The sequence below is a fragment of the Ochlerotatus camptorhynchus genome, unplaced genomic scaffold (genome assembly GCF_037179485.1).
Source record: "Ochlerotatus camptorhynchus isolate MF236.1 unplaced genomic scaffold, CSIRO-AGI_Acam_v1.1 ptg000670l, whole genome shotgun sequence".
Lineage (NCBI taxonomy): Eukaryota > Metazoa > Arthropoda > Insecta > Diptera > Culicidae > Ochlerotatus > Ochlerotatus camptorhynchus.
Genome location: NW_027041148.1, coordinates 121,106 through 243,001, shown reverse-complemented (window position 1 = coordinate 243,001; position 121,896 = coordinate 121,106). Strand labels below are relative to the sequence as shown.

At 40.3% G+C, this 121,896-nt stretch overlaps 1 protein-coding gene across 6 annotated transcripts; it reads right to left on the bottom strand.

Annotated features, from left to right (window-relative positions):
- Positions 1–415: 415 nt before the first annotated feature.
- On the bottom strand, positions 416–65,093 carry tai (taiman). 6 transcript variants are annotated; one of them, XM_065237981.1, is made up of 13 exons: positions 64,928–65,093; positions 64,704–64,862; positions 26,623–27,033; positions 26,268–26,565; positions 25,039–26,207; positions 18,882–18,965; positions 17,619–18,810; positions 17,328–17,516; positions 17,008–17,261; positions 16,690–16,936; positions 16,182–16,319; positions 14,886–15,416; positions 416–1,117 (listed from the first exon to the last, which is right to left on the bottom strand). In XM_065237981.1, exons 1-13 carry the CDS (start codon positions 64,997–64,999, stop codon positions 1,089–1,091), a joined length of 4,773 nt encoding a protein of 1,590 aa, XP_065094053.1. In that variant the 5' UTR covers positions 65,000–65,093; the 3' UTR covers positions 416–1,088. The 6 variants fall into 6 exon arrangements, with proteins under 6 accessions (XP_065094053.1, XP_065094052.1, XP_065094054.1 ...); XM_065237980.1 differs by having other exon boundaries at positions 17,008–17,516; XM_065237982.1 differs by having other exon boundaries at positions 14,961–15,416; positions 17,008–17,516.
- Between the last annotated feature and the right edge of the window lie 56,803 nt (positions 65,094–121,896).

Genomic DNA, 121,896 nt, shown 5'->3' with positions numbered 1-121,896 from the left:
GTATGTCGCAATTTTTCTGTGTTGTTTCTGAATGTTTTTCTACAAACATCATCTCGTCTACTGAATTTTTGTGTGTTTTTTTTTGTTTTGTTTTACAACATTTATTCGTTTTGTTTTTTTTCTCATTTTAACTTTACTTCTCAAATAAATGCGAAACCGTTGGTTTGTGGGAGAGTTTCATACTTTTTTTTTCCTAACATTCTCTGCAAATCGCACGTCTTTGGGTTGGAGACTAAAAGCCTCACTTCTTCTTTTATTTTTCCGCTACTACGTAACACAGCTCTTCGCTTCTTCCCCATTCTAGTTGCTCCCATTCGCACAAACTCCCCTTTTCTTTCGTATATGTTTGATTCGTCACTTGTGTGTAGGTGTTTACCTTGTTCTTGATGTTTTCTTTTGTTTTTTGTTGTTGTTGTTGTTTTTGGTTAATTTAGATACATTTTAAGGTTTAACACTTTTGTTGTTTTCATGTTATTAGTTTGAACTAATGTTAGAGGTATTTCTATTTGCCTTACTTTGTTTTCTTTAATTTACTTTTTCCTTAGCTTATATCAACTTTCTTACTCTGTTTTTTTTTTATTTATACTTTAAATTATATACTTGGTTTTACACTTTACAGTAACTCAATATGTACAGCACAATAAACACTTTTTTAAAGCTGTTCCCACAGCTTCCTTGTATTTTTTTCCTCATCCTAAACATCACATCACATCTCGGTTTTGTTTTATATTTTTTTCTTCTAGTGTTTTTTTTTTTAGTTCGGGGGTCAACTTAAGTGATTTAATTATTTTTTTTTCGATTTTTCTACTTTTTTTTAATAATGCCAAACGTTTCCCATCGAATTGTTCCACTTTACAAACAAAGATTTTTTTTTGTAGGTGTAACATTTCACTTTTTATTTATTTTTGTCATAAATTTAAAACTAAGGTCAGCGCAAAAATAAACAAAACAACATCTCTTTACTCATTTGGACGAGAAAGAAAAGAAAAAAAAAAACTATAAACGAAGCCTAAACACGAACGAACAACTGTTGTTTATCACTTTAATCCGACAGAAGTTTTTGCAGAAGGAGGGATGAATTTTTCGGGTCACCGACTCGTATTGCCTCCGAAGAATTCTGAAAATAAGAAGAAGGGAAAATTGGCTGCCGATTAGATGGGGGATAATTTATTTTTTATTTCAGATCAATCTTGAACGTCGAATCGGACATGGAAAGCAATTAGATAAAGAAAAAGCTAACAGATACGAACGGGTAATGGTTATGATCGGATGTGATTGAGCTAATGGGATGATGGCCAAATTTGTTTCACCCAAGGAATTAAAATTACACTCTGAAACATTTAAAAGGCAGTTCAATGCATCAATCTGGCATCACTGTAAACGCATGTAGGGGAAGTGTGGCTAAGCCCGTCACCCCATCACTTTTACTAGAAAACAGTTTTAGTGCAAGTAAGGCTCTGAACCATTTGGTGATTTTTTTTTAATTTGACAGATGGAAAGTTATCGATTAACCCTGCTATCCGCGCGTGGTTATTTCTGACCGACAAGAAGTTAAATTTCGACAAAAGTGGCTGAGTTCTTCTCGAAAACTGGTCGATCAACAGAACAAGGATTTTCGAATATAGAGAATAACTTTCGAAATGTCACTTTCAATCACGACTTTAATTTTACTCAGCAATTGGTTCACAGCCTAAACAAACACAGGTCATTTTTCCATTTATTATTTTGAACAATTTCTAGACACCTTGGACCCACAATGAACGCTCAAATGCTAAGAAAATAAACAAAACGTTCCCAAGCATCTACCTTGTGCTGCTGGATGTTATTTGTTGCCAGCCGATTTTAAGGTTTTGACAACACTAAAAGATTGGAATCCTGTTGTTTTGCACACATATTGTCATCTTAATCATGTTTCGTCATCTTTGTCCGATTATAGATAATTTTGATCAATAATAAAGGTTGAACACGAAAAAATCCGGACACATTAAAAACGCTTCCAGTAAAGCATTTTTTGAGCTTACTTAATCAAGCTAAGAGTGTATTTAATCACATTAGGCATTGATTGTCAGGATAAGTTCATTTGTTTACATCATAGCTTCACCGAAGCAAGCACGTCGCGATCGACACGAAAATCCCGCTCTATCTGCTCCTGGCAGTTTTCAATCAAATGGACCACTTTGTCAAGCAGTTTTGGCGTAACTTTCTACCAGCGATTTCTCAAAACTGGACCAACAAATTACTATTTTTTAATGAAACGCACAAATGTTGGCTACTTTTCTCGTGGTTCTAGAAGAAAAAATCTCAAAATAATGTTTTATTTCAAAGTTCGAGTGGTAGTAAATGTCATTTTAACTGCTCGAATGAAGTGGTTAATTGTCGGCGAAAAAGTGAGGTAATTTGACACTGGGCGGATGAGCAACTGATCGTTTTTATATAGCAACTAGCTGAGTGTGCCCGGTCTTGCTCGGGATTCAATATTAGCTTGAGTTTATGCGCCGATTTAAAAAAACATGCTATATTGTACGTAGCCCCCCCTATTATCTAAGGGGCTACCCCCTATGATTATCTCCTTATACCCCCACACTCGCCCCCACATGCCTAATTTGGTTCCATTTGCTTGATTAGTTCTCGAGTTATGCAGAAATTTCTGTATCATTTGTATGGGAGCCCCCCCTTACAGAAAGGGGAGGGGTCTCGAACCATCATAAGAACCTTCCACAGCCCCAAAAACCCTTTTTTACAAATTTTCACGCCAATCGGTTCAGTAGTTTCCGAGTCTATAAGGGTCAGACAGACAGACAGACAGACAGAAATTCATTTTTATATATATAGAAGATAGATAGATAGATAGATAGATTTTGAAGTGTGTTTTTTTTTTGCGGTGGGCTCAGCCATCTTTTTTGATGGTAAGCTTCAACCAGTATTATCCTCGACTTAAATCCCGACCATGAATGTCTGGCTGCTTTGATGTCGATATCAGAGTTAATTACACAACTCTAAGCAAACACTTTGCAGATCATTCAAACATGAAGGCGATGGTCAGTCCGCATCGTGCTCTCTTTCCGTGCGGATAGATTTGCTTTTTGCTGAAGAAAGTGTTACTACTACCTAAAGCTACAACAAATTTAAACAGCACTTTTCAGTGCTCAATATACCTGTAAATTTTCTACCTTGTTTGACTCTTATTCCTCTTCGATCCTTGTTTGGACCCTACTCGAGGTAATCCTTCTAGGATATCGATTTGGAAAATTCCTCTTTGATCCTTCAGATTCTTATGGTAATCTGCTTGAAAGTCGATTTGGATAAAAAAAAAATTACTGCCGCAATGGCGCCTAACCTCAAAAGAAAAGGGCAACCTCTTGATCCCCCTTCTGATGAAATTAATTTGAGCAATAAATTTGATTTGCTCACGGATGATGAGAATGATCCATCATCCAGGAAAGATTCTAGTAAACTATCCCGGCTTAATGCCAAGAAGGAAAAGATTCCCCCTATTGTGATAACCACTTCCCATTTCCATCCTCTTCGCATGGAACTATTGAACTTCGTGAAAGTTACGTTTTCATTACAAATTGGACGTCGGGGTGAATGCCGTGTATTGGCTGAAACCTTGAGCGGATTTAAATGTCTTCTCAAGTATCTAACTGAGAAGCAGCACAAATTTTTACTTACGACACCAAAACTGAGCGTGTGTTCAAGGTTGTCATGAAAGGACTGCCCAGTGGTGAATCCCTGGATCAGATCAAAGATGAACTGGCAAAATTACTTGGAGTTGTGCCACTCTAAGTAATCAAAATGAAAATGAAATCCCGTCCTGGCGATTCGCGCAACGGGATTTCTAATGATTTTTATTCAGTTCACTTCAAGTCTAGTGAACTAAACAACCTTAAGGCCTTGGAAAAAGCTAGCCTTATGCTCCATGTCCGAGTGAAGTGGGAACACTTCAGGAAGACTGGAGGAAATTTCCAAAACCTCACCCAGTGCCAGGGATGGGGTCACGGAACTAAAAATTGCTACATGCCAGCTAAATGCATGAATTGTGGTGATTCCTCTCACGCAAAGGACGACTGTCCTGTGAAGGAAGATCCTAAGAAATTTAAATGTTCAAATTGTGGTGAAAACCACAAATCCAATTTTCGGGAATGTAAGACTCGCAAAGCGATCCTACAATCTCGTTCTAAGCGACAGGTAGGAAACGCTTAGAACGAAATTGTAGGTACAAAATCCTCTGCTGTTAACAACGGTCAGCGAGGAACAAATTCTACATTCCTACCTGTAGGTACAAATAACACCCCTGCTTCAAATCCAACAATTGTTCCCCTGAAGAAGGCCCTAATCAGAGCCGAAACGTAGGGACAAATTACAAAATTAATTTGTTCTGATTGAGTGATTGCCAGACTGCCACGCCGAAACTGTTTATTGCAAAATACTAACCAACGTTCTAACGGAAATTTTGGCAATTTTGACAAAGGAAGCATTACTGCCCCTAAACTGGAATTTTTACAGAAATCATTGATTGATATGATTTCTGATATGCTTAAATCTAATTCCATGTTTGATGCTATTCAAACTGGAGTAAAATTTGCAAACAATATTGTCATGACTTTAAAATTCAGTAATGGATTTTAAAGCATTAAATATTTTAAATTGGAATGCTCGATCTCTTAAAGATAATGAGGACGAGCTTTTTGAGAGTTCATAACGTGCATATTGCCGTTATAACTGAAACGTTCCTTAAACCTGACCATAAGGTTAAGAAGGACGCAAATTATTTCATTTATAGAAATGATCGTCTTGATGGACCCTGTGGTGGCGTTGCCATCATTGTTCATAGACGAATCAAACATAAAATTCTTTCTTCATTTGAAACCAAAATTTTCGAAACTTTGGGAATTTCTGCTGAAACAAAATTTGGACAACTTACGTTTATAGCTGCCTATTTGCGGTGATTACATTCCATTATTCCAAATGTTTCTTCGAGAGCGTTGTTCAAAGGTCTGTTGTAAGTCGGGGATTCATTCGAATGATGTCAAGACTTATGTCCAACCACTACTCGCTAGACGCACATCTCTATAGAATAAACCTCGTTGACAGCAATATATGTAGGTGCAGAACCGGTTATGATGACATCGATCACGCAGTTTGGTATTGCCCGGGTAATGACGCCTCCAGAGCACGACTATTGGATACCCTAGTGGCCCGAGGTAGACAAACCTTCCGTGAAGTAAGAGATGTATTGGGAACACGTGATCTTCCCTACATGCAAGCGATCTACGAATTCCTTCGTTTGTCTGATGTTAGAGTTTAATGTGACCATCCCCTCCTTTCCAAACAATTTCCAGCCATTGTGTCCCAGTCTTATTATCCTCCTGTTCCTGTGCTACTTGCCCCTGCCCAGCCAGGATTTGGTCAACCGTCCGAGAGTAGTATCAGAAGGAGGCTTCAGAAACCAGTTTCCTACTTAGCTCCTTCCAATCGAAATTGTTACCCATTAACCTCGAGCCCGCCACGAGTAATTGGTACCCAATACTTACCTAGAACTACTGCTATTTAAAATGTAAATTCAAACATTACTGATTTTGGCTCCGCAAAACTTACGACATAGCTACCTATTTGCCATTCCAATGCGTAGGCCAGCAAAAGAACTTTCTCAAGGGTGACCTTCAGAAACTTACCCGTCATAGGTCTAAATTCTTCAAGGGGTAAGTCACTCAGCACATTGTGCCGAAATTAGATTTGGCACAGCTTGGGAATATCCATCGGCACACGTTTGGCACACCTTCGTACTCATTGGATTGTTGTAAATAAAATTGGAGCACTGCTGAACAACTGTCATTGATGTTATTCACATTTCATGCTGTTTGACTGTATATTAAGGAACATCCTTCAATTTAATATACCATAAGAACTCAGACCAGCAGTTCAAATATAGATCTAAATACGAAATGTAGGTTCTAGAGTAAGCTCAAGAGGAAGAGGCAGTTAATCAGACCCCATTAGTACCTTTAATTCAAATAATGCTGCAACTCACACAAAACAAACTACAAAAGTCTATTAATCATCCTCTATATAAAGAGAGAATGAAAGATTATCCGACTCGGAGTCGAGTATTAGTACAAGACACTGAAGAAGTCTGCACATTGTAGACGAAATACGCGTATCTGTCGAGGATAAGCAAATCAGGTAGTGGAATTAAATGGAGATTACTAATAATTCTCTCTCTTTTTATACAAGTATTCCACTAAGACGCCCACATTCATCATGATTCATCCTCTATAGTCGGTCTCCAATAATGTTCCCCACCGGTTCCAACTCTTTCCAGCCGTTGCTTTTGCATCACGAAAGGCTAGGTTTCTGGTCTGCCATTATAAAACCCTAAAACACAGGGCTTTTGTTATTTTGAGAACACAAAATACCATAATTTCGCACACCCGCCTCTTCCCACGTCATCCTCAATCCGATTTCAAACCAAAACATTCAAGGTGTCAGAAATACCGGGTTGCCGGGATGGTTATTTTACAAACAATCGCAGCTTGCTCTATGACCGGCACAATCGGTATACCTGCGGCACACTGATAAAAACGATGACCCAAGATTGGTGTGCGGAGTGACCTACCCCTTGAAATTCATCATTATTGGTGATTTTAATGCAAAACACCGCTCATGGAACAGCCGATTTTCAGGAGGAAGATTTTTGGAAAGGAATGAAGCAGATATCATATGGTTTGCCTGTGGTCAATAAGGTCACATGTCAAAGACTCTATACTGCCCGGCGAGAGGCAAAACTTGCCGAAGATGCCAGAAATCAGGACACTTCGAGAAAGTCTGTCGGAAAAGGCCATCTGATGCTGTATACGAGAAAAGTGCATTCGGTCGAAGATAACGATGCTACACCGGAACTTCCGGTTTCGTCCTGCAATACGGAAAAGAAAGTGTATTACACCTTCTATACAGGAAATGATACAAGTTCCTTCGAATGTAAGATAGGAGGAATTTCGACAGAAGTGTTTATTGATTCTGGCTCTGAAGTAAATCTTATCACAGTGAACACATGGGAGATGCTTAAAACACAGCAAGTAATCTTGTCAAATTGCACAAAAAGCAGCAACAAAGTTCTCACAGCGTATGGATGTAATGAGCCTTTGCGTATCGTGGGGACATTCGAAGCTTCAGTGGAAATCGTTAATCGTTCGACAGAGGCAGAATTTATTGTGACCGAAGAAGGACAGAGAAACCTGCTGGGGGATTCCACCTCCAAGCACCTTGGAATTCTCAAAATAGGCTTGGAGATTAATCAAGTTAACAAGGATTGGAAGCTGGTACCGTTTTCCAAGATAGCTGGTATTCAAGTTCGCATTCCGATCGACCCAACTGTGACTCCTGCTTACCAGCCGTTACGATGGGTACCGATTCCTCTCGAGAGTGCTGTAAACGAAAAGTTAGATGAGCTGTTGGCAATGGATATAATCGAAGTAAAACGTGGACCGGTATCATGGGTTTCTCCGCTTGTAGTAGCAAACAAAGCCAACAGTCAAATTCGATTGTGTGTGGATCTCAGACGAGTTAATCAAGCGGTAATCCGTGATCGTCACCCGATGCCTGTGATTGACGATGTGCTCACTAAGATTGGGAAAGGAAACGTGTGGAGGATTCTCGATGTGAAGAACGCCTTCTTCCAGCTGGAACTGGAGGAAGAATCTCGAGATGACACAGTCTTTATCACTCATCGTGGCCTTCATCGGTTCAAACGCCTCCCGTTCGGTCTGGTATCTGCGCCAGAAATTTTTCAGCGTACCATGGACGAGATTCTGGTGGATTTCGAGGGTGCATACTGGTACATTGACGATGTAGGAGTTGAAGGCAAGACATTGGATGAACACGATAAATGATTTAATGAGGTATTGAGACAAATTAAAGACCGATGAGTAGTCCTTAATTGGGATAAATACAAGACACGCGTCACGGAATTTGATTTTCTTGGATATAAAATTAATTCTGATGGCATAAGGCCATCTGATGAAAAACGAAATGCTGTGCCTTCCGTCAACCGGCTAACAAAAGCGACGTTCGTAGTTTCCTGAGACTCGCTTATTACATGGGAAAGTTCACTCCTAACTTAGCGACGGTGGACGAGGTGGATGAACCGGAGGAGTCAGCATTTCGTGTAGTCAAAGCCAGCATAGCGAATGCTGGAAGCCTCGGGTTTTACAAACTGGAAGATGAAACGTCGGTTTTGGCAGATGCGAGTCCGTTTGCTTTGGGAGCAGTACTAATTCACGGATACCAAAAGAAGATATTGCCAAACTGAAAAGGTCTGATCGGTCGTGAATTCAACCTTCTGACGGACTGTAAAGCATTGACTTTCTTATTTGCACCAACATCTCGACCGTGTGTTCGTATCAAACGATGGGTACTGAGGCTTCAATGTTTCCAGTACAAGATTGTACACATTTCAGGACAATCTAACATAGCTGATGTTCTGTCTCGTCTTTCCACACTGATTCCTCAACCATTTGAGGAAGCGGAAGAGTTGACTGTGAAAGAAATCGTATCCTCTTCAGCAACAACAATGGCTTTGAAGTGGGAAGAAATTCGGCGCGCTAGTAGAGAAGACGCAGAAATACAACAGATAATTGAAGCTCTAGACTTCGGGACAGAAGAAGACATGCCGCTGCCATTCAAAACGATTTTAACTGAGCTTTGCCGTCTAGATGACGTGTTACTAAGAGTAGACCGAATTGTAATTCCTGAGAGTCTTCGGCAACAAGTGTTGCAGATAGCACACGAGGTGCATCCGGGTATTCGGATTATGAAGAGCCATTTGCGTACAAATGTGTGGTGGCCAAAATGGACCAGTACGACGAAAAGTATGTAAAAGAATGCCGTGGCTGTATGTTAGTTGCTGCTCCCAGCCAACCAGAGCCAATGATCAGAAAAGGATTCCCATCACGGCCTTGGGAACAAATCGTGGTAGACTTTCTAGGTCCACTTCCGGATGGCGAAAATTTGCTAGTGTGTATTGATTACTATAGCAGATTTATGGAAGTCGTAGAAATGGATGAAATAACAACAGCATCAACTATTAAAGAAATTTTAATCATTTGGAGTCATTACCAAGGAAATCGATGCAGGAGAGTCAGTCGAATGAGAATACGAGTGGTTCTTGTCATCGACAAGTATCGTCAGTCGTCAGATACATTGGACCGTCAGGAAGAATCAGTGGGTCTACCGACAACACTACACCATGAGGACAGCACAACCGTAGTGTCTAAGAGAGCTAGAGTTGAATCCAGTCGACTGAAAGATTATGTAACTTATTAAGAACATAATATTGTTTGTTTCAATTTAAGGAAAAGTAGGGATGTAGGGTTTTCTGTTCTATCAGAGAAGGAAAAAGGGAAAAAGGACAGAGGACACGAGGAACGGAGTGTTGGATGTTCGTGCCTTGAAGAGAATAAAGTATTGTTGAATGTACAGGAAACCACCTGTTGTAGATCGGAGTATTACAAGTTACTCATCCGCCCAATGTCAAATGACGTCACTTTTTCGCCGGCAATTCATGTGGGTGCTGTTGTTTGCAATGACATCTATCTGAGACTACGCATCATCTGTTTTACGTTAATTGTTCACAGAAGACAGTACAGTGCAAAACATGGCTGGTACCTCCATATCTAGATAGAGCTAGAATTAGGGCGTAAAGCTTTTGTAATCAATGACTTCTCTCGATGATTCCTCGAAAGTCATGGCTCTCCCTGGAAAAACGACATCACCATCGAGTAGAGGAAGACTTCTCCTACACGATGGATATGTTGGTTTGTGTTGGCGTGCCGTGAATTCCTAGAAATCAACGAGAGAATTCATTGTTTACAAAGGCTGTTGCGCCCTAATTCTAGCTCTATCTAGATATAAAATAGCTCACCCCTTACAGAATTTCCAGCCGATTTTTATGAATGGGGCGGGGCTTAAAGTATCTTTTGTTCAGAATATGTAAAAAGGAGGGACTTCGAATGTTAATATAAATGCATACATATATAGAGGTACTAGACATGTTTTGTAGTATTAGGTACTCTATTTTGTAATCTGTGAAAGGGAAATCACAAATCGAGTGTCATCAAAATACATGGCATGTTGAGAGATTGAGGTTTTTCTCTCTAAAATTTGAATTTTTTGAGTCTCTGAGGACTGGTAGTAAAGCAAGTAAAACTGTATGGGGAAAAATTATTTTGATTTAATTGTAGATTGATTAATTTTAATTTCCTGGAAAAACTAAACGAAAAAGTCCCTAGTTTAGTTTGCCGTTCCCTTTTTTTTACCTGAATATGCACCGAAGGCGAATTATTCCCACTTTTTTTTTCAATTTCTATACAGGGATTTCTATCAACTTCTACCAGCGGAACAGCGCCATCTCTGTGGCTGGATGATATGATTAATTCATTCAAGTGTGACAGATACTTAGATAAATTGAACTATTTTAAAAATTCGAAATATTTTTAAAGATAATTAGATCAATTGAACTATAGCTTCAACTATTTTAGAAATCATCCACATTTACACATGGTAAATAAAATATTTTTTAAACCAAATTGATCCTTAACAAGTTGTTTCGCAAGTACACTGGAGTCGCTTTTTACGCGGGTAAAAAAAACGCGTGAATTCCGGAATCCGCGTATAAAAACCGCGTAAATTCCGAGATCCGCGTAAAAAAACCGTGTAAAAAACCGCGTGAAATCCAGATAATTAGATAAATTGATATAATGAGAGAGAGAAGGATTAGTATTTTCCATTTAATTCCACTACTTAATTTGCTTATCCTTGACAGATACGCGTATTTCGTCTACAATGTGCAGACTTCTTCAGTGTCTTGTACTAATACTCGATTTAGATAAATTGAACCATTTTAGAAATCTCCCAGAAATAACCTTTAGAAATCTAAAGGTTCCACAATTTTCAAAAGTCGTTTCAAGTATTTGAAGATATTTTGTGAAAATTTCAGGCTTTTTTATGGAGGTATTCGTAGATATCTGGATATTTTTAAAGATAATTAGATGAATTGAACTAAACTCGAAAAAAATGCAACACTTGCTTTTGTGTATAACTTGCATGTTATGTTTGCAAGGGTAAAAATTGATGAAATTTTGAGTAAATCTAGTTTAGAGTGTAATGTTTACATGTGGAAATTCTCGTCACAATCTGTCAAGTGGTTATCGAGATGGCCTTCAAGCTAGAAGTGCCTCGGCAAAACATTATGGGAGCGGTCGTGGAAAATTCAGGCCATTCCCACGGGTGGATCGCGAAACAGTTTGGAATCGACAATTCAACCGTGTCCCGTGTGGCACAATCGTTCAAGGAGATCCAGACGACCCAGCGGCGTGAACGCAAGGAAGGTGAGGGATTACTTCAAGCGCAATCCGAACCTTTCGATTCGGGACGTGGCCAAGAAGGTCAATTCTTCCGTCTGGTTCGTCCACAGAATACGGTGGCCAAATTCCGCACCACGAGTGATTGGTTCAACCGAAATGCATCGTAATTGACGACGAGACGCACATTAAACCGGACGCCAAGCAGATCCCCGGCCATGAGTTATTCGTCGGCAAGTCCCGCCTGGATGTTCTGGAGAAGTTCCGGAAGAAGAACGTCGACACATTTGCCAAGAAGTATTTAGTGAGGCAGGCGATCTGTCTTCTTCTTCTTCTTCTTCTTCGCATTTCAAGCTTATTGCATATCGCATATTAGCTTATTGCGTGCTCTCAACTTAATGATCTAGATGCACTTCCACAGTTATTAATTGAAAGCTTTCGATGCCTGTACCATTTTTGCATTGGTATAATTGTGTGGCAAGTCCAATCATACTTCTATGCCCAGGGAAGTCGAGAAATTTTCCAACCCGAAAAATTCCTAGACCGGACCGGGAATTGAACCCAGCCACCTCCAGCATGGTCTTGCTTTGTAGCTGTAGCTGTAGCTGTATTAGTGAGGTAAATTAGTTATGCCGAAAAAATAGGAAACAGATTGCCGACTGGGTTCGAACCACGAACGTTGCGATTATCAGACCTGTGCTTTCTCCACTGCTCTCTCCATGTTTCTAAATATGGATTGCCTAAAAGCAAACATGAAGCGCTCATTTTCTCGCATACTCGACTTCGTATGCTTCGAGGCAAGTGTGTGTGTCGTTTCGAGGCAAGTGTGTGTGTCGTTTTACAATGTTCTACAATGTACGTCGTTCTACAAGCTTACTGGTATAGTCCAAAGCGTAGATAGAACACGAAATAATAAAGACAAAAAACCATTACATCGCCTGCATGGTCAATTGCTAACATTCGTTGCGATGTTCATGAACAGAGGATGATAGGAAACGGAACTAACATTCATTGTAATAGATTTTTGGTTTGCGTGTATACGTTATTGGTGGAGCAGAGAAGGAGGAGCCAAGAGTTCATTTGACAGCATGTATATACGATTTCGTGAGCTGTTTCAGCAAAACAATTTGAAGCTTCGAAAGATTTTCAAGATGTTTTCTTGCTAACTTGAAAAATTAAATAGACAGCATTCGCAATACCCAGGTGGATAAGTGTGTAAGATACAAGGGGTAAGTCACTCAGCACATTGTGCCGAAATGAGATTCGCTACAGCTTGAGTACATCCACAGGCACACCTTCGGCACAATCTCGTAGGATTGTTGTAAATAAAATAGGAGCACTGCTGGACAACTGTCATTGAAGTTGTTCACAACATTAAGTGCAGTTTGACTGTATATTCGGGAACATCCTCTTATTGAATATACCAGAGGAACTCAGACTAGCAGTTCACTTTTAGATCTAAATACGAAATATAGGTTCTAGAGTGGGCTCAAGAGAAAGAGGCAGTTAATCAGACCCCATTAGTACCCTTAATTCAAATAATGCTCACACAAAACAAACTAAAGAAGTCTATTCATCGTCCTCTATAGTCGGTCTCCAACAATGCTCCCCACCGGTTCCAACTCTTTTCGGCCGCTGATAGACCGATGCATTCCGATGGTCTGCCTTTGAGGGCATTATAAAACACAAAAACACAGTACTTTTATGAAATACAAAACACCAAAATTTAGCATACCCGCCACTCCCCACGTCATCCTTAATCCGATTTATCCTTGCGATTTCAAACCAAAACATTCAAGGTGTCAGAAATATCGGGTTACCGGGATAGGAATTTTACAAACAATCGCAACTTGCTCTATGACCGGCGCAATCAGCACACCTGGTGCACACTTGTGGCACACTGACAAAAAAGATGACCCAAGATTGGTGTGCGGAGTGACCTACCCCTTGGTAAGATAGATGCCGCAAATGTTGCACAGGATTTGATGGGTAGCGTTAAGTCGAAGACAACAAATCAAGAAGACTGGCAACTTTTCCAGAATCCAAGCGACAGATACAATGGCGCTGCGCTTGAGTGAAGGTGGAAGCAACGCATAGAAAAATGAGCAAATACACAAACCCTTCTTCTCAGGATGTAATCTTTGCTATCAAATTCGTTCGAAGCATTTACCTGTCTCATAGCGTTCGTATGAGAAAATGGAAGAGTTGCCAGTCTTCTTGATTTGTTGTCTTTGGTTAAGTCCAAGGTGGTGAAGGTCAAGGTGAATTTTTGTTGTTAATTTTTTCGAGTACAGTTTTTAGAAGAATTGCTATTTAGAGCCTTATTTTCGGCGAAGTCTCTGAAACTTCATGAACATTCCATTTCTTGGAAGTTTGAAATCTCAGGTCAAGTTTCAGGATATTGTGCAAGAACGATATCGAAATATTAAGATTATTAATAGATTATAACCAAATCCGTTCAAATTTTGCACAGTTGTTGAAGACCATAATACGCATTGATAGAGCAAAGGGGAACAGAGGGTTGTAAATTCGCCCCACCCTAAAATTAATACAAACAAATCTTCTAAAGACACTTTATGGCTAAAATGAAAAAGCTCAGGCTCTAGGAAATAAGTCCACAGTTACAGAACTTAAAACTTGAACGTATTTCATCCACGAAAGTGGTACGTAAATGATCGTCGTTAATTTTTTTTTAATAATTCAGGCTAGGCTTGAAGATCCTGTGACATGATGTTTATGACGATTTGGACAACCTAGAACAACGTCGAATATGTATCGGATTTAGTTAAATACTACTTGGCCGAAAAGTGATCAATCACATTTAAAAAAAATCTAGGCCAACTCGAAAGATCTGCATCAATTTGAGACAAAAATATAGCCAATGACAAGTGAAGGTCAATGATAATGGGTCGAAATTAAAAAACAATGAAAACCAAATGATGACAAATCCATGAAATTTACGACAAATACATCATCAGCGGAAACTAGTTAACCATTTTTTTTTTCGTTTTATTTTCTCGTGTCCAACAGGGTATGAATATTTTCAACTTCTAACCACCAATCGTCCAATCTCTTACCCTTTTGACAGGGTTGACATTTTCGTCGGTTCCCGATGGCCATTCGCTAGCGGTTAGCAATTTACTATCTAAAATCGATGCACCGATTTCTGGCGAGTATTTTCGATTTGATTCGCGAATAAGTTTGTTTACGGGACATCGGGAGTTCGCAGTGAAAGGAAGCACAATAGAGAAGATACAGAAAGAGAGAGATATTAAATAGAGAGAGAGAGAAAGAGAACACCAGATTAGGGATGAATTAGGTTAGTGGGTGTAGTTTTTGTGGGGCTGTGGGTGGGTGCAGTGCCGAATTTTCGGCTTAGTTTGCTCTTTCGTTAGAGAGTTAGAGATTCATTTGTTATAGCAGTTGGGCGCGGTGCTTGACATAGAAGGGTGGGTGTAAATATTTATTTTTTCAGTGTATGACGGGAAGATTCTTGGTCTTGATCGGAGACTAAACGAACACACTAACCTTTCGGCGCGAGGTGAAAGTTGAATAGCATTGACGGATCCATGTCGCCTGGTGTGTTGAGTAACGATGACGTACCTGGTAACTGTGATGTCTGCATACCGTCCCCGTTGCCAGAACCATTTCCTCCTACTCCTGTTCCTGATCCCGTTCCACTTCCACCACCACCACCACCACTACTAACTAGATTCCCTGTGATACCGCCCATGCCGGGACTGAGTACGGAACCGTTACTACTCGGTCCCATTCCGCCATGACTCGGACTGCCAACGACGCCTCCGGCATTTCCACTGTTGGACCCTCCCATTCCTGCCATAACACCACCTCCGCCGCCAGCGTTGGTACCGCCTGCTCCTCCTCCTACTCCTCCTCCACCGGCTCCCATGGGCGACATTCCAATCGGACTTTGCGGTGTTCGTAGGCCGCCCGCTCCACCAACACCGCCACTTGCTGCATTCTGTGCCCTAACCGAGACTACTGCCCTCAACTCTTGTCGGACGTGTTCGGATGTGACCAGCCCACCGTTGTTGGCACCTGCAAGAAGAGTAAACGACCGGGTTTTGCTTCTGATTCTCTCTATCTCTCACAGGCATCTCTTTCTCGCAGCAGATCCATGATCGAAGGAGCACGAGCGTCGCCCGACAGAGAGAAAGAGAGCGTTTGTTTACAGCGGAGTTTATTTACAGCGGATGGTGGGTTGGGTTAGATTACACGCTTACTTAGATGTAAAGACGGATGAGGGTTGGATCAGACATGAGAAAGGTGCTCAATTTTAAGGTGACCAAACCAGTGCCGAATCGGGTGACGTTAGTATGTATGTACACAGGAATGGTATGGTGGATGACAATGCACAGTTGTTAGTTCTTTGTTTTCCGGCATGTATTTATTTTTGATTTTCCCCAGCAGAATGAACAGAACAGGATAGAAGGTATAGTGTTGGTAGTTGAAACGGCCAAATTGATCGAATTGCTCCAAAGGTTTCTGAAATTTCGAAACACGAAAAATCACGACAACACACAACGACAACAAGACAGAAAGTACAGCACATGTATAAAACGGATGAGTAGCAATAAGACGATTGCATTTGATTTTTATAAATGGAATTTGCATATTGATGAGAGTGGGTGCGGCGGCGAAACGGAAGAGACGAAAATGAACTGAGGTACACTGAGGGCGCTCGGTATGTATGTTTATGTGTATATGTTCAACATTGAAATGTGTGCGTGCGGGGGGCGGGTTGATATGTGTATGTGTGTGTGTGGGTGTTTTTAGAGATTTGGTTGGGTGGGTGCTGCTTACCAGCTTGACTGCGATTGAAGTAATCGCCTGGTGAGCCCGCCGTGTGCTGCTGCATTGCGGCATTGTTGAACATCATCCCATAGCCACTAGTATCCGGACCACCGGGTCCATGTCCTCCGTACGAGGGACGTGGCGATCCTGCGGGAAACAGCTCGGTTTAGACCTGTTGTTTGTCTTGACTAATGTTTCCCCCGCGTGTCTTTCTGAATGGTAATGTTTTTGCAATGTTGCTAAACGCGCACCCAGTTCGTTCTTTTACACAGTTATGATTGAAGAAATTTGCTGATCTTGAAATGCAAGTGCAAGGAGCTTGAGGTGTGTAGGAAATTTGGAAATTTTGGCCAATTTTTGATCGTTCAAGGAACCCTCCCGCTCATTCGCTTACGCTAGATTACAGCTCAGATTTTACATCATTCCCGTGAAGCGTGATCGGAAGCATTCGTATTAAATAGCTGTTCGAAGGAAGATAGCGCGCTTTTGGTCGTATTAGAGGAGAAGAGAAACTTACCCGGTAGATGCTGGGTAGCCTGAGGAGGAACGCTGCCCTGTCTTTGGAGCCTCATTTGCTGACTGGCAAAGACAGGATTACCGTAGTTGGGTACGGGGCCGGTATTGGACTGCGAGGGACTTGGTGGTCCGGGGAAACCACTGACATCCACCGTTCCGGCGAACGAACCCTGCCTTGGAGTTCCGGGCGAGTTGAGCGATCGTTGTCGCTGCGGTGCTACGAATTGTCGATTGGGTACAGGTACCGTCTGAAATAGAAGGAACAGTGTTAAACTCCCCTGCTGAAGATTGTGATTGAAAAAACCGCAAAGAGACCTACCGATAGTTGAGCATTGAGCATCGGGTTCTGCTGTTGTATGGATAGGCGGGCATTGGCACTTTGCTGCCACTGCTGTTGCTGTTGTTGCTGCTGTTGTTGTGGAACTTGTTGTGCACTACTGAACGGAGGTTGGCGAGGGGAAAGCTGTTGGCTGCCAGGAATACCTTGCTGGAACCCGGCAGCGACCAGCTGCTGCTGCTGTTGAGGTGACATCCGATGACCCGGATTATTGTTGAAGGGATTGCCTTGGAATCCTGCTTGGTTGAATGTGGTTTGATGGAGTTTACGGTTATTCGAGCGGGTGGTGGAGGGGAACGTACCTGTCTGCTGGGGACTAAGTTGCGTTCGCTGACTGGGACTCAGCTGTTGTTGCATCAGTTGGCTAGGTGAGAAACCGGGACTAAGTTGCGAGTCGGGCACAACGCTGTTGGCTCGCGTTAACGATACGTTCGGAGCGACGGTGTTGTTTAGCAGCGATTCGATGTTCTGCATACCTGGAGTTAATCCCACTGGAAATTAGTAACGAGGGGTTTGTTCAAACATGGGGATTTGCTACGGGGCCTAACATTCTACGACAATAGAAAATACGGAACTCTGCGGGGGTTACTTACGGTTCAGATCGGCATTAGCTGTGGCATTCACCGGTACGACCATCTGCTGCTGCTTCTGCTGTTGGAGCAATCGTTGTCGGTGTTGTTCCTGAAGTATCCGTTCGCGCTGTTGCAGTTTTTGCAAAGTTAAGGCGGCCGGACTCGGAGCACCATTTCCAAGCTGACCAACGCCCGGTCCACCAGGGCCGGACATCCGCATTCGTGGTGACTGGTAGACTGGAGGTGGCGTGAAGTTGGGATTTGGCGTAGTGGGAGTGCCCGGGGTTTGTTGCGACATTTGACCTGGTGAACCAACCGAACCCATCCCGTGTATCGGATATGCCGGAGGACTTCCACTGTACTGCATGGGTGAGGTGACGTTTTCAATCTGCATCAGAGACTTCTGAATTGCATTGATGGCCAGCTTTTCCTGCATATCTTGCTGGCTGGATTGGGCTGGAGTGTTCGATGCCGATGACTCGATCGAACCTAAGAAACTATTGAGTTCGCTATCGGTAAAGTTACCGTCGGGTGCAATATCGATAACGTGGTTAAGTATTTCGTTCAGTTCCGGGTCCCACTCGGGCGTGGCATGGCTGGTGGTCGAAGTGGCCGACGATGGCGTTGCGAACGGACCGCTACCGACCGAGCCGATGCCCGAGTCCTGGATAGCCGGAGAGAAGTTCTGCTGTCGCTGCTGGGCGGCAATCAGCTGTTGTTGGAGCAGGGCCTGTTGCTGCTGCTGCAGGTGCTGGTGGTTGAGGTAGATATCGGATGAAGTAGGTGGCTGTTGCGATTGTGAAGGCATTGCGGATTTGCGCATCTGCTGCATCCGCAGATGGTTCATCTGTTGTATATGCTTCAGATTATTGTTGCTGGTTGTAAGGTTGTTATTGTTGATGGTCTGATTCGGAGCGGTCGAGCTGGATACGTTAACCAACTGGCGTGTCACATTGGAGGTGGGTATGTCGGGTATGATGCGCAGTGGCATATGACTGGGCAGCATCTGGGTCGGTGCTTTGGCCGGATTGGCCAACAACGAGGCCAACATTTTGTTCTTCTCGCGTAGCTTGGACGGTTTGTCATCGGGACGTTTCGCCGGGGCTCCTTCGTCCGGCTCGTTAGAAGGTCGCTTGCGGTCATTACCCTGGAATCGGAGCATCTGCATTAGTTCCTCGTTGCTAGGCTGGACCGGGTGCTCCTTGGGTTCATCCTGCAATGGGGGACAGATTGGTTAGTAATGTGTACAAAAATCATCAAATATCAGAGATCGGCGAGTCGTACTTTGACCTTCTGCAGCTGCCTCAGCAGTTCACTCGACCGGTTCCGCGTCTCCGCATCATCGTCATCGCTTTTCTCGTTGAGCAGCTACGGAGAAGAAAATGAGGGTTTTCAGTTAGAGACCGATTGGAATTGAACATCTCCTTTTCCGTCACTCAGTCAGTTACAAGAAGCATGGTTGGTAATTATAATGCAGGTAACAAATGTTCTATCAAAAGATATATGTGCTAAATCAGAAACAATTCAAGCAAACTTTCAAAGTGGGAGCTCACAGAGAGTCAAAATCTGCGTGGAATAAAATAAAATATTCAAAATAGTTGTGAGGAAGGAATCGGTTCTATGTGCAAACATGGATAGAAATAGACCGTTTAGACATGTCAAAGCACCGCACGGCACTGCTAGGTTCTGGTTCTTAAGTGATTCGTTAGGCAGCGGCTTTTTCTTTGCGTTGACATGCCTGGCAGTCAGAGGAGGAGAAGGAGAAGAAAGGAGAGCTAGAGAGACAGCCTACCTGCAATAGCATATTATTGCTACCAGACTTGATTTCATTGCCTGGCGGACGGATGCCCCCCAAGCCACCACCCTGCGACTGACTCTGGGCTCTAACTGACTGAGGTAAACGTTGCGAAAGAGTTGCGGTACTTAATTTATTTCCATTACTATCCTTATCTTCTTCGGAATTTAGCAAGCCCTACAAGTATACAGAAGTTGTTTTTTTGGGAATGGAGTGCGGTACAGGTAATCGAACGGTGCACGATTTTTTTTGGGTTTGAAGTCGCGCATAGGAAGGACAGACTGTGATTTGTGCGGATGATGGAAGGATAATTATGCTACGGGAGTCGGCAGTGATTGAATTTTGATGGAAATATCGGCTGAAGAAGAGTAGGGATAGAACTAGAGCTTAGATTCCATAAGATGATGGCCTGGGTCGGTCGGGATCGCATTTGAGCGTGGCGTTTTCAAGGTTCGAGAGGTTTTTCCCCTCACGAAATCAGTGCAAATTAATAACAAGAGAGGGGGCTCTCTAAACTGTCGACGTGGTATGTAGACATCCAAAAAAATCGGTTCTTCAGAAGAACAAAACGAGTTGAATTTTAAAGTATCTTAAGGTAAACAGTGTTACCAAACACGGCTTCAGATGCTAAAAAATCCATCCAAATTCAAAGAAAAAAGATTAAGCTATTGACCTTTTTCCGTTTCCGCCGCAGATTATCCAGACCTCTTTGAAAACCAGAAATCCATGAACATCAAGAATTCTCGGGATTCAAGAAATCTCCATGAACTTCAGAAATTTCCAGGACTTCCAAAACTTTCGAAACCACACGAAACGTTTTCAATTTCAGCAGTATAATTTCTCCGGAAAAAGCTTCGATTTCTCGGAATCTCATGAACTCCCAGAGTTCGTGGTACTCTGAGGATTCCATATTAATTTAGACGCTTCCAGAATTCCGGGAACTTCCCACATTTTAAAAACATCGGGAACTCCAGGAAATGGCGAAATCCTTTGAACACACTAATTCTTAAAGTCCGGCAGTCCGCTAGCGAAATTTCGTAAACTGCGTATTTTTTTGGAGTTTGCAATAATCCGGAATACTGCAATATCTGAAGAATTATGTTAGGAGTTTCGTTAGCTCCGAAAAATTTAAATTTCAAATATTATAAAAAAAACCCGGAAAAAATGTTCTTTATATTGCTATAGTTCTAAAATTACAGGAAGTTTATGGAACTCCTCTCAAACATTTTGGGAAAATTTTGTTAAATTTCAGACTTGCTTAAACGTCCGACAGCTTCTTGCGTCGGGAACTCTAAAAACAGATTGAGAATTCAGAGGCTCCTAAGACAAAAGTTACGAAAGTTCTGGAAATTTCGATCATACAGTTCCTAGGGTTTAGCAGTAAAAAATGCATTAGTTCCTGGGCGTTCCACGGGCTGCAAGAATTACGAAAATTATAGGAGCTCAGGGAATTTCGGGAATTTCCTGAGCTACGAGAGCTCGTTAAGTTTGATAAACTCTAAAATTTTCATGTCTTGAAGAATTTTATGAGCTGCTGCAGTTTCGGCAGCATTGGGAATTGCTTGTATTCCTTCAGTTCTAGGAGTTCAAATAGTACTGGGAGTGTTTGGAGAGTTACTAGAGCTCCTGGAACAGTTCAGGAGTTATTCATTTTTAGAATAATCATGAAGTATTTGGAAAGATCAAGACATTTTTTAGAGTTTCGAATGATCCGGAAGTTTCAGACATTCTGAGAGCTAATGTAGTTGTGGGAGTTTTCGGAGTTCTTTGTACATGGCGGAGATTCAGTAGATCTAGGACTCTTGGGTGTATCGACATTCCTAAATTTTCAGGAGTTCCAGCGAATGTTGAAAACCTTTGAAAAGCACTAGAAATTCATAGAATTTGAAGAGTTGAGATAGATGCTTAGGATCCATCCAAGCTCGTGAAATTCTTGAAGACTTCTAAATGCTGCTATAGTCCCGGAAGTGTTGCGAACTTCTTGGATTCTAGCAGCTCTAGGAGTTCAAAATATGCCGGAAGTTTTTGGAGCGTAACTTGAGTTCCTAAAGCTCTCAGAGATCTTACAATTCAGCGATTCATAATTCACAAATGTTCCAAAAAGTTGTTGGGAATTTCTGTGAGTTTGTGTAGTTCCCATAGCTCATGCAGTTCGTAGGATTTCACGGAGTTCAGTTGGTCTTGGATTTTTGCTTCTAGCAGAGCTTTATGAGTTACAGCAGGTACAAAGCAGTTGGGAATGTCTTGCCTTACTCTAGCTCTAGGAGTTTTTGGAGAGCTACTAAAGTTCCTGGAGTTCCGACAGCTTCAGGATGTGTTGAGTTATAAAAGTTTAGAAAAGTCATTGGAAAGATCCAGCAATTACCGAATTTAAGAAAGTTTTATAAGTTTACAGATCTGAGAGTTTTAGGAGCTCCGATGGTTTACGCAGATCTTGATACATCCTAGAGTGCCAGTTGATCTTGGATCCTGGATATTTCTAAATTGTAGGAGTTTTACAGAAAATCCTAGCGATCCTTGAGCTACATGGAATTTTTAAGGTTTTAGGAGCACTAGCAATAATCGGTAGAATTTATAGAGTTAGAAGAGATGCTTAAGTACTACAAACTCTCGGGAATTTCTTGAATGCCTCTATAAGCTGATACAGTTCTGGCAGAACTGCGAGCTTCAAGGATGCCTACAGCTCAAGGACTTTAAAAGGTGCCAGAAGTTTTCAGAGTGTAACTGAAGTTCCCAAGCTTTCAGAGGTTTTACAATTCAGAGAGTATCATAATTTCTGGAGTTCACAAAGTTTATACAGCTCGTACCATTTCCCAGGCCTGGAGTATCAGTAGGTCTTAGATCATCGGAAGTACCAACATTCCTAAATTCCAGGAGTTCCGAGAATTTAGGCAGTTCCTAGTTCCTAGCTCGTGGAACAGCTGCAAGGACTTTTGAAGGTTTCGTTAGCACTAGGAGTTTATAGAATTTCAATATTTGGGAGAGGCGCTTGAGTTCAGAAAGCTCTGACCTTTTCGGAAATTTTATGAGCTGCTGTAGTTCCAGAAGAATTGCAAGTTTCTTGGATTCCTGCAGTACTAAGAGTTCAAATGCTAGCGGAAGTTTTTGGAGGGAAACTAGAGCTCCTAAAGCTTCCAGAGTTCTTTCATCTCAGAGAGTTTCATGATTTCCAGAAGTTTCACAATGTTGCATGAATTTTCAGAGAGTTACTATTGAAGCAGTATGACCTTGCGGATCTTAAGAATAATATACATTTGGCGGCTACCGTAGAGTTCTACCGCTGCTGACAAAGTTCTACCACCGTCCATCAGTACGAAGTGCCCTTATTTCGTGGAGTTTCGAATGTGTGGGCAGTTCATAGTATCTAAGAGCAAAACTTGCTGAAGTTTTTGGAGGTTTCAAGTTGCAAAGAATTAAGAAAAAAAAATAGGAGTTCTGTAAGATTCTGCAATTTTACGAGTTACGAGGTTCTCTCAAGCTCCCAAATTGTCGGGCAATTTTCGAAAAGTTCTGTCAGCTGATGCAATTCTGGGAATACTAGAACTTTACGGATTCACTGCAGTTTCATGATTTCTTAATGCACCGATAGTTTTTGAACAGTTAATTGAGCTTCTGGAGCTCTCAGAGTTCCGACAATTGAAGGAGTTTCATGAGATTTTGAAGTTTCCAAGAAATTTTATGAATTTCGGAAGCTCCTGAAATTCCATCAACTTAGTTTCGAGAAGTTTCGGTAGTTCTGAGAGATTGTAGTTTTGGAATGTGTACGGACTTCACAGAGTTTTAGGAGATCCGAAAGTTTATGCAGTTCTTAGTACATTCAGTAGTTTCAGCTGGTCGTGGATTTCCGGGAAATTTGAGAGCACCGGCAAAGCCATAGTTTTGAATTTATCGAAATTCTGGATGTTTCAGGAATTTTGAGAGATTTAGGAGTTCCGATTGCTTAGACAGTTTTTCGTACCAGTGATGAACCAGCCCACGACTGAAAATTACTTAAATAAAGTTGGAAAATAAAGTTACTCGTACCCTGTATTAAAAATCCTTGAGGTTAAAGGAGCTGCATAAATTGCGAATGATATTCATGTTCCATAAGCACTCACATTTTTGGGAAGTTCTTCCAGAGTTCTGTGAGCTTTTTCTGTTTCAGTAGTACCGGTAGTTTCCAGATTTCTTGCAGCTCCAAGAGCTTCAATAGTATCGGATTGTGATTGTTTATTGTGTTCCATTGGCACTCCGAGTTTTGGCAGTTTATGGACTATCTTGAGTATCATAAGTACTGAAAATAAGTTGGGAAATACTGAGACAGCTACAGTTCCATTTAATATCGTAGTTGAGAATCATTTCTGAGTATCAAGAGATTCTGAAGTTTCGGGAAATCATTGAGACCAGGCAGTTCTTAGTACCTGTCGGAATTTCGGAAGATCTGAGTATTTTGTGGATTTATTGTACTCTCGATGTTGGTAGTACCGAAGCTTTGAGTGTTTCAGGAGATACGAAAGTGGTTTGTACTTTGTTCCAGTATTCAGGATTTCCGGGAAATTCTTTGTGATCGATTTTGAGAGTACTGACATAACCAAAATTTCAAATTTCCCAAGATTTCGAAAGTTTCAAGAATTGCATGAGTTTCTGGAGATTCAAAAGTTGGACAGCTCTTACTCAACAAACAATTTGAGCTGACTTAATGCTGAATAAGCTATTGTTGAAGAAGCATTGTTTAGCTGAATACAATCTTATTAAACTTTCAATGTCCGTTGGGTCGCATCCAGTAGTAAAAGTTAAAGAAATTCCTGGGGTTATAGGATTTGCAAATGATTGACAAAGGATTAGAAGTTATGGGAATTTATGAAACTACAAAACTTGCGGGAATTTTGAGGCAACCTGACGTAGTTCAAAAGTTCCGTGATTTCCGGCACAGGTCGGGAGTTCTCGTTATTTGGGATCTCTTTGAGTTCTGAGAATACGATCTTGAAAAACAATTACATATATTTCAAATTCGTTGAGCTGCCCCCTTTGGAGTATGGAATTCCTGGAGCTCCCGCTGTTCTGGGGACTCGTGAAACACTTAGAAGTCAAGGAATTTCTGGAATTCCCAGTTCTACCAGAAATGCTGTCTTCATGTCTGTTCTGATATCTTACAATTTCAAGAACTGCAGGAGCATCAGGAGATCCCGTTTCTCATGTAAATATTGGAACTCTCGGTATTCTCTGACTTCCTCGAATCCCATTTTACAATGCGCTCGAACATCCAGGATCTCCAAGGTCAGTGGAATGATAAAAAAATATGCAGATCTACGAAATTTTCGTAAGTTATTAGAGTCTCGAGAGTATCAGGAGCTCTTCACGAATTTTTTCAGAATTCCCGAACTTTCATGCGTTCCGACAGTTCCCAGTGTTTGAGAATTCTTGGACCGAGAGTTTGTGCTATTCACGTTAGCTCGATCAGAATCCTTTCGGAGTACACCTTCAGAAAGCGAAGTGCAATCTCTCATTCCTCTAACGCAAAGTTCAGAGTCACGATCTGGATGCCAACCGACCCATTTCCCATACACACCTATAACCTAATACTTTAGTTACAAGCACTGGCGTTATTAGAGCACACAGAGCCACCCTTCACCTTGGGACCACACGAAAAAGAGGGTAGACACCTACCTTCAGGATCCGATTCGGATTCCGGTGGTCATGGTCCATATCCATACCAGACGAGGACGAGGCATTTGAGTGAGGTCGTTTGGTTGTCAGTAGATTACGCAATCGCTCTGAGTCGTGTGAGGCCTGCTGCTGCTGTTGTTGTTGCTGCTGCTGCTGTTGCTGCTGTGCCTGTTGCTGTTGCAGTTGCTGTTGCTGCTGCTGCTGTTGAAGAATTTGCTCTTGGATTTTCTCCTTGTCATCGAACGGAAACTGGAAGCTGTTGCCACCGAATGGACCAGCATTGTTGTTGGTCATACTGTTGTTGTTATTGTTGTTGTTAACCTGTTGGTTGGTGTTGTTGTTCGAGGGAGAAGGTTGCCCTCCGGCACTGCTGGCATGGTATGGAGTCAGCGGCGAGGGGCACATCGGAGCCGCGGCCGGACTGTACGCCGTCACCGATGGAGGCCGTGGAGTGCTGACCGGTGTTACGCTGGTTCGTGAATCTGGCCTCGAGTCCCAGGAGACGCCGACTGACTCCATTTCGTATGTGGAATGTGGAAATTCGAAATCAAACTCCGATGGGTAGAAGCCTGAACCATCCAAGGAGTTTATATTACTTCTAGGTGAAACTACTGATCCTAGTGCTCCTGGGAGGCCACTGGATCCACCTGGTCCCCCGGATCCTGCACCGTTCCCACCACCTCCGTTTAATATACTGGACATTAGCGGTCCGCCCATGTTGCTAACTCCTTGGGTGATCTGCTGAAGTTGACGGGCCGTACTACTGCTGCCACTACCACTAGTCGCACTGCCACCGCTTCCTCCACTACTAGTACTAGGCATCGCTAGACCGGACGACGAAGACGACGACGGGTTGTTCAAGCCACTCTCCACCATGGCGATCTCGTTGTCGTTGAGGATCGTGTGAATGGCCATGACAAAGTCCGGTTCGCTCGGTTTGTTGCTACGGAATAATCTCGTCTGGGCTTTGACGTGAACGTATACGTCCGGTCCGCCCAGACGCAACCGGTACGACGAAACCTGTGCGGCTCCGTTTGCATTCATCACATTCTGGAGGTGTTCGCTCAGCCGGGGCCGATCCTGGAAGTGGCAGAGATCGTGGATTGACCGTACAGTCTCTTTGGTTAGATATCCCATGAATTGTTTCCTCAGCGTCGCTGCATCAAAGTCTGCGGAAAGAGAGCACATGGTTACCGAGCAATGATCTATGATGGTTCAGGAGTACTTACCGATGACGGCGCCAGTCATGTCCAGCTTGAGCGTCAGCTGCTCGTCCAGCGTCTGTGGCATAGTGTGGCTCTCGATGGCAGGGCCCTGATGGTGTTCGTCCTCTGGTAGTGTGATTAGGCAAAGCACCGACGACGACTCGGTGTCGGTATCATCCTTTACGGGAGCGGAAATGATAAGCAGGTCCTTGTACTTTTCCTGGCGTTGCTGCTTCTGCTCGATTGTATCGTTGGCACTCTCCGGTGCCTTCAGTAGCCAGCGAATCTTCGTCCGGATCGTTCGCTTTGGTGGCTGTAGAAACTGCAAGAAGTGGAAATTATGATCTTGGAAATGCAATTAAACTGTCAAGTTACGTACCTCATTTTGATCCCAGTTTAGCTCAAACGAATTCTTATTTAATATAGGACTCAACTTTGAATGATCACCAGTATGCAGGTACGAATAGATAGACTGTCCGTGCAGCTCGGTACGGGTGTAGTGCAGCACGTCCAGCACGTTGTCGGTGGCACATTCGATGACGCCCTCCGAGTTGATCTCGAGAAGGACCCAGCCGACGTTGGAGATGTAGTACTTGACCGCCTCGAAATAGGCCGACTTTTCCGGTGAGTGTCCGTTGACGGACGGTTCCGGTAGTGGGGGTTCGGTCGACGATACCTCACCCTGCTGGACCGGATGCAGCTTGCAGGAGTCGCTGCAATCGGGCGAACACTTGGAGCAACGGTTCGATCCGGTCAGGTCCCGGTTGCCTTGCTCCAACAAACGGCGAAACTGTAAACAAACAAGAAATCGCAATTAGTACCGCTGTTACCTGGCCGGTGCTGCTGCTAAGTGCTTCTTATCAATTCTGTACCAGCCCCGAATGAATGGTGTTGGTGCACTTGTCGGGGCTGGTTTATTCTTGGCCACAAAAACAAAAATTACATAATCCTCTAATTTACGCGATTTGACTCGCGAGTCAGGCGCGAGGAGTGGAGTTCTCCTTTCCTCTGTTATTTTTTTTTATTTTTTCATTCGTCACACAAACGGCATGAGTAGGTATAGCCTATATGGGAAGCGTCTCTACAGAAGAGTCTGCCAGTGAAGCGGTCGATTTCGCTTTATCAAAACCGAGTTCGTTTCTGGATGGAGCAAAAACAAAAGTGCATCCCATCCCTCCTGGACCTCCCTTGCTACCCACCTACCTACTCCGTGACGGCGTGCGACGATGATAACACCAACATTGGACAGGAGGAGTGCGACCGAGAGGATTATTAATAAGTCGGCATGCGTTGCAGCAACAGGAGGTAGGCACATGTATGGCATAGATAGATAGAGCGTGTGATGCATTGGTATATTATAATCCGTTTGTGTTTTCGACCAAGTTCGGTTGATTCGCACATTGTTGCTTTACTGGAGGAGGTGGAAGGGACGAGAGGACAGGGAATTGATTGAAATTGTGTTTACGTTCAGAAGACGTGCGAGAATCGGGTGAAAAGCAGGAACGAATATTTTTGGCGAATATGTTTTTTTGGTGCTCTGTTTACTTTCGACAGGTAGAGGGTAAGTGATTCAAAATTTTGATTATATTAACGATTCAAACACACCATAATTCGTTTTATTCATTGTGTTTACTTTTATGCTTTGTTCAAACGGGTGACAAATTGTAACACAAATAATATCAATAATTTTGATGATACCTACAAGTATTAAACTCGGTTGAGGTTTATAGGAGAAAGTTCAAACTGCATTTAAATAATGCATTTGTACGTACAATTGAAATTAACTCATCAAATTATTTCTATGACCGCATGGTCACCATTATCTTTTGAATTTTTATGGAACATTTCTTGACCAGTATTTGAAAATGATAGAATACCAAAACCACGATATCGTGCAAAGTAACTGCCACTCGCCAAAGCCAGGAAAGCGGCTCCACCTGGACTTTGTATATCGAACTCTTCAACCCATGTACCGGGAGCAAAGGCTTTACTTCCCTTCAGAAGATAGACGTGACCTCAGAAAATTTCATCTACTTCAGCTGGGATTGATCCCAGCCAAGACCCACTGGAATGAGAGGCAAAGAAACTTGCCACTCAACCATTAAGACCATAAGAGTTGTCGATAGTTTTGCGAAAACGATCTTACCGATAACATATCGTTATCATCAACGCATTTCTGACAATTTTGATGGTTTTCCTAGGATTCGACCACATAGTGGAATATCTTGAGAGCAGAATAAATTACCCTTGTTGCATCCACAAGACTTTCTATTGATGAATTTAAGCAGATGTGAAACTGGCCATGCGACACCTAGTTTTCAGATTTGCAATTACAAGACTGATGATGTACTAAAAAATATTCCACACGATTTGACAGGTAGCAAAACGTCATTATCATTTTTCACACCATTTCCATCTGCTGGTCGACCGTTACTTAAATTCACCAATAGGTCCACGGATAAAACTTGGGTTTGATAATTTTCCAACAGCCACATTCGTGTAAACGGTTACGGCAATAAGTAAATAAATTAATAACGGAGAAACAACTACGGGCGGTCAATCAAGTTCATCATGTCCAATTGCTAACTGAGGCATCAGATTTGTGGGTTTTAACATGTGTAAAGTTTTTCCATGAATTTCCTTTACACATCGAGAACCGAACATCACTGATTCAAAAACAATTACACCTACTGGACCAGTTAATAATAAGCACCCCTCTAGGCAGCCCTACGTTTTAAAGGGCATACATAGCTTTGATAAAAGGACCTATAAAAAATGAAAATCACCCGATTGATCCATAATCCCCAGTAAAAATCACTAAAAAAGTGTGAATTAGCCATAAAAAATATCAATATGATTGAAATGTTATGCAGAGCTTTGAGTGGGTTTGTTTATTTCCTTTAAATTCCATTATAATTACTTATCTTTAGACAGATATGCGTATATCGTCTACTACTTGCAGACTTCATCAGTGCCAAGTACTCAACAGCACTGAGTACTGGCACTGATGAAGTCTGCAAGTAGTAGACGACATACGCGTATCTATCAAAAGATAAGCAATTATAACGAAATTTAAAGGAAATAAACCAACCCACTAATAGCTCTTCATAAAGGGATTCCGTTAAGAGGTTCGACAAATTTAAATGATTGAAATGTCATGTTAAATTAAATTCCACAGCACAATTATTAAACAATGTACGGCTCAGTTTCTACAGAATAAACATTGAAATTGTAAGAATTATTCGTAAACATATTTTAAAACATCCATCCAACGTTTACAACAATGAAACTTAAACTAACGAAATTGATCCATAGAAAATCATGTTTGCGCACAAACAGATAGTGGTATGATCTATGCATTAGACATCACTTATCATCAGGGCTGTCATCTTATCCCTCAATGTGCGCAATGTACTGATTTTCTGAAATAAACATAGTGAGAATCAAGCAAACACAAAGTTTGCTTGTCTTTCACCCTGCGCAAGTGTGAAGTAGCGGAGAAGAGAAGACAGACACACACCCAGAAATAACGAAAGCTCAATGTGTAGCCATCGCTCCGACGGGTCCGACGCAAAGAGCGCCACTCAGTGTAGGGTTGCAAATGGGAAACCCAGCAAAAAGACAAAATTCTTCTTCGTTATGCTCTTCTTCATCTCCTATGCATGCAGTCGTGATAAGCAAAGTCTGCAAAGAATTCAAAGAAGCCATTAGCGCTTGTTGTATTATATTCACTCCCTGCGTCACACGGAGTGTACCGCTCATTGTGTGGATCGCTTTCTCACAGATTAGTTGGAAAAGAGTGTGCGAAGTAAATGGGAGAACCACACACTCTTTGTCGAGTGTTGTGAGATGCATGCACAAAGTTGCTTTGCTAACGCTCTGAGGTGCTTTCCAGCCCTGCTTATCATGTTTTAAACAATATTTTTTTAAATTTGTTTGGAAAAGTGCTCCGTTGCTGCGTAGCTACTCATATTACTGTAGACCTGTTGATTTTAACAGAAATGTTCGGGATGCACCGAGTTAACCGTAATTACTGTTCGTCGTGTTAAAATGAAATTCTATGCAAATTTTCAGCAAAATCGGTGATGATTTAGAGGTCCTTCAAGTTAATTTTATGTTTTTAAAGTAATTTACGGCTTATAATACTTGTATCTCGAGACTGAAACAAAGAAAACTGCTGTAACAACTTTCATAGCAAAGCTTAATGTGTTATTTACCAACTTTGTGATCAAAGGTTGACTATATAAAGTGATTTTATTGAAGTTTCACTAAGTTTCATGCTCGAAGATATCTTAAAAAATGAAGATTTTTAAAGAATTTGTTCTACAAACTTTCCACCTATATGATATAAAAATGTTTAGTCTGCAGCATATTGTTTCTTATACTGTTCTAGAAATTTCGTTCAAACATAGTTTTCGTGTAGATTTCATAGTTTGAGAGATTAAAATCAGAAAACAGGCCGCTACAGCTAAAATTCACAAAACAACAAAGCCAATAGAAGTTTCAATTAGATTGCCAGAACATAGTTGCATTGCTTTTCAATGACGACCGATGACTGTTTCATTGATAGATGATTTTTTTTTAGAAATATGAATCCTCAGTAGACGTGTTTTTTTTATCAATGACAAGTGTCACTCGAGCCATCCAAAATGTTCGTTATTTTATAAATTGCTGAAAATTTGCACATAGGTTCAAATTAACATGAAGAACAGTAATCACGGTTAACTCGGTGCATTCCGCACATTTCTGTTAAAATAAACAGGTCTAATGTACTATCACGCATTTTTTATAGTCAGAGGAGCGAAGCGACGGTCAAGCGTCTAGAATATGCTTCTAAAGGAATAAGCTTCTAAAGGAATAATCTTCGCCTTTCGCCTTTTTTTGGCTATATCCAGCTGAACAACGGCGATACCAGTGTTTGCAAGCTCTGATGAGGCCCGTATATACCCAAAAAGGCGAAATAACGTGCCTATGGTTACTTGAATAAGCTTCTAAAAGCATAAGATTCTAAAAGAAAACGATTTTAAAAGAATAAGCTTATAAAAGAATAAGCTGCTATAACACTAAGCTTCCAAATGAATAAGCTTCTAGAAGGATAAGTTTCAAAAAGAATAATCTTCTAAAAGTATAAGGTTATAAAATAATTAGCTTCTAATAGAATAAGTTTCTAAAAGAATAAGCTTCTAAAAGAATAAGCTGCTATAAGACTAAGCTTCAAAATTAATAAACTACTAGATGGATAAGTTTCAAAAAGAATATGCTTCTAAAGGCATAATCTTCCAAAAGAATAAGCTTCTAAAGGAACAAGTTAGTGGCGCCGGTGGTGTAGTGGTAAGCATGATTATCTCACACCAGCAGGCCTGGGTTCAATCCCAGTCGGTGCCGCCGGGATGTTCTGAGGCATAACATCTCTGATCACGCCTTTCTTTGGAAGGGAAGTAAAGCCGTTGGTCCCGGGTCATGAGTTGATGGGTCGATAGATAGGGTCCAGGTGTGGGAGCTGCCTTCCTGGCACGTCGGTAGCATTGGTGCTAAGCACGGAAAACAAGATCGGCGGAAAACAAATCAAGGAAAAAAAGAACAAGTTGCCGAAAGAATAAGCTTCTTTAAGAATAAGCTTCTAAACGAATAAGCTTCTAAAAGGATTAACATTTTTAAAGAATACACTTCTATAAAAAAGCTCCTAAAATAATAAGCTTCTAAAAGAATGAGCTCATAAAATAATAAGCTTTTAAAATAATACGATTCTTAAATAATAAGCTTCTAAAATGATAAGCTTCGAAAAGAATACGCTTCTAAAAGAATGAACTTCCAAAAGGATAAACTTCAATAATAATAAGCTTCTAAAAGAATAATCTTCTAAAAAAAAATAAGTTTATAAAATAATTAGCTTTTAAAAGAATATTGATTGACCCATGTTGGACACCGGGACGCACGCCTGCCATATGTGTTATGGAAGCCCCTAATTCATCCATCACAGTCGAGTTATTTCTGCCAGCGACCTCCAGCCGTCCCTGTCCTGTGTTTGGATTTGATGAAGGGGTCTTCCAGAACCCTATCTCAGGCAAGTACGACATTATTTCGAAAAATCCACTTCCTGAAATGTATTATGCCTACAGCCGATCATTTCCGATAAAAGCACAACCTAATTTATTCAACTCGACACTCGGACGCACACTTGCAACTAGCCTTGTGGAAGCCCCTGATCCTATCATCGCAGTCGAGCCTATGCTGCCAGCGTTCAATAGTCGTCCCAGCCCTGCGTTTGAGTTAGTTGAGGGGGTCTTCCAAACTCCAACTGTAAGCAAGTATAATCAGCAAGCAACAACTGCTCTGTCTGAAAAATTCTTGGTTTCCAGAGTGCCATTGTATATGTCTGCTCCTCGACAACTGATCTAGTCCTGCCGAAGAATGACGACTTACACCATTATGATGAATCAACTTAACTGTTTGTTTACTGGGACGCACGCAGCCCCCGAGCCCCCCGCCACAGTCGAGCCATTCCCGCCAGCGACCTGCAGCCGTCCCGGCCCTGTGTGCGGGCCTGGTGAAGGGGTCTTCCAACCACTCGCTTACGGCAAGTATGAACTCGTCCATGTGAATTCAACTGTTGATCCGCCAACTGGTTTCAGCTCATCTTCGCTTATGGCCACCACTTCGAGCCTTTCTACGCCAGGTGATCTTTCGCTGCCTGATAGTTCACCGTTCTCTCGTTCGGATCATGGACAAGTTACCATTGACACGGCTCGCACCGAACCCTCTAGCGGTTTACGATTCTACTATCAGAACACCAGGAGGCTCATGACTAAATTGGACGATGTTTATCTGGCTGCGCTTGACGGGGAATATGACGTTTATGTATTCACGGAAACTTGGCTCGATGGGAGGATCAATTCAGTGCAACTGTTTGGTGACTCTTTTACTGTCTACAGATTAGACCGTAATTCATCCAACAGCATTCGTACTCGCGGTGGTGGTGTCCTCATCGCTGTTTCCAACGCATTCGCCTCCTGCGTAATCTTCAACGAACTATTTACTACAATTGAAGCGGCTTGGGTTAAGGTCAGCCTCACTTCGCGGAACATCCTCATTGGAGCGGTGTGTATTCCCCCTGAACGTCGACATGACTGCACCACAATGCAGTTTCATCTGGATGCTACAGAATTTGACGGAATTTCAATTTCTCAATTTCCGGAAGACCGATTTCCATTTGCGCATTCATTCCTAGTCCCGGATCAACTGGAACGTGTTGAATGACCTTGATATCGATACAGCAGCCGCTCGCTATAATAGCCTTTTGCGCGACTGTGTTTGTGCTTCAGTACCGAAGTGCCAACCTCCAAGAAAACCACCTTGGTCTAACGCTACTCTCCGCAACCTGAAACGAGTGCGATCTAGAGCTCTCCGTGCTCTCACTCATCGACGATGTACCCTTACCAAGCGAAATTTTTCAATTGCCAGCAATGATTATCGCCACTACAACAAGCTTCTTTACAAGAGCGTACTCAACATAATCTGCAATGCCACCCCAAGGGATTCTGGTCGTTTGTGAATACGAAGAGGAAGGAAACTGGACTGCCGTCAAAAATGTTTCTCGGCAATGACGTAGCATTGACAACTGAGGACAAATGCAGCCTATTTGCTAGGCACTTCTTAAGCGTCTTCTCGAATGACTCCCCATCGCAAGCAGAAATTGAGCGAGCCGTCCGTGATGTGCCAACCGATGTCGTAAACATGGATGTTTTTGCCGTAGATGTACAAATGGTTCTCTCTGTGATGAGTAAAACAAAATCATCATTTTCACCAGGTCCGAGTGTTATTCCATCTGCAGTCCTAAAAAAATGCTCCGATATCTTAGCTGCTCCGTTGTCCTTGCTCTTCAACCTGTCACTTCGTCAACAGAAATTTCCCGCACTATGGAAACGCTCTACTATGTTCCCTGTTTTCAAGAAAGGAAGCAAACGCAATGTGGAAAACTACCGTGGGATTACCTCGCTTAAGGGCCACCCACATTAGATCCGGATCTGACGCGTTGCGGCAAAGTGACAGCTAAATCTAATGTCTAACTGTCAAATTTACGTCAACGCAACGCAAACGCATCTAATGTGGGTGGCCCTTTAGGGTTGAATCTAAGTTGTTTGAGTCGCTGATAAATGAGAGATTGTTTGCTTCCTGCAAGCATTACATAAGTACATGTCAACATGGTGGTTTCTTTCCTGGCCGCTCCATGGAAACTAATCTCGTCAGCTTTACGTCGTTCTGTATGGAAAATATATGCAAGAAACTTCAAGTGGATGCCATCTACATTGATCTTAAAGCTGCGTTAAGAAATCCCGCCCATGGTAAAAATAGGCAATTTTTTGACAATTTTGATACCTACCGGTAATCACTCTGTTTATTGTAGTAACTATAACAAAAACAAAATGTGAGTACACCTTTGTGAATCAACATTAAAAAACCTTTAGATTGACGTTCTAATATCAAGAATAGCTTATTTGGTTGTGGAGTAATCTCTTCTGAAAGTTGATTTTTTTTTTTAAATCTCGAAAATCCAGGGTTGTAGCCGAGAGGGATCTAGGCACTTTAGAGCAAAATCAAAAAAGGCGTTTGTTCAGAATGCCAGAATAAGCGTTTTGGCCAAGTTTGGCTCAAATCGGTGACATCGACCACAGGTGGTGTACCCACTTGAGTTGGAATGACCCTTATACAGCCTCAAGCTGTATTCAAATGTTATACAAAATCAAGGAAATCTGGCGAACGTAGTCAGCCTAGCTTATGGCTGTTGGGACGGTTGGGATATGCTCTTATTGCATATCCATTAACGCTTCTATACAGATGTCATTCTGCTGTTTAGTTGTGTGTGAACTTGAAAGGCGCTTATTTAACCTTTTCCCGATTATCCAATAATTCCTACACAGCTTTACCTGCAGTTTTTTTTGCGGCTGCTTTACAGCACAAGTTTGGAAAAATTGGCTTGTAAAGTTGAAACTGCTTCTAAAAGAATAAGCTTCTAAGCGAAAAAGCTTCCAAAAGAAACTTCTTAAAAAGATTCTAAAGGTCCTTCTAAAAGAAGCTTTAAAAATGAAGCACCCAACATCTGCGGAAAAGATTGCTCAAATTCGTCCAGATGTAATGTAAAATGGAGTAAGCTGCACCCCGGGGAAAAAATAATTTTTGGCATTTAAAAAACCTGTTTTACTTCTTTTTCAAGGATTAGTTAACGTCTGAACTAGCAATGCTGCATGATAAATCCTCGAAAATGTATTGAAATGTATTCAAAATTTGCAAAAACTCATCTTGATCCGGGGGTGCATCTTATCACATTTGCGATTTTTTGGAGCCAAGTGGATGGCATACGTTCCGAAAAATGAGATCGGAAGATACCGGAAAGAATTGAAGACAGTACGAGCCAAGTCTGCAGATTGATGAAAGCGCTCTACGGCTAACTGCAGGTCAGTCGGGGTTGGAATCTCAAACTGGATTCCGAGCGAAAGTGTCTACAATAAAATAGCACGTAAATTCTATCATGGTCTTTTAGTATCGTTAAGAATCATCACACATATTTATTATGTTATAATTTAGGCGTGATATGTATTGAAAAATGAAGCGTCTGGATTAACAAACCGTTCTCTTTTCGATGCATTACGGTATATGTCAAAAGGTATGCAATGGAAAACCTGCTTTGCAGCAGATGTGGCTAGTAAATCAAAGTTAACGCCCCGCCCCGTAACGTGGGTAGATCACCTTTTCGTGGTACGCTACGGGATGTAAGATCTACCACCGATTCCTAGTCCTAACTACTTCAAACAAGGGGAACACGATTTTTCAGTAATCAAGGGAACACATCTTAGTCCTTGTTATTTTTTATGCCTTGTTAATAGTGGTAAGTCCTCTAGTTGTGTGGACCAAGGATGATTTTGAAACAAGGAAAAAAATAGTTAGTCTTCATCTTTGTGATTCCTAATCTTCTATTCGTTGTTCCCTAGTTTGAAGTGGTTAAGACTAGGGTTCTGATGCATTGGGTTCTTTAATTTTGTTGCTAAGGAATCCAATTTTGAATGACAAAGTGGCGCGCCTTTGGAGGGTGTTTCAACAGCGGAACCTTTCAATTAGAATCGATTCCTTGCGATAACTGCAAGAATGACAACTGTAAAAAAATCGAATATTTCATCATTTCTCAATAGTGATGGAGTGATACGACATGCACTAAACTAAAGAAACGGGAAATAACACAATAGATCAAATTACTAGTCGCAATGGTGTTATTTCCCGAACAGAAAAAAAAATCAAAGTTATGAAGATTAATTGTGTATGCAGAAATCTGGAAAATGCTGATTTTAACGAAATAATAACCATTTTTGTTGGTGCTGGGTTAAATTATTATTTTCTGTTTTCGTATCCAAAATCTATATTTTTGGAAAAATGTTCAAATCTCAATACCTTATTTTTCCGATTAACTCTAGGAAAGAGGCGATTAACTCCAGTAGTTGTGAGATCACAACTGGCAGCATACATTATAAAGGAGTTAAAAGGAAAATACTCAACCTTTCCACTCCTAATGCTTCTCGCATACCGTAATGGTTTTGTGAGTGAAAAACGTAAGTGCGTTATTTTTACTGAGATAATGTATACTTATGCTTTAGTTCGATACATGTTATGCTTGGTTGCTCTTATGAATATGTTGATATGCTTTTCTCTTAAATTTTATTTAGTTTATGAGAGACAACCCCAAAGTACGACAACCCAAACCTAAAAAAATCATCCGAATACATAGTAGGTAAGCAATAAAACACCACAATGTCGTTAACTCTCATAATCCGAATGGAAGCAGTAATTAATTCCATCGTAAGCCTCAAATCCATTCATTTATGTAATCTGACACCACCACTAATTAAAACCTGATTGCTACTTTACGGTCGAGCTACCTGGTAACTCTATTCACCCTCTCCATAACGCATACATAAAGCTAGCTCAGTGAGCAACTCCACTCCACTCGAACCGATCGTCACTCAGGAACTCCACTGCGATCTGATCGCCCTCCCTCAAACACAGTGCGAATCACGCTCAAGCACTCACAAGATCCACGAAGAATCGCATCAGATTCGCTTGAAGGCCCTTGTGATTCCCATATATGCAAACGTCTCCATCTTCTACAACTTTCCACCACCACCACCACCAACCATCATCCCCACAACGAACCAAACTCCACGCCATTAGGAAGAACACATCTCGCATGTGATGCAGAGACCACGATCGCGGTCATGATCATCATCTATCTCGCACGAAGAATTCGCCAAAAAGGCAACCCGTCGTACACAAACATACAAATTTACGCGCAAAGTCACGATTGTGTGTGGACTTGGGTGCTGCCGGCCGCGAGACGAAGACCATCAATCATACACGAGATGCGCGATGCGTCTTGATGATGGTTGTGTTGCCCCTCTAAACTTGATTTAGTGATCGTGGACCGCATTTTTGCCTGGCATCGCCTTCGTTGCCGTTGTCGTGAACCATCTGCTCTATATTTAACGACGCGATCAAACTCGAGTGATTTCTAGCGTGCAACGGTGGTGGAGTGAGCGATTAACGTCTGCCTATCTGTGGTGGTTTGTAGTCTTTGCCAAGGTAGGTAAATGTACGTACACAGTCACTGACAGGGGATGGCCTAATGAAAGTGAAATTGGAACAACAAGCTGCTTTATTTGAACGGACACCCCCACCGCACCTCCCCGGAGCTGATGATCGTTTGAAGTGGGTTTCTCGCGTGCTCGTTCCTCTACCATACCACAACCGGCCACCACCCTGGTCCTGTTTTGTCGCTTTGAATCGGCAAGATTTACGATAATATTTATTTTTCATGTTGTCAACGTTTGTCCTAACATTTGTTTCGATTTGAGCTTCGCGGGACGTAGATGAGGGAGGGGGTTAGTCACTCATGTACTGCCCATAATCGCACATCAGTCCCATATGGGAAAAGTAGGCATTGATAAAATAGCAGTCAAAGTTGCGAAGAGCGATTTCCATGTAAAGTTTGAATATTCATAGTAAATTTATAATAAGTTAGGTCATAGTAAATTTATTATAAGTGAAAAATGTGGTAAGTGTCACTTGACCTCTGGACTGTTGAATTTCAGGTTAGGACTGATATGCGATTACTTTGCTTGATGGGACAAACTAACTTGATGTTGTCTTCACATTTGTCATGAACAAAGTCCGTAGTTTTATCACATAATATAAAAGGAGTTATATCAAAATTGATGAAAATCCATATTGGGCTGTTATGCGATTATAGAAAGTGTTTTGGTGGATGTAGTTTTCCTCCCTTGGGAATGGCGACGACGGACGACGCGCGTGATTAATCGGCGCGTGATGCCATCGAAGGATTACACGTATAGATGATGGCGGTGGCTTTGTTCGATTAATTCGGGTCAGTTGGATGGTATTTGCCAGCGAGATCAAAAGATAACCTCAAAAAAAGGCTATTAAATGGTACATCTGCTAGTAACCTTCTAAGCCAATTAACAGCTTGGACAATCATGTCTATAACTCTCTGCTTCTGCGCTTGAATCCTAAATACCAATTTGAAGATTATATTAGAAGGGCTCTGATTTTATAGAAAATTACGATCAAAGCTGTTTCTATAAAAGCTGGTTGAGTCAATTTATTGCTTTGAAGTTGACGTATTTTTGTTAGTTTGAATTAGTAGTAAACAAAAAACTGTCAACTCAATCATAAAAACAAAAACAAATCAACTTCAGTAAAAACTTAACGTCTTAGAGCAGCCAGGACCAGTGGCTTTACCCCCTCTCCCCCTTCGAAATATTATAAAATTATCTGAAACCAGTGGAATCAAGAGTCTTAGAAATTCTCTGATCTGGATTGTGTTTCAGGTGGTTTTGATCATTTAACTGAAGTTTCCGACAATTGTATTATGTTCTTTGGAAAAACTTATGACTAAAACTAAGTATATATTTTCTGTGTATGACAGCTCCAACAACTTCCCTTAAAATTAGAATCCATGAAAATAGGACAACAGACAAAACGTTGAAGCACAAAAGGTCGAATGAAATGTAAAGAGATAAAAGTTAGAATGGACAAAATGTTGAAATGTACAAAAGATCGAATACACAAAAAGACGAAATGGATAAAAGGTAGAATGGACGAAAGGTCGAAAGAACAGAACGTCGAATGGAATTTAAAGGGACAACATGTCAAAATGGAAGAAAGTACGAATGAAAAAAAAATTTAGTCTCCTTTTAAAAACACAATTCTTAACTAAACTAGTTGCAATTGAAAGCTATACAAATCTACTTTGATTGATTCTGAAACGGTACAGATTGAACCCAACTGGCCACCGGGAATCGGTGCAAGCGAAACAAAAAGTCCTTTTTCTTCTTTTAATTGTAACAGGCAAGCCAAATTACTTAATGGTACTAACTGAACTGCATTCGCATTGTTGTCAGAAGCTTTTTTCAGCCATATGTAGCAATTAGCCATAGTGTGTACCGGAAAATTCGATTTTTTTTTAATATTAAAATACTCTAACGGAACTATCTACCTACCCTCTTCTAAGATCATTCTCTAGCTTATAAATTATCACACTAAATCTTCATGTTAGATAGCATTTCCAAACAACTCTGAAAATCGCAAACTTCGCGTAAGAAGTAACATAAAAACATTTTGAATTAAAATATCATCAATCATTGTGGCTGAGCATGTGATTTATAAAATAACTGCATGGAGCTACTAAGATTAGATGTACGAAGTATACAAAAATGCCAAAATAGCTGATTGGGCCATTTCCCTGATATCCTGAGCCGGTTTATAAAAAAAACCGTATGGGCCCAAAGCCGTATTTAGTAAGTCAAGATTTTTTGCGCTTAAACCATTTTGTATATTTTTTGGGCAATATTTCGATGTAAGTGAAATTGGGGTGGTTCCTAAGGTTATTGAGTAAAAATTAACAACTTTTTAGTTATTTGAGATCAAGCAGCAAAGTTGTAGAACAATTTATTCGAAGAAACTTTGCTGAAGATATAAAATGTCTATGTCTAATGGTTTTCGTGTTATTCTAGTTTTAAAAATAAAACTTAGGGGGACCCTTAAAAACATTTTTTTTGCATTAACATTTTATGCATCGATGTCTCGCAAATTAGTTGTTCTAGACACTTTAATAACTTTTAATGGCGCATGTTTTTGCTAAAGCATTTGAATTGCTATCTCTTTCTGTTGGAACGTTATGAAGATTTTATTTTGATAAAAATACTATTTTCAGAGGTTTATATCACAAACAGGAGTAAGTGGATGCTTGAGATTTTAACTGCATTTAGGTAGTGATGAAACGTCGCTAGAACTATTCCACAGCCGCAGACAGTATTTGAGCAAGTCAAACGCGCACTTTTTTGCCTGTAGATTTGAAGAAATACTTCAAGTCTCCTCATCCATTAATGTATGAGTTGGGTAAATAAGTATGCGTTTGACCAGTACTGTCGCATTAATGGCCTTTCGCTCAATTTCAACTTCTATTCAATTTTCATACTGCCGTACTCCAACGGAACTATCAACCTACCCTCTTCAGACCTTTCTCTGGCTAATAAATTATGATATTAAAGCTTCATGTTGGATAGCATTTCCAACCAACTCTGCATTTGATAGATCGTGCTTTCATAGATATATTGTGTTAAAACTGTGATAGACTATTTCTGTTTATCTAATTTAATTAATTTTTAAAAAGTTTGATTTTTTTTAAGATAATCGTTAATAACTTTTCAACTTAAGGAGGTAGCAACTTGGTTTCTTCAGAAAAAATGTGTGCCATCAAATGTTCTTCTTCTTAATTTTCTTATTACAACCAGTATAAATTGTGTACCATTAGCGATAAAAAATTTACTTCTTCAGCAAAGTTGCAGTGGTAAAGCAAGGTACATTTTAGAAATATGTGTGTGATAAGTGATCGAAATCTGAATTTGCAACGAGTTAGGGATAGAATTACTAAGGGAGAGTTCACTGCATCAAGATGTTCAGATATCCGATTCCAAGGACTTCTTTTCGCTTTGAAAGAATATTGCAAAATATGTCATGCTCTTTCAAAATCGTGATACGCCACACGGCTTGGTTTGGTGTTAACAATAAATTGTCCTCAAACAGGCCCTGCCGGAACCTGCTTCAGATGGTTCGGTGTGGTCACATCAGTTTTGTATCTGAAACCAATCTATGCCAATTGGCTTGATATTTCAAAACCTAGATACGTCGCACGGTATGCTTGGATATTAAAAATTAATTGTCCTCTTAACACTCCGAATACGGTGGGTAAAAAACTTTACGCCGACTACGAAGCCTCCGAAAAACGTGTAACGGCAAGTTTGCAATGGCACAACTTAGCCATTTCTTAATGAATTTCAAAAAATGTGGTACCTTTAGAATTCGTAGGGTTTCTAGATGATTTTGATTGCAAAAAACTTGAAAATAGAGTCGTCTACTTTTTTAAAAAGCGAAAAGAGTTGTTACACGTTTTTTTGAAAGGTGTGTTTTTAGGGTTTTGCAAGTGGCGCAAGATCTGTAATTTAGATTAATGGGCACAAATGTTCACAATTAGCCAGAATACAGTCATGGTTCCTATCTATGGATCCTGGAGACAACGGAACGGTTCTCGAAAAATCCGGAACTTCCGTAAAAATGGTCAATCCATGATCCAGATCCTAGAGCTCTGCGGTTTTTTTGAAAACATTAGGAACTGTGATACAAGAAAATATTTGGGGTCGTCATATAAACATGTACCTGGATGGCCATGGGACCGTCCTTCGGAAGATCCGGAACATCCGTAAAAGTGGACCATCGATGAAACTGATCCTAGAGCTCCGTTTTTTTTTTTAACATTAGGATCTGTGATATAAGAATGAATTTGGGTCATGGACCCAGATGGCCATGGGACCGTCCTCCGGAAGATCCGGAACATCCGTAAAAGTAGTAAATCCACGATCCTGATCCTAGAACTCCGCGTTTTTTTTTATAAACATTAGGAACTGTGATGATAGAAAGAATTTGGGCTTGTGACATAAACATGAACCTGGATGTCCATAGGACCATCCTCCGGAAGATCCGGAACATCCGTAAAAGTGATCAATCCATGAAACTGATGCTAGAGCTACGCGTTTTTTAACATTAGGATCTGTGATATAAGAATGAATTTGGGTCATGGACCTTGATGGCCATGAGACCGTCCTCCGGAAGATCCGGAACATCCGTAAAAGTGGTAAATCCACTCTCCTGATCCTAGAGCTCCGCGTTTTTTTTTAAACAGTAGGAACTGTGATGATAGAAACTATTTGGGGTTGTGACATAAACATGAACCTGGATGTCCATAGGACCATCCTCCGGAAGATCCGGAACATCCGTGAAACTGGTCAATCAATGAAAATGACCCTAGAGCTCCGCAGTTTTTGAAAAAAAAAACACTAAGAACTGAGATGATAGAATGAATTTGGGATCGTGATATAAACGTGTACCTAGAAGGCCATGGGACCATCCTCCGCAAGATCTAGAACATCTTTAAAAATGGTCAATCCTTGAAACTGATCCTAGAGTTCTACGGTTTTTTCGAAACCATGTGGAACTGCGATATAAGAAGGAATTCGGGGTCATGACATAAACACGTACCGGAGACGAACCAGCCCACAATCTCCTTAATAAAGTTTAAAAATCACGGCCCTGGATGGCCATAGGACCGTCCTCCGGAAGATACGGAACATCCGTAAAAGTGATCCAGAGGTTTCTTATATCACAGTGTTTAAAAAAGAACTGCAGAGCTCTAGGATCAGTTTCACAGTATGATAAATTTACGGAATGTTCCGGATCTTTTGGAGGACAGTCTTATGGCCATCTGGATCCATGTTTATGTCACGACCCTAAATTCTATCTTAAATCGCAATTCCAAGAGTTTTCGAAGAAAAAAACACCGATTTTTTCACAGTTTCATCGATGATCCACTTTTACGGATGATCAGGATCTTCTGGAGGACGTTCCAATGGCCATCCAGGTTCATGTTGATGTCTCGACCTTAAATTCTTTCATATATCACAGTTAGAAGTGTTTTCGACAAAACTACGGAGCTCTAGAAACAGTATCATGGATGGACCATTTTTACGGATCTTCCGGAGGACTGTCCCATGGTCATTCGGTTCCATGTTTATGTTAAAACTCCAAATTCATTCTAATATCATAGGTCCACGGTTTTTCGTTCTTGGATCAATTTTATGACTTGCAATCGGGCTAAGGTCTTGTTGTCCTCTGCTGTCCGAAGAAGTCGTATCCACTCTACTATCCACATGGCCAGACTTCGCCAGCCTCGTAGTCTGCGAAGGGTCCGCAGGTCGCCTTCTACTTGGTCGATCCACCTTGCCCGCTGCGCGCCTCTTCTTCTTGTTCCTGTTGGAGCATTTTCATTGCGTCGTCGTGCGACATTCTTAAAACATGCCCAGCCTACCGTAGTCGCCCAATTTTTGCAATGTGAACGATGAATGGTTATCCCAACAGCTGGTGCAATTCTTGGTTCATTCGACTCCTCCACGTTCCGTCATCCAAGAGCACGTTTGTCCTCCACGAGCATGGTCACAGTCTCGTGGCTGTAGATGTCTTTTAGATAGTCAACTTCGTGGCGAATTTTATTCGACCGGAGCGTCCTCCGGAGTCCAAAGTAGGCACGATTCCCTGCCATAATGCGTCTTTGAAATTCTCTGCTGGTATCATTTTCGACCAGTGAGCCCAAATACACGAACTCATCTACCACCTCGATTTCGTCACCGTCAATCTGAACTCGGGGTGGGAGGCTAACATTGTCTTCCCTAGAACCTCTTCCTTTCATGTATTTTGTGTTTAATGCGTTGATGGCAAGTCCAATCCACCTAGCTTCCGCCTTCAGTCTGATGTACGTTTCCGCCTTCGTCTCGTGCCATGATGTCGATGTCATCGGCGAAGCCAAGAAGCTGGATGGACTTCCTGAAAATCATGCCACTCGTGTTTATCCTTGCTTTTCTGATCACACATTCTAACGCAATGTTGAATAGCAGACACGAAAGTCCATCACCTTGCCGTAACCCCCTTCGAGATCAAAGGGACTCGAGAGTGTCCCCGATACTTGAACAATGCACATCACTCGATCCATCGTTGCCTTGACCAATCGCGTCAGTTTATCTGGAAATCCTTACTCGTGCATAATCTGCCATAGCTGATCACGATCGATTGTGTCGTATGCGGATTTGAAATCGATGAACAAATGATGTGTAAGCAAGTTGTATTTGTGGCATTTCTGCAGAACCTGCCGAATCGCGAATATAAACACATGAATCCCTGCTGGTATTGCCCAAGAAATCTCTTGCAAATGGTGACAGGCGGTGGCGTATAATTTGGGAGAGTACCTTGTAAGCGGCGCTCAGCAGTGTGATCGCACGGTAGTTGCAGCAATTCAACTTGTCCCCCTTTTTGTAGATTGTGCATACAACACCTTGCTTCACTCCTCCGGTAATATTCCCTCCTCCCAAATCTTGGCAATTACCCAGTGCAGCGCTCTAGCCAGTGCTTCACCACCGTATTTTAATAGCTTACTTGGTTGTCGATCTACACCAGTTGCTTTGTTGTTCACCAGTCGACCGATCTCCTCCTCAACTTCTTGAAGATCAGGGGCCAGTATCCTGTCGTCTTCTGCACGGGCTGCAAGGTCTGTTGCCGTGCCACCTTCGTTTTCTGCTGCATCACCGTTGAGGTGCTTGTCATAGTAATTCTTCCACCTCTCAATTCTATGGAGTGACCATTTTACGGATGTTGTTGATCTTCCGGACGACGGTCCCATGGCTTTCTATCATGTTTAAGTCACGATCACAAATTCATTCTTATATCACAGTTCCTAATGTTTTTGGAAAAAAAAAACTTCGGAGCTCTAGGATCAGTTTAATTGATTAACCTCTTTTATGGATGTTCTGGACTTACCAGAGGATGGCCCCATGGCCATTTGGGTCCATGTTTATGTCATGACCCCAAAATATTTCTTATATCGCAGTTCCACATGTTTTCGAAAAAACCGTAGAACTCTAGGATTTTTAAAGATGTTCTAGATCATGCGGAGGACGGTCCCATGGCCTTCTGGGTACATGTTTATGTCACGACTGCAAATTAATTTATATATGACAAGTGTTTTCAAAAAAAAAAAAAACCGTGCAGCTCTAGAATCAGTTCCATACATTGACCACTTTTAAGGATTTTTCGGATCTTCCGGAGGACGTTCCTATGGCCATCTGGGTCCATGTCTATGTCACGATCCCAATATCATTCTAATATCACAGTTCCTAACGTTTTCAAGAAAACCACGGAGCTCTAGGATCAGTTTCGTTAATTTTCCACTTTCACGGATGTTCCGGATCTTTCGGAGGACGGTCCCATGGACATACAGGTTCATGTTTATGTCACAAGCCTAAATTCTTTCTATCATCACAGATTTTAATGTTTTCAAGAAAACCACGGAGCTCTAGGATCAGGTTCGTGGATTTATCACTTTTACGGATGTTCCGGATCTTCCACTGGACAGTCCGATGGCCATCTTGGACCATGACCCAAATTCATTCTTATATCACAGATCCTAACGTTAAAAAAAAAAACGCGTAGCTCAAGGATCAGTTTCATGGATTGATCACTTTTACGGATGTTCCGGATCTTCCGGAGGACGGTCCTATGGACATCCAGGTTCTTGTTTATGTCACAAGCCCAAATTCTTTCTATCATCACAGTTCCTAATGTTTATAAAAAAGATGCGGAGCTCTAGGATCAGGATCGTGGATTTACTACTTTGACGGATGTTCCTGATCTTCCGGAAGACGGTCCGATGGCCATCTGGGTCCATGACCCAAATTCATTCTAATATGACAGATCCTAATGTTAAAAAAAAAACGCGTAGCTCTAGGATCAGGATCATGGATTGACCGTTTTTACGGAAGTTCCGGATTTTTCGAGGACCGTTCCGTTGTCTCCAGGATCTACATATAGGAACCATGACTGTATTCTGGCTAATTGTGAACATTTGTGCCCATTAATCTAAATTACAGATCTTGCGCCACTTGTAAAACCCTACAAACACACCTTTCAAAAAAAACGTGTAACAACTCTTTTCGCTTTTTAAAAAATTAGACGACTCTATTTTCAAGTTTTTTGCAATCAAAATCATCTAGAAACCCTACGAATTCTAAAGGAACCACATTTTTTGAAATTCATTAAGAAATGGCTAAGTTGTGCCATTGCAAACTTGGCGTTACACGTTTTTCGGAGGCATCGTATTCGGAGTGTTAAAGACTCTTTTGGAATCTGCTTTAGATGTTCCGGAGTGGCCGCATCAGTTTGTACCGAAACCAATTTATCGTGAAGTTTTATACGTCACACGGCATGTCTGATGTTAAAAATTAATCGTCCTCAATAAGCACTTCCGGAACCTGCTTCAAATGGTTTGGAGTGGCCACATTGGTTCGTACCTGAAACCAATCTAAATACGTCTATTGGCCTAATCTTTCAAAAACATGAAGTTTGAAACGTCGCTCGGCATGTTTTGCTGTTAAAAATGAATTGCCCCCAACGATACCATGGTGGAATCTATTTCAGTATTCCGGAATGTTCCGTTTATCCTGCACCTAACCGGATGATTTCAGCTGCTGCATGCGATGCATGTTGACGAGTCATCTAGAGGAAAGTCTCAACGATGACAATGTTTTTGAAGAACTGGACAACTATCACGTTATGACGACCTCTCGACAGCAGGAAGGAGAGGTAATTAATTTAAATAGTTTTAGTTTGCCGCCCAGTTCTGAAGCACAACATTTGGAATTGCGTCGTAATGATGAAAGCAAGGAGTTGGTTATTTATTGCCAGAATTTTAATAGAATGAGAAGCTGCGGCCAAAGCGATTGAAATTTATAAAAAAGTTAATGCTTGCACTTTTCCTGTGATTTTAGGAACAGCAACAAGTTGGAATTCTAGTATTAATAACGAAGAAGCTTTCGGTGATCTAATGTTAATAGAGATGATCGCGATAAATTATTAACCAACAAAAAATGCGGTAGAGGTGCGTTAATAGCAGTTAGTGTGGAGTATGAATCTGAGCAAATTTCATCTTGTAAGAACAAGAAGTTTGACCCTGTATGTGGGTCAAATTAATTATTGTTGATCGAGCTCATATTTTCGCGGTTGCGTAATTTCCACCAGAACATGCTATAAAAGAGGCATTTGAAAATTCAGTATTATATTTGAATTCGAGGCTGAAGCTAGCGTTCACATATACGGAGATTTTAATCAACGGGCAGCTAATTTTATATGTCGAAAATGAATCCATTTTGGTTCAGACCCTTATTTTGATTTCAGTAAGGCAGACTATGGTGCTATCAAAAATAAATTGAACAGTATAGATTGGCAACTTGTAATCCGTAGTCATGATGCAGAACATGCAGTTGGTGTATTCTATCAGATTATTTATTCTATTCTAGAGCAGACAGTGCCCATGAAGCAAAAGAAAACATCCAATGCAAAAGCACCAATATGGTACAATAGACAGATAATAAATCTTAGAAATAGAAAACAGAAAGCTCATAAAGCGTACAAGAGAAACAAAAATTATAAAAATTTTGCCTATTATCTTACCGTTTGTTACCAACTTTATTTAGAAATTGAAAATGCATATGAAGAGCACAATAGAAAGAATGAAACTAACATTAAGTCAGACCCAAAATCCCTTTTAAAGGAAGGCAAAAATCCAAGAGCTTTCCATCAAAAAAGCAGTTAGACAGTAGGTTGGGCAATTCAACTAGTCAGATTAGTAACTTATTTGCTGACTTCTTTCAGGAAGTTTATGCCAAGGTTGCAAATACTCATTTCAGCTAAAACAATGTTTTTTTTTTAAATTATGAAATAATTAGATGCTATGATCAGTAAATCGCTGATTGTGACTCATAGAAAGCAAAATTTACAGGTTTTATGTTTCAAACGTATACTGTGTAACCTCTTCTTGTAAGTTACAAGTAAAACATTTCATCATACCATCTAATCGTTTTATTATTCCGAAAAACATTATTTTAGCTGAAATGAGTATTTGCAACCTTGGTTTATACAATTCACGATGAGAATGAGCAAGATTATTAATATTTTTCGTATCACTCCGAACCAATGAAGAACATCGCAGTTGATAATTATTAATGACAATATATTCTTACAGATTAGGACGGTAATTACTAGCAAACAGCACGGATTTGTTAAAGGACGATCTACAGCTACCAACTTGATACATTTTGTGTCATATTGTTTAAACTCAATGGATAAAGTAAATTATGTAGAAACGCAATATGCTGATTTTAGTAAAGTATTTGACAGAGTTGATATACCACTCTTGCTTTTTAAGCTATCCAAATTAGGCTTCAATCTTACACTCAAAATAATACCCACTTTAATACTACGTGAAAAATCACGTAACGTTTCAATTTTCCCACTTCAGTCTACTTTACGTGACTCTCGTAAAATCTACGCAATACCACCTGAATATTAAAAGAAATTCCAATTACACCCATTTATTTATCCAATGAAAATTATGTGATTTCCACATAACTAGAATCTATGTGCGTTTCACGTAAGTCTTAAGTGAATTCCACGTATGAAAAAAGTAGGGCACTCAGTTGGGTGTTCAACATGACGGCATGAGTGTAAAGATGCAGATTTGTTACTGTTTTATTTTTTGACTGGTAAAAACGTAAGTATGAGATTTAAATTATGCTGTAAAATATTCGATTTTTGATTAGTGTATTTGAAGGTGGCAAGCAACAAAAGCAGTTGACTTTTGTCTTCCTTTCCAGGTCCACTATGGATCCTCATCAGATACCATCAGCGTGATAATCGATAGCCACGCAAGAAAAAATGTACGGCTCCTGCACTTCAACAAATACCTCCACTTTGCTCAACTGCAGCAGTCGAGTTTACAGCTCACGACTCCTCACCGGAACGGGAAGTATTACCAGTCATAGGCAGCTCAAACGGAGGCAAAGCTACCACGAAGCCGGGAAGTGCAATCGTCCCATGGAGGCACGTTGACCAAATATCGAGTTTCTGATTGGGTTTTATAGCAATGTTTTTTTTTCTTTTGTTTATAATAAATTGAACGCTCTAAGGCGAATAAAGAAGTTTCATGAATTTTGTTGTAATAAGCATTAAAATTAAGAAAAAGGAGCCAACAGCAGTACAAATAATGGTATAAGAAACCACTATGAAATCTATCGACAGTATCAAGTAACTTCTACGTGATAATCCTGTGACGTTTAAGCTTCATGAAATTAGTGCCCCTACATGAGAATTATATACAAAGTTCTTACGTGGAAAGTACGATGGAAAAATTCTACGTAGGTTTTCATGTAGCATTGAAGCGAAAATTATTTTGAGTGTAGGCTATTGAAATGGATCGAGTCGTACTTATCACGGCAGACACAAAAGGTAAGATTTGAAGGAAATCTGTCCACCATAGTTAATGTAACATCTGGTGTGCCACATGGTTCACATTTTGGTCCATTACTGTTTATTTTATTTGTCAACGATATAGAACATATTTTGAGATTTCTTCATGTTTCTATATATGCTGATGACATGAAATTTTTCATGGAGATATCTAAAGCACCTGATCTTCAAATATTTCAACATGAAATCGACGTTTTTTACATATGGTGTAAGAAAAATTTGTTAAAACTAAATGTTAATAAAATCTGGAACGCGCTAAAATCGGTCAACTTCAAATTGGTGCATTTCTGTTAAAAATGCATTAAAAAAAAACCTGAAATGCTGCATTTGGAAGGTGAGTGTATATACAATGGTTGCTATGATGAGTTTCACCGTTTGCTCTCCAGTTTTCAAAATGACGTCCAAGCAAGAGGAGCAGCGTGTCAAAATTTTGCTCGCGCAGCAAGAGAATCCGACGTTCTCACACGCCAAGTTGGCAAAATTGCTGGATGTGGCCAAATCGACCGTGACAAACGTTTTAAAAGTGTTCTGTTGACCGCCAGAAAGCCTGGAAGCGGTGGCAACCGTAATCCGGACGTGGCAGCGACGACGAAGAAGGTGGTGGTGAAATATAAGCAGAATCATAACCTCTCTATCCGGGACGTCGCTGCAGCCATGGTAAAAACACTGAACCCTTTTGCACGGGTGGCAGTTTTGCCTACAAACACACCACCAAGAGCATTGAGTTTTACGCTCCGTACTAGTGCTCGATAGAAAACACCAAATGCAGCGAACAAGGCACCGGTACCGGTGCCCGTGCATAATTTTTTGCACCGGTGTATGGATCTTCGGCAAGCACCAAAGCCGAGTGTTTCTGACTTCGGGAAACACCGCAGCCGAGTGTTTTCGATTTCGGAAAAAAACACTTGCTGCTCGTAGAAATTTTCTTTGGGCGACTTCAGAAAGATTATCGTAGCTCCTATGCGCCTTTAGCATCTTCTGTCTCGACTAAAGCTGATATACGAGTGGTCAAAGCAACATTTTCATAATACCTTGAACAGGTCGATTGCAGTCTGTACCTTCCAGTCTTTTTTGTCAATATTATTTTCATGAGATAAATCTATGAAATTCATTTCGATTTCTTTTGGCTAATAAGCATTACGCAATATTATAAAGCTTATGAGCTCAAGGGATCAACTACCAGGATTATTAAAAATACACAAATCACCCACTTCGGAAGAGCGTGTTTCTGTTGCCGTCCACCCACTGGTATTTCTTGGCTTTACATCAAATAATTTAGCTGATTGATTTAATTTGATTAGAGTCAATATAATAATCATAACTTATCTTCAACCAAACCAAACAGCTCAACTGATTGAATAATAGTAGAGATATATGGGGTGTTTACATAATATGTAATATATTACATGCTGGTTCACTATTAGATAATAAATAATATATTATATGCTGGTTCACTAGCTCAACCAACTCAACTAACTAGCACGAATTTCAGAGGCTCCTGACATCTCATGCTGGTAGATGTTGACGTCCTGTTTACATTATGCTGACTATTTATAAGTACAGCTTTAGTTCACTAGCATCAGCATACCAGCACAGATGTAAACACCCAAATAGCGGTGGGTGAACAGAACTACTCACCATTCATGTAGGGTAGAACAGCCCGAAATGCACCCCGGGCCAAACACCCGTTTTGATTTTTCATAGCTATTCCACTGGTAATTTTGCCGAAATCCTAAGTAAAGTACTAAACTAGCACTGTAACTTGTCCAATTTATGAATTAAAAACGGGAATGCTAGGAAAAATCGCAGCGAGCGATTTGCGCGAGGTGCATTTTGGGCTGTTTCCCCCTAAATTAGAATGCGCGCAAGAAGGATCGCATTCTACCTTCTACTAGCTCCATATCAGCCATGGTAGCTGTTTTGTTGTTGTTGGATATAAGTTATCGTTATTAGATTGACTCAAATCGTGTGAAAACAATCAGCTCAATTAGTTAACATAAAGCCAAGAAATACCAGTGGGTGGACGGCAACAGAAACACGCTCTTTCGATGTGGGTGATTTGCGTATTTTTAATAATCCTTGTAGATGATCCTTTGAGCTCATAAGATTCATAAGATTGCATTACGCCAAAAAAGAAATCGAAATGAATTTTATAGATTACATTTTGAAAATAATGTTGACAGAAAAAACTGAAAACAGATCGGAATCGATCCATGGACATTGGATTTATGAGACCAGTGTTTCGACCACTTGTCTATCAGCTCTAGACGCATTTAATTGCTACCTTGTGTAACACCATAATCTTTCATAAGTCCCCCAAAGAAAATTCCTGCGAGCAGCAAGCGTGTTTTCCGAAATCGAAAACACTCGGCTGCGGTGTTTCCCGAAGTCAGAAACACTCGGCTTTGGTGCTTGCCGAAGATCCATACACCGGTGCAAACAATTATGCACGGGCACCGGTACCAGTGCCTTGTTTGCTGCTTTTGGTGTTTTCTATCGAGCACTGGTACGGAGCGTACAACTCAATGCTCTTGGTGGTGTGTAAAAAAGGCAGTACGCAGTGTAGTGTTGCGTTTAGACATGCCTGCGTCGCTGGCAAGCTCAATGTCTCCCATACTACTGTGCAGCGGGCCAAGGAACGAGCCGGGTTGTCGACGTTTAAGAAGGTGAAGGTGGCGAACCGAGATTACAAACAAAACACGTCGGCAAAGCAGCGGTCCCGAAAGCTGTATACGAATCTGCTTACAAAGTTCAACTGTGTCGTCATGAACGACGAAACTTATTTGAAGGCGGATTTCCGCCGGGACAGGAGTTTTACACCGCATCAGGAAAAGGGAAGGTGGCTGAAATTTTCAAAACCATGAAACCATCGAAGATCCCGAAAAAATATCTCGTCTGGCAGGCCATATGCACGTGTGGTCTAAAAAGCGGCATTTTCATTACTACGGGAACCATCAATCATTTAAATCTAACTGGCGTTCGGCGGCAAATAAGGTCGATGAGACCACTGTGCAAAATTTAATGGAAGGGGTTAAGCAGTTAAGGTAGTTGGGATTTGGCAAACCAAAAGAATAAACGAACATTTTTTTTCTTTAAATATATGAATTGAACTACCAAAAGAAAAATAAGATGATTTTTGTGATATGAATTTTGACTGAAAGAAACGATTTTTTGTCGACCAATTTTTGCACGTTACAGTCTTTCAATGCAATTCTATATAGTTTGCAAGAAAGCACGCTGTAATACACGACACAATTACTCTTGGCCAGAAAACAATTCAACGATCCTATCAAGTCAGAGTGTTATCCTCGACTCCAAGTTAACCTTTGCTGATCCCTACAATAACATTATCTACAAAGCAAGCAACATGCTCGGGTTCATTAAAAGATTTAGTTTGCACTTCAATGATCCTTACAAAATCAAAACACTTTACGTAGCATATGTGAGGCCTCTTCTCGAATATTGTAGCATAGTTTGGGCTCCATATCATGATACACATGTTAACCGCATTGAATCAGTTCAAAAGCAGTTCTTGTTGTTTGCTCTAAGAAAGTTGGATTGGACGAGTTCTCCACTTCCAACTTATGAATCGCGTTGTATGCTAATTAATTTAGATGAGCTCAAAAAGCGACGAGAGTTCGCAATGATTGCTTTTATAAACGATGTAATTTCGCAAAGAGTTAACAGCCCAGAGATTTTGGAAAATATTAATTTTTATGCTCCCACTCGCCCACTGCGGAATAGAAATTTGTTTAGCATCAACAATCAAAGAACAGACTATGCCAAAATCTTCTTTCCTTTATTTAACGTCGGTCTCTGTTCCACAATCTAGTGCCAATCATCGACGGACATCGATTGCCATCCATTGACGGCAATCGAATGTGCAGGAAGGCAGCTTCCACACCTGCGTAGGATATCGCACCCATTCATCAACACACATGGGCCGGGACCAACGGCTTTACTTCCCTTCCGAAGGAAGACGTGACCAGAGATTTTTATGCCTCAGAAAAATCCCACCGACCTCGGCTGGGATTGAAACCAGACCCATTGGGGTGAGAAAGCAGTCACGCTTACCACTACACCACCGGCGCCGGCTTTATGCCAAAAATAGCCCATTGAATAGAATGATGTCTTGCTATAATACATACTGTGAATCTATTGATATAAAAATGAATAAAAGTACGCTTAAAAAACTTTCTTCACGAGGTTAGCTAGGCATCAATAATAACATATAAATGTTATGCAAGTACTTGAAGTAAAATTGTAACAATTAGCGTTTAAGTAAAACTGTAAAACGGTCTACACTGAATGACGACAAATAAATAAATAAACACGACTCACTTTGATGTCTTTAGTTGCACTCAAATATCTTTCACAAAAATCTTGAAACGCAAGATATTGAAAAATACTAATTTTCAGATGGTGACACTGTGATAGCGGATACATTATTGGATATAGTAAAGGAAATCCAATCAGATTAACAAATTCTTCCAATATCTCCGACAGCCTAACCATCAAAACCTGTGATTCTGTTCCCGATGCACATCGATGCCGCGCCGTTGCCATTAGTGAAGATGACTACGACGATGATCATGACGATGATGGGCTACTGCAACAAGGTGCTTCGTACTTATGGGTTTGTTGTTGTTACTAGTCTCACTCTCAGCAGAGATCCGTACCTAACCTACCGACCAATATTGTGTTGCTTATTATTATTATTATTATTACGCCACTACAATACAGCCAGTAAGCAGCAACCAAACCAACTTGTGCCTATATCTATAGAGACGCGAATCTTCAAACAGGCTCGGTAGGTAAGCCGTGCGACGCCGCGCCGCACAGTTATTGAAAGTGAAACGTACAACTTTATTATGATGTTATGAAAACAGTTTCACTATAGCGCAGAAAATGGTGTAATCGGACGGATTTAAACCGCGTGCGTTTGCTGGTGACGGTTGGACCGAGGTGGAGTGCTGAACATAAGATGAGCTATTTATAACGATTAGTACGAACACCACCGTGGAAAAGCGCGTCTTTTTTTTTGGGGAGTGGATTTGTTTATATTGGAAGGATCTCCGGGTAGTAAATTGCAGTTTTGAGACATGACTCTGCTGCATGATGATTCGCGAAAGTGCCAAACCACACGGACGGTTTATAAATCCCGGCAACGCAGTGACATAGTCCGACACACCACACCTCCACCACCAATACGAACGACATCATCGAAAACGACAACAGCAAGAAGAGCGGGTGATATTTATAATGCGACGACAACCCGAAAACGATGCTGCCGTTTGCGGTAGAAATGGGGAAATGACTTGGGAAGTTGTTGAGGTTTGTTAACCAAACGTTGCTCTACCAGATTAGAATGACTTTCATTGTTTGGGAAAATGCGAAAAGCGTTGCTTCGTCCCCTGAAGATGCTTTCTGTCTGTGACTTACCAATAGTACAAATTATTTTTTTACAGCAGCCAGGTTTTGAATTAGAGACGGGCAACATTATGATTGCTGATAGTTAAACACGTGTGACCAGTGTGACATGGGCCATTCACTACTCATCGGGAACAACCCAACAAACAATTGTCTATTGAAGCAACGACTTCTTGGCCATTCAACTGCATGCTTAATAGTACTTGTACTATTTTTAATAATAACTTCTGTTCAGGCTTTGTTCACACAAATCTGGAGAATTTATTAAACCACAACATCGAAATATTTGGTGTTGAATAAGGTATGTCGAGAAGCTTTTATTCGACTTATATTGAGTTGTAACAGAGTTTATACGATAAAATTAATGATTATTCAGCGTTTATTAGACATCATTGCTTCTAGTCTAGTCTAGTCTAGTCTAGTCTAGTCTACACATACACAGCCAGTACTTGAAAGAATCCTGGGAAATGATACATCTATCATTTTTCTTGTCATTATTAATGCCTGCTGCACATCAAGGATGTGAAACAAACAATAAAGCGGCCAGGCCTACTGTGTAGCGTTTAGTTAATTTTTGTGGAAGTGAATGTTTACCATGTCTACTTAATAAGTATAGACAGTGGTTAACATTTAATCCACAGGTAATCAAAGAGCGGGGACATACCGTACCAACCGCTCCGTATGCAGGATTTGAAAATAGGCTATATAAATCGTTGGGAGTGACAGAGCTAAGAAAGTTAATGTACACTCCTTGGTTGTCCGATCTCCTGGGATGGAACACAGGTATTTACCCCTTGTGTTCGAGCGTACAGTCCTCCCTCCGTACAAGCGTGGACGGCACCGCCAACCCACTGCGCCATCCCTCAATCGATCCAGCCGACCTCAGTCGAAGGACAACATAGAGCGGTGTGCGGACGTAACCTATACGGAGGGAATGCTGTAGTCGCCTAGGTTATAGCGCCCTTGCTCGCTTTATTAGACATCACTGCTTCTCCTTAAAACAGTGATGCTCTGTATACGCTTGATTCTCATGTGAAGTAACGTTTAATTAGACATTATTATACATTTATTAAACGATTATTCAACTGTGGGAAAATTAACCCGAAAATAAGATGAACGGGGACAGGGAAGGGGGTGTGGTGTGTTTTTCTTAAGCGTATTGTATTTCATTATTTCTGACGTGGCTCGCACCACACAGATATTAGAAAATTTATTAAATACTTATACATGTCGTTGTATGGTATGGGATTCGAACCATGTACCTTCCGATCACCAGCCGCTTGCCTTGTCATCTGAGCTATCCTAGAATTCATCATATGGGCAACTCAATAATCTGTAAAAGCTTGCATGAAAGTAAATACCTATCAGCACTCCCGATCGCAACTCTAGCTCCTTGAAGGCCCTGTGGGAATGATTAATTCATTCATCGTTGTTTTGAATGAGAACAATGTTGCCTCTTCACATCTCCAAGGCGAAAGAAAGGATGCTCGGTTATATTTTAAACTAGATCAATGCATTCATTATCGTGAGTCATGTGATCGATGATTACTATTTAAATTAATTATTGTAAAAAAAAAAGGTTTGAGCTTGGGATTGAACTCATGACCTTCTAATTGGAAAGCGGAAACGGTAACCAATACTCTACTGATTTCGCCTTGTTGTAAGACTGAATCAGTGTTGTCGACTAATGAATCTAATACGTCGTTTATAAAGCATTTACAAATCATGTGATTACAACATGGACGCATAGTGGTATAAGAGCTATTATGCTGACTGTATTCACCTTTATTCAACAATATTGTAAAGTAATGCAATGCAATCTTATCAAGGAGCTGGAGAACATTTATTAGACGTCTAATAAAGCATGTTATTAAATCAATTGAAAACAGTCGAATTAAAGTGTCAATGTATGTACAAATTACACTTATTCAGTTTGTTATTAGATCGAACTTCTGGCGTTGAATTGGGAAGACATTTAACACTTTTACAGCTTTTAATAAGTAAATTAATCAGATCAGAGCAAACAGTGGAATAAATGTGCATCTATCGATCTCAATGAGCTTTTTCAGCACATAATTCGACAACTCTTTTTATTCAGCATTGTACACTGTTATACAACACTTATTCAATATATTTTCTTATTTGTGACTTTGAATTGTTTGTTGGGTGGTATAAGAGCTATTTTGCTGAGTGTATTCACCTTTATACAGCAATATTGTAAAGCAATGCAATGAAATCTAATAATGGAGCTAGAAAACATTTATTAGACGTCTAATAAAGCATATTATTAAATCAATTGAAAACAGTCGAATTAAAGTATCTATGTATGTGCAAATTACACTTATTCAGTTTGTTATAGATCAAGCTTCTGGTTCTGAATAAGGAAGACAGTCAACGTTTATAAAGCTTTTAATAAGGAAATTAATCATATCAGAGCAAACGGCGGAATAAAGACGCATCTATCGATCTCAATGACCTTTTTTCAGCACATAATTCGACATCCTGTTTTATTCAGCATTGTACACTGTTATACAACATTTATTCAATGTGTATGCTTATTTGTGACTTTGAATTGTTTGTTGGGAAATCCTGTCTTTGCTATATGTGAGGCAATTTTAAGCAAATATCTGATAGAGGAAACTTGGCCATGCTCCTACACAGCTAAAAAAAAGTAGTGTAAATTTCCGTTACGATGATGCACATAAATGGAGCGTCTTATATCATACAAGTTTAGATTATAGATCGTGTAAATTTATGAGACATGTCATGCAATATTCCATATATTGTATGCAACTATCCACTTTTGTTTGCAACATTTCTTGCAAGCTGCTAGTTTACGTGAAAAGGAAGTTTACATGTATGAATGTTTGCATGCATGGATGTTTACATCGCCAGTAAAATTCAGAATTTTTTGGGGGGTATTTTTGCAATATGTTGACACTATTTCACGTTGGTTACAAGTTTTAGATTATGAGTTGTGCTAAAACTGTTGATTCAAACCGTTATCATCTAGGTGCACATAAATATTGCTCACAAAACTCACCAATATTTTGATCTTATAGTTTTTCTGAGGTATGCCCAAAATAGGGAACTATGACCAAAACTGGTAAACTTATCTCACATGCCTCAATAGCCACTTTGCGGAAGCTGCATACATGAACCTTAACGATTGCCGATGCGAACCCCAGTTACTTAAAGAAGATGATCAGCATAAGATTCTTGAAATTATTTTCTGCAGAACCTGAAGTTGCATAGATATAAACTATAAAGTCATATGAAGTTTGCACTAGATATTCATCGTTTCAGGAATCTGTCCATAATTGATAAATGTTTGCTGGTCAACACGTCTGTACTATCCAAATTATGGTACTTAGCACAGCTATTCCCGCCTAATAACGCGCAAATAGGTACAACCCGCTCAGTCGTAGGACAGTTCGTTTGGAAAGGATCTATTTTCAAAACTCAATTCAATTATATTTGGACTATGAGAAAGGTGGCATCTTGCACAAGGGAACTTTTACGAAGAAAGTTCCTTGATCAATTATAGACATCCAGCAGCACTCGGAATAAATGCAAATGAATGTTTTTTTTTTTCGCGCGCGGAGTATGAAAGAAACAAATAACGTAGGATCAGTGAGGCTGATGTACATTCGCTTCTTAGAAAATGGGATGTTGAAACCAAAAATACAGAATTCTCAACTGGACATAGACCAACATATCCCACTGAATTATCTCATAAGTTGTGTGACTTGTGGAGAGGATGATGATTGATTGATTTATATTTATTAGGGAGGCTGAAGGGGCTGGTTCGCCTCCAAGTTGGAGAGGATGATTCAAATGAACATAAAATCAGAACCAGTGTCGGAAAAGTTCACAATATTTCACGAAGTTCACCAAGAGAAAAGTTCGCGAGTCATAGTGAGTTTTCGCGAACTTTTCCATCACTGATCAGAACGAGCGTACAGTCAAAACAAATATGGAAATGGTGTTCTCAAATTCTTAAGAATAATTCCGGAGTAGCTTTCGAGAAAATGGAGGATTTTCTGACGTGGCGTATAGATTGTGGAAACCAGATGCAGAAAGCGGCTGTTTTGCTATTTATCACTTGCGTTAGCTTTTATCTTACACATTTTCCAAACAGTAGTTTGTTGAAGGGGTAGGTCACTCCGCACACCAATCTTGGGTCATCTTTTTTGACAGTGTGCCACAAGTGTGCCCCAGGTGTGCTGATTGTGCCGGTCATAGAGCAAGTTGCGCTTGTTTGTAAAATACCCATCCCGGCAACCCGGTATTTCTGACACCTTGAATGTTTTGGTTTGAAATCGCAAGGATAAATCGGATTGAGGATGACGTGGGAAGTGGCGGGTGTGCTCAATTTTGGTGTTTTGTATTCCATAGAGTAATAAAAGTACTGTGTTTTAGTGTTTTATAATGCCCTCAAAGGCAGACCAGCCACCTAGCCTTTCGGCCGGAAAGACTATATACTATAGTGGACGATGAATAGACTTCTTTAGTTTGTTTTGTGTGAGTTGAAGCATTATTTGAATTAAGGGTACTAATAAGGTCTGATTAACTGCCTCTTTCTCTTGAGCCCACTCTAGAACCTACATTTCGTATTTAGATCTATAAGTGAACTGCTGGTTTGCGTTCCTATGGTATATTCAATTAGAGGGTGTTCCTGAATATATAGTCAAACAGCACGTAATGTTGTGAACAACTTCAATGACAGTTGTCCAGCAGTGCTCCCATTTTATTTACAACAATCCAATGCCAACGAGATTGTGCTGAAGGTGTGCCTATGGATGTGCCCAAGCTGTGCCGAATCTAATTTCGGCACAATGTGCTGAGTGACTCTCCGCTTGAGTTCGTTCGTATTCAAGAAATTGATTGGAGAGAGACGATGGAAAGGTAGAATAGTCTTTCAGAAAACCTCTGGTAAATATTTATGCATATGTTAACAGGATGATGTTATAAATATGTAAAATTCGCAATGTAACGGATAAAATTATCAATACAAAAAAAAGCCTAGTATCTCACGGTACGGTATTATCCTTAGGATTCCCTTGGTACTATCTTCTGAATTCCCTTTGAAATCCTCAGAATTGTCATTGTATTCTTCTCTTGAACACCCTATGATAATGCAACTGGAAATTCTTTGAAATTCTCCTCAGAATTCCTTTGGAAATGTTTTTACAAATGGTTTCCCTTGGAATTACAAGTTTAGAATTTTCTATCAACCCAACAAGCAAGAGCTTATTCAGGCAAAAATATGCTTCTTCTGCTAAAAAAAATAGCTTTTTCAGCCTTTAATCGGCTTAAATGGATTCCTGATGAAGATGAGTGGTTTAGTGTGGAATACTTGTCCCAAGTAACATTGCAAGTTTTATCAAGGTCTTAAAGCGTTCTTCAAGTCCAATTTATGGTCTACAGAACCCTCATAAAACCAAAATTGTTACTTGGGGTATAACGAAAGAGAGAAGGATTTGTATTTTATTTCCATTTAATTTCACTGCCTTATTTGCTTATTCTTGACAGGTACGCGTACTTCGCCCACAATGTGCAGACTTCTTCAGTGTCTGTATCTGTAGACGAAATACGCGTATCTGTCAAGGATAAGCAAATAAGGTAGTGGAATTAATTGGAAATTACTAATCATTCTCTCTTTATCTATCAAATTGATTGTTGGAAATCCTTCCAGATTCCTCATCAGAATACTCTTTCAATTTCGTTTCGAATAGCCTTGGAATCCATATTAGTAATTTTCCTAACAATCCCCAAGATGGAATTTTCCTTGAAATTGCCATCGAATTCTACTTAGATCAAAATTTAGCTCCTCCTTAGGATTCATCACGAGTTCTCCTCACATTTCTTCTTAGAACTCCTCGGAATTTATCCCTTGACTTCAGGGCCATCTTTACGGTAGGGCTAAGGTGCGCTAAAGTCAGGGTCCCCAAATTGGAGTGCCGGCTCATGATATTTCTATTTCCCAGCCACTTTTGGCCACCCAGGAATCGGGAAACAGCTGATGGCTCATTCCGGGAATTCCCGGGAATCGTTAATTAGTTAGCTTTTTCGGCAGTCTCCCGTGTTTCCTTTGAATATTTATGGAAACTTCTTTCGAAAGCTTTGTATTGTCTTTCCCGAAAGTTCCATCAGATTTAGTTTAGAAGTTTCTACCAATTTCGCCTAGAAGCGTCTTCCAAGTTTCCCCGGAAATTTCTTACAACTTAAAGTTTATTCCTACTTCTCCTGGAAGTTCCTTCGATGTTTTCCAGAACTTCCAACTGCTGTCTTCGAGTTCTACCAAAAGTTCGTTTCAGCTTCACCTGAAAGCTTGCTTGGAAGATTCTTGCTTCCTCTGTAATTGTCTTTCGAATTTCTAAGATGTTTTTGTGGCCTCTCCTGGAAAATTTATCCAAATTCTTACAGAGATTTCACCGACTTTCCTCAGAAGTCTGTGGAAGGCTAATATGGATTCGTTTGAAATTTTCAAATTTTGCATCAGTCTAATGGTTATGCTGTTTTGGGCAAAGTTATTCAGGGGGTCAAGTCCATTTGGTTAGTGGACAGCAGCTCAGAATGTTTGGTCCAAGTGGCGCTAGTGTACATGCAAAGTTCCTGAATAAACCATAAATCAAGATTCTGACCACCTAGGAAGTTACTGTCTTGGGCAAAATTGTTCAGGGAGTCAAGCCCATTCGATAGGTGAACAGCAATTCAACATTTTTGCACGACTTGACTAAGCTATAACATAACATCCTGACCACCTAGGATGATACTGTCTTGGACAAAGTTGTTCAGAGGGTCAAATCCATTTGGTTGGTGGAGAGCTGTCCCACATTTTTGAATAATGTGGCGAGAAGTTTTTGAATAAACTATAACTAAACATTCTGACCACTTGGGAAGTGGCTGTCATCGGCAAAGTTGTTCAGTGGGTAAAGTCCACTCGATTTGTGGACAGCTCAGAATTGTTGAACTAAGTGGCGTTAATGTACATGTGAAGTTACTGCATAAACTATGACTCAAGATTCTGACCATCTATGTTCAGAGAGTCAAGCCCATTTGATTGGTGGACAGCAGTTCAGAATTTTCTCACTACCCAGCGCTAATGCTTGAAGACAGTAACTTTCTAGGGAGGTTTAAATTATGATTTATTGCTTATTTTGGAACATCACATATACACAAGCGCCACATAGTGAGAAAGTTCTGATCAACATAATTTGGAATGATATTATTTGACTTATCTACATATCTATCAGTAGTCGACAAAATCCTCAAGCCTGTGAAAAATCGAAAATTGGTAACAAACCTTAAGGGTACCGAAGTCAAACAAAAGCCAGGCCTTCAGGAATGGTTACAACGGCCCTGCTGGAATTCTCTTTTAATACTCAATTCTTGTTCATAATTCTCATCAATATCCAAAGTTAAACAATGCTTTTGGATTATTTTCAAATACTGGAATATTATGCCTATTTTGAGGTTTGCAAATTGGCATAAAAAAGATCAAAAAATTCAGTGGTTCTTAACCTGGGATACGTGTACCATTTGGGTACACGAGGCACTTAAGGGGATACGCAAAACAAAAACCATACGAAAGGCTCAATTTATATTTAAAAAAGTTAATTATTTCCATGCGTTCAATGGAACATGGTTGTGATCAGTGCTGATAAAAATAATTTCTCCTACACTCAAATTAGCAGAAAATCAAGGTAACCCTTAACGATGAATTCGCATGAGTTTGAATTTTGACATGACCACATTCTCTCTATCCTATCCTATCTCATTATCCATTTTCATTTTCATCTTGATTTTGAACTTCAAATGAGCAGTTACACGTTAAATGGCGAATAGATCTGACACGACCTTCTCTGTTTATTTTTTTATAAAACTTTGCATAATAGTTTGTTATGATAAATAATTAACACTTGAGCAAAAATTCGGCCATGTTGAATCTTGAAAACAAAAAAATCAAAATTACGCATTCGATACTTTTCAACAAATCGTAGCTCGAAAACGATATTTCCAATCGAAATGAAGTTTGAGACAAAGTTGTTGGAATAAATAATTGCTTTACAGGAAAAACATACATACATCATTAAATTTTAGATAGGATAAGATGTTTAAAACTGGAATACCAAACAATTAATGATTTTGTCAAGCTTCTGAATTCATGTTCCATCAGATGTCACTGCTGTTGTTTGCGGTGACATCTTTCGGAAACTACACACAATCTGTTTTCCGTTAATTTTTCACAGAGGACACTGCAGTGCAAAACATGTCTGGTACCTCTATATATGCATTTAGATTAATATTCGAAGTCCCTCCTTTTTTAAAACATTCTGCACACAAAATAGCTCACCCCTCACAGAATTTCCCGCCGATTTTTATGAATGGGGTATCTTTTGTGTAGAATATGTAAAAAAGAAGGGACTTCGAATGATAATCTAAATGCATATATAGAAGTACCAGACATGTTCTGTAGTGTCAGGTACTCTATTTTGTAATCTGTGAAAGGGAAATCACAAATTGAGTGTCATCAAAATACATGGCATGTTGAGAGATAGAGGTCGTGAGAGAGAATTTTCTCTCTCAAATTTGATTTTTTGGCTCTCTGAGGACTGGTAGTAAAGCAGGTTAAACTGTATGGGGAAAAATAATTTTTATTTAATTGTTTTTTTTTATTTATTTATTTCCGGGAAAAAAACTGAACGACAAAGTCCCTGACCTGAATATGCACCAAAAGCGAATTATTCCCGCTTCTCTCAATTTCTATATGGGGATTTTTAACTCTTCCTACCAGCGGAACAGCGGCATCTCTGTTGAAATTGACCTGACGATATGATTCATGAATAATTCAATCAAAAAGTAGTCTTCAGCAAAGTTGTAGCTGATTCAAATTAACATAAGAACAGATAGAAAACTTACTCATAAAGCATTATGAAAAAAAGATAAGGATGATGTCCGGTACTGTATAGTACTTTCTCAGTCAGTCAACCGCAAAATACGCTAAACGGCTGAAATGTTGAATCATGTAATGAAACTAACAATTTTGATAAACAAAAACGACTAGGGATATCTATTAAGACAAACCAAAACTCAAACTAATAGACAAGAAAAGTTTATACAAGTTTTGCAAATTTTCACTGAAGTTTCGAAACATTCTTCGTCGGTCATGAAGTTCAAAACACAGGTATTCATCGACATAAAGTAGCTGAAATAACTAACTCAATCATCGACATTAAAAATCAAAGGGAACAATTTTTGACGACTCTTTGCCAAGGGGTACCGTACGTAACGTCACTCAAAAATGGTTGAGAACCGATGAACTACTTAACAAAAAAAAATCCAAACAAAATCTAATCGATCAATCAAACCAACACATTGACTAAATGAATGAACACAGCAACATTTGTTCGTGGTATAAATCTATTCAAAAAATAATGCAGATGGTCCATCCGAAATAACGTATAGCCACTAGTTCACGGAAGAACATGAAATCAAACTCACCGTTCGCACCACTTCACTGAGTATCGCTGCCTTGTCCGGCTTACAAGCGGTCATATCCCGCTTGTTGATCTGTAGAAACTCGCCGAGCTGTTCGATATACTCATTCTCCAGCTCCCGGCGGCGTTTCTCGTTGTTGCACTTGTTGATTTGTGATTGTGGCTGTAATTAATTACGAACAACGATTAACCCTGCTGCCCTTCAGGCTCGCCACGCTTTCTACCAACCTTAGTATCTGGTTTTCTACGAATCTTTTTGGTTGCTGCCGGAACCGACACGGCCGGAACTACCGCGTTCATTATTTTCGGCTGCAGTTGCTGTTGCTGTGATGCTGACGGTTGCTGGGAACTGGTGGAATGTTGCTGCTGAGATGACTGTTGTTGTAACGGCAGTCCACCCAATCCCAAACTCGGGCCACTGGCTTGCGACGACGATGAATATTGTTGTGACGATTGAGATGATTGTGAGAGCTGTGCATGGACGAGCCACTGGTCCGGCAGTGGAAGTTCACATGGACCAAGCCTGGAATGAAAAAAAACACACACACACTTTAGTCGAAACGTTCATCCTTTTCGGGTAATCTTTGTGGTTTCGGATAATTAACACTCGAACAACAATGAATCCCCGATCACAATTCAATAAATTCGCGAAAGCGGCCCCGCGTGGGTCGTAATGAGGTGCTGACAAATCATTTTTATTATTAATTGAACAGAGCAGACGCACAACTACGCACTTTTTACTCAGACAACAGTTAATCAACGCGAGGCAAAAAACGTCGAATAAAACCCGGAAAATGTCGATCCCAGTCGACACGGTAGGTGGCGCTTTGGGAGGCAATTAATAAAATTATCCAAATCATCGTCGTCATCATTCCAATACAGAATATTCAAAATCGTTGTCGTCGTCGTCGTCGTTGTGATCGACACAGACATCGAAAATTGATTGCTCTTCCGTTGCAAGGCGATTGATTCAAATGCCATGAATCGGACTGTATGTGGCTATGTATGTACCTCGAACGCAGATAGAAAATGTCACTGTATATTAGCCTTTCATCTTATTCTTTGCTTATAATGTTACCACTGGAACATATACCTATTCTTTATTTCCGGAGTACTTCCATTTGTAATTAATTGACCGGGCCGAGAATCGAACCCGCCATCGCCAGTATACCGAGCCTACTCTGAATAACCTGCTGCGCAATCCAATAAATGGTTACCCCTCCTTGAATATGGTTAAATTGACACGTCAATCATTGCGGCTGATGTTGACGGTTGATGATTGCAATTTGCCACACCGCGATGGACCTACGGCAGATGGATGGATGCCCGGTTGTCGGTCGTTGACGAACGTGATGTGGCAGTTCTTTGATGTGCGCGATGGAACAATCTTGTGACATTTTTTTTTCCTGAATTTGAACCTAATCGGTTTTTCAAAAAAAAATATATTCCACCTGCACAAATTGGATTCTTTTGACAGATTAGTCAGGGCTAGGGTACACTACACAATCTTATTTTCAAATTGCATAAATTTCGAAACTGGACTGCATTTATGATTGAATTGAAACCTGTGTGATCACCGAAGTAAATTGAATACAAACTGTAAAAGTAAGAGGTTGGAAGATGACCCTGATCCTATATCCCTATCCCACGGAATTCTACACAGATTGAAGTATAGCAGTTATGGCACACTGGCAAATTGGTGATTACCCCAGCTTAGTTCTTTAAACTGGATTCAATCGGCCTCGTACCTGGAATTGCCAGGCCAGGGCCCAACCAACCACAACCTTATCAACCTGTTATCAATTCTTCAGAAATGCCATGAACTGTGGAGAAGTTGCCATCGCATTTCTGCATCAATGATTTCGACGGGAGCCGGTAATCACTACCAGAATAGTTGAGGACAGGGGCAATGGAATCGGCACACAGAGTGGTGCCAGGGAGGGATATCAAAAATGGCGTTTATTTATTTGCGCTGAAATGGATGATTGTAGAGGTTTGATGCCTTCAGGAATGTTTCTTGGTATGGCAAAACTCCCTTCTTGGTATGGTAAAACTTATTCGACATTAATGTAGGGTAAGGGTGCCAGTTTTGGCACTAGTGCTTCAGTTTTTGGCCCTAGTGACTAACACAAATTTGAAATAAATTTTCATGGTCTTATTTGCGTAGATATGTGGCAAAATTTATGCTAGTAGTTGCGATAGAGAAGCTGTATATCCATTAGAGTGATCCAAAATTTGAAATTTTCACTCCACAATACTTAAACGATTCCAAATCGGATCCTGACTAACCTCTCAAAATTTGAACCCATTTGGTGAGAAACTGAGATGGCACAAACCATTTAAAGTTTGTATGAGAATTACTATGAAATGCCACCGATGACAGACACGAAGTGACTGCTGTCAGCCGTTATAGAAGTTTCGGTTGCGTTCGGGTGCTAAGCAAAAATCATGAAATTCAATCTCACCAAAGGTTGTTGAAATTTGCAGCTGGTGAGTTTTGTTAACTTTATATTCCGAGCTGCGATATCACTGCTTGCAAACTCAACCGCAGTTGTTTGTTGTTTGATTTTTGTCTACGAAAATCAAGCGTGATCTTGGGCATTGAAGAGATTTGATTTTTTGATAATTTCCCAACACTGATCCCTGTAACGTTTTTCTGATATTATTTCACAAACTTGAAATTTCTACATATACATATTTAACTGAAAAATTGCGTTCTCTAAGGGTAAATGCATATTCATATTCTGCATTAAAAATGGAACCGAAATCCAAAGTTTCATCAATTTTGATACAGTTGAGTTATTATAAATAAATACGATTACATTAGTAAAAATTACCATCTCAGCACCCCTCGGATCAACTTTTTATGGGATCGAGCTGTCAGTTTGTTAGTTTTGTAACCGAGATAAAAGTCTATGGGTCCGAAAAAATATCGTTGTGCTCTGAAAACGAAGCTCTTTCAGAAGATGTATAAGAACCAATACATTTTTCAAAATTGAAGAACCCAATTACGCAACTTTTTTAACACTTACTATCATCAATATTTGATAAGTTATAAACAATTTTTGTCAAACATTACTCAACTTTCAATACCAAAAACTCCTAACCGGACAAAAACGAGCAGACCATTAAATAAGGAGATAAACGAAGAGTAAAGTGGTTAAAGGGTGTCCACAGTTAAAATGCATCTCTTTAAAAAAGCTGTAACATTTTGCCCTTCGGGTTAATTTTAATGAAATTTTGGGTGAGATGGCCTCCGTGTGTATTGTTCACACTGCGTGAGTTTCATTGTGAAATTTCGAGTAGTTTTAAAAATGGATTCGAAAGAACAGCGTGTGAAAATTTTGCACACTCACCTCAACAACCCACATCTTTCGCACCGAGCCATCGGAAAGATGTTGATGTTTCATAAAACGTTTCGGAGAACGTGTAACTGTCGATCGGAAGCAAGTGAGTGCAAGAAAAAGTGTTCCGTACTGCGTTGAAGATCACAAGCGAGTGGTTGCTGCCTTCAAATGCAAACCCGTTCGGGATGTCGCGAAAAAACTGCACCTGACAAAAAGTTTCGTGCAGAAAGCCAAGAAATGACAGGACTTTCAAGGTTCAGAAAGCACCAAACCGCAATAAACGACAGAATAAGAACGCGGGCACGTAAGCTGTACACTTCTTTTTCTTTCATTTATTTAACGTCGGTTTCTGTTCCGCAATCTAGTGCCAATCACCGACGGACAACGATTGCCATCCTTTGACGGCAATCGAATGTGCAGGAAGGTAGCGTCCACACCTGCGTAGGATATCGCACCCATTCAAACATACACGGGCCGAAGCGGTGCACACAAATGTTGACAACACCACACTGCTGTATCATGGACGATGAAACATGCGTAAAGGCGGACTTCAACCAGTATGTGACTGCGAAAGATAAGTTCGATGTTTCAGAGTCCCTCAGGAAACAGCATGTGTCGAAGTTTCCCAAAAAAATCATGACTTGGCAGGCAATTTGTTGCAACAACTACAATCGTAAATGTTCAAGTCTACATGAATGAGTGCCTGAAGAAACGGCTGCTTTCGTTTCTCAAATCACACAACATTCCCAGAAAATTTCATGACAATCGGTTGTGAGACTTATTTTTGGCGAGTACTTCTAAGTGATGCAATTTAACTGTTGACACCCTTTACTAGAGTACTCGAAAATTTTTGTGTATTTTGAATAATCCACCTAAAATTATCTCTAGAAGAATGAATTTATTTCGATTTTTGCATATTGATATAAAATAACAATTTTTTGAAACGGTATTATGATATCATGGATGAAGATTATAATGTCAGTATTCCAGTTTTATCATTAATGTCTAATGTCACTTCTATGCCAATATTAATCAACTTTCAACTTTTAGCTTCAAAACAAAGCTATTATAGCGAAAATATTACTTATTTTACGGCTTCTACACAACCAACCATTCTTGCTGATTAACATAAACATCCAAAGTGCTTTTTCAACAACTAAACAATCTGTACTCAACTAATAAACTGTGTTAGCGCTACTTTGAAAGCTAATTTACAGTCAACTAGATTTATTTTTAGACTTGTGCAGTTTTACAGCTTTTGCTCTGCTTCTTTACAAAGCTGAATTAACTAGTCAAGAAAAATGATCCATGTGCATTATTATAAAGCCTCTACTCAGCGACCTTGTTGTAGAAGGACATGTAAATTTGTTTACGTCAGTTCAAAGTGTTGGCGTAGCGAAGTTGGTAGTATCAAGGTTCACCAATGCGGTCGTCTCGAGTTCGATTCCAGGTTCTCCGGTACAGTGTTATTAATTTGGTGGTGTTGCTTATTATAACTTATTTCGATTAATTTGATTCGCAGAAAAATAAATTCCTCCAACAAAAAAAGTGTAAACAATTTTTAACCTGGCGTCAAGAGAAAGCTGTGTAGTGATTATTGGATAATCGGGTAAAGGTTGAGTAAGCACCTTTCAAGTTCACATATAACTCAACAGCAGGATAACAGCTGTATAGAAGCGTTAATGGATATGCAATAAGAGTTTGCCCCAACCGTTCAAACAGCCTCAAGTAGCTGACTAAGTTCGCCAGATTTGCTTGTATAGAGGTTGAGTAAAGATTTCCTCATATCATATAACATTTGAATACAGCTTGAGGCTGTATAATTGAAAAGAGTAAAGCGTTTATATTACGAAAATTGTTAGCTGGGCTGTCTTCCGACCTCCTGTCTTCCGACCTCCAGTCTTTCGACCTTCTGTCTTTTGAATTTCTGTCTTTCGACCTTCTGTCTTTCAACCTTCTGTTTTTCGATCATTTTTCTTCCGATCTTCTGTCTTTCGACCTTCTGTCTTTCGACCTTCTGTCTTTCGACCTTCTGTCTTTCGATCTTCTGTCTTTCGACCTTCTGTCTGTCAACCTTCTGTCTGTTGACCTTCTGTCTGTCTACCTTCTGTCTGTCGACCTTCTGTCTGTCGATCATCTGTGTTTCGACCTTCTGTCTTTAGACCTTCTGTCTTTGGACCTTCCGTCTTTCGACCTTCTGTCTTTCGACCTTCTGTCTCCCGAACTTCTGTCTCCCGAACTTCTGTCTTTTGACCTTCTGTCTTTCGACCATCTGTCTTTCGACCATCTGTCTTTCAACCATCTGTCTTTCAACCTTCTGTCTTTCGACCTTCTGTCTTTCGACCATCTGTCTTCTGACCTCCTGTCTTTCGACCTCCTGTCCTCCGACCTCCTGTCTTCCGGCCTCCTGTCTTCCGACCTCCTGTCTTCCGACCTCCTGTCTTCCAACCTCCTGTCTTCCGACCTCCTGTCTTCCGACCTCCTGTCTTCCGACCTCCTGTCTTCCGACCTCCTGTCTTCCGACCTCCTGTCTTCCGACCTCCTGTCTTCCGACCTCCTGTCTTCCGACCTCCTGTCTTCCGACCTCCTGTCTTCCGACCTCCTGTCTTCCAACTTCCTGTCTTCCGACCTCCTGTCTTCCGACCTCCTGTCTTCCAACCTCCTGTGTTCCGACCTCCTGTCTTCCGACCTCCTGTCTTCCGACCTCCTGTCTTCCGACCTCCTGTCTTCCGACCTCCTGTCTTCCGGCCTCCTGTCTTCCGACCTCCTGTCTTCCGACCTCTTGTCTTCCGACCTCCTGTCTTCCGACCCCCTGTCTTCCGACCTCCTGTCTTCCGACCTCCAGTCTTTCGACCTTCTGTCTTTTGAACTTCTGTCTTTCGACCTTCTGTCTTTCAACCTTCTGTTTTTCGTTCATCTGTCTTCCGATCTTCTATCTTTCGACCTTCTGTCTTTCGACCTTCTGTCTGTCGACCTTCTGTCTGTCGACCTTCTGTCTGTCGACCTTCTGTCTGTCGACCTTCTGTCTGTTGACCTTCTGTCTGTTGACCTTCTGTCTGTCTACCTTCTGTCTGTCGACCTTCTGTGTGTCGACCTTCTGTCTGTCGACCTTCTGTCTGTCGACTTTCTGTCTGTCGACCTTCTGTCTGTCGACCTTCTGTCTTTCGACCTTCTGCCTTTCGACCTTCTGTCTTTCGACCTTCTGTCTTTCGACCTTCTATCTTTCGACCTTCTGTCTGTTGACCTTCTGTCTGTCGACCTTCTGTCTTTGACCTTCTGTCTGTCAACCTTCTGTCTTTCGAACTTCTGTCTTTCGACCTTCTGTCTTTTGACCTTCTGTCTTTTGAACTTCTGCCTTTCAACCTTCTGCTTTTCAACCTTCTGTCTTTCGACCTTCTGTCTTTCCAAGCATGATAAAAATCTTTTCATTTTGCATTTACTACTCACTCACACGCGTTAATCATCAGAAGTGAACACTAGCTTGTGCGAGCCACACTGACTTTGTTCATATTCTCATTGGTTCTATTTTCTTCCATGAACGCAGAATTGAGCAAAACAGACAGCTGAGCGTAACATGAATGATTTTCAGTGCATAGTAGTGTGGCTGATGCTGAGTCTTTTACGACTGCATTCTGCTGAACGAGCTGAGTGGAAATTTTGCAGAAAGAATCACTTGTTATTTTCTAGCTTTAAACATAAATTAACACATTTAAATTGGTATTAACATGGAGAAAAGTATTATACTGTAACACATCCACGTAAGCGTCACGCAAATACTGTAAAACTGCTGTGCCAACAAATATCTCACTCGCCTATTCAAATCGTTAGCGTTCGGTTTTCGCGGTCTCCCTTGGTAGAGAAAATTATTCGGATGCCTTTCAGTTTATCCTTCAATCCTGCTAATGCTGTCAGTTCCGTTGGTTGGAAGAATTTACACTCGTTCGGCAATCTGTTTTTAGGTGAGGATGGCTATTTTGTTTCAGTGGTGCTCGCGCGAGTCATATGAGCAGTTCTTTGAAGGATATAAGCTACCGAAAACTCCAACAAAAAGTGTGTTAATTTTATTATTTGTCCATCCATACTTTTATCCCGATGTCCATTTAACCATTTGCCCCTTTATTATTTAGTTCATTCAACCTTTTGTAATTTAGACTATTTATCTATTCGACCTTTTGTCTCTTTGACCATTTGTCCTTCGATCTTTGATCTTTCGAACTTTTGTCATAGATTCCTTATTGGGTGCTATAATGATATTTTTCTCTTGTAAGTTACAAGAATAGATTGATTTCGCTTTCAGGGAGTCACAACCAGCGATTTTATGATTCGCGAGCGTTCACTCTGAGTGAAATTTAAAGGTTTTATGTGCCAAACAAATACTTTACGACCTCTTCTTGGATATTACATTTGTTTATTTGTTTATTTGGTTCTACATCAACAGACTGGGTTTAGTCCTAATGATGGATTAAGCAATACTAGGAAATACAATATAGTCAAGAAGTAATAAGCTGCAAAGGCCGTGAAGTCCAACTTAATTCCTAATTCTAAAAAAATATATCGCGGAGTCTCGCGTGCCAAGTGAAAATCAAATATCAAAGCAACACGATTGAAAACCCTTTGTAGCCCATTGATAGCACCATATGAACTATAGTTTGTACGACGAAAAGGTATCCTCAGATTTGTTGTAGAATAAAAGGACAATCGATTCTGCCCTGTAGAATGTCTGCCACAAACAGGGCCCTTGTCGTATCTCTTTGACTCCACAAAGGATCCAGGTGATTAAACTGGCACCGACTTTCGTAGCTTGGAAGGCGATGAGGATCCCTCCAAGGCAATCGTCGAAGGGCAAATCAGATGGATCGTCGTTGAATAGACTCTAGTCTTTATACCATAAAACATAATTGGGATTCCATACAGGGCAGCAGTATTCTAACACCGACCGGACGAGGGAGCAGTAAAGCGACTTCAAACAGTAGATGTCCGTGAAACTTTTAGCTATCCTGAAAATAAAGCCGAGCGTTCTGGATGCCTTGTCGATCACGCACGAGATATGCTGGCTGTATGTGAGTTGACAATCTAAGATGACTCCCAGATCCTTAATGTGATTCACACGATGTACGTCAACGCCTTCTAGGATATAACTGAATATAATTGGATGATTCTTCCGTGAGCACGTGATTATTGATCATTTTGTTGGATTTACAACCATGCGGTTCAGTTGGCACTGCCTAGCAAAAGCGTTGAGTTGGAGTTGGAGAAGGTGGCAGTCAGCGATGGCTCGGATTCGGAGATAGATTTTCATGTCGTCTGCGAACGACAGTCGTGGACCGTCGAGGACGTCGTTGAAATACACAAGAAATATCATCGGGCCGAGGTGGCTACCTTGCGGAATACCCGAAGTGGCAGGGAACGAAGGAGATCGGCAGTCGTCGAATGCAACTTCCAACTGACGATCAGATAGATAGGATGCGAACCATCGTAGGAGACAGCGGTTTATACCGAGCCTATCCAGTTTGGCGATCGCTGTAGGATGGTTAAACTTGTCGAAGGCGGCTGATAGGTCAGTGTAGATGACATCTGTTTGCATATGGTCTGTCATAGTCTCCGTTAGTACGAGGTGAGACACAGAAGGTTGGAAGTAGTCGACCGCCCTGCCATGAAACCATACTGGTCTTCGGTCAAGTGCTGCTTGAAGTGAGAGACTAATGGTTCCATAACGACCAACTCGAACAGTTTAGATATGGCATGCCGCGATAGTTGTCGATGTGATGCTGCGATGGTTGTCGATGTTTCTTTTGCATCTCTTCTTATGCACTGGAAACATCTCAGCTGATTTCCAGCAGGAAGGAAACACCCCACTGGAGAGGGACATTTCGAACAGAAGGCAGAGAGGAGCCACCAGGCTATCGATGTGTTGCTTGAGAAAGACGAAAGGAACTCCGTCAGGTCCAGGCTTAAATGAAGACTTCAGTTGCGAAGCCGCCCTAGTTACCATAGCGAGGTCGATGTTGATAGCTGTCAAAGATTGACCAGACATTGGAACATTACTGGCTGCTAGAGAAACGTGCTCGTCAGGTAGGTTCTCATCCAAGAATGCACTCGCAAAATTGGTTGAGAACAGACGTTCAGTACCACAGTCGATGGAAGACCAGACTCCTTTCGTTGCTCATTCACATAATTCCAAAAAGTTTTCGGGTGAGATCGAAGCTTCCGTTGAACATCCCGTTGTTGATAACGCCGATAACATTGGCGATTGGTTCGTTGATACGCATGATTGATCTTCGCATAATGGTCCTTGAGTTGTAGGGTGTGGTATTTGGTGTATTTCGTTAGCGCGGCTCTTTAAGAAGACCTTAACATACGGAATTCACTTGTTTGCCAAGGATGATGATTACCTTGTTTAGGAACTTTTTTCGCAACGTGTCGCTCAATGACGTAAGCCAAAATATGCGAGAGCATTTGGGCAGCTGCATTGACATCGGCAGGGACGAGTATCCTGTGCCAGTCCAAATTCGAAAGAAGTTCCCCGATACTGTCGTGGTCAGCATTTCGGAAATCGTAGAAGACCTCTAGGGGGTGGGGGGTTGGAATGACCTCAGGCATTTGGTTGCCTTCAAGTGCAATAACTAAAGGAGGATGATGTGGCACAGTCTTTATCAACGGAGAAACAGCCATAGACAAATGCGGAGCTCCTGAGCGGTGACGAAGCAAAGGTCTAAGCTACGATTGTTCTCATTAACCACGTGGTTGATTTGCTTCAGAGTGGCGATACTGTAATGATCCAAAAGGCTTACAGCTCCAGAGTGAAATGTAGAACGGTCATGGTCCGGATACAGGAATCCACCGTAAGATGATCGCCAAGAAATTGCCGGTAGATTGAAGTCGCCAATGATTATCATCTCGTCAGCAGCTGTAGCGATCTCCATTAAAGCTCGAATAGACTGACTGTGAGATTCAATTAGCGTAGAGTCGCGAGTTCGATCCGGAGGAAAGTAAACTACACACAAAAACTAAGTCAGCGTTCAGCGAGCTTAATGGCAATCCAAACCAGTTCCACACAATTCCATGAATTATTTCATAATTCCGAAACACATTTTTTATAGCGAAGTGAGTGAAAGTAGCCCTGGATGCAAGTAATCAAACTGATTACTGCGCCAAAATAAGCTAACTTGTTGATTCTTAATCTTTACCGTACAGTTTTAAAGCTTTTGATCGTGTATATATTTTTGTTTTATAATTTTTTCCCTTCCTCGTCTATTTTGTTCTTCTGCTTTCAGTTCCGAGTCGTGCTTTTTAGAATCTGTTTAGCAACCGAGGATGGCTATTTTGTTTCTGTCCCAAATAACATTTCAAGTTTTATCGAGGTTTTAAAGTATGCTACAAGTCTAAATCATGGTCTCCAGAACCGTCATAAAACCAAAATTGTTACTTGGGTGTGATACACGCACGAGTGAATGTATTTTATCATGTATGCTTAGCACTAAGGAAGGGTTGTTACCCATCTGAGAGCTAATTAAGGGAAAATAAATAACGCTTCTTCTTCTTCGTCTTCGCATTTCAAGCTTATTGCATATCGCATATTAGCTTATAGCGTGCTCTCAACTTAGTGTTCTAGATGCACTTCCACAGTTATTAATTGAGAGCTTTCGATGCCTGTACCATTTTTGCATTGGTATAATTGTGTGGTAAGGTAAGTCCAATCATACTTCTATGCCCAGGGAAGTCGAGAAGTTTTCCAACCCGAAAAATTCCTAGACCGGACCGGGAATTGAACCCAGCCACCTCCAGCATGGTCTTGCTTTGTAGCTGCGCCTTTACCGACTGAGCTAAGGGAGGCCCCAAATAAATAACGCATCATCATTAATATACAACCAAACAAGTGAGTTTCTCTCACCAGCATTTCACACATTCATACAACTGTAAGACGAATCTGTTTGCAAAACCAGAAAGGGTGTTTAAAATCTCTGGTTAAATTTCTCTACGATTATTTTTGAACCCTGAGTATCCTCAGTGACTCATGGTAGCAATAAAAGTTTCTGATTTTGAATTATTTACGCACATTCTACAAAGGCGCAGTTTACAAGATAGAGGGGCACAATTAACCTAACTTTCAGATTTTTAATTTTATTTATTCAAGTCTTTAAGTTTGTACCTACATTGACATGCTCTTCAGAATAATAAGTTCTTCTCAGAATTCGCTTGAAATTTAACTCACATTTTCCATGGAGTTCTGCTCAAAATTATCATGGAATGCTCTTCAGCAATTCTAAGCAATTCATTCAAAAATGCATTAAAATTCTCTGCAGCATTTGGAATGTGTACTACTATCACTTCGATAACATAACTGATAGTGCTGATGCGATATAATAGGAGTGACTTTAGAGACTAAAATTACGGAAATAGTGACTTTTGAATAAAAAATAAGTTATCAAGAGTGACGATATTTGAGTATTTAACCTTTATTATTTCAATTTGCTCTTCAATTAGGGCGTTCGACTGCAAAAATTACATTCATAAAAAAAAAAAAAAACTGATACTAATCTAAAGCTAAGCTGAAGCTAATCTAAAGCTAAGATGAAGCTAAGTTAAAGCTAAGCTGAAGCTAAGTTAAAGCTAAGCTGAAGCTAAGCTAAAAATAAGCTGAAGTTACGCTAAAGTTAAGCTAACGTTAAGCCAACGATAAGTATAATTTACACTATGTTTGCAGCTGCAAGGCTCAAAAGAAGTAATTTACTGAAATTTTAAGCAAGGTGCATTTACCGCGTACCAAAAAATCCACTGTCAAGCATATCTAAATTGCAATTATCCAAACACTTACCGACACAATTTTTTTTATATTACTTCCGTATATTTGTATTCAATTCAATTCAATCACAACTCCTCTGAACGATTATAGAAATGTAACACTTTAATAGCAGATTACACCGAAACGAAACAACTAATAACAAACAAACTCGTCCCTTCAACGAAACGAACTAACCCCAACAGAGTAACGGCTGTGAGCCATCCATCTTGTGCGCGTTCTTCGAATACCACCACCCCGCTCCACTAGGGGGGACCTGAACGCGGGCGGAGCCTGGTGTAAACATTCCGGAAAAAAACGCGTTCAACAATTTTCTCAATATGGTGAAATTCCATCCGCATACACACGTTGTCGCCGTGAAAGGTCAGCCAGCACTTAATTCGCATGACCAACTGAAGCGACGCCTTTTGTCCAGACAATTAGTCAGAACTGTTTTGATTCATCGCACTGATAACCTCCCGCCGTCCGTCGCGTCACTGCAGTTGTGTGATGCAACTACTCGAAGCATGTTTTGATCACATCAGAATCCAAAACAGAAACCATATGGGTAGTGTAGGTATGGAATGGCGCGACAACAGCAGCCAGCGGACCCGGACAGGTCGCAGTGTACGAAATTTGCGCTGCTGATTCAATTTCAATTCGCCAACCAAGTGTAAATTTGGGTCAAGTTCAGCCCCATGTAGCCAGCGCGCTAGAGCAGGAGAGTATGGGTGAGAGAGTTGGCTGCAAGCGACCAACCAAAACCAAATGTACTCACAATCGCACACCGCAATAAGGCCAGTTAGGCACACCGGTTCGGTGGTGTGCGGAGCTAAATTTTAACCAATTCGCGATTTGACAGGGTTACCGGTGGCGGCGAGTCTTGTCATATTCGGTTTCTGCTCTTTGTGGTTGGTTTGGATCAAATTGATTTTGAGGGGTGGAGGGGGAAAGAGAGTGTGAAGAAATGGCCAGTTTTTGCGTCATTGCAGTGCCCAAATTTGCAGCATATTTATCTTCCGAAAAATGGAATCCCAACGTAGTCTCCGAACTTAGTGGAGTCGCACGATCCTTCCTTATCGCTAGAATCCATTTGGTCCGAGAAGAAAACGCGAATACTAAATTCCCACACCCACCAGAGAAGGCCGCCCTTCAGTCAAATACACCTCTCAATTGGGAGATAATACCCGGCTTAGGAGGCACATCTTCCAATTCAACGACGTCAAACGACGACGTGCTCGACTGTCTAACGACCGGTTCAGTTACTGAGCGGCTGAATGCTGGTGGGTGCAGAGTTTTGCCGGCCGACCCAAACCGAGCACCCCGAAAAACGGTGTCAGTAGGTCAGAGTCAATTTCGTGTGGCTGTATGCGGCAGCGACGACGACGACGACGGCGAGTGAGAAGTGCAGTTTGTCTTCTGCTGACGTCGTCATCCGCGTCAACGTCTGAGTATGGACTGCACTCGGTCGGTGCAGTATGGAAGGTACCAGAGATATATCTACCTCCCAACAACCACAAACGACCGTTTGCACGTACAATATGCACTGCTGGCATGTGTGATTACCAACCAGTACTCAGCGGGAGGGGTGGTTTTCTTGCCAAAAGAGCGTTGTTTGTATGACGGGGTTGTTTTCAAGGGAGGACGTGCAAATTGGCCGATTGGATGTTGTTATTGTTGGTGGAGGATGGAAACTGATGCCACCTGTGTGCGAGGAAGGAATGTGGCGTGGCAAGAAGTGGTGTTGATCAAAGTACAGCTGATTTCGAACTGCGCGATTGATGCGGTTTTGTATGATTTGTCTAATGTCCATAACGTGCTGCTTTAGACTGTTAAATCACTTGAATTTTTCGGAACACAATGCCTTTCCGATCAATTTTATAAAAAGGACAGATTTATTTGAGCGAATTGGTAGCTCTTAAGAGTTAAGTAGTTGAATGCCCATGGCGAAGTTCAAACTGCTCATCTGCGAAAATTGAGTTCGTATTTCCGTGAAGCATGATTGTATTCGAAATTATCTTTTCAAAAAGTTTACTAATTGATGATAGTAAACTTATTAGGTAGCTATAAGCTTCAGCTAGATTTAAATTCGGCTTCAAAATTGAAAGAAAGACGATGTACTCTCTAGGAGTTTTTTGATGAGAATATATAAATTTGGAGCTTTCATATTTTTAAGGTTTTTGACGTAAGACTACGTCTGTGATTTCTACATGGGGGTAAAATTTGTGACAACCAAAAATGCAACATGTAACAAAATAATGAAAGATTATGAACGTTAATAACCCGGCTGCCCCTGGATCAATTTTAATAATTTAATCGCCATTCAATCAGAAATATTGTCTGTTAAATTTAAGACCATCATTTTTCAAAATGTTACTATTGAAAATTGCACGAGTGTACTACTGTTGCTATGATAATTAAAATTTTCACCGATTGCCTGTGAAAAGCGATTTTCCTAACACAGATTTCAAAGTTGAATTTCATCCAGTCTCACAAAATGATGTTTATTCAATCACCGCGTGGTGGTGTTCTCCAGTACACAACGAAAGGCTGCCTGCAAGCAGCGACCTGCAGCCCACATGGGCATCTATAGAAGGAGTAGTAGCTCTTCGTGAGTCGCTGTGGGCCATCTATGCCCACTCGTGAGTATTTTTTGCCAAGGTCATCAATCAGATGTCAGTTCCCATATCAAGATAGAGCTGGAATTAGGGCGTAACAGCTTTCGTAAACAATGACTTCTTTCGATGATGTCTTGAAGGTTAAGGCTCGCCCACGTAAATCAACATCAAAATCAGGTAGGATAAGACTTTCTCTATCCGACGGTAATGTTGGTTTGCGTGGACGTGCCTTGAATTCCTAAAGATCATCGAGAGAAGTCATTGTTTACAAAAGCTGCTACGGCTAATTCCAGCTCTATCTCGATATGTTTAAATCTAACATACCATGTACTTTAAGGCGACATTAGGGGTGCAATTTCAAAAACCGAAGTCAGTCGCGGTATGAAAGTGGTTGATTTGAATCCAGAGATGATGGATTTTAATTTCTTAATTCGCCAATCGATAGGACATTTTTCAACATATCAGTTAAAGTTAGGACTTCATCATTTTTCAAAATGTCACTATTGAAAATTGCACGAATGTGCAACTGTTGCTATAATAATTAAAATTATCACTGATTGCCTGCGAAAAGCGATTTCCCTAACACAGATTTCAAAGTTGAATCCCATCCGGTCTCACCAAACGGTGTTTATTCAATCACCACGTGGTGAGTGGTGGCGTTCTCCACTACACAACGAAAGGCTGCCCGCAAGCAGCGAGCTGCAGCTAACATGAGCATTCATAGGGAGAAGCCGCTCCGCTATTGATCGGAATCAGTAGCTCTTCGTGAGTCGCTGTGTCGCAAGCGCGTCATACTAAAGAGTATAAACAGAGAAAACCCAACTCAAATTCCTATTCCTACACAAAACACAACCTTCTGCTGCAGTTAACAAATAAGATTTATTATATAAGACCTGCGTACAACCCCCTTGTAGTTTTTTTAGTTATAGACCTTACTTCGTCCAAATCAGTCCCCCAGGAAGCATCAAAAATATTTTCCCGAGAGAAAATATCAAGATAATTCCGAGCAACCGATTCTCAATAGGACTAGTAATTGCTTAGCAAGTTTCTGGGCTTTTCCACATTTGTGATCAAAATTTTACCACCTTTTGACGATTTTTTTTTTCAAATTTTTTGTGAGCTTTCAAAAGGGTTTGGAGCTTGGGTTTGATTTCGAAACAATATTTTCAAAAGTTTAGTTCCTCAGGGCAGATAATAACTTTTTTTATGCAAATCCGGCCATATATATTTCATGGCATGATCGCTTTTTCTTTGATATTGCCCAGACAATCAAGAGCTAAAGATCGTCGTCTATTATGATTGAATCGAATTTAACCTTGCATTTTGGTACTGAGGCTGTTCTAACTTCAACTATAGAAGTAGTCAGAGATTCAAGAGTACAATTAATAACAGAACTTTTATCAAAATTAAATTTCCATGCACCCACTCGGCAACTCCGAAATCGAAATTTATTTGCCATAAAACATCATCGCACAAATTATGCAAAATATGGGCCATTAAACCGCATGATGGCCTCTTACAATAAACACTGCGAAGCCATTGACTTTACAATGTCTCGGCATAAACTAAAGCAATATTTTTATTCCATAAGAAATAACTCATAAAAGAAAAGACAAGAAAGCTGACACTACTTTTTTTTATATAAATATATATTTAAGAAAACAAAACTGTATTAGTTGTACTAGTCTACGTTGGTTGACAAAATAAATAAATATACAAAAATAAAATAAAAATATCATCTTTGGGAGGAAATGCCTTGGGCTACAAAATGGTGAGTTGACAACCTGGAAGGAGCGGAATACCTAGCCCTGGTCCTCACAAGTTCCTACTTCACGCCTCCCCGAGTCATATGATAACAAAAGACTACCAGCTGAAACATGGACACAGTTGGTTGCCGTAGCCTGGGCAATGTTGCCAGTCCGGCAATAGCAAAGTGAAGAGATGCGACGCGAACATTGGCGCGGTAATCATAGTACGGTGATAGAGGAAATGCTTCACCAAACCCGAGCGGCTGATCATCGTCCTAGTGCCAGCGTGAGACTCTAAACAGAGTTGTGCACGATGGTCCCCCAACGAGACAGGGGGTTGGGGCAGGCCCAACAAGCCGCCCTGAAAAAAAAACAAAGTTGCAAATACCGAAGAAAGAAATACGGATCGGAACAATCGGCACAGACCTACGCAACGAAATAAGGACTACGATTATAAACTCGGAGCATACAACTGCAAATCGCTCGACTTCCCGGGCTGCGATAGGTTAATCTATGATGAACTTCAACCACGCAACTTCGAAGTCGTAGCACTGCAGGAACTTTGCTGGACGGGACAAAAGGTATGGAAAAGCGGGCATCGAGCGGCTACTTTCTACCAGAGCTGTGGCACCACCAACGAGCTGGGAACCGGCTTTGTAGTGCTGGGTTAGATGCGCCAACGCGTGATTGGTTGGCAGCCGATCAACGCGAGGATGTGCAAGTTGAGGATTAAGGGCCGTTTCTTCAACGACAGCATCATCAACGTGCACTGCCCTCACGAAGGGAGACCCGACGACGAGAAAGAAGCGTTCTATGCGCAGCTGGAGCAGGTGTACGACAGCTGTTCGCAACGGGACGTCAAAATCGTCATCGGCGACATGAACGCTCAGTCCTATCTGAGGTAATGTATATACCGGCAATCGGGCCAAACAGCCTGCATTCCGTATCGAACGACAACGGCCTAGGCTCTAGGGGTATGGTACTCCCCCGCAAAGTATATCCACAAAGTCATCTGGAGATCACTTGAACAACACACAGAAAACCAAATCGACCACGTTCTAATCGACGGGAAATTCTTCTCCGACATTATCAACGTCCGCACGTACCGCAGTGTGAACATAGATTCGGACCACTACCTAGTTGCAGTATGCATGCGCTCAAAACTCTCGACGGTGCATAACACCCGTCGAAGTCGAACGCCGCGACCCAACATTGAGCAACTACGGGACGCCGGAGTTGCCCAGAACTACGCGCAGCAGCTGGAAGTTGCACTACCCACGGAAGAGAAGCTTGGCGCAGCTGCTCTTGAAGATGGCTGGAGGGACATCCGTTCCGCCATAGGTAGTACTGCTGCAGCGGCACTAGGTACTGCAATCCCGGACCGAAGAAATGACTGGTTTGACGGCGAATGCAAACTGTTAGTAGAGGAGAAGAATGCAGCACGGGCGAGAATACTGCAACACCGCACGAGATTGAATGTGGAGCGATACAGACGAGCGCGGAACAGACCAAACTCGGTTTTCCGAAGGAAGAAGCGTCAGCAGGAAGACCGAGATCGCGAGGTGATGGAAAATCTGTACCGCGTAAACGACACACGGAAGTTCTACGAGAAGCTAAATAGTTCGCGCAAAGGCTACGTGCGAACCACTGACTAGAGCGCTGCACTGGGTAATTGCCAAGATTTGGGAGGAGGAGATATTACCGGAGGAGTGGATGGAAGGTGTCGTATGCCCAATCTACAAAAAGGGCGACAAGTTGGATTGCTGCCTGCAACTACCGCGCGATCACACTGCTGAGCGCCGCCTTCAAGGTACTCTCCCAGATTCTATGTCGCCGCCTGTCACCATTTGCAAAAGAGTTCGTGGGGCAATACCGAACTGGGATAGACACGAGTGGCACGATCTTCAGGAAGTCCATCCAGCTTCTTGGCTTCGCCGATGACAATAACATCATAGCACGGAACTTTGAGACGATGGCGGAAACGTACATCAGACTGAAGGCTGAAGCTAGGCGGATTGGACTTGCCATCAACGCATCAAAGACAAAATACATGAAAGGAAGAGGTTTTGCGGAAGATAATGTTAGCCTCCCACCTCGAGTTCAGATTGACGGTGACGAAATCGAGGTGGTCGATGAGTTCGTGTATTTGGGCTCACTGGTAACCGCCGAAAATGATACCAGCAGAGAAATTCAAAGACGCATTATGGCAGGGAATCGTGCCTACTTTGGACTCCGGAGGACGCTCCGGTCGAATAAAATTCGCCGCCGCACGAAGTTGTCTGTCTACAAGGCGCTGATTAGACAGGTGGTCCTCTACGGACACGAGACCTGTACTATGCTCGCGGAGGACCAACGCGCCCTTTGTGTTTTCGAACGGAAAGTGTTGTGTACCATCTACGGTGGAGTGCAAATGGTTTTAGAAAGCGACCCAACAGGAACAAGAAGAAGAGGCGCGCCGCGGCCAAGGTGGATCGACCAAGTAGAAGGCGACATGTGGACCCTTCGCAGACTACGAGGCTGGAGAAGTGTGACCATGGATCGAGTAGAATGGAGCCGACTTCTTTGGACAGCAGAGGACAATAAGGCCTTAACCTGATTGGTAAGGTAAGTAAGGGAGGAAATGCTATACTTATATCATCATGAAGTAAGTAATCGTCAACAATGGTACAGCACGCAACACCACTCTATTGCGCTTCCCTCTGAGATGACTACGTTGGTCATGACGAGAGGATCAACACAATAGTTGGGTGAATAAGAATTGCATTGTAGTGTATCAATAATCGATATCGTTGCAGTGTATCGATAAAGGGAAATTTAGTCTACGGAGGGGCGTTCTAGTCCCATTTACCTCTGAAACCAACACATCGCAGTCAGTCACTTCTTATCATCTGGGGGCTTAATTCATTGCTATTAGCACTATTATGATTGTTGAATGGCTACGTTCGTTAAGTCATTCCAGAAATGCGTGCTATCGCACATATGTACCTGGGCCCGGTTGATCAACGCATTTTGGTGGTGACGCTTTAGGCATACCAGTACTACACTAGGGTGCTTCATTTTGAAAAAAAAAATGCAATCTTATATGCCACCCTCCAGTTTGAATCATAATTAGGGGTTTCATTCGGTAATTTCATCACTATTCGTATTTTAATTTTAAAATCAAATAAAAGTCTAAAACATCCAAATTTGGTTTAAAGCAAGTGGGAGTGATAGAGAAAGTAAGGTTAATCAATTAGATCGGTTTTGCTTCGAATTCCAGAGCTCATGATTCCGGTCCACAGGGTTCAGGGAAGTCTTGCCGTAGTTCAGGGAAGGTCTGGCAAAGTTCAGGGAAGTCCAGCCGAAGTTCAGGAAATCTCTTTCGAAGTTCAGGGAAGGCCTGCCGAAGTTCAGGGCAATATTGCTGAAGTTCAGGGAAGTCCTGTCGAAGTTCAGAGAAGTTCTGCCGAAGCTCAGGGAAGACCAACCGAAGTTCAGGAAAGTCCTGCCGTAGTTCGGGGAAGTCCTGCCGTAGATCAGGGAAGTCCTGCCGAAGTTCAGGGAAGTCCTGCCGAAGTTCAATTTTTGGATGTTTCACAATGGTGGATCCAAGATGGCGATCAATTTGGTTCGAAAAATATTTTATTTATCAATGGCAAGGGTCGATAATTTCTATAATAGTTGAAGCTATAAATCAATTTATCTAATTATCTTTAAAAATACAAAGATACACCAGAAAACCTTCATCAAAAAGGATAAACTTTTCGCATAATATCCTCAAATAATTATGAAACAACTTACGAAAATTGAGGAGTAATTTGGTTTTAAAAATATTTCCTTTAGCAATGGCAAAGGTGAGTGATAAATTTAAGCGCAATTGTAAGCATTTCGTTGCTTATGCCAACTATAGCTCAAATTAAAACGAGAGAAGATTTTACGCGACAGATTTGTTTCTGTGCATAAGATTGCTAATACATTTTTTTTTTTTCAAAATGAAGCACCCTAGTATTACACCACCTAACACGTAATTCGAACGTAAGCATGCCACCAACATCATCATCAGAAAGGCCGACGCCGCACCATGACCACCATTATCATCATGATCAACAAAATTACACAAACCACCACCACCACCGGGGGGGGAGGGGGATGATCGTGATGAACAGCGCGCCATCCTGCCTGTCCGGGTAGACGTGGAGGTGGCGGCAAATAATTCGCACAAATTCGAAAAGTGCGTGACGCGTGTACCCGACCCGAACTTGAAATCGTTTCAAGTCGGACCAGAAGCGGCAAAAATAATATAAATGTGCGCGTTCTCCTGACACAGCAACAAGCGGTCAGTACCATGGACTTGGACAACTTTCGAATCGGCGATGGGGCGTTGATGACGATGATGATGATGTTGTCGGTTATTAGAGACCAATGTCCCGTCTCCTTCGGCAGGCGAGATGGCAAGCAAGCGGACGACCGCGGGCAAATCCGAAAATTGCGTGGCTTCAATTTTTCTATTTTTTTTTTCGTACTCAGCCACCACAATTTGAGGTATGGAACAGTGCGAGCTCTCGCACGCTATAAAAATCGGGTCAATGGTGAACAACGCCACGCTCGCACAAATACCGCCGCAGCACAGCAAAGTGGGTCACATACGGCATGATGCCTCCACCACGGTTGCAGTTTGCGATTTTATTTTACGCTTTTTTTTTAGTTGTTGTTGTTTGTGGATTGAAGGTATTTTCGCGTAATTCACGATCACGGCTGCGAATCTTGACCGTTGTGTGAGAGGGAGAGTGCCTATAATGGCGATTGTGGTGGTTGATTTTTCGATAACTACTCGGATCTCGGTGAATGATAGGTTCGTGTGTGGAGATTCGATTGCTGCGAGAGTGAGAGTTTGGATTGATCTTGAAAGTTGCCGATTTGGAATGTACCCACAAAGTGTGCAAGAGGCAATATTTTGGCATTGAAATGTCACGTAAGATTAGGCAGGGATCTCCGGCAGTACGATTCTTGGTCCGGTAGAGGAAATCTTTCGGGTTGCACATTTTCTCGTCTTACCTGGGCATAGAGTATTATTGTGCTTGCCACACAATATACAAACTCAAGCATTGGTTGGCATAGAATGCTCTCAATTCATAACTGTGGAAATGCTTCAAAGAACACTAAGTTGAGATTGGGCTTTAGATCGTATAAGAGCGAAAAGTCAGGAAGATGATGCAGATTTGGGAAACGCTAAATCATGTGCTGAGTAAGCCTTATGCATAAATTAGTACACATTTTAACTAAATTTTCTTTATCTGTGAGCCTAGCTTATGAATGTGAAAAATGCCATAAAATGCAGAAAAAGCAAAAGCTTTGAATTTGTGGAACAAGGTTTTAAAATGCAATTTTTAATGGATGTATAATATATTGGGCATGTCCAAGGAAGATGAAGCGATAAAGATTGTACTCTAAAAAAGTTAAACACTTTCTTTTGTGTTTAAATTTTTATTGCACGGGTAAAATTGATGAAATTTTAAGTAAAACTAGTTTAGTCCAGTCTAGTCAAGTGGTTATCGATATGGTTTCCAAGCAAAAAGCGCTTCGAAAAAAAATATGTCCTTCCGCCAGTCCAACGAAGGTGACACTCTGTTTTGGCCGGATCTGGCGTCGTGCCATTACGCGAAACCGGTGATGGAGTGGTACGAAGCCAACGATGTTGTTATTGTCGAAGGAGAAAAATCCTCCAAACTCGCCAGAACTTCGGCCAATGGAAAAAATCTGGGCAAGCTCCGGAAAACAGGGAAGGTCTTCTAAAACGACAAGGATTTGAAGAAAGAATGGATGAAAGTGTGTAAGAAATATGGTGCAACTGTTGCACAGGATTTGATGGGTATCGTTAAGTCCAAGGTGCGGGCATTTAGCCTAGGAGAGGAGGTTGAATAAACCAACTTTGCAAAAACATTTATTTGTGTTTATAAATACCATGAGAGTTTCAAAAATATCCGACTAAAAATGAATTTTTGGTGATCATTTTTGTCTGTTGCATTTTTTTCGAGTACAGTCTTTACACATTTTAACACTTACTAAAGAACTCAGAAAGAATTGGCGAAAGGTCGTTTGTGGTGGTCCACATTTAGAACAAAGTTTGTAACGATGGTCATGATTTTCCATAAATTACTATTCAACCACTTCCTCAATCCACAATCCTTCATCTAGCATTTAAAAAGGAAACTTCCCCAATTTCTCATATTACACAACTGTGCAATTTATTCACTCTTCAAAACCGGAATGCCATCCCAGCACCATCATCATCATCATCATCACCATAATCTACATTAAAACCGGTCCACCAGTGATTTATTTCGTCATTTCATTCAATTCCGTCCAGTTCTGCTGTCCAGGGGCACAGCGAAGGGAAGACCTTGTTATTAAAGACTTCTTCATCTTCATCAAATATATGGAAAACCCCTCGAGAACAATTTACTGGCTGCGCCTCTGCTGCTGTCATTTACTATCTCAAGGAAAATTATACACCCAAAAAAATACATCCCAATGACGGCAGAGCAGCGTCGGCCTTCACTTTACTTGTGACAAAATCACGCTGACTGACTGATGATAGTGATGAAGCACCACGGGATGACGACAATCGCCTCCGGGAAAACGACAGCTGAAATTACTTTTTTTTTGTAGGCAAAAATAAACACAAATAGCAGAAAAGAAAGCGTACAAATTTCGGCTTGAATTGGATTTTCTGGCGTTTCGAGCTTTGCCCATTTCTACGCGCCCAAAAGTAAACCCATTTGTGCAACATTTCCACATCGTTCCGCAACTCAGTAAGAGGTAATAGTTGGGCTATCAAAACCAAAACTTAGAGTCGCTTGCCTAATGGTGGACGACGAATTACCGCATTAGTCACCCAAAACGAATCGCTTCAAGTGCTGGATTGCATAAGTTACGTCGCAAATGTTTAAGAAAAAGTGTATAAAAGAAGTCGAAAATGTTCTTCACCACCACTGGAGTTCTTTTGTTTCATAGCTGAATTATTTTTGTTAATTGCTTTCTCGTTTTTTCCGCCTTGGAGTCACCTGTTTTAGCGCCGGAGAATCACAGCACTTTGAACGAGATTCGTGGACTTGCCATGCGGATCGAAAACAGTTGCTAGATTTATAATTCAAGGGTTTCTTCCTGTTTTTTTTTGTTTGTTGCATTTTTGCGCGTCATGAGTTGTCTTCAATTCTTCTTCCGGAAGGCATACTCTCCCTCCCGGTGGATAAAGTATTATAAATTAAAAATATGGTTTCTGAAAAGACGCATAAGTAATACCCTCTCCCGGTGAGAGAGGTGACTTAAAACATTCGTGGCCTGATTATTTAAGCGTGTAATCAATTCATAAGTTTAGTCAAATAAAAGGTGTGGCAAACAGTATTAGCTTTCTCATACATGTTACACGCCTACCCTGACGTCATGACATTGCACAGTGTGCAAAAATTGACAAAACCGCGGCTAAGTTGAATATCTCGGCTGCCAAATGGTTTTAGTCAACATGTTGTACATATTCTCAAAGGAAAAACTCTGCTGAATCGATTGGTGGTGGTCTTATTGGCCGGAAACTTTTGCGTACCGAGATAGAGGGCCGGGATCAACCTGAGTTCTCGGTAAAGTAGGAAATGCCACTATCTATCGACAAAATTTTACACTTTACTTAACGCATATTACTGGAAATTGATAGTAATAAGTATGTATGGTGTAAAGACAGCATATACGCCCTCAGGGAAACTCTACTGACTTGAAAGAGGATCCGGAACGACCGATAAAATGGCCTCATTATAAAAATTGTCACACCATTCCCCAAACATATGCCGTAATATTCTCCAAAATATCCCCATATTTATATTTTAATACGTAACAACCGTTTCTGATGAATGATAGAATCAATTAGAGAGCGGTTCCGAGATTAACACCAAGCGAATATGTTGGTATGATCATGTCCAGCCTTAATAATAATAAGCCTTAAGCATTGAAGGTTCCAAATCCGAGGAAATGTGATTAACTTCTACAATAAACTCATTCGGCGGCAATCTAGGAGATGTGGCTTTCCGGATGTTATACGTGCGGATGGTGCGGAAATCTTTCACAACTTCTTATTCAGCTTCAATCAACGTAAATCCGGAGAACTTCTAGATTAAGGCGTAACTATTTTTCTAAACAAACACTTCATTTGCCGATTTCTCACGAATTACAGCTCAATCCAAAAAAACTAACAACACAAACAGGTAGAGGAATGATTCCTCTTTCGTTTGGTATAGTTTTTTCGCGAGATTGTGCTTTTGTTCGCGAGAAATCAGCGATGGATGTGTTTGTTTACAAAAGCAATTACGTTCAAATCTCAAAGTTCTCTGGAAATGCCTGAAACTATCGTCCGTTGGATCAAGATCCTATTGGACGAAAAATACTTTTTTATGTAGAGATAGTTTTATGTTTTGAGATGTTTTATGTTTTTTTTTTGTACACACGCAGTTTCTTCCATAGTAACTTTCCAAATAATTGCTTATTCTCCTTTTGAATGACAGGTTAATCGATTAGGCAATGTAATATTCCTTGAATCAAAATGACGTTTTTGGAGTAATTTTCGTGTTTTATATGAGAGAATATCTGAGACATGCGATTAGGACGGTACATGATCAATCTGAAATCTCGAAAATAAAAATCATCCTTAAGCATTCAAGGTGATCTCTTATCATTTGGTATTATTCTAAATAATTTCTGAGTTACCTGGAATCTTTGAGAATTCTCGGAGATGTGATTTTAATTGTTAGGCAGTTGAATATCTTCAGATTGATATCTGAATAAATATCTTGATCTATGATCACTTGGAGGTCATTTGAATAATTTCTGGGCAATATTTTGAAAAATGAATGGGAGATATGATTTGAATTATTGGGCAATGGAATTTTGGAGATCTTTGATCACCTGGAGGTCTTTGCAACAATTTCTGAATAACCTGATGGTATGATGAGAGAATATCTGTGAGAAGCGATTTGATTTCTTGCACAATTGAAGATTTTGGAGCTGCTCATAAAGACTGAAACGCGCATAAATTGGTCGACAAAAAAATCGTTCTTTCAGTCAAAATTCATATCACAAAAATCTCCTTATTTTTCTTTTGGTAGTTCAATTCATATATTTAAAGGATAAAATGTTCGTTAATTCTTTTGGTTTGCCAAATCCAAACTACCTTAACTGCTTAACCCCTTTCATTAAATTTTGCGCAGTGGTCTCATCGACCTTATTCACCGCCGAACGCCAGTTAGATTTAAACCGCTGCTCGTTTTTTTTTTGAGATTCCGTTTGACCAAGGTCCAAAACCGTTCGATAGGGCGGAGTTCTGGGCTGTTAGGAGGGTTGTGGTTTTTGGGTACCACAACCACGTTGTTCGCATCGTACCACTTGATTGCCTTTTTTTACCATAGTGGCAGCTCGCCAAGTCCGGCCAGAACAGCACAGGTCTATTATGTAGCTTTAGGAATGGTAGCAGCCGCTTTTCAAGACACTCCTGGTAGATCTCTTGATTAACTTCTTTATTAATTTATTTGATAAGGCTCAACCGAATTAACTTTACAGAGCCGAGGATTCTTGGTCACTATACAATACATCTTAAAACTATAGTCAAAAAGTACAACACAATAAACACAAGATATTCCGCTATCCAAAAAGCCTCCTCCATCAGAACTGGAGCCGCTTCTAGTAGTTTCATTATATGGCAAATTGTTGTACGCCAACGAGGGTCAGAGCGCGTCCATTGCAGCAATGGACGCAAAACGTGGTCAGCACTCACACACTCATCACTAAACGGTTGCTTTCCAAAGTCGACGACGCATCGACCGAAAGAACTACTGATGAAGAACAATGAGGAGGACCACACAATGGTTGCTGCCGAGAAAACAGACGATCGCGTAGCACACATCGAGAGTGGCCTGCTTTTGTCGACAGCCGAGTGAACACTGAGATCTCTTGATTGATGGTTCCCGTAGTAATGAAAATGCCGCTTTTTAGACCACACGTGCATATGGCCTGCCAGACGAGATACTTTTTCGGGAACTTCGATAGTTTGATGCTATCGATAGTTTCGATCTGCTTTCTTTAGAGTAAGAATGGTAAGAACTGGTAACATAATTTGGTTCTACAATTTGTTGGAAATGTTTTCTTCATCACCATAACGATCTCAAGGATCGGCGAATCCAAGGAACATTTGAGTCTCTCTTAAATACCTTATTTGCATTGCTATTGCACATCAGCATACACAAATTTGAAACGTACCTGTAAAGAGAAAAGAAATATTTGATCATTAATTTTTCGTTAAGGATAAAATCTTCATTTTTAATCTTTTTTAAAATAATTTCTCAAATTTCAATCATTACTTGCGAATGTGGTAAAGAAATCTCACGCTTGAGATTCTCGTGCATTTTCACGCGCTCATACTCACAAGGTCAGAAATTCATTCCAGCTTAAAACTTATAAAAACCGCTAAAACGTCAAATGATAGCATGCTAATGCATGTTGCAAATATAAAGCCACGTATCTTTAAACCTGAAAACTCACCGGTGATTTTATGCAGTTGAATTTTGCAAAGCAAAACTCATGCATGAAATTTTAATTTTTTTATTTTTTTCCGAACACTGGTCTCGGCTAACCCACACGACAAATTTTGCATTGCCCGACGATTCGGTCGTTTATTGTGACCTTTCTCACTGGTAAAACAGTCTACAGGTAGTTTGTGTTTTTGGAGCTTCTTTTACCGTTCATTAATATCAGTTCTGTTATTCGGAGATGAACTAGCCAGCGAAAAATATCACAACATTTTAAGATTAAAAAAAAAACCGGTGTATAAAGTCTGGTCCACTTAGAATCCGGAGGTCGATCAAGAGAAACCCAGGACTCTTGGAATATGCTGTCGCCAAAACACTTTCACCACTGAAACACGTCTACTTACAAAACAAATCACTGTCAGAACATTCCATATCTGACCACTAGAGGCGCTGATATAGAATAAATAAAGTGTCCGAATTCTAAGTGGACCAGACTTTGGTGTAGTGTCCTATAGCAGTGTGACCAGTGCATTTTCATTTTACAATTCCCGACATTTTTTTCCCGGTTTTCCTGGTTCAGATCTCAAAATATTCCCGGTTTTTAATATTGAGTAAAAATAATGATTGCAATATCACGTTATTTCCGATGTACTTAGAATCAATTTGAATAACTTGTTTAGACTTGAGTCCTCTTATGATTGCAGAGCGGCAGAATATACAAAGTAGGGTAGAAAACTACATCGACATAAGCGCCCATTTTGGGCCAATTAAGCAGAAAACATCAAATATATCCATGATTTTGGCGTTAACAGGTAAATTATGCGTTTGGTACGATATTTTAGTTGAATTGCTACCGAATGTAGTCAAGAAGAACGCGTGATATGGATGTTTGCACCCAACATTCTGAAGAAAAAAAACAATAAAGTGCTCTGACCAAAACAATCTTTATATTCATCCAATAGGCCAAAGTGAATTCATTGGCGTTTCAATGGCGTTTCAATGCGGTGGTCCGAGTTTAGCGTTAAGTTGTGGGGAGACCTTTAAAGATATTTCCTAGGTTATTCTAGAGGGATTTGTATGAGGATTGTCAGAAGAATATCAGGTTAATTTTGAAGGAGAATTTAAAAAGAAATAAAAACATAATTTAAAAGATTTTCCGATAATAATTTCAAATGAACACTGAGGAAGATTCACAAGACATTTTTGAGCAAGATCTGAGAAAAATTCCGAAGGAATCATGTTCTGAGGTAAATAAAGAAAAATGCTGAAAATTTTAAATTAAATTCTTTAGAAAGTTTTACGAAAATTCAGCACAGAATTCCAAGGTATTCTGAGAAGAATTCCAACGGATTTGTGACGAGAGTTTTGCGAAAGGTAAAATAATTTCAAAAGTTTACGGTAATTAAGAGCTGAATAAACCATTTTTGAGCTGAAGAAACATATGTTTGCTTGATTAAGTTCAAACTGTTTTTCAACTTTTAATTTTTGTATATGTTTTCTCAGCTTCTTTTCAATTTCCCGTTTATTTCCCAGTTTTCACGGTTTTCCCGGTTCGCTGGCCACCATACTATAGGCCTTTTTAATGTACCATCAACGTAGAGGGCACCACGCGAGTTAGATATGAATAGATGAAGTTTTCGAATATCTCAGATGAATCAATTTATCAGGAAAAGTGAAAAAGTGTTCCGCTTCCAATGTCTCACGGAAAAAAAATCTGCTCACAACACTCTTTTTGACTTTCTCATATCCACCAGAGGTTGAATCGATCGATTAGTTTCTATTGAAAAGGCGTATAGTGTATAGTGAACCATACATGAAGCTCTAGTTAAAAGTGCACACTATCGTGGCTATAACCGAAATTTTTACAGCAAACGGTAGCCTGTTTTACCGTTGAAATGGCCCCAATAAACAGTCAAAACGTTGGACAATGCAAAACTCATCGTTTGGATTATTAAGACTGAGAAGGTCAAAATCAGAAATTAACAAAAATACCATCCACATTACCTAATTGAGTTTTTTTTTTAATTTTCTTTTAAGTTGTAAAAAAATAACCGTACTGAACCGAAATCCATACACCCGAAAAAATGATTCGAAATCCACTCACCTCATACAAAATGCTTACCTTTTGAATAAGGTCCCGGATTTCTGTTCCACTCGGTTATTATTAAGAGTCAAAATAAGCGGTATTTACTTTTCTAAGCAGGTTTGCATTGGCATATGCGTTAAGCTTGCAAAACTGCGTTAAAGACAAAACATTCCAGCCATTCATTTATGGCTGGATGACACTAATTAGATATTTGTCTAAAGGTCTTTACAAAACCCTGAATTTCAGTTTTCACAACAAACAATCAACAATCCCAAACAATGTCCCAATAATCACATCATCAGCTGATCTACACCATTGCACAAACTATCAGCAAAGCACAATTCAATCACTCAAACCGGATGACGATCGTGCCCAAGTGATCGTTTTTTCCCTCTCTCAACTGCCTCTCACTCATCACCAGCCAGCCGTCCAAAACCAAAACACACAGTTACGGACGGAAGGGGGCGCGTGCCTTCCAATGTCGTCGCCGCCACGAGTTTCACTTTCAGCATCACTCCACCATCCAATCCAGCTGCAGGGAACCGGGGGAAGGGCGGTGGAAAAAAACCATTCGAAATAGGATGTCTACTGTGTCTAGATCTACGAATGTGCGACGGCGACGACGACGGAAACTTACGTCGCAAAAGAAAGTAGAAGTGACTTTGATTGATCCAAATCAGCGGCCGTCGAGATGGAACCGAAACTAGGTGGGTAGGTTGCGGTGACTTGCGCTATATTTGGAATTTAGCACTGACTGGTGCGTTCATTGAGGGTGTTAGTTATGGGATCATCGTTGTCGTTGGTTCGGAAGAAACAATGGGTCGGGTGATTCATCTTCGCGTAAGGTTATGATCTTCATATGGCTGAGTACGGCAAGATCCGCTCCGGTGCCGTAGATGGAATTGGCAAGATTGCAGGCACTCGGTGCCGGAAAACAATGCAGATTTAGGGTGCGTCGCTCAGCAGTCAGGCAGTACCGAGAGATGTAATAAAATGTAAAGTTTTATGATGCGGTGCGATGCGATGGTCTGGTGGCAGTCAGTGAGGCTGAAAGTGAAATTCCACCGGACGCGCCTCTCAGTTTCGGTGGTTATGCAATGGAAATGGTATGAAATTATCAAAAGGTGAAAACTGAAAGTCGTCGACGATGGATTCAAGCTTTGTGTTTTGATCGGAATTTGGGGGAATCGGTCGGAGTAGAACTGGTTTTCAATCGGATTCACCCGATAGGGTGCGATCTGGTGTAACACAGCTGAATCAGGTGGAATTTGCATACTGGAGTGGAGCTCCCAAATCTGTTTCAACTATAATTTCAAAACCGCATCAAGCCATAAAACCTTCATTCGCTGACTTGAGAAGTATTCCAAGTATGCAGCCTCTGCTATTCCCCACCCATCAAATTCCTGCAACGGTCATTGTGCACTCACATTCGTGCAAAGCACCTTTCAAGAGCTGACCATCAAAAATCGGCGCGCGAATGTCAGTGCTGCCCAGAAACCCACACCTTCCCACATTGGAACGGTGAGTTCACTTAATCAACAACAGCAACCACAGCTGCATGCGATTTTGCTCACCACTCTCCTCATGAATTCGACACACAGGTAACCTTGCACGAAGAGGTGGCATGTCTTTTTCTCAACTTGAATTGTGTGATCAACGCTTTGGGAATCATTTTGGTGGTAAAATAAATTGAACAACTGACCGAAGTCAAAACCCAAATAACAATACAGACAACAAAAGTAGGTGGGAAACATTCCACTGCTTGCGGATTCAAGTTCACGCCTTGCTTTGAAGTAGGGAATAATTGAATGCTTTTGTGTATTGACACTTTCAAAGGAGATTGATTTGGTTTGGCGTACATTTTGACAAATGGGTGGAGGAGTGAATTGCGATGGTTTCAAGTTTAATTTCTGCATAATAATTCTTTTTTCGTTTTCTTAGTGAGGGGCAAATCGGCACTAGAGCGCTTAAATTTGTCTGTGCAAGATGAGACCGTCACCATTCGAAAACTCAACTCCCTGCGCCATCTATCTGTGGAATTTTGGGAGCTTTTCCCACTGTACACCGGGGCTCAGTGGGGATAAACACGCAATAACTCCCAACTGGATCAAATACAGCGGTTCTTACAGGAAATAGTCTCAGGAATCGAATGGAATTGGTTTCATCATAGTATAAGGTGGGGTTTAAAGAATTTTTGAACATGTACATGCATATATATTGACTAGATGCTTACGTCACCTTGAGTGTGAAACAATGGATAGCTCCTTTTTTCGCACATCGAAGGTACGTAAGCAAATCGACGATCAGCTCTTTTGCCAGTGCACAGTGGTCCAGAATGCAGATTTAGGTGGAATAATATGTTTTGAGACTGAAATTGGAACTTTAGACTAAAAGTCTCTTCTACAGTTGTTCTTTATAGTTAGGCCCTCATTTTTATGATGATGAATTCTAGGGTGGTTCTTATTATCATTAAAATCAAAAATCTAACTTTTTTGTTTGAATAAATTAAGGTATACATTTCTCGGCAAAGTAAGAGCTGAGCTAATTTAAAGCAACTTTGTTGGAAACAGCTTTTTTGTATCTCTTAAATTGGCCGATTTAAAGCTATTTTCTTGAATTGAGTTAGGGTGGTGCTAAAAAAAAAGTTATTTTGCTCTAGTTTTCTTATTTCAAATTGACGTTTTTATACTACAAACATGCACTTTTCAAATGTTAATATCTCTGGTTGGGGCAAACAAACTAAAAGTTTTTTATGGCATTTGAAAGGGCGTATGTTATTCTCAATAATATAAAAAAATTGAGGTATTTTATTTTTTAAATTCGAATAAAATCAATTCGAATTTATTCATATTTTTTATTATATTTGGGTACATCTTTTTTACTAGAAGAGATACAGGCAACAAATTTCGCTATAGAACATTCTTCATAAAGAGTTTTAAAAGTTTCTAGAGGATGTCTTTCATGAGAAATTTGAAATATTGTAGAAGGAACTTTGTAGAAAAGACTTTTAGTCTAAAGATTCAATTTCAGACTCAACACATATCATTCCACCTAAATCTGCATTCTGGACCACTACATACGCTATTACGTTATTAACATCAACTATAGTCTGAACGTAGTACAATGTCATGACGTCAGGGTAGGCGTGTAAAATGCATGAGAAAGCTAATACTGTTTGCCACACCTTTTATTTGACTAAACGTATGAATTAATTACACGCTTAAATAATAAGGCCACGAATGTTTTTAGTCACCTTTCTCACCGGGAGAGGGTATTACTTATGCGTCTTTTTAGAAATATATGGGAATTCTGGAAGTGAACAATATTGTTAATTTATAATATTTGATTGCAGGCAGGTTTTATCCATAATACCACAGGCGAATCTTCATTCTAATCTACGATTCCACATACTATTAATAGCCTTTTACACATCAGAATGAATTGTGCATATGTTTAGGATCAACAAACATTTTCAGGAGCAAACGAGTAACAGGATTGAGCTGATAACGTTCCTTAATTCCAAAATCTGAAGACTGTTTTTGAATAATATGTTTAAGTAATGGGCAGCAACAACGGATAGATAAACTACTTACAGCTCCTATTTATTAAATGCTTGATATAACGATTGCCGGCAACGCCGGCTGGGCGTATCCTATGGCTTACCCTACCTACTAACAAAAATTCACCCTTCCCGTGACACTTATGAGGGGTCGTAGAGTTCTCTGCATCTCTCCTAAGTAAGTGTCGGACTAACTTTCCTCCCCTTTCCCCACCGGATGCAAGGACGTGGCCAGGACAGCTCTGTTCTGTTGGAGGGAGACGCATTCTTTATCTAAGAGGTAGTAATTAATCACAAATTACTATCTAACAGCAACGGATGAAGGTGGGTTTCTTTCTTAGCAACAGTTTGGAGCTCGTACCACCTAGGACATTGTGCAACCTGGTTTATACTATGCTATACGCTTAGTTTTTTCTACCGAGCTCGGCTGTGCAAATCTCGGCAAAATAAGTTTCACTGAGATCTCAGCAAAAGTGACATTTAATTACTGAGTCTCGGATAATGCTTAGCTGAATCTCAGCAAACAAAAGAAATGTTTGCTGATATCTAAGTAAAACTTTTTTTGCCGAGATTTGCACAGCCGATCTCGGTAGCAAAATCTAAGTGTGTATGCTATGCTATGCTATGGAAGAATTTGTCTCATTTTGGAATTTAGAGAAATCGAAAACTGTTCAGGATTGAAAACAATAAATTCAGCAAGGCTTTTGAATCAAAACAATCACCAGGACTTTGAAGCATGTTCGTGATATTTTTGAGGATAGTTAATCAAATTTTTAAATAGAGTTTTAAAGTACCTGTGAATATTGAGTTACCTTAGCAGTCTGAAATACTTTAGAATTCTGAAATGCCCTAGATTTCAGAATTTTAAGGTAATTCTGAAAATATTTTGCAGTGGAGTGTAAGTATGCAGTCTGTGCAACCTTTGATTGAACTATAGACGGTATAAATTGCCTTTTCCAAACTCTCATGGCAATTGCATGGAGATTTTGCGAAGAAAGGAAATAATTATAATTCGGAAGAGAAATCATAGAAAATTCTCAAGATGAAACTTAAGGAAAAAGCTGATATGAATCTTGAGAATAATTTCAATGGAATTCTGTCCAATGTTTCTATGGAGATTAGGTTTTATCAAGTTTTAAGAAATCTGGCAATTTCTGGGAGACTTTAAGGCTATTTTGGCAAAGTACTTGAGTACTTAGAGTACACTGAAGAGGAAAAGTCTGAGAAGAATGAGACAATCATTCTGAAGAGCGTACCAAGTAAATAATTAAGAATATTCGAAGGGAATTTCATAGAGAAAAAATGAGACAAAATTATGCCAATTCTTGGAAATTATTACTAGTTTGAAGGAATCGTGGAATCGGAGAGCGATTTATAAGAGATTACAAGAGATAATGTTAAGCACTCTTAAAATGTTACTGAAAAACTTTGGATATTATCAAGATTAGTTGAGAGGAATCCTGAATAGAAGTATGATGAAATTCAAGGATGATTAAAATTGAACTCTGTAAATAAAGTAAATTCAGACTAGCAAAAAAATTCATGATCTGGGACCCAGGAAAAATATAAATTCCAGAATTTAGAATCATTTCAAGATCCTGAGACTTCAAAAATGACGCTTTCTTATTATTCTTTGGCATAAAATTATTTGTAATGGTCATGTGGAGTTACCCGTAGTTTAGGTAAACTGTGTGTGAGTATCATGATGTTAGGCTCTGATTCTCACTTTAGCTAGGAGAATTTTAGTTTAAAATAAAATTGCCTACTGGTATACCGAGGGTTGTGAGTTGTATGACGTCAATAATGAAATTGAAAGTCTGATCAATCGCAGAGTAATATTACAATTATTTAAAACTAATAAAAATGTTAAGACATATTCTGGTACTGCATCAAATACTAAGGACTAAATCGACTATTAGTTTAAAAAAAATCATCCCATTAAAGTTGCTTGGCTCTTTGCTGCTTCAGAATCCTAAAAATATTTTCTGCAGTATTTTACCAACAATTTAAATCAACTTTGAAACGCTGCATAATGGATATTACAACCTTTTGGGAACACTGTGTCAATACTTTTCTTAACTTTTGGATGATTTTAGCAATGCTAACAAGTTGGCTTTATGTATTTTTTTAACATGGATTTCACATCACTTTGATTTCAGTAGCATTATGTTAAAAACAGGATTTATGGAGCATTCCACATTTATCCAGATTTTATATTTGAACTGGTTCAGAAAATGACGTGTCAACGCTGCCTGGACCCTACCTATCGACCCATCAACTCATGAACCGGGGACCAACGGCTTTACTTCCCTTCCAAAGGAAGGCGTGATCAGAGATGTTATGTCTCAGAACATCCCTGCGGCGCTGACTGGGATTGAACCTAGGCCTGCTGGGGTGAGAGCCAATCACGGTGGTAAGCCACCGGCGCCGCTTTAATCTCAACTTTGTACGATTCCTTCAAGTTCACCCAGGAATTAGATACTACTGCTAAGCCCAGGATGTAGTGTGACTTAGCAAATTTCCAGCAGTCTTGGCGAGTGTGCACAAGAGTCTGACGAGAATTGAAGTTCACTCCGTCCGGCGTACGGAGAGTGTCAAGGTTTGCACGAATGGAGCAACATGACAAAACTGGATGTCAAAACTCAAAGTGGACCCTGTGCTGCTGCTGCGGCTATTACTCGTAGTCGTTGATTCGTAGCAGCAATAGCTCTATCATTAATTTATCTACTATCAATTTTTCGTTTTGTTAGGCTCCGCGATGGCAGTTGAATGGTGTTTGCTAATTAAGTTGTTAGTTATGGGGGTTGCTGTTGCACACAAAAAGCCTCTCTGATGGCTTGTGATGGGCAATGATGATGGTGCGGGATTTGTGGTAGGCCCCACAGGTAATTGACGCTGAGGTAGCAGTCCGTGTGACACATCACAGCATTGATCATCATCGTCGCCGTTGTTGCCGGTGGTGTTCTTTTGTGTCCATAAAAGCTCCTATTGCTTGCGTTCCGTTTCGTTCTGGTACGTGTAAGTAAGTAAGTACCATTTACCTATGCTGCCACCGTGCGCAGTTTGTGAGTATGATTTATTCACCACGCTGTGTCATGGTTGAAAGAACACACAGAAAACTACGGCGACGACAACGATGACGATGGAACTGCGGCTGCTGTGTTTGGAACTGACAAAATTGCTGTAATAATGAGTCATTTGAGTTCCTTTCAGGGCAAACCTTGAGCGGGCAAGGGGTGGCCTTCAACCAGAGGCAGTTGATTGGCAGCTAGGGACCCGGTACCAGCCGTACCGTCACATCGATGACCGGAGACTTGGGACTTTCTAACCGGCTTTTGACGTGATTTGGATTTCCAACTGAATTTCGGGATGTTTTTTATTCTATTGAGTTCTGCATTTATGTAACTTATAAGTCTTATTTTTTTACAACAAATGGTGAACTTCTACCACCGCATCACATTAAGATGCTTCAGCTTGCCAAGTCAGCCATCAATTCCGCTGTGCTATGACAAACATCCAACGGAATTAATGCTCACACGGAAGTAAGTTTTGCATTCTCAGCGGCACTCAACTTGCCTAGTCTAGCTAGTAGCTAGTAGACGAACAGCAACAACAAAAGTGAAGAAAAGCAGCTTATAAATTAAACTTCGCTCCAAAACCGACAAAGACGACGAACAGCGTAAACTTTGCATCAAAAGTTCCGTAATAATACATGCAATATTAAAACTTGTGAGCACAAGTGAACAAACACACCGGCACACGTTGTGATAGTCGTCGTCGCCGTCGTCTTCGACGTGCTGTGTCGGCACAAAGTCATGTCGCTGCTACCCTCCGTCCACTTCCCTCCCGTTTCAACTTGACATGTGTGTTTACCGAGCATAATTGCTAGAAGACTATTCATTAATTATTCCATTAAAATCATTTCGACGCTACTACCCCTTTCACTCCACTTTCTTGAGCATGTGAATGGATGTATGCATGTACCCTACATATTTACTATCGAACATGCTCAAGACTTAAGAACTCAAGAAACGGTACTTGCATACTGCACAGCAAGCAAGCAACTAAGCATGGAGAGAGGGCAGCAGGGGGCGGTGAGAAATTCGAGCTGGAACGGTTCCAGTAACACATCACTCCCCCGAGAGAAACTTGTAGGTTATAATTTTAAACTTTCATGTACCAGACCATGGCAAACGTTGAAAGTTAGTTTGATGATGAGGGGATTGGTGGTTTGTCTTGTTTTTGCTCCAGAACTATTATGATCAGTGGATTTTAATGATGTTTGGAGCGGTATCGTTCTTAAAATAAAAATCTCTCTTGAACTGAAAGTAGCTGAAGTTACTTAATCAAATGGTGAAACTCTTTAAGCTAAGAAAACTATAAGAAGATCCTACATAATGATCCTACATCCCTCCTAACGAGAGCAACTAGTTTGAGCGATTTAGACAGGTCCTAGAACTCCGATTGCCTTGTTTTAAGGACAGAGCCTTTTCTCATACAATTTGTTGTAACACTACGTAGGAGATAAAGAGAAAATTTTGAAGAAAAAAATCCCAAAGACATTTTGAAGCGAGTCCCATGGGAATGCTGAAGAAAATTTCGAGTGGATTATCAAGAGATGTCCAAAGATACTTTCTTCTTCTTTCTTCGCATTTCAAGCTTAATGTTTATCGCATATTAGCTTATTGCATCCTCTCAACTTAGTATTCTAGATGTACTTCCACAGTTATTGATCGAGAGCTTTCGGTTCTTGTAGAATTTTTGCATTAGTATAATTGTATACTCTTTTTCCAGGGAAGTCGAGAAATTTTCCAACGCGAAAAATGCCTAGACCGGATATGGGTCACATATTCATTATTGTGAAAATGTGTGGAAGTGATTCTCAAATTGTATAAAATATACAAAAAGTTAATTATATCATCGTGATTGCATCGCTTTTCTACGCTCGAGGTATCTGATTTTTGCAAAGCTCCAGAACATACTGAGCAACTGGGCCATGGATTTTTTTCCATGGTCACTAGGCCAAACGCTATTGAATGGATTGTTAAACAGACTTGTGAAACGCTAAGGAATAAATTAGAGAGCCAGGAAAAATCATTGGAGATCTTACGAAAATGTATGAGCACTTCGTAGTCTACCTAACAGAGATCTTGAAAGCTGGGATTAAGCAAATTTAAAACAGTGTGGGGATTTGAAATTTGTAACGAGCATTGAAGTATTAATTTTTTGACGCAGGATTACGTCTTTCGGCAACATATTGGAGGTACAATTTCTAAAAACCAGAATTTACCGCGTAACGAAAAGTGGTTAGATTTTGACCACTTATAACTCTGTCAATAGTGGATGTATTTTAATTCTAAACAAGCCAATCGATTTGAAATTTTTCTACGAATCTATTTAAATAAACACTTAATCAATTTTAAATGGGTCACCATTGAAAATAACACAAATGTCCAACTGTTGCAATGGTGATCAAAATTATCACCGATTGCCTGCAAAAAACGCTTTCCCTAACACAGATTTCAAAATCGAATTGCATCCGGTCTCGCCGAACTGTGCTCATTCAATCACCGTGTGTGGTGGTGTCCGGTCGGTCGTCATCAGCAGCAGCAACAGTGCTTTCGGTGCGTGGAGTTGAACATTGTTCTCCAGTACACAACGAAAGGCTGCCCGCAAGCAGCGAGCTGCAACCCACATGAGCGTCCATTCACCGAAGAAGAAGGAAGAATCCGCACCGCTTCTTATCGGATTCAGTTACGAACGGCAACAATCAAGAATTTCGTCGTAGCTTACATTAGTGTGATGAATATAGAGGTTAGGATGACTGCATCAGACTACTCTTTCTAGCATTCAGTACTGCGATGCAAGTGTGAAAGAGTAAGATGTATTGTACTGTCATACCTCGGTCAGTTTGCCCAAAAGTTTCAGATTGTCCAGAAATGTTAAAATCATGTTAACTACGGTGCATCTATAAGTGGTTGACAGGGAAATAGTTCCCCTGGATTCCACTGCTCTTCGTGAGTCACTGTGGTGTCACATCTATGTCAAGCGCGTCACCCTCGTTCCAAACAACTTACATCTCGCCAGCCTCATCCGTGTTGAACACCCTAATAGCTCAGGATTACACAACCATATTTTGTTGTTGTTTAAGAGTTTTTTTTTTCATTGAACGTTCGCTCGTCTTGCCACATTACCCCCAAAGCTCTTTGATAATGTACCGAACAACCAAACGCGAATGGAAAATTTTAGCAAGAAATTTCTCCAATCAGTTTTCGCTTTTTTCATTATCTATTGAATGTACCAAAAATTCAGTGCGTTTTGTGCACGAAAATGCATAATGTTGTCATCAGAAAAAAGAGGCGTTTCCGTGATGGGAACAAGTGCTTTCCCTTACACAGTCGCCGAATATTGATACCGAACACGTAATCCTACGTCCAATCTACGGGCGTGTCTTTTAAGCAACCTCTTACTTTTTCGCAAGATTTGTGTTTTTTTTTTTTATTTCAAGATTCTTTATAAAGATCTGGATTATTTTTTTTTACCAAGGGATTCAGAAAAATCAAAATGAGGAGTTTTGCAAAATTTACAAGATTCCTTATTAAAAATAAACACTATTTTGGTCCTGGGATAGTTTGTCATCCAAGTGTATTCGCGGCATTAGTGACATGATGTTTCCTGTCTTGACGATCATACTGAGATCAATAGCAACATGCTTTGATCGTCAATACAAAATGACATACTGTTTATCAGCAGTGAATGAAGCACTTGTTTTACAGGTTTTGTTTCATCGCACGTCGTTTGATGACGATGTTGCAATGGTCGTCATAGTAGCCCAAATTTATGCAGTGACGGTGACCATTTTCAGCACTACATTTTACAGATGTTCCAGATCTTCCGGTGGGCCATCTTGTTGGCCATCTAGAAGCAATTACTAGTTCATATATAAAAACAAACATTTTACTATATTCCATAAGGTTAAAGAACAAATCAAGGACTACTTTGATCAAATTTATACATCAATCAATTTTACAGGTATTCCGAATTTGCTGACCATCAGGTGACGACTGGGAGCTAATGAACAGCTTATGGGTCAAAAAATCACAATTTTTCTACATTCCATATAGTTGCAAACAAAAATCAAGGCCTTCTTTGATCAAATTTACGCACCAATCAGTTTTACGGTTGTTCCAAATCTTTCGGCGGGTCATCTGGTGACCACTCGGAGCCAATGACTAGCTGATATATAAAAAAACACCATTTCTATATAGTTGCATATGCGGCACCGGTGGTGTAGTGGTAAGCGTGATTACCTCTCACCCCAGCAGGCCTGGGTTCAATCCCAGTACGCGTCACCGGGATGTTCTGAGGCATACCATCTCTGATCACGCCTTCCTTCGGAAGGGAAGTAAAACCGTTGGTACCCGATTCATGAGTTGATGGGCCGATAGGTAGGGTCCAGGTGTGAGAGCTGCTTCCCTGGCGTCGGTAGCATTGGTGCTCAGCATGGAAAACAAGAACGACGAAAAATAAATCAAGGAAAAATATAGTTGCAGAGAATAATCAAGACCTACTTCGATCAAAAATACATATTAACCAAGTTTAAGGTTGATCGGGGTCACCGGATGACCTTTTGATAGACACTCAGCAATTAGAATCAGGTTAGGGGTAAGTTTTGTAAAAATATTAATCAGCACTACCCATACATGATGTATTGATGTAGATTTCTAGCACCACCTTGTTCTAGACGACTGGTACCTTTTCTCCCTCCAATGGCCTCTCGGAAACCCGGAATAAAACCGAAACTACTTGGCCAATCTGTTCTAATTTTTAGTGGTCCATAATTTTGAACATTTTTCTACTCACTGAGAAAATTTCAGCCAATTTCATGGTTAAAAAACAAGTTATACCCATGCAAACATAGCAAATTCGTATGGCTGTTCGTAAAAATAAAAACTGCACAAAGCGCGTTAGACCCTATATAACGCTATAAGCTTTTCGGGGGTAACTCGAATTGACATCCGATCTTCTGCCAAGATGTTACCAATACTTCAATGGTTCTACATTTTGAACACGAAAAAAATCGACCCACTACAGAGCCATCAAGCGCCGCGAAAGTAAAAGTGGCTCTCTCCCCATACATTTTGTAGATTTTCCCCATGCAAACTTCAAGCCGTTTGAGCGAGGGGTTCCCGTGAACCAAATGACTTCAAATGTTTGCAAGGTGTATATGACCCCCAAACTTCCATTCCAGGGGGTAACGTTTGAAATTCCAGACTTTGACTTTTTTCCATATAACACTGAAACACTCTAATGCTCATGCATGTTTTTCCACCTGTGTCATGTATTTTTCCTAACTCATTACACGTACTGTACCTACACATTTTGGGACTCTACCCTCAAGAAAGAACGTCTCATTTGAATCCCCCCTTAACGAATATCAAGTGTCTGAGATATATAAATTGATAAAGATTCTCACTGAAATCATAATTATCTTAAAGATAAATTGTCCAGCTCAAACCTTTGTAGGGGTAAGCGGTGGGATCATCATCATCACCATCATCATCATCATCATTTAGAAAATTATCAAATTTTCGAAACTATCGACATTACTAATTTTGGGATTAATTTCCGGAATTCCATACTAAGAATTGTATGTAAAAATTGTTTAATATTAAAACAGAAACATTTTCGATACCGGGCTCAGCATTTTAAATTCTAATGAATTGATGAATATATGTTTTCGATTCCCGGTTTTCCCTGATTTTTCAGTTCAGTGCTGAATTATATTATATTCCTAACATACAATTTCAGCTGCGAACAGCTGCAAATATTTTCTGCATAAGCCAATTTATGCCTGTTAGTCAAAATAGTTAATTGGATTCTGTTTAATATGTAAAAACGGTCACTGCTAGGTCATCCAGCCCTTTACATCCCAACAAACCATTACGACTAACTATCGTTCATGCCTGGCGACATGAAGCTATTCAAATGGAATTGATTTATAAATCCTATTGTCGTGTCAAGAAACAGAAGAAGACAAGAGTCAAAAAGACTATAAGAAATTAATGCCAGCCTTGTAGCTCTTTAACACATGACGGTAAACCAATAAAAAAGCAACAATTTTAACTTTATCTACAAATAAAAACTGAAGTCTGGATTCTCATAGACTGTATTATTAGACTGATGCAAAATTTGAAATTTTCGCTCCACAGTGCTCAAACGGTTTCACATTAGCCTCCCAAAATTTAAACTCATTTGGTAAGAAACTGACTTGGCACAAACTATTCGAAGTTTATATGGAAATTACTATGGTAAAACCAAAATTGTGGTTCATTGTCTTCTATCCATTTTTTATATTGCTTTTTCGAAAATTTATGTTATTATTTTTACGGGAATTTTTCTAAGCTACAATTTTGCGGAATATCGTTTTTCAACCAAATGTCAAACTAAATTGTTATTAATTGTTTAAGAGATTGATAATCTTATGGCAAAATCAAGCACCTGTTCTGTGGGCAACACTGTATTCTGCAGTGTGACATAGTAGCCATGATTTGTGTGCTCTATTCTTCGCACCAGAAACACCAATGTTGCCTGCTGAACAGTTGAATGAGCATAATCATAAGATATCAGTGACTTGAATCATTAATAATTTTTGTTATTCCTTTCATTTGATCGAAAAGTTTCTAAATTAGAGTGAACTGGTGAATTTTTAGATAGTTATGAACAAAAACATAAGTTTTCCCATAGTAATTCCCATATAAACTTGAAATGGTTTGTGCCAAGCAGAGTTGGAAAAATTCGCGATATTTCACGAAGTTCACCAAGGGAAAAGTTCGCGAGTCATAGTGAGTTTTCGCGAACTTTCCCATCACTGGCCAAGTCAGTTTCTTACTAAAGTAGTTCAAATTTTGGTAGGCTAAGAAGGACCCAATTTGGGACCGTTTAAGCACTGTGGAGCAAAAATTTCAAATTTTGCAGCAGTCTACTTTATTATAAATCGAACATTCGAAAGGATGGAGAACTAACATGGTGATCTTTGATAATATTCCTCGGTTAAACACACATCACTGATAGAGTGAATTACGTCTCCATTAAGACTCTTTTCCAAGAACTGTAATTTCCATCATTCAGGAATCAAGTAGTTAACAAATATACAACTGAAAGTTAAGACTTAAGCATCCATCGAAAGCAATTGCCTTTTAAACTCGCTGCACATTCCAAGCAAACAATTTCAAAATCCAAGTGCCCCCCCCCCCCCCCCCTTCATCAGGTGTCGTTTCTACTATTTCTCACCCAGAACCCTGTTTCCATCCATCAGCTCGACAAGAAATCTCAACTTCAACGCAACAAAGTTACTGGCTAACGCTTTTCTTTGCTGCTACTGCTATTTATGGTAAAAAAAAATATATGTAGGAACCTCCTCATCAAAAGCAGCACAAAACTTGTGCGGTTTTTCCATTATGTGCTTCCCCATGGCTTTGTTGTTGTTATTGTAGGTATATCATAATATTGCTACATTGAGTGGGTGCGAATTTTTCTACTGCTGTTGTTTCGGCTTAACAAGCTGCAAGTAGCTACTTGATGGCAATAAAATGCTTACCTTTATCGCGTAAGAAAATCATTGCACTTGCTGATCAACAATTCGAGAGATTTTTGGAAAAAAATTGCATTAATCGCAATTCAAAATTTCTTTACGGTTTCGCTGTAGGAATCGAAACTAATAACGTCTAGTGTCAATCAAAACGAGGTTTACTAATGCACCTACTGAGTGAATTTGAGATGGAAAACAAAACCGACAATCATGGTTCCACTGTATAAATTGCACGCACAGGTGAAATCGCACCTATTTAGGCACCGAGCCAGAGACTGACCGCGGCGTTGTGGTGGGAAAATGTGCAGGTATGGAAAGAGAAACGATCTCCGCCATCACCAACGACAGCCGGCGGGCGGGACCAACCAACCGCAGCAACAACGGAGTGAGAGTGATAAGCAGTGCGGGCAGAGATTGGGGGGGAAACTAAAGTGAATTTGCTGAAAAACGAAAAATGGCCCAATTTCGCTTTTGCGTCACCTGAAGCGTGAACTGATGGAATGCGCATATCATTTCACTTTTCTACTATGGTGGCGGTAGATGACGAGTGATAGGTGGGAAATTTGAAGCTCTAACAATGCCTAGCATGGAAATGGTGGGATTTTCCAAAAACAACACAAATTATGGGAAATGGATGGATTCATTATTGAAATGATCATGTTAATTATTGATGGTATAGTGCTTCAAGGGGAGCTCAAATGATATGACCAGTCCTAGGCCTGTCATGGTGATTACTCACGGTTACTGCAAGAGTTCCCAGCTACGAAAACCGATTATTATTATTATTCAATCATTATTAACTGGACGCAGAAATATCGATCTACGTGCGCTCCTCTTATAAACCTAAATACATAAGGGAATTTATGGACGTCCATCCAGAAAACTATGCGCTCATATGTGAAAAATGGCACTGCAAACATATAACATGAGAAATGATTTGCCTTCACCATTAAGTGTGAAGTGAAAGTATTCGACGCTCAAAAGCAAACGTTTGAAAAAAAAAATCTGCTTACAAATGTGCCATAACAAATGTGAGAGCATCAGATATAAAATTTGATGTGCCCATCAGGCACATATAGTTTGGATTTATTTGGGCTACCTCATGCGCATATGCGCTCTTGAAGGTGAACGAGCACATCCCAGGTAATAATTTGATGCTTAACAAGTGTTCTTTCAACTGATTTTAACTCAGCTTGAGTACACATAGTACAGGTTAACACATAAATGTTTATTTGTTTATTTACCTATCATTCATCTGACTCGTTTGTAGTCTTAATGAACAGTTAAATTTATGCAAAAGACTAGAACATTACAAAAACAAAGGTTCTTATGGTCAAGTTGAAGTCAAACAATTAAAAAACGTTGTTAAAATCACTACACATAAATGTCCATATTGAACATTTCGCGAACCAAGATGAAGAAAATCCCGCTGGCGTAGCACACTGGGGCAGACCAGTGATTTTCTCGGAAAAAATTAATAACTTTTGAACGAAGCATCCAATTAGAATACTGTTTTGAGTAATGTTGTTTGTATTAGTTAAGCGCTTCTTTTGAATAATTTAATTAGATCGCAACTTGGTCGTATAGATGGCGCGCGAATCTTACTTTTGAATACAGCATCCTAGACGTATGGTGTTTTCAAAAAAAAAAAAAAAATATCTACTAAAATGAAGGAAAGTTGCAGAAAACATAAAACTTCCATAACCTTTAGTTTTGGTATATAAATAATATGGAGCCAAAATTCTTATTTGTTTACTTTTTTATATATTTTCATATTTTTGCTCTGGTTTCTGCATTTATGCCAACGGAAACAAACTAGGTGCGAATTTTCATTGAACTATTTGTGGAAGTTATAGTAGCTTTAGTGAAATATTATCGAAAAACATGATATTTTGCATGTATTTTAGGTGGGTGGGATTCTCATAAGGGCAACTAAGGGCAGCTGGACTTTGTCTCTTTTGTTAGCTCATGTCATCCTTTAACATATACCAGAAAACTGAAGACATGATATTCGATGATTTTTTTTTATTTCACTTTTTGTAAACCGTAACAAGTATTTGTTTCCGTTGGCATAAATGCAGAAACTAGAGCAAAAATATGAAAATATATAAAAAAAAGTTAACACATAAGAATTTTGACATCATATTTTTTAATATAACCTATATCTCCAAAACTAAAGGTTATGGAAGTTTTATGTCTTCTGCAACTTTCCTTCATTTTAGTAGATAAAAAACTTTGTTGAAAACACCATACGTCTAGGATACTTTATTCAAATGTTAGATTCGCGCGCCATCTCTACGACCAAGTTGCGAACTAATTAAGTTATTCAAAAGAAGCGCTTAACTAATACAAACAACTTTACTGGAAACAGTATTCTGATTGGATGCTTCGTTCAATAGTTATTAATTTTTTCCGAGAAAATCTCTGATATGCCCCAGTGTGCGTAGTCTCCTCGCTGGTGAGGATGTGATGATGTGAATAGAACCCACCATCAGTGCAAGGATTACCTATGACTGCAGATACTTCACTGGTTGTAAAGTTCTGCCTGATGGTTTGTTGCAGCAGGGCGAATCAACTTCATTGGAGACCTTTGTAAGACAAACGACAAGATGTACGTCTATCAACACGTGACAAGGGACTGGCAAATCCACGAACCCTTGTCCAGTCTACAAATCCTTTGAAACCCTTAGGCTGCCCCCCAAACCCAGCAAATAATAATGTTTGATTAATGAAATGGATTCAAAAAAGGGTTATTTAGAGCGAACAATCTTCAACTGGAACGTACTCACCAAATCAATATATCCGGGAGCGCATTCCTGATGCTTAATTTACTCTAGTCATTTTTAAACAATTCCTCCTCCAGCGAATCCAACCACACAATAACTAAATATCACTTTACTTCTTCATGTCACTCTGTGCACGTATCGTGAAAACGACCAGCCACGATCCTTCAAGTGTACATTTTCAGATTGAACGTTAGCGATGATCAGAGCCAGTTGTCTCACAAAGAGCCGTAGACAGAGATGAATAAGCAGCTTGTGAATAAATGCACTTTGATGTTTGATTCTGGTAGCAGGTTGGGCAAACGGCCTCCGAAAGATTTTGACCGGTCCATCAACCAAATAAAAGAAAGAAAAAAAAACACAACGACCGACGCAAAATCGACACAGATCACTTCTTGTATGATTGAATATAAGTTTTGGCACATACTTTAAAGTATGTTGAAACTATTAGCGAATTCGTTTATTATTCAGTTCCAACCTGGATCGGGTATCAAGATTGGGTCTGCTTGTTTTCTGACAAACGTCAGTTTGCTAGTTTGTTTTTAAAACCTAGCTCAGGTTGAGGTTTACACTGAAAAAAAGTTCAGTTTCGCACTGGGTTGGAACTGGTGTTAACCCCGGTAATAAATGAATTCGCTATATAATTGTTCAATTTCCGGAAGGAAGGAACGCAGCTGAAAAAACAACACGTCAGATTTTCAGCGCAGCCTACTTGATGAGTGCTGGCGTAGTCTCCTCGCTGGTGCGTACAAATTAATTTCGATCAGGATGTTCGGGGTATCAATTTCTCCTTTTAGCATTTTCTCCACAAAAACCGCTTGAGCGATGGAGCGTCGTCGTTCTAGCGTCTCTAGTCCGAGAAGATGGCAACGTTCCTTATAGTGTGGTTAGTTGGAAGGATCATTCCACGGGAGAGTGCGAAGTGCGTATCGAACGAATTTTTTCTGCACTGATTCGATCCTATCAATCCAACTGGCATGATACGGGCACCAGGCAACCACACTTGACTCCAAAATTGATCGTACCAGCGAGCAATACAGGGATCGTAGGCAGAGTGGATTCCGGAACTCTGCAATTTTTTTTAAATATGAATCCAAGCTTTCTATTTGCTTAAGAGATTACATCGCTATAGTGTATTCTAAATGTAAGAGCGCGGCTGTTCTGCGATAAAGTAGACCAAAACAAACGGTTTGATCTTTCGATGAAACGAAGCATTTCGAAATGCTAACCGTCATGAAATTACGAGAACACCACATTTCAAAGCAGTTTACCATCCTCTGCAGCTCGAAACAATCTAGTAGACTCCTAATTCGGTATCCAGGTGGCAGCATAAGTTCGATTTCATTTTTGAATAGTACGAATAACAGATTACCAGTACCAGTACCAGATTGCTGTTGGAAAATGTCTCAGATTGTTCGGATCCAATTTTTATACACAGCGTGCGACTAGTTAAGTACGATCTGAACCAAATGACAAAAGCAGGAGACATGCCAATTTTTCCCAGTCTAACTAGTAATATCAATATCACATGGTCAACACGATCGAACGCGGCTTTAAGATCCGTATAAACAGTCTCGACTTGGGCAACAGAATCCATGCTACGTGGAGAAGAATTGAACTAGATTCGGTGAGACAGACTAAACCAACAAAGCATCATTTATCATGATCTCGAACACCTTCGAACTAGCACACAGCGATGTGATTTCACGATAGTTTTCAATATCAGCCTTATAACATTTCTTGTGGAAGCATGGAATAAAACAGTCAATGGGTAGACAAGAGCATCTACACATCTTTGCAATATACAAGCGGGAATTCCGTCGGGACCAACAGAGTATGAAGGTTCAATTTGTCTATGGATGCTTCAACATGATGCGTTGAGATTTCGAAGGTACTGAATTCAATTGCGACAATTATTTGCGAGTCCGATGTCATTGAGTTATTGAAAGCAACCTTGATGTGTTCCGCGAAAATATTGCATTTTTCTTGTTGTGTACTAGTGCACGTGTCTTTGTGACGCTTCTCCACAGGCAATCAATTTTCTTTCCTTTTGGAATTAACGAAAGACCAAAACCGCTTCGAGTTCCTACGCAGGCTGTTCTGTGTCCGTTAGCTGATTGTCCACTTAGGGCCTATGGCTGCCCCTCCTGAACATGTTCACAATCTTGAGATTAAGATAACATTTAAAATCTTGGACTTGAAACAATTAACTGAATTAAGAGAATTTAAAATTTGTTACAGTTAGCTAGTTTCTAAAAAAAAAATATTTTAAGATTCAAGCATTTTTGTTAGTCCCTGATGTTTTGCATTCAAATATCCCAGTTGAGAACCATACAAGTGGATCCCATACTGGGCATGCACATGAGCATGATAGACCGTCCACGGTTGCTACTCTGGTATTACCACATCAGCTGTAATTACACAGAAAACCAATAGACGATGCTTAGGACTAGACTAGAACATTCTCAATGTGCAAATACTGGTTTTCTAAAACTAGGCAATACCAGCGCTGGCCACGTCCGAATGAAGGTCAAGAAAGGAATGGGTAGGAATGTGTTGACGTGGCACTCGCATTGATGGAAGCCAAGGAGTCCTTTGCACTTCCACGAAGAATCACTGGGATGATGGGTTTGCATCAGGGTTCGTTTTGGTAAACGATGTCCTAACGATCATTTACCGCGAAGGAGCTTGAGATTGAGCCCACGGTCTTCTGATCAGTAAGCAAAAATGATTGACACTTGGCAAACAATGTCCTTTTTAATCATCGAGTTGTATTTATTACCATGTAGTCATATTAACACATCAAGCGATTGACGAATCTTGAATGTGGATGGGCCTGAGATTAAACTCATGACTTTCTGCTCAGTAAGCAAAAACGGTCGCTCTAGGGCCACCGACTCCCTCATATCACATCATACCGTTACTCGCGTTGTTGTAACCACAGGGCTGGTAGTGATAGTGAGTTTAGTGACCATGTTGAAGAAATAAGTGACCAAAAGGTGACTTATAATTGAAAATAAAAAATGACTCAAATGTAACCTTATAGAAGAAAAGCAGTCGTTCTGATGACTTTCAAATTTCGAAAGACCAACAAAGCGAATGTTGAGGAGAACTTCAAGTGAATTTTCATGAGAAATTTCTGATGAATATGAAATGAACTATTCTGAGATCTTCAGAACTACTTGAAAGTTCCCAAAATTTTCCTGAAATTAATGAAACTGCTTTGAAGTTCTTTTGGACTTTGAGATACTCATAAAATTTTTAAACTTCCCTGAACATTTTCCGGCTTTCTAAATTTGACTTAATTTCCCTAACGATCATGGATCTTCTCTAAAGTTTTAAGAAAATTTTTTTTTTAAATTTATATAATTTCTTAAATGTTAACGGAACTGTTCTGAGGTGTTCTGTTCTTTCTTGAAGTTCTTGAAACTTCTCAAAAATATTTGAAGCTTGTTGTACTGCCCTAAATTTAATTGAACTGTCCTAAAAATATTCAAGCTTCCGTGAACTCTGAACTAATATGAAGACCTCAACATCTTTGATAACATCTCTGAAGATCTCTGAAAATTTGGGAGCTTCTTAAAATTTCCCGCTGATTTTCTGAAACTAATGGAACTGAACCCCCATTGAAATTCCCCCTATTTATGGAGCTTACTAAAATTCTTTGAAATGCTGCCACTAATATTCATAAAAGTTCCTGCAGTTTTCTGGTCTTTCCTTAAGCTGCATAGACATCTACGAAGATTTTGAAATGTTTCTGAAAATCTCTGCACTTCTGTGAAGCTTTCGAATTTTTTCTGAAATTTCTGTAGCTTCTTTAAGTTCCCGTAATTTTATTGGAATCAAAACGAAATAATTAATATAGTTCTATGACTTTTACTGAAGTTCTCAAAAAATTTCTGAAGTTCAAGGAACTATCCTTAGATTATCACAAGTGTCTGATTACAGTAGTCTAGACTTTTCTGATGTTATTAAAACTGTCAAAAAAAAAGAATATCCATAAAGTTCTCTGAATTGCTCTGAAAGTGTTTGTTACAAGAACTCGAAATTTTACTGAAATTAATTGTCTTAAAGTATCAAAAAATTCGCAAGTTTTATAAACTTTATAAATGCTTCTGGAACTTTGCGTCAAATCACTATATTTCGCTGAACTTATCAGAAGATTTCTGAACTTTTTTTATGTTTACCTGAAGTTCTATATGCTTTTTTATATTCCAGCAAATTTTGAGATAAATATTCACTATTTCTTGACGCTCCAGAAGTTTTCGGATCAATCATAAACTTTCTCGGAATATTTCATAATTCAACGGAGCTACTTAATGGGATTTTTCAGAAGATATCTGATCGTCTTCGAAGTACTCGGAACCATGAAACTATCTAAAAATAATAAGTCTTCATTGAAATTCTCTAATCAACTTTGCTAATTTTTTGCAATTTTTTATGTTAATGTAATTTCCATGAAATATCCCCCTAAAATACTCTCACATTATCCGGATGTTCTAAAACTTTTATTGCGTTCCAGAAATTCTCTCGGAGCTTTTCTGAAGTTCACGTTTTTTTTTTAAATCTTTATTTAAGAGATTTTTAGCCATAGGCTAGTTCATCTCTCTGAAGTTTTCGGAAATTCTATAAGATTCTCGAAACTTCTATAAGGTTTCTGCTATTTCCTTGAAATTATTTGAACGTTGATTTTCTGATCTGTCTTTATATTTTCGAAGCTTCTCTGAAGCTCTGAATTCTATTGAGGATCTCGGTTCTGCTCTGAAATACATGAAATCCTCTGGACTTCAGTAAAGTTCCAGATATATATCTGAAGTTTTCATAAATTCTTTGAAGGTCTTTGTACTTTCCTTGAAATTTTCGCAACATCTTAAGGGTTCTCAATTTTTTTTGAGGTAGGATAACGTCTTTCGGTAACATATTGGGAATGCAATTTCAAAAAAACCAAAACCGACCACGTTACGAAAATTGGTCAGGTTTTGAGCACATATAACTCTGTTAATAGCGAATGGATTTAAATTCTAAACAAGCCAATCGATTATACATTTTTCCACGAAATGAACACTTTATCAATTTTCAATAGGTCACTATTGAAAATTACACAAATGTCCAACTGTTGCAACGGTGATCAAAATTATCACCGATTGAATGCAAAAAGTGGTTTCCCTACCACAGTCGCCGAATATTGATAACGAGCACGTAATCCTATGTCAAATCTACGGTCGTGTTTTGGATACAACCTCTTACTTTTTTTTCAGTACATCATTGCACTAACGTGAATTTTACTAATCTCACGCCCATAGAACTTTAAACAGCTCCAAAAGTCTGAACTAAAGTTACGGAAACTGTCGTTAAGATCACTCGATAAACAAGCGATTTGACCATACATCTCTTTAATGTGAAAGGACCTGGGACAGCGTCTTTCTGCTCAGTAAGCAAGCCACTGCAACCGACAATATTTCAAATTCGAAAACTAAATTCCACTTTCACGCGACGTTCCATGTTTTGATTTGTTCTTTACGCATTGTTCAGGCTATTGTGCCTCTTCCATCATAACAAGCTATGACCGACGTGACGATTGTTTAAGCCCAGAACGAGAAGCTCCAATCTTAACGCAAAGCGAACGCTGAGTAAGGTAATATTTGAACCACAAGATGAAGGATCCAGACACTCCGAGTTTCTCAAGCTTGCTCAAAAAAATGTTGAGGTCTACTCGGTCGACTGCAGCCTTGAGATCAGTGTAAACAGCGCCGAATTGTTCGCCAGAGTCCATGGTCTTAACGCAGAGCGACACGAATTCGGCCAAATTGATTGTAGCTGACCGTTTTGGGTAGAATCCATGCTGAGCCGTGGAGATGTTGTTTTTACAAGAGCTGAAGCGCGCCTTATTGATGATGATCTCGAATACTTTGGAGCAGCAACATAGTGATGTGATGCCTCTGTAATTCTGGACATTCCTTTTATCGCCTTTCTTGCGCACGGGGAACATATCCGAAAATTTCCACGCCTCAGGAAAATTACTCTCCTGTTACAGTAGTGACTGATTGAATAGCTTCACCAAGGGAGTGAGCAACGACTCCAACGACTCGCAGCATAGTCGGCTCGACAGAAATCCAGTGTACGGTTATTTTCGGAACAATCCTTAAAAAACGATTGGCGCTGGGAGGTTTATCAGGACGTCTAAAGGAGGGTGGCCTGCATCGAGAAAGATCGGAGGTTCTGTGGCTTCCGAAACGGTGCATGCCAGTTGAGTTGCAGCTTCGTTAGACAGAACAAGGTCTAAATAGCAAGCGTTGCGATTCGATACACCATTGATCTGCGTGAGGCCATGTAAAGCGAAACCGCCGATAAGCGTTGAACTAGTTAGCTGCCGATAGAACCGATTGAGGCTCAACCTGGAAAGACCCATTGTCCGAGTTACTCCACCGGAGCAAAATCTAATTCCAAATTGGAAACAATAGCACCGATCGAGTTCGCATGGTCCTGAATACTAATGTTATCGTTGCGGCGGTCAGGATGTAAATAGATCACGTCTACACTAAGTAACTTTACTTGGCGTAAGGACAGCTGTCATCCTTTATTTAGAGGTCAGTCGTATGGATGCTCATCAGTTGACGACGAATTCAACCATAAGGAAATCGTTCGAATTTCGACAGCATATTGATAAAGGGCTCGAGCAATACAATAATCAGTCGAAGTATTGCGTATGTTTTCGTTCAGTGTACATTAACGTCGTACTTGCCAGAGCAGGTTGGAAGACCCTCTCTCTACATCCAACACCGGGTCTGAGACGGCTGTGAAGTACGCTGGCAGCGGTATGCAGGACCGTGTCGGAGAGATCAAGGGCTTTCTAACGTGCGTCCCGGAGTTTCACTTTCGACTGCTAGATCAGGATGACTGCAACTGCATACAACACGAACCGGCGCAGCAGAGTTCAGTGGCATAGGAACCAGCGTGATAGTTTCAGAAATGCATCATCAGGAGAGACGTGGCTGAGCAAATTTTGCGAGTTCTTGCCTAGTATTGAAGTCTGGAAGATCACTTTTACAATTCCACACACAGGGCCGGGATGACTCCGATGGCAAGAACAAGTGATCGGCGAGACTGTGGTGGACGGATCAGGGTCTTCCATATTACCTTCTACGATTCATCGGCGGTAGGTGATCTTAAGGAGTTTCTGGATCTGACCCATCCGATGGTTCTGGAGATGCGGGCGCCTGCTTTTTTGCATGCGAGCCCCTGTTTTTTGCATGATTGTCTGCAAACTCCCTGAACAGGATTCCAACTTTGAATGAGTTTAGGTGTGCATAATTTTTCACTAGTGGAACCACTTTCACAGCATCATTAAACATGATAAGCATGATTAAACAAGATATTAAAATGAAATTACGTTCTCGAAAGCAGTCAATGATGTATCCCAAACTGGATCAAGCGTGCGCCATATTTCTTTCTGAACATTCCGAAGCGTTCCGCCCGATATCTATCAGTTACGATTTACTACAATAGTGGTATTCCGAGAAGACGTTCGACAACATTAAACGGTATTGACCTTTAACTTTAATTTAATAATAGGTGCGATTTTTTGGGGTGCAAACCCATTTCCAATTCCAACTGATACCCGCCACTTCTTTAAAGAATAAAACTCCACAGCCGATCGCAACATTGTCTACCCAATTTATTACTACCTCTTCCCATTCGATCATCCTCATTATCGAACGATTGTTCTCCGAAACACTTCGCAACATAAAAAGAAATAACCAAACTCTTCAAAAGCTACAGTCTCATTATCCCACCCGGCAGGTTGCCATCGAACTCACTATTTAAACGCATCATATTCGGGGTACCGCTGTTGGGATGTAAAACGTGCCTAGCCTACCACATGAGTCTGCCCCTACCCGGTATTGGTGCGTCTGGAAGTTTGTCTGTCTGTGTATTAAGGTGATGGTCGCGACGCTTTTCCCTCTGCGACGCGAGGTGGTTGGATAGCGCTTGAATATAATGCCAATAAAAAATTCACACTGAGCTTCGAGTGGGTCCGTCGTCGTCGTTGCGAGCGGTACCGTAATCATCTTACGGTACTTGCTGCTGACTGTTGGGGTGGAGTAACTGGTGAAATCGCTTAGACATTTACCCCACAATGGGAATGTGACGAAATTACGCATCGGCTTAAATAAAGCATTTGGGATGGAACCAATTGATATGGAGGATGGTTCGGTAGATGCGGAAATTGGAATTGTTATTTGATATTCGAACTTTTGGACACTTGTGGACGCTGTCCGAAAGGGGACAAGTTATTTTCGGACGTTTTAAGCACTCGGATCGATGAACCAAGTCTTATTTGATACACCCAACCGGGAAACGTAAGATTCTAAAACAGATTTGCATGAAAAGTATGTAGAATTTGCAATATTTCACGACATGAATATATTCTGCAATGTGGTCATCAGAAGGTTTCTAAAATAATTTTGTAATTTTTATGATGGATTATTTTTCGAACTAAATTTATTTCCCCAAATGCATTGCATCTCGAAAATCATTTCGTGAAGATTTTATACTAAAATATGCGTTCTGGAAAAAAATGCTTGCACACTGCAGTCCATTGCAAGAAATGTCATTGAATTTTATGTATCATTTATATGCAGACGATGTAATAAATCTAACCTTACAGTGGATGTAAGACAAATTTGTTTTGCGTGTAATATTTTAATAATCATTGAAACCCTTTTCGCCCTTCAAAAATACATTTTTGCCTTTTTAAATCAGTCGAACGAGGAAATTGCCCACCAATATTAAACCACAGACAAACAGACATAACACATTGAATATTTCTCACTGTAAAACATCGTCGCTAAAACATTACCGCCATCTGTTGAGTACACTATGATGGGCACTACGCGGAACAGATGGCAGTAGTGTGTAAACGTCAAACGCAAGGGAATTGACTATGCGCACCACAGGTGGTGGTACTACCAACTACGATACTTTTAAATTGTCAGTTAAATGCTTGTTAGATGAACAACTTGCGAGTGTTACGTCTGTTTGTCTGTGATTAAACCGTCCCTACGTTTCGTGTAATTGAAACGAACGGTGATCAAGCGTTTTAACTGCAAAATTAAAAAAAAAAACATCAGCTTGATTCTTCTGCTCTACGTTTGACATACATCTTCTTCTTCTTCTTCCTAGAGTTTCAAGCTTATTGCTTATCGCAGTTTAGCTTATTGCGTGCTCTAAACTTCCACAGTTATTAATTAAGAGCTTTCGATACCATTTTTGCATTGGTATAATTGTGTGGCAAGCAAGTACAATCATACTCTCTATGCCCAGGGAAGTCAAAAAATTTTCCAACCCGAAAAATTCCTAGACCGGACCGGGAATCAAACCCAGCCACCTCCAGCATGGTCATGCTTTGTAGCTGCGCCTTTACTGACTGAGCTAAGGGAGGCCCATCTACGTTGTATGAATCAGGTCAATAAATCAATGGAAATTTCAATGGAAAATTAAACACGGCTATATTGTAATTACCAGGTGCGCCAAAAAACGAGCGATTATTTGACCCAATGCCTTGCATTCTGAATACGTACCTGAAATGATAGAAGAGAAAAGAAGACAAATATTAATCCAAGACTTTTTTTCAATTTTCAATACTTTTGAATAAATTACCAATGCAAACTACACCGCCCCAATCCGGAACTCCGGAAATTATCAAATAAAGTGGAATCAACCAAAGCAAGCAAAATCTAACTCGACGTCGTATTCAGCTTCCAGGTGCGACCGGTGCCATCTTCTTTGAAACGAACCTTTTTTCTTCGTGGGAATTTTGCATCCGCACCTCACTATGAGATCGATGGAACCGGAGAGATATGAAATTTCACTGCTCAGAAGTGCTGAATGCGAACACCGATCAGGAGAAGGGAATTATTCCGACCAACGAAGTTCTCAGCTCACTAGGGTACTTGTAGAGTAAGGGGAAAGCATATAGGGCTGACGAAGCGACGGGACGGGGAAGGCAATACGATATTCCGAGCACAATGCTTCGGGTGGAATTTTTAATCGAAACTGAATATGACGTTATTAAAATTGCATTGAAATTCTGTTCCGGGGTTCGGGTCAGGGGGGGGGGGAGGAGATAGACGAGAAAGGGGGCGAGTCAGTTGATGTAAGTGTCACGTCCTTGCCGGTGATGGAATTAAATTCTTACGGTTCGTTTTGCTTAAATTTTCGTTTGTTGCATTTCTGAATTTCTCGTGAGAGTTAACATTATCGAAGACTCGACTGAAGAAAAACATCGCATTTACCGAATATATATTAATACAGGTACATTTTCTCTTTTCTTCAGTCGAGTATTAGTACAAGACACTGAAGAAGTCTGCACATTGTAGACGAAATACGCGTATCTGTCAAGGATAAGCAAATAAAGTAGTGGAATTAAATGGAAAATACTAATCCTTCTCTCTCTCATTATATAGGTATTCCACTAAGACGCCCACATTCATCAGGATTATCGAAGATTTTGCTTGAAACATTTTAGACAGCTTTCAAACCCCTAAACAAAGCTTCAGTTTTGAGTTTAACTAAACTAAATGCAGTAGAATTACTGATTTAGACATGGTGGCATCACTTCCAAAGGGCGCGGTATTACCAATCAAGTTTATCAAGTTTAATGGTTTACTATGTAAACGAGTCACTTTTTATATTAGTTTCCCTGTCCTGTTAGAAGATGCGTTGCATTTGCCCTAGATTCTTACTCCTAGCTATGTTTTCAATTAAAAACTCCTTCCTGTGATTGCATCGACTGTGAAAAATAAATTTATTTGATTTACATGCCAGACTCGATTACCCGCGGTTAAAGTTTTTAGGCTAAAAAATTACTCATTTTATGGGAACAATATTTTTTCCTTGATCATGTAAAGTTTTGACACATTTCATGCAATGTAGCAAATATTGTATACAAAAGCCCATATTTGTAAACAACATTGTTTGCAAGTTGCTCGGTTGCGTGAAATGAAATACAAGTCTACGTGAATGAATGTTTACATCACAATTAAAATTCAGAATTTTTTATCTGTGTAGGGAATACACCAATATTTAGGACATTTAAAATTACAAAGTTTTTGCTGTATATGTTATCAGTTTAGAATCCCC

Coding starts and splice junctions, on each gene's coding strand:
- tai (XM_065237980.1), bottom strand. CDS start 64,999: ATGAACGCGGTAGTTCCGGCCGTGTCGGTTCCGGCAGCAACCAAAAAG. Junction 64,863..64,927: donor GTAGAAAACCAGATACTAAG/GTTGGTAGAAAG, acceptor AATTAATTACAG/CCACAATCACAAATCAACAA. Junction 16,937..17,007: donor TGCTCAATGCTCAACTATCG/GTAGGTCTCTTT, acceptor CTTCTATTTCAG/ACGGTACCTGTACCCAATCG.